The sequence below is a fragment of the Opisthocomus hoazin genome, chromosome 33 (genome assembly GCF_030867145.1).
Source record: "Opisthocomus hoazin isolate bOpiHoa1 chromosome 33, bOpiHoa1.hap1, whole genome shotgun sequence".
Taxonomy (NCBI): Eukaryota; Metazoa; Chordata; class Aves; order Opisthocomiformes; family Opisthocomidae; genus Opisthocomus; species Opisthocomus hoazin.
In genome coordinates, this window is record NC_134446.1 from 1456670 (window position 1) to 1595950 (window position 139281).

Consider the following 139281-nt stretch of genomic DNA (forward strand, 5'->3'; position numbering starts at 1 on the left):
ATAAGCAAGCAGCCCCATTCTCTGTGCCTCTATGCGAACAGTGCCATGGGCAGATGAGGCTGAGCAACAGCTTTCCAGGCTAGCCCCTTCTGGCTGCCAGCTATCTGCAGACGTTCGCACTTTCGGAGCAGGGCTGCGAAAGGAGCCTGGCAGGGACACCAACTTTCCCAGGTTACTTTTGAAGTTTGAGGTGGCAAGACAAGCAAGCAGCCCCATTCTCTGTGCCTCTGTGCGAGCACTGCCATGGGCAGATGAGGCTGAGCAACAGCTTTCCAGGATAGCCCCTTCTGCCTGCCAGCTATCTGCAGACGTTCGCACTTTCGGAGCAGGGCTGCAAAAGGGGCATGGCAGGGACACCACCATTCCCAGCATGCGTTTGAAGTTTCAAGTGGCAAGATAAGCAAGCAGCCCCATTCTCTGTGCCTCTATGCGAACAGTGCCATGGGCAGATGAGGCTGAGCAACAGCTTTCCAGGATAGCCCCTTCTGCCTGCCAGCTATCTGCAGACGTTCGCACTTTCGGAGCAGGGCTGCAAAAGGAGCCTGGCAGGGACACCACCATTCCCAGGCTACGTTTGAAGTTTCAAGTGGCAAGACAAGCAAGCAGCCCCATTCTCTGTGCCTCTGTGCGAGCAGTGCCATGGGCAGATGAGGCTGAGCAACAGCTTTCCAGGCTAGCCCCTTCTGGCTGCCATCTATCTGCAGACGTTCGCATTTCAAGAGTAGGGCTGCAAAAGCAGCCTAGCAGGTACACCATCTTTCCCAGGCTGCGTTTGAAGTTTGAGGTGGCAAGACAAGCAAGCAGCCCCATTCTCTGTGCCTCTGTGCGAGAACTGCCATGGGCAGATGAGGCTGAGCAACAGCTTTCCAGGATAGCCCCTTCTGCCTGCCAGCTATCTGCAGACGTTCGCACTTTCGGTGCAGGGCTGCGAAAGGAGCCTGGCAGGGACACCAACTTTCCCAGGCTACGTTTGAAGTTTGAGGTGGCAAGACAAGCAAGCAGCCCCATTCTCTGTGCCTCTGTGCGAGCACTGCCATGGGCAGATGAGGCTGAGCAACAGCTTTCCAGGATAGCCCCTTCTGCCTGCCAGCTATCTGCAGACGTTCGCACTTTCGGAGCAGGGCTGCAAAAGGAGCCTGGCAGGGACACCACCATTCCCAGCATGCGTTTGTAGTTTCAAGTGGCAAGATAAGCAAGCAGCCCCATTCTCTGTGCCTCTATGCGAACAGTGCCATGGGCAGATGAGGCTGAGCAACAGCTTTCCAGGCTAGCCCCTTCTGGCTGCCAGCTATCTGCAGACGTTCGCACTTTCGGAGCAGGGCTGCGAAAGGAGCCTGGCAGGGACACCAACTTTCCCAGGTTACTTTTGAAGTTTGAGGTGGCAAGACAAGCAAGCAGCCCCATTCTCTGTGCCTCTGTGCGAGCACTGCCATGGGCAGATGAGGCTGAGCAACAGCTTTCCAGGATAGCCCCTTCTGCCTGCCAGCTATCTGCAGACGTTCGCACTTTCGGAGCAGGGCTGCAAAAGGGGCATGGCAGGGACACCACCATTCCCAGCATGCGTTTGAAGTTTCAAGTGGCAAGATAAGCAAGCAGCCCCATTCTCTGTGCCTCTATGCGAACAGTGCCATGGGCAGATGAGGCTGAGCAACAGCTTTCCAGGATAGCCCCTTCTGCCTGCCAGCTATCTGCAGACGTTCGCACTTTCGGAGCAGGGCTGCAAAAGGAGCCTGGCAGGGACACCACCATTCCCAGGCTACGTTTGAAGTTTCAAGTGGCAAGACAAGCAAGCAGCCCCATTCTCTGTGCCTCTGTGCGAGCAGTGCCATGGGCAGATGAGGCTGAGCAACAGCTTTCCAGGCTAGCCCCTTCTGGCTGCCATCTATCTGCAGACGTTCGCATTTCAAGAGTAGGGCTGCAAAAGCAGCCTAGCAGGTACACCATCTTTCCCAGGCTACGTTTGAAGTTTGAGGTGGCAAGACAAGCAAGCAGCCCCATTCTCTGTGCCTCTGTGCGAGAACTGCCATGGGCAGATGAGGCTGAGCAACAGCTTTCCAGGATAGCCCCTTCTGCCTGCCAGCTATCTGCAGACGTTCGCACTTTCGGTGCAGGGCTGCGAAAGGAGCCTGGCAGGGACACCAACTTTCCCAGGCTACGTTTGAAGTTTGAGGTGGCAAGACAAGCAAGCAGCCCCATTCTCTGTGCCTCTGTGCGAGCACTGCCATGGGCAGATGAGGCTGAGCAACAGCTTTCCAGGATAGCCCCTTCTGCCTGCCAGCTATCTGCAGACGTTCGCACTTTCGGAGCAGGGCTGCAAAAGGAGCCTGGCAGGGACACCACCATTCCCAGCATGCGTTTGTAGTTTCAAGTGGCAAGATAAGCAAGCAGCCCCATTCTCTGTGCCTCTATGCGAACAGTGCCATGGGCAGATGAGGCTGAGCAACAGCTTTCCAGGCTAGCCCCTTCTGGCTGCCAGCTATCTGCAGACGTACGCATTTCAAGAGCAGGGCTGCGAAAGGAGCCTAGCAGGTACACTATCTTTCCCAGGCTACGTTTGAAATTTGAGGTGGCAAGACAAGCAAGCAGCCCCATTCTCTGTGCCTCTGTGCGAGCAGTGCCATGGGCAGATGAGGCTGAGCAACACCTTTCCAGGCTAGCCCCTTCTGGCTGCCAGCTATCTGCAGACGTTCGCACTTTCGGAGCAGGGCTGCGAAAGGAGCCTGGCAGGGACACCTACTTTCCCAGGCTACGTTTGAAGTCTGAGGTGGCAAGACAAGCAAGCAGCCCCATTCTCTGTGCCTCTGTGCGAGCACTGCCATGGGCAGATGAGGCTGAGCAACAGCTTTCCAGGATAGCCCCTTCTGCCTGCCAGCTATCTGCAGACGTTCGCATTTCAAGAGCAGGGCTGCGAAAGCAGCCTAGCAGGTACACCATCTTTCCCAGGATACGTTTGAAGTTTGAGGTGGCAAGACAAGCAAGCAGCCCCATTCTCTGTGCCTCTGTGCGAGCAGTGCCATGGGCAGATGAGGCTGAGCAACAGCTTTCCAGGATAGCCCCTTCTGGCTGCCAGCTATCTGCAGACGTTCGCACTTTCGGAGCAGGGCTGCAAAAGGAGCCTGGCAGGGACACCACCATTCCCAGCATGCGTTTGAAGTTTCAAGTGGCAAGACAAGCAAGCAGCCCCATTCTCTGTGCCTCTGTGCGAGCAGTGCCATGGACAGATGAGGCTGACCAACAGCTTTCCAGGATAGCCTCTTCTGCCTGCCAGCTATCTGCAGACGGTCGCATTTCAAGAGCAGGGCTGCAAAAGGAGTCTGGCAGGGACACCACCATTCCCAGCATGCGTTTGAAGTTTCAAGTGGCAAGATAAGCAAGCAGCCCCATTCTCTGTGCCTCTATGCGAACAGTGCCATGGGCAGATGAGGCTGAGCAACAGCTTTCCAGGATAGCCCCTTCTGGCTGCCAGCTATCTGCAGACGTTCGCATTTCAAGAGCAGGGCTGCGAAAGGAGCCTAGCAGGTACACCATCTTTCCCAGGCTACGTTTGAAGTTTGAGGTGGCAAGACAAGCAAGCAGCCCCATTCTCTGTGTCTCTGTGCGAGCAGTGCCATGGGCAGATGAGGCTGAGCAACAGCTTTCCAGGATAGCCCCTTCTGCCTGCCAGCTATCTGCAGACGTTCGCACTTTCGGAGCAGGGCTGCAAAAGGAGCATGGCAGGGACACCACCATTCCCAGCATGCGCTTGAAGTTTCAAGTGGCAAGATAAGCAAGCAGCCCCATTCTCTGTGCCTCTATGCGAACAGTGCCATGGGCAGATGAGGCTGAGCAACAGCTTTCCAGGATAGCCCCTTCTGCCTGCCAGCTATCTGCAGACGTTCGCACTTTCGGAGCAGGGCTGCAAAAGGAGCCTGGCAGGGACACCACCATTCCCAGGCTACGTTTGAAGTTTCAAGTGGCAAGACAAGCAAGCAGCCCCATTCTCTGTGCCTCTGTGCGAGCAGTGCCATGGGCAGATGAGGCTGAGCAACAGCTTTCCAGGCTAGCCCCTTCTGGCTGCCATCTATCTGCAGACGTTCGCATTTCAAGAGCAGGGCTGCGAAAGCAGCCTAGCAGGTACACCATCTTTCCCAGGCTACGTTTGAAGTTTGAGGTGGCAAGACAAGCAAGCAGCCCCATTCTCTGTGCCTCTGTGCGAGCACTGCCATGGGCAGATGAGGCTGAGCAACAGCTTTCCAGAATAGCCCCTTCTGCCTGCCAGCTATCTGCAGACGTTCGCACTTTCGGAGCAGGGCTGCGAAAGGAGCCTGGCAGGGACACCATCTTTCCCAGGCTACGTTTGAAGTTTGAGGTGGCAAGACAAGCAAGCAGCCCCATTCTCTGTGCCTCTGTGCGAGCACTGCCATGGGCAGATGAGGCTGAGCAACAGCTTTCCAGGATAGCCTCTTCTGCCTGCCAGCTATCTGCAGACGTTCGCACTTTCGGAGCAGGGCTGCAAAAGGAGCCTGGCAGGGACACCACAATTCCCAGCATGCGTTTGAAGTTTCAAGTGGCAAGATAAGCAAGCAGCCCCATTCTCTGTGCCTCTATGCGAGCAGTGCCATGGGCAGATGAGGCTGAGCAACAGCTTTCCAGGCTAGCCCCTTCTGGCTGCCAGCTATCTGCAGACGTTCGCATTTCAAGAGCAGGGCTGCGAAAGCAGCCTAGCAGGTACACCATCTTTCCCAGGCTACGTTTGAAGTTTGAGGTGGCAAGACAAGCAAGCAGCCCCATTCTCTGTGCCTCTGTGCGAGCACTGCCATGGGCAGATGAGGCTGAGCAACAGCTTTCCAGGCTAGCCCCTTCTGCCTGCCAGCTATCTGCAGACGTTCGCACTTTCGGAGCAGGGCTGCAAAAGGAGCCTGGCAGGGACACCACCATTCCCAGCATGCGTTTGAAGTTTCAAGTGGCAAGATAAGCAAGCAGCCCCATTCGCTGTGCCTCTATGTGAACAGTGCCATGGCCAGATGAGGCTGAGCAACAGCTTTCCAGGCTAGCCCCTTCTGGCTGCCAGCTATCTGCAGACGTTCGCACTTTCGGAGCAGGGCTGCAAAAGGAGCCTGGCAGGGACACCAACTTTCCCAGGCTACGTTTGAAGTTTGAGGTGGCAAGACAAGCAAGCAGCCCCATTCTCTGTGCCTCTGTGCGAGCACTGCCATGGGCAGATGAGGCTGAGCAACAGCTTTCCAGGCTAGCCCCTTCTGCCTGCCAGCTATCTGCAGACGTTCGCGCTTTCGGAGCAGGGCTGCGAAAGGAGCCTGGCAGGGACACCAACTTTCCCAGGCTACGTTTGAAGTTTGAGGTGGCAAGACAAGCAAGCAGCCCCATTCTCTGTGCCTCTGTGCGAGCACTGCCATGGGCAGATGAGGCTGAGCAACAGCTTTCCAGGCTAGCCCCTTCTGGCTGCCAGCTATCTGCAGACGTTCGCACTTTCGGAGCAGGGCTGCAAAAGGAGCCTGGCAGGGACACCACCATTCCCAGCATGCGTTTGAAGTTTCAAGTGGCAAGATAAGCAAGCAGCCCCATTCTCTGTGCCTCTGTGCGAGCACTGCCATGGGCAGATGAGGCTGAGCAACAGCTTTCCAGCATAGCCCCTTCTGCCTGCCAGCTATCTGCAGACGTTCGCACTTTCGGAGCAGGGCTGCAAAAGGAGCCTGGCAGGCACACCACCATTCCCAGCATGCGTTTGAAGTTTCAAGTGGCAAGATAAGCAAGCAGCCCCATTCTCTGTGCCTCTATGCGAACAGTGCCATGGGCAGATGAGGCTGAGCAACAGCTTTCCAGGCTAGCCCCTTCTGGCTGCCAGCTATCTGCAGACGTTCGCATTTCAAGAGCAGGGCTGCGAACGGAGCCTAGCAGGTAGACCATCTTTCCCAGGCTACGTTTGAAGTTTGAGGTGGCAAGACAAGCAAGCAGCCCCATTCTCTGTGCCTCTGTGCGAGCAGTGCCATGGGCAGATGAGGCTGAGCAACAGCTTTCCAGGATAGCCCCTTCTGGCTGCCAGCTATCTGCAGACGTTCGCACTTTCGGAGCAGGGCTGCAAAAGGAGCCTGGCAGGGACACCACCATTCCCAGCATGCGTTTGAAGTTTCAAGTGGCAAGATAAGCAAGCAGCCCCATTCGCTGTGCCTCTATGCGAACAGTGCCATGGGCAGATGAGGCTCAGCAACAGCTTTCCAGGCTAGCCCCTTCTGGCTGCCAGCTATCTGCAGACGTTCGCACTTTCGGAGCAGGGCTGCAAAAGGAGCCTGGCAGGGACACCATCTTTCCCAGGCTACGTTTGAAGTTTGAGGTGGCAAGACAAGCAAGCAGCCCCATTCTCTGTGCCTCTGTGCGAGCAGTGCCATGGGCAGATGAGGCTGAGCAACAGCTTTCCAGGATAGCCTCTTCTGCCTGCCAGCTATCTGCAGACGTTCGCACTTTCGGAGCAGGGCTGCAAAAGGAGCCTGGCAGGGACACCACCATTCCCAGCATGCGTTTGAAGTTTCAAGTGGCAAGATAAGCAAGCAGCCCCATTCTCTGTGCCTCTATGCGAACAGTGCCATGGGCAGATGAGGCTGAGCAACAGCTTTCCAGGCTAGCCCCTTCTGCCTGCCAGCTATCTGCAGACGTTCGCATTTCAAGAGCAGGGCTGCGAAAGGAGCCTAGCAGGTACACCATCTTTCCCAGGCTACGTTTGAAGTTTGAGGTGGCAAGACAAGCAAGCAGCCCCATTCTCTGTGCCTCTGTGCGAGCACTGCCATGGGCAGATGAGGCTGAGCAACAGCTTTCCAGGCTAGCCCCTTCTGCCTGCCAGCTATCTGCAGACGTTCGCATTTCAAGAGCAGGGCTGCGAAAGGAGCCTAGCAGGTACACCATCTTTCCCAGGCTACGTTTGAAGTTTGAGGTGGCAAGACAAGCAAGCAGCCCCATTCTCTGTGCCTCTGTGCGAGCACTGCCATGGGCAGATGAGGCTGAGCAACAGCTTTCCAGGCTAGCCCCTTCTGCCTGCCAGCTATCTGCAGACGTTCGCACTTTCGGAGCAGGGCTGCAAAAGGAGCCTGGCAGGGACACCACCATTCCCAGCATGCGTTTGAACTTTCAAGTGGCAGGATAAGCAAGCAGCCCCATTCTCTGAGCCTCTATGAGAACAGTGCCATGGGCAGATGAGGCTGAGCAACAGCTTTCCAGGCTAGCCCCTTCTGGCTGCCAGCTATCTGCAGACGTTCGCACTTTCGGAGCAGGGCTGCAAAAGGAGTCTGGCAGGGACACCAACTTTCCCAGGCTACGTTTGAAGTTTGAGGTGGCAAGACAAGCAAGCAGCCCCATTCTCTGTGCCTCTGTGCGAGCAGTGCCATGGGCAGATGAGGCTGAGCAACAGCTTTCCAGGCTAGCCCCTTCTGGCTGCCAGCTATCTGCAGACGTTCGCACTTTCGGAGCAGGGCTGCAAAAGGAGCCTGGCAGGGACACCACCATTCCCAGCATGCGTTTGAACTTTCAAGTGGCAAGATAAGCAAGCAGCCCCATTCTCAGTGCCTCTATGCGAACAGTGCCATGGGCAGATGAGGCTGAGCAACAGCTTTCCAGGCTAGCCTCTTCTGCCTGCCAGCTATCTGCAGACGTTCGCATTTCAAGAGCAGGGCTGCGGAAGGAGCCTAGCAGGTACACCATCTTTCCCAGGCTACGTTTGAAGTTTGAGGTGGCAAGACAAGCAAGCAGCTCCATTCTCTGTGCCTCTGTGCGAGCACTGCCATGGGCAGATGAGGCTGAGCAACAGCTTTCCAGGATAGCCCCTTCTGCCTGCCAGCTATCTGCAGACGTTCGCACTTTCGGAGCAGGGCTGCAAAAGGAGCCTGGCAGGGACACCACCATTCCCAGCATGCGTTTGAACTTTCAAGTGGCAGGATAAGCAAGCAGCCCCATTCTCTGAGCCTCTATGAGAACAGTGCCATGGGCAGATGAGGCTGAGCAACAGCTTTCCAGGCTAGCCCCTTCTGGCTGCCAGCTATCTGCAGACGTTCGCACTTTCGGAGCAGGGCTGCAAAAGGAGTCTGGCAGGGACACCAACTTTCCCAGGCTACGTTTGAAGTTTCAAGTGGCAAGACAAGCAAGCAGCCCCATTCTCTGTGCCTCTGTGCGAGCAGTGCCATGGGCAGATGAGGCTGAGCAACAGCTTTCCAGGCTAGCCCCTTCTGGCTGCCATCTATCTGCAGACGTTCGCATTTCAAGAGCAGGGCTGCGAAAGCAGCCTAGCAGGTACACCATCTTTCCCAGGCTACGTTTGAAGTTTGAGGTGGCAAGACAAGCAAGCAGCCCCATTCTCTGTGCCTCTGTGCGAGCACTGCCATGGGCAGATGAGGCTGAGCAACAGCTTTCCAGAATAGCCCCTTCTGCCTGCCAGCTATCTGCAGACGTTCGCACTTTCGGAGCAGGGCTGCGAAAGGAGCCTGGCAGGGACACCATCTTTCCCAGGCTACGTTTGAAGTTTGAGGTGGCAAGACAAGCAAGCAGCCCCATTCTCTGTGCCTCTGTGCGAGCACTGCCATGGGCAGATGAGGCTGAGCAACAGCTTTCCAGGATAGCCTCTTCTGCCTGCCAGCTATCTGCAGACGTTCGCACTTTCGGAGCAGGGCTGCAAAAGGAGCCTGGCAGGGACACCACAATTCCCAGCATGCGTTTGAAGTTTCAAGTGGCAAGATAAGCAAGCAGCCCCATTCTCTGTGCCTCTATGCGAGCAGTGCCATGGGCAGATGAGGCTGAGCAACAGCTTTCCAGGCTAGCCCCTTCTGGCTGCCAGCTATCTGCAGACGTTCGCATTTCAAGAGCAGGGCTGCGAAAGCAGCCTAGCAGGTACACCATCTTTCCCAGGCTACGTTTGAAGTTTGAGGTGGCAAGACAAGCAAGCAGCCCCATTCTCTGTGCCTCTGTGCGAGCACTGCCATGGGCAGATGAGGCTGAGCAACAGCTTTCCAGGCTAGCCCCTTCTGCCTGCCAGCTATCTGCAGACGTTCGCACTTTCGGAGCAGGGCTGCAAAAGGAGCCTGGCAGGGACACCACCATTCCCAGCATGCGTTTGAAGTTTCAAGTGGCAAGATAAGCAAGCAGCCCCATTCGCTGTGCCTCTATGTGAACAGTGCCATGGCCAGATGAGGCTGAGCAACAGCTTTCCAGGCTAGCCCCTTCTGGCTGCCAGCTATCTGCAGACGTTCGCACTTTCGGAGCAGGGCTGCAAAAGGAGCCTGGCAGGGACACCAACTTTCCCAGGCTACGTTTGAAGTTTGAGGTGGCAAGACAAGCAAGCAGCCCCATTCTCTGTGCCTCTGTGCGAGCACTGCCATGGGCAGATGAGGCTGAGCAACAGCTTTCCAGGCTAGCCCCTTCTGCCTGCCAGCTATCTGCAGACGTTCGCGCTTTCGGAGCAGGGCTGCGAAAGGAGCCTGGCAGGGACACCAACTTTCCCAGGCTACGTTTGAAGTTTGAGGTGGCAAGACAAGCAAGCAGCCCCATTCTCTGTGCCTCTGTGCGAGCACTGCCATGGGCAGATGAGGCTGAGCAACAGCTTTCCAGGCTAGCCCCTTCTGGCTGCCAGCTATCTGCAGACGTTCGCACTTTCGGAGCAGGGCTGCAAAAGGAGCCTGGCAGGGACACCACCATTCCCAGCATGCGTTTGAAGTTTCAAGTGGCAAGATAAGCAAGCAGCCCCATTCTCTGTGCCTCTGTGCGAGCACTGCCATGGGCAGATGAGGCTGAGCAACAGCTTTCCAGCATAGCCCCTTCTGCCTGCCAGCTATCTGCAGACGTTCGCACTTTCGGAGCAGGGCTGCAAAAGGAGCCTGGCAGGCACACCACCATTCCCAGCATGCGTTTGAAGTTTCAAGTGGCAAGATAAGCAAGCAGCCCCATTCTCTGTGCCTCTATGCGAACAGTGCCATGGGCAGATGAGGCTGAGCAACAGCTTTCCAGGCTAGCCCCTTCTGGCTGCCAGCTATCTGCAGACGTTCGCATTTCAAGAGCAGGGCTGCGAACGGAGCCTAGCAGGTAGACCATCTTTCCCAGGCTACGTTTGAAGTTTGAGGTGGCAAGACAAGCAAGCAGCCCCATTCTCTGTGCCTCTGTGCGAGCAGTGCCATGGGCAGATGAGGCTGAGCAACAGCTTTCCAGGATAGCCCCTTCTGGCTGCCAGCTATCTGCAGACGTTCGCACTTTCGGAGCAGGGCTGCAAAAGGAGCCTGGCAGGGACACCACCATTCCCAGCATGCGTTTGAAGTTTCAAGTGGCAAGATAAGCAAGCAGCCCCATTCGCTGTGCCTCTATGCGAACAGTGCCATGGGCAGATGAGGCTCAGCAACAGCTTTCCAGGCTAGCCCCTTCTGGCTGCCAGCTATCTGCAGACGTTCGCACTTTCGGAGCAGGGCTGCAAAAGGAGCCTGGCAGGGACACCATCTTTCCCAGGCTACGTTTGAAGTTTGAGGTGGCAAGACAAGCAAGCAGCCCCATTCTCTGTGCCTCTGTGCGAGCAGTGCCATGGGCAGATGAGGCTGAGCAACAGCTTTCCAGGATAGCCTCTTCTGCCTGCCAGCTATCTGCAGACGTTCGCACTTTCGGAGCAGGGCTGCAAAAGGAGCCTGGCAGGGACACCACCATTCCCAGCATGCGTTTGAAGTTTCAAGTGGCAAGATAAGCAAGCAGCCCCATTCTCTGTGCCTCTATGCGAACAGTGCCATGGGCAGATGAGGCTGAGCAACAGCTTTCCAGGCTAGCCCCTTCTGCCTGCCAGCTATCTGCAGACGTTCGCATTTCAAGAGCAGGGCTGCGAAAGGAGCCTAGCAGGTACACCATCTTTCCCAGGCTACGTTTGAAGTTTGAGGTGGCAAGACAAGCAAGCAGCCCCATTCTCTGTGCCTCTGTGCGAGCACTGCCATGGGCAGATGAGGCTGAGCAACAGCTTTCCAGGCTAGCCCCTTCTGCCTGCCAGCTATCTGCAGACGTTCGCATTTCAAGAGCAGGGCTGCGAAAGGAGCCTAGCAGGTACACCATCTTTCCCAGGCTACGTTTGAAGTTTGAGGTGGCAAGACAAGCAAGCAGCCCCATTCTCTGTGCCTCTGTGCGAGCACTGCCATGGGCAGATGAGGCTGAGCAACAGCTTTCCAGGCTAGCCCCTTCTGCCTGCCAGCTATCTGCAGACGTTCGCACTTTCGGAGCAGGGCTGCAAAAGGAGCCTGGCAGGGACACCACCATTCCCAGCATGCGTTTGAACTTTCAAGTGGCAGGATAAGCAAGCAGCCCCATTCTCTGAGCCTCTATGAGAACAGTGCCATGGGCAGATGAGGCTGAGCAACAGCTTTCCAGGCTAGCCCCTTCTGGCTGCCAGCTATCTGCAGACGTTCGCACTTTCGGAGCAGGGCTGCAAAAGGAGTCTGGCAGGGACACCAACTTTCCCAGGCTACGTTTGAAGTTTGAGGTGGCAAGACAAGCAAGCAGCCCCATTCTCTGTGCCTCTGTGCGAGCAGTGCCATGGGCAGATGAGGCTGAGCAACAGCTTTCCAGGCTAGCCCCTTCTGGCTGCCAGCTATCTGCAGACGTTCGCACTTTCGGAGCAGGGCTGCAAAAGGAGCCTGGCAGGGACACCACCATTCCCAGCATGCGTTTGAACTTTCAAGTGGCAAGATAAGCAAGCAGCCCCATTCTCAGTGCCTCTATGCGAACAGTGCCATGGGCAGATGAGGCTGAGCAACAGCTTTCCAGGCTAGCCTCTTCTGCCTGCCAGCTATCTGCAGACGTTCGCATTTCAAGAGCAGGGCTGCGGAAGGAGCCTAGCAGGTACACCATCTTTCCCAGGCTACGTTTGAAGTTTGAGGTGGCAAGACAAGCAAGCAGCTCCATTCTCTGTGCCTCTGTGCGAGCACTGCCATGGGCAGATGAGGCTGAGCAACAGCTTTCCAGGATAGCCCCTTCTGCCTGCCAGCTATCTGCAGACGTTCGCACTTTCGGAGCAGGGCTGCAAAAGGAGCCTGGCAGGGACACCACCATTCCCAGCATGCGTTTGAACTTTCAAGTGGCAGGATAAGCAAGCAGCCCCATTCTCTGAGCCTCTATGAGAACAGTGCCATGGGCAGATGAGGCTGAGCAACAGCTTTCCAGGCTAGCCCCTTCTGGCTGCCAGCTATCTGCAGACGTTCGCACTTTCGGAGCAGGGCTGCAAAAGGAGTCTGGCAGGGACACCAACTTTCCCAGGCTACGTTTGAAGTTTGAGGTGGCAAGACAAGCAAGCAGCCCCATTCTCTGTGCCTCTGTGCGAGCACTGCCATGGGCAGATGAGGCTGAGCAACAGCTTTCCAGGCTAGCCTCTTCTGCCTGCCAGCTATCTGCAGACGTTCGCATTTCAAGAGCAGTGCTGCGAAAGCAGCCTAGCAGGTACACCATCTTTCCCAGGCTACGTTTGAAGTTTGAGGTGGCAAGACAAGCAAGCAGCCCCATTCTCTGTGCCTCTGTGCGAGCACTGCCATGGGCAGATGAGGCTGAGCAACAGCTTTCCAGGCTAGCCTCTTCTGCCTGCCAGCTATCTGCAGACGTTCGCGCTTTCGGAGCAGGGCTGCGAAAGGAGCCTGGCAGGGACACCAACTTTCCCAGGCTACGTTTGAAGTTTGAGGTGGCAAGACAAGCAAGCAGCCCCATTCTCTGTGCCTCTGTGCGAGCAGTGCCATGGGCAGATGAGGCTGAGCAACAGCTTTCCAGGCTAGCCCCTTCTGGCTGCCAGCTATCTGCAGACGTTCGCACTTTCGGAGCAGGGCTGCAAAAGGAGCCTGGCAGGGACACCACCATTCCCAGCATGCGTTTGAACTTTCAAGTGGCAAGATAAGCAAGCAGCCCCATTCTCTGTGCCTCTGTGCGAGCACTGCCATGGGCAGATGAGGCTGAGCAACAGCTTTCCAGCATAGCCCCTTCTGCCTGCCAGCTATCTGCAGACGTTCGCACTTTCGGAGCAGGGCTGCAAAAGGAGCCTGGCAGGGACACCACCATTCCCAGCATGCGTTTGAAGTTTCAAGTGGCAAGATAAGCAAGCAGCCCCATTCTCTGTGCCTCTATGCGAACAGTGCCATGGGCAGATGAGGCTGAGCAACAGCTTTCCAGGCTAGCCCCTTCTGGCTGCCAGCTATCTGCAGACGTTCGCACTTTCGGAGCAGGGCTGCAAAAGGAGCCTGGCAGGGACACCAACTTTCCCAGGCTACGTTTGAAGTTTGAGGTGGCAAGACAAGCAAGCAGCCCCATTCTCTGTGCCTCTGTGCGAGCACTGCCATGGGCAGATGAGGCTGAGCAACAGCTTTCCAGGATAGCCTCTTCTGCCTGCCAGCTATCTGCAGACGTTCGCACTTTCGGAGCAGGGCTGCAAAATGAGCCTGGCAGGGACACCACCATTCCCAGCATGCGTTTGAAGTTTCAAGTGGCAAGATAAGCAAGCAGCCCCATTCTCTGTGCCTCTATGCGAACAGTGCCATGGGCAGATGAGGCTGAGCAACAGCTTTCCAGGCTAGCCTCTTCTGCCTGCCAGCTATCTGCAGACGTTCGCATTTCAAGAGCAGGGCTGCGAAAGGAGCCTAGCAGGTACACCATCTTTCCCAGGCTACGTTTGAAGTTTGAGGTGGCAAGACAAGCAAGCAGCCCCATTCTCTGTGCCTCTGTGCGTGCAGTGCCATGGGCAGATGAGGCTGAGCAACAGCTTTCCAGGATAGCCCCTTCTGCCTGCCAGCTATCTGCAGACGTTCGCACTTTCGGAGCAGGGCTGCAAAAGGAGCCTGGCAGGGACACCACCATTCCCAGCATGCGTTTGAACTTTCAAGTGGCAAGATAAGCAAGCAGCCCCATTCTCTGTGCCTCTATGCGAACAGTGCCATGGGCAGATGAGGCTGAGCAACAGCTTTCCAGGCTAGCCCCTTCTAGCTGCCAGCTATCTGCAGACGTTCGCACTTTCGGAGCAGGGCTGCGAAAGGAGCCTGGCAGGGACACCAACTTTCCCAGGCTACGTTTGAAGTTTGAGGTGGCAAGACAAGCAAGCAGCCCCATTCTCTGTGCCTCTGTGCGAGCACTGCCATGGGCAGATGAGGCTGAGCAACAGCTTTCCAGGCTAGCCTCTTCTGCCTGCCAGCTATCTGCAGACGTTCGCATTTCAAGAGCAGTGCTGCGAAAGCAGCCTAGCAGGTACACCATCTTTCCCAGGCTACGTTTGAAGTTTGAGGTGGCAAGACAAGCAAGCAGCCCCCTTCTCTGTGCCTCTGTGCGAGCACTGCCATGGGCAGATGAGGCTGAGCAACAGCTTTCCAGGCTAGCCTCTTCTGCCTGCCAGCTATCTGCAGACGTTCGCGCTTTCGGAGCAGGGCTGCGAAAGGAGCCTGGCAGGGACACCAACTTTCCCAGGCTACGTTTGAAGTTTGAGGTGGCAAGACAAGCAAGCAGCCCCATTCTCTGTGCCTCTGTGCGAGCAGTGCCATGGGCAGATGAGGCTGAGCAACAGCTTTCCAGGCTAGCCCCTTCTGGCTGCCAGCTATCTGCAGACGTTCGCACTTTCGGAGCAGGGCTGCAAAAGGAGCCTGGCAGGGACACCACCATTCCCAGCATGCGTTTGAACTTTCAAGTGGCAAGATAAGCAAGCAGCCCCATTCTCTGTGCCTCTGTGCGAGCACTGCCATGGGCAGATGAGGCTGAGCAACAGCTTTCCAGCATAGCCCCTTCTGCCTGCCAGCTATCTGCAGACGTTCGCACTTTCGGAGCAGGGCTGCAAAAGGAGCCTGGCAGGGACACCACCATTCCCAGCATGCGTTTGAAGTTTCAAGTGGCAAGATAAGCAAGCAGCCCCATTCTCTGTGCCTCTATGCGAACAGTGCCATGGGCAGATGAGGCTGAGCAACAGCTTTCCAGGCTAGCCCCTTCTGGCTGCCAGCTATCTGCAGACGTTCGCATTTCAAGAGCAGGGCTGCGAAAGGAGCCTAGCAGGTAGACCATCTTTCCCAGGCTACGTTTGAAGTTTGAGGTGGCAAGACAAGCAAGCAGCCCCATTCTCTGTGCCTCTGTGCGAGCACTGCCATGGGCAGATGAGGCTGAGCAACAGCTTTCCAGGATAGCCCCTTCTGCCTGCCAGCTATCTGCAGACGTTCGCACTTTCGGAGCAGGACTGCAACAGGAGCCTGGCAGGGACACCACCATTCCCAGCATGCGTTTGAAGTTTCAAGTGGCAAGATAAGCAAGCAGCCCCATTCTCTGTGCCTCTATGCGAACAGTGCCATGGGCAGATGAGGCTGAGCAACAGCTTTCCAGGCTAGCCCCTTCTGGCTGCCAGCTATCTGCAGACGTTCGCACTTTCGGAGCAGGGCTGCAAAAGGAGCCTGGCAGGGACACCAACTTTCCCAGGCTACGTTTGAAGTTTGAGGTGGCAAGACAAGCAAGCAGCCCCATTCTCTGTGCCTCTGTGCGAGCACTGCCATGGGCAGATGAGGCTGAGCAACAGCTTTCCAGGATAGCCTCTTCTGCCTGCCAGCTATCTGCAGACGTTCGCACTTTCGGAGCAGGGCTGCGAAAGGAGCCTGGCAGGGACACCACCATTCCCAGCATGCGTTTGAAGTTTCAAGTGGCAAGATAAGCAAGCAGCCCCATTCTCTGTGCCTCTATGCGAACAGTGCCATGGGCAGATGAGGCTGAGCAACAGCTTTCCAGGCTAGCCTCTTCTGCCTGCCAGCTATCTGCAGACGTTCGCATTTCAAGAGCAGGGCTGCGAAAGGAGCCTGGCAGGTACACCATCTTTCCCAGGCTACGTTTGAAGTTTGAGGTGGCAAGACAAGCAAGCAGCCCCATTCTCTGTGCCTCTGTGCGTGCAGTGCCATGGGCAGATGAGGCTGAGCAACAGCTTTCCAGGATAGACCCTTCTGCCTGCCAGCTATCTGCAGACGTTCGCACTTTCGGAGCAGGGCTGCAAAAGGAGCCTGGCAGGGACACCACCATTCCCAGCATGCGTTTGAACTTTCAAGTGGCAAGATAAGCAAGCAGCCCCATTCTCTGTGCCTCTATGCGAACAGTGCCATGGGCAGATGAGGCTGAGCAACAGCTTTCCAGGCTAGCCCCTTCTAGCTGCCAGCTATCTGCAGACGTTCGCACTTTCGGAGCAGGGCTGCAAAAGGAGCCTGGCAGAGACACCAACTTTCCCAGGCTACGTTTGAAGTTTGAGGTGGCAAGACAAGCAAGCAGCCCCATTCTCTGTGCCTCTGTGCGAGCACTGCCATGGGCAGATGAGGCTGAGCAACAGCTTTCCAGGATAGCCCCTTCTGCCTGCCAGCTATCTGCAGACGTTCGCATTTCAAGAGCAGTGCTGCGAAAGCAGCCTAGCAGGTACACCATCTTTCCCAGGCTACGTTTGAAGTTTGAGGTGGCAAGACAAGCAAGCAGCCCCATTCTCTGTGCCTCTGTGCGAGCACTGCCATGGGCAGATGAGGCTGAGCAACAGCTTTCCAGGCTAGCCTCTTCTGCCTGCCAGCTATCTGCAGACGTTCGCGCTTTCGGAGCAGGGCTGCGAAAGGAGCCTGGCAGGGACACCACCATTCCCAGCATGCGTTTGAACTTTCAAGTGGCAAGATAAGCAAGCAGCCCCATTCTCTGTGCCTCTGTGCGAGCACTGCCATGGGCAGATGAGGCTGAGCAACAGCTTTCCAGGATAGCCTCTTCTGCCTGCGAGCTATCTGCAGACGTTCGCACTTTCGGAGCAGGGCTGCAAAAGGAGCCTGGCAGGGACACCACCATTCCCAGCATGCGTTTGAAGTTTCAAGTGGCAAGATAAGCAAGCAGCCCCATTCTCTGTGCCTCTATGCGAACAGTGCCATGGGCAGATGAGGCTGAGCAACAGCTTTCCAGGCTAGCCCCTTCTGCCTGCCAGCTATCTGCAGACGTTCGCATTTCAAGAGCAGGGCTGCGAAAGGAGCCTAGCAGGTACACCATCTTTCCCAGGCTACGTTTGAAGTTTGAGGTGGCAAGACAAGCAAGCAGCCCCATTCTCTGTGCCTCTGTGCGAGCAGTGCCATGGGCAGATGAGGCTGAGCAACAGCTTTCCAGGCTAGCCCCTTCTGCCTGCCAGCTATCTGCAGACGTTCGCACTTTCGGAGCAGGGCTGCAAAAGGAGCCTGGCAGGGACACCACCATTCCCAGCATGCATTTGAACTTTCAAGTGGCAGGATAAGCAAGCAGTCCCATTCTCTGAGCCTCTATGCGAACAGTGCCATGGGCAGATGAGGCTGAGCAACAGCTTTCCAGGCTAGCCCCTTCTGGCTGCCAGCTATCTGCAGACGTTCGCACTTTCGGAGCAGGGCTGCAAAAGGAGTCTGGCAGGGACACCAACTTTCCCAGGCTACGTTTGAAGTTTGAGGTGGCAAGACAAGCAAGCAGCCCCATTCTCTGTGCCTCTGTGCGAGCACTGCCATGGGCAGATGAGGCTGAGCAACAGCTTTCCAGGCTAGCCTCTTCTGCCTGCCAGCTATCTGCAGACGTTCGCATTTCAAGAGCAGTGCTGCGAAAGCAGCCTAGCAGGTACACCATCTTTCCCAGGCTACGTTTGAAGTTTGAGGTGGCAAGACAAGCAAGCAGCCCCATTCTCTGTGCCTCTGTGCGAGCACTGCCATGGGCAGATGAGGCTGAGCAACAGCTTTCCAGGCTAGCCTCTTCTGCCTGCCAGCTATCTGCAGACGTTCGCGCTTTCGGAGCAGTTCTGCGAAAGGAGCCTGGCAGGGACACCAACTTTCCCAGGCTACGTTTGAAGTTTGAGGTGGCAAGACAAGCAAGCAGCCCCATTCTCTGTGCCTCTGTGCGAGCAGTGCCATGGGCAGATGAGGCTGAGCAACAGCTTTCCAGGCTAGCCCCTTCTGGCTGCCAGCTATCTGCAGACGTTCGCACTTTCGGAGCAGGGCTGCAAAAGGAGCCTGGCAGGGACACCACCATTCCCAGCATGCGTTTGAACTTTCAAGTGGCAAGATAAGCAAGCAGCCCCATTCTCTGTGCCTCTGTGCGAGCACTGCCATGGGCAGATGAGGCTGAGCAACAGCTTTCCAGCATAGCCCCTTCTGCCTGCCAGCTATCTGCAGACGTTCGCACTTTCGGAGCAGGGCTGCAAAAGGAGCCTGGCAGGGACACCACCATTCCCAGCATGCGTTTGAAGTTTCAAGTGGCAAGATAAGCAAGCAGCCCCATTCTCTGTGCCTCTATGCGAACAGTGCCATGGGCAGATGAGGCTGAGCAACAGCTTTCCAGGCTAGCCTCTTCTGCCTGCCAGCTATCTGCAGACGTTCGCATTTCAAGAGCAGGGCTGCGAAAGGAGCCTAGCAGGTACACCATCTTTCCCAGGCTACGTTTGAAGTTTGAGGTGGCAAGACAAGCAAGCAGCCCCATTCTCTGTGCCTCTGTGCGTGCAGTGCCATGGGCAGATGAGGCTGAGCAACAGCTTTCCAGGATAGCCCCTTCTGCCTGCCAGCTATCTGCAGACGTTCGCACTTTCGGAGCAGGGCTGCAAAAGGAGCCTGGCAGGGACACCACCATTCCCAGCATGCGTTTGAAGTTTCAAGTGGCAAGATAAGCAAGCAGCCCCATTCTCTGTGCCTCTATGCGAACAGTGCCATGGACAGATGAGGCTGAGCAACAGCTTTCCAGGCTAGCCCCTTCTAGCTGCCAGCTATCTGCAGACGTTCGCACTTTCGGAGCAGGGCTGCAAAAGGAGCCTGGCAGAGACACCAACTTTCCCAGGCTACGTTTGAAGTTTGAGGTGGCAAGACAAGCAAGCAGCCCCATTCTCTGTGCCTCTGTGCGAGCACTGCCATGGGCAGATGAGGCTGAGCAACAGCTTTCCAGGCTAGCCTCTTCTGCCTGCCAGCTATCTGCAGACGTTCGCATTTCAAGAGCAGTGCTGCGAAAGCAGCCTAGCAGGTACACCATCTTTCCCAGGCTACGTTTGAAGTTTGAGGTGGCAAGACAAGCAAGCAGCCCCATTCTCTGTGCCTCTGTGCGAGCAGTGCCATGGGCAGATGAGGCTGAGCAACAGCTTTCCAGGCTAGCCCCTTCTGGCTGCCAGCTATCTGCAGACGTTCGCACTTTCGGAGCAGGGCTGCAAAAGGAGCCTGGCAGGGACACCACCATTCCCAGCATGCGTTTGAACTTTCAAGTGGCAAGATAAGCAAGCAGCCCCATTCTCTGTGCCTCTGTGCGAGCACTGCCATGGGCAGATGAGGCTGAGCAACAGCTTTCCAGCATAGCCCCTTCTGCCTGCCAGCTATCTGCAGACGTTCGCACTTTCGGAGCAGGGCTGCAAAAGGAGCCTGGCAGGGACACCACCATTCCCAGCATGCGTTTGAAGTTTCAAGTGGCAAGATAAGCAAGCAGCCCCATTCTCTGTGCCTCTATGCGAACAGTGCCATGGGCAGTTGAGGCTGAGCAACAGCTTTCCAGGCTAGCCCCTTCTGCCTGCCAGCTATCTGCAGACGTTCGCATTTCAAGAGCAGGGCTGCGAAAGGAGCCTGGCAGGGACACCACCATTCCCAGCATGCGTTTGAAGTTTGAGGTGGCAAGACAAGCAAGCAGCCCCATTCTCTGTGCCTCTGTGCGAGCACTGCCATGGGCAGATGAGGCTGAGCAACAGCTTTCCAGGCTAGCCTCTTCTGCCTGCCAGCTATCTGCAGACGTTCGCACTTTCGGAGCAGGGCTGCAAAAGGAGCCTGGCAGGGACACCACCATTCCCAGGCTACGTTTGAAGTTTCAAGTGGCAAGATAAGCAAGCAGCCCCATTCTCTGTGCCTCTATGCGAACAGTGCCATGGGCAGATGAGGCTGAGCAACAGCTTTCCAGGCTAGCCTCTTCTGCCTGCCAGCTATCTGCAGACGTTCGCATTTCAAGAGCAGGGCTGCGAAAGGAGCCTAGCAGGTACACCATCTTTCCCAGGCTACGTTTGAAGTTTGAGGTGGCAAGACAAGCAAGCAGCCCCATTCTCTGTGCCTCTGTGCGTGCAGTGCCATGGGCAGATGAGGCTGAGCAACAGCTTTCCAGGATAGCCCCTTCTGGCTGCCAGCTATCTGCAGACGTTCGCACTTTCGGAGCAGGGCTGCAAAAGGAGCCTGGCAGGGACACCAACTTTCCCAGGCTACGTTTGAAGTTTGAGGTGGCAAGACAAGCAAGCAGCCCCATTCTCTGTGCCTCTGTGCGAGCACTGCCATGGGCAGATGAGGCTGAGCAACAGCTTTCCAGGATAGCCCCTTCTGCCTGCCAGCTATCTGCAGACGTTCGCGCTTTCGGAGCAGGGCTGCGAAAGGAGCCTGGCAGGGACACCACCATTCCCAGCATGCGTTTGAACTTTCAAGTGGCAAGATAAGCAAGCAGCCCCATTCTCTGTGCCTCTGTGCGAGCACTGCCATGGGCAGATGAGGCTGAGCAACAGCTTTCCAGCATAGCCCCTTCTGCCTGCCAGCTATCTGCAGACGTTCGCACTTTCGGAGCAGGGCTGCAAAAGGAGCCTGGCAGGGACACCACCATTCCCAGGCTACGTTTGAAGTTTCAAGTGGCAAGATAAGCAAGCAGCCCCATTCTCTGTGCCTCTATGCGAACAGTGCCATGGGCAGATGAGGCTGAGCAACAGCTTTCCAGGATAGCCCCTTCTGCCTGCCAGCTATCTGCAGACGTTCGCACTTCAACAGCAGGGCTGCGAAAGGAGCCTAGCAGGTACACCATCTTTCCCAGGCTACGTTTGAAGTTTGAGGTGGCAAGACAAGCAAGCAGCCCCATTCTCTGTGCCTCTGTGCGAGCAGTGCCATGGGCAGATGAGGCTGAGCAACTGCTTTCCAGGATAGCCCCTTCTGGCTGCCAGCTATCTGCAGACGTTCGCACTTTCGGAGCAGGGCTGCAAAAGGAGCCTGGCAGGGACACCAACTTTCCCAGGCTACGTTTGAAGTTTGAGGTGGCAAGACAAGCAAGCAGCCCCATTCTCTGTGCCTCTGTGCGAGCACTGCCATGGGCAGATGAGGCTGAGCAACAGCTTTCCAGGCTAGCCTCTTCTGCCTGCCAGCTATCTGCAGACGTTCGCACTTTCGGAGCAGGGCTGCAAAAGGAGCCTGGCAGGGACACCACCATTCCCAGCATGCGTTTGAAGTTTCAAGTGGCAAGATAAGCAAGCAGCCCCATTCTCTGTGCCTCTATGCGAACAGTGCCATGGGCAGATGAGGCTGAGCAACAGCTTTCCAGGCTAGCCTCTTCTGCCTGCCAGCTATCTGCAGACGTTCGCATTTCAAGAGCAGGGCTGCGAAAGGAGCCTAGCAGGTACACCATCTTTCCCAGGCTACGTTTGAAGTTTGAGGTGGCAAGACAAGCAAGCAGCCCCATTCTCTGTGCCTCTGTGCGTGCAGTGCCATGGGCAGATGAGGCTGAGCAACAGCTTTCCAGGATAGCCCCTTCTGGCTGCCAGCTATCTGCAGACGTTCGCACTTTCGGAGCAGGGCTGCAAAAGGAGCCTGGCAGGGACACCACCATTCCCAGCATGCGTTTGAAGTTTCAAGTGGCAAGATAAGCAAGCAGCCCCATTCTCTGTGCCTCTATGCGAACAGTGCCATGGGCAGATGAGGCTGAGCAACAGCTTTCCAGGCTAGCCCCTTCTGGCTGCCAGCTATCTGCAGACGTTCGCACTTTCGGAGCAGGGCTGCAAAAGGAGCCTGGCAGGGACACCAACTTTCCCAACCTACGTTTGAAGTTTGAGGTGGCAAGACAAGCAAGCAGCCCCATTCTCTGTGCCTCTGTGCGAGCAGTGCCATGGGCAGATGAGGCTGAGCAACAGCTTTCCAGGCTAGCCCCTTCTGGCTGCCAGCTATCTGCAGACGTTCGCACTTTCGGAGCAGGGCTGCAAAAGGAGCCTGGCAGGGACACCACCATTCCCAGCATGCGTTTGAAGTTTCAAGTGGCAAGATAAGCAAACAGCCCCATTCTCTGTGCCTCTGTGCGAGCACTGCCATGGGCAGATGAGGCTGAGCGACAGCTTTCCAGCATAGCCCCTTCTGGCTGCCAGCTATCTGCAGACGTTCGCACTTTCGGAGCAGGGCTGCAAAAGGAGCCTGCCAGGGACACCACCATTCCCAGGCTACGTTTGAAGTTTCAAGTGGCAAGATAAGCAAGCAGCCCCATTCTCTGTGCCTCTATGCGAACAGTGCCATGGGCAGATGAGGCTGAGCAACAGCTTTCCAGGCTAGCCCCTTCTGGCTGCCAGCTATCTGCAGACGTTCGCATTTCAAGAGCAGGGCTGCGAAAGGAGCCTAGCAGGTAGACCATCTTTTCCAGGCTACGTTTGAAGTTTGAGGTGGCAAGACAAGCAAGCAGCCCCATTCTCTGTGCCTCTGTGCGAGCAGTGCCATGGGCAGATGAGGCTGAGCAACAGCTTTCCAGGCTAGCCCCTTCTGGCTGCCAGCTATCTGCAGACGTTCGCACTTTCGGAGCAGGGCTGCAAAAGGAGTCTGGCAGGGACACCAACTTTCCCAGGCTACGTTTGAAGTTTGAGGTGGCAAGACAAGCAAGCAGCCCCATTCTCTGTGCCTCTGTGCGAGCACTGCCATGGGCAGATGAGGCTGAGCAACAGCTTTCCAGGCTAGCCTCTTCTGCCTGCCAGCTATCTGCAGACGTTCGCATTTCAAGAGCAGTGCTGCGAAAGCAGCCTAGCAGGTACACCATCTTTCCCAGGCTACGTTTGAAGTTTGAGGTGGCAAGACAAGCAAGCAGCCCCATTCTCTGTGCCTCTGTGCGAGCACTGCCATGGGCAGATGAGGCTGAGCAACAGCTTTCCAGCCTAGCCTCTTCTGCCTGCCAGCTATCTGCAGACGTTCGCACTTTCGGAGCAGGGCTGCGAAAGGAGCCTGGCAGGGACACCAACTTTCCCAGGCTACGTTTGAAGTTTGAGGTGGCAAGACAAGCAAGCAGCCCCATTCTCTGTGCCTCTGTGCGAGCAGTGCCATGGGCAGATGAGGCTGAGTAACAGCTTTCCAGGCTAGCCCCTTCTGGCTGCCAGCTATCTGCAGACGTTCGCACTTTCGGAGCAGGGCTGCAAAAGGAGCCTGGCAGGGACACCACCATTCCCAGCATGCGTTTGAACTTTCAAGTGGCAAGATAAGCAAGCAGCCCCATTCTCTGTGCCTCTGTGCGAGCACTGCCATGGGCAGATGAGGCTGAGCAACAGCTTTCCAGCATAGCCCCTTCTGCCTGCCAGCTATCTGCAGACGTTCGCATTTCAAGAGCAGGGCTGCAAAAGGAGCCTGGCAGGGACACCACCATTCCCAGCATGCGTTTGAAGTTTCAAGTGGCAAGATAAGCAAGCAGCCCCATTCTCTGTGCCTCTATGCGAACAGTGCCATGGGCAGATGAGGCTGAGCAACAGCTTTCCAGGCTAGCCCCTTCTGGCTGCCAGCTATCTGCAGACGTTCGCACTTTCGGAGCAGGGCTGCAAAAGGAGCCTGGCAGGGACACCAACTTTCCCAGGCTACGTTTGAAGTTTGAGGTGGCAAGACAAGCAAGCAGCCCCATTCTCTGTGCCTCTGTGCGAGCACTGCCATGGGCAGATGAGGCTGAGCAACAGCTTTCCAGGATAGCCCCTTCTGCCTGCCAGCTATCTGCAGACGTTCGCACTTTCGGAGCAGGGCTGCAAAAGGAGCCTGGCAGGGACACCACCATTCCCAGCATGCGTTTGAACTTTCAAGTGGCAAGATAAGCAAGCAGCCCCATTCTCTGTGCCTCTATGCGAACAGTGCCATGGGCAGATGAGGCTGAGCAACAGCTTTCCAGGCTAGCCCCTTCTAGCTGCCAGCTATCTGCAGACGTTCGCACTTTCGGAGCAGGGCTGCAAAAGGAGCCTGGCAGAGACACCAACTTTCCCAGGCTACGTTTGAAGTTTGAGGTGGCAAGACAAGCAAGCAGCCCCATTCTCTGTGCCTCTGTGCGAGCACTGCCATGGGCAGATGAGGCTGAGCAACAGCTTTCCAGGCTAGCCTCTTCTGCCTGCCAGCTATCTGCAGACGTTCGCATTTCAAGAGCAGTGCTGCGAAAGCAGCCTAGCAGGTACACCATCTTTCCCAGGCTACGTTTGAAGTTTGAGGTGGCAAGACAAGCAAGCAGCCCCATTCTCTGTGCCTCTGTGCGAGCACTGCCATGGGCAGATGAGGCTGAGCAACAGCTTTCCAGGCTAGCCTCTTCTGCCTGCCAGCTATCTGCAGACGTTCGCGCTTTCGGAGCAGGGCTGCGAAAGGAGCCTGGCAGGGACACCAACTTTCCCAGGCTACGTTTGAAGTTTGAGGTGGCAAGACAAGCAAGCAGCCCCATTCTCTGTGCCTCTGTGCGAGCAGTGCCATGGGCAGATGAGGCTGAGCAACAGCTTTCCAGGCTAGCCCCTTCTGCCTGCCAGCTATCTGCAGACGTTCGCACTTTCGGAGCAGGGCTGCAAAAGGAGCCTGGCAGGGACACCACCATTCCCAGCATGCGTTTGAACTTTCAAGTGGCAAGATAAGCAAGCAGCCCCATTCTCTGTGCCTCTGTGCGAGCACTGCCATGGGCAGATGAGGCTGAGCAACAGCTTTCCAGGATAGCCCCTTCTGCCTGCCAGCTATCTGCAGACGTTCGCACTTTCGGAGCAGGGCTGCAAAAGGAGCCTGGCAGGGACACCACCATTCCCAGCATGCGTTTGAAGTTTCAAGTGGCAAGATAAGCAAGCAGCCCCATTCTCTGTGCCTCTATGCGAACAGTGCCATGGGCAGATGAGGCTGAGCAACAGCTTTCCAGGCTAGCCCCTTCTGCCTGCCAGCTATCTGCAGACGTTCGCATTTCAAGAGCAGGGCTGCGAAAGGAGCCTAGCAGGTAGACCATCTTTCCCAGGCTACGTTTGAAGTTTGAGGTGGCAAGACAAGCAAGCAGCCCCATTCTCTGTGCCTCTGTGCGTGCAGTGCCATGGGCAGATGAGGCTGAGCAACAGCTTTCCAGGATAGCCCCTTCTGCCTGCCAGCTATCTGCAGACGTTCGCACTTTCGGAGCAGGGCTGCAAAAGGAGCCTGGCAGGGACACCACGATTCCCAGCATGCGTTTGAAGTTTCAAGTGGCAAGATAAGCAAGCAGCCCCATTCTCTGTGCCTCTATGCGAACAGTGCCATGGGCAGATGAGGCTGAGCAACAGCTTTCCAGGCTAGCCCCTTCTGGCTGCCAGCTATCTGCAGACGTTCGCACTTTCGGAGCAGGGCTGCAAAAGGAGCCTGGCAGGGACACCAACTTTCCCAGGCTACGTTTGAAGTTTGAGGTGGCAAGACAAGCAAGCAGCCCCATTCTCTGTGCCTCTGTGCGAGCACTGCCATGGGCAGATGAGGCTGAGCAACAGCTTTCCAGGATAGCCTCTTCTGCCTGCCAGCTATCTGCAGACGTTCGCACTTTCGGAGCAGGGCTGCAAAATGAGCCTGGCAGGGACACCACCATTCCCAGCATGCGTTTGAAGTTTCAAGTGGCAAGATAAGCAAGCAGCCCCATTCTCTGTGCCTCTATGTGAACAGTGCCATGGGCAGATGAGGCTGAGCAACAGCTTTCCAGGATAGCCTCTTCTGCCTGCCAGCTATCTGCAGACGTTCGCATTTCAAGAGCAGGGCTGCGAAAGGAGCCTAGCAGGTACACCATCTTTCCCAGGCTACGTTTGAAGTTTGAGGTGGCAAGACAAGCAAGCAGCCCCATTCTCTGTGCCTCTGTGCGTGCAGTGCCATGGGCAGATGAGGCTGAGCAACAGCTTTCCAGGATAGCCCCTTCTGCCTGCCAGCTATCTGCAGACGTTCGCACTTTCGGAGCAGGGCTGCAAAAGGAGCCTGGCAGGGACACCACCATTCCCAGCATGCGTTTGAACTTTCAAGTGGCAAGATAAGCAAGCAGCCCCATTCTCTGTGCCTCTATGCGAACAGTGCCATGGGCAGATGAGGCTGAGCAACAGCTTTCCAGGCTAGCCCCTTCTAGCTGCCAGCTATCTGCAGACGTTCGCACTTTCGGAGCAGGGCTGCAAAAGGAGCCTGGCAGAGACACCAACTTTCCCAGGCTACGTTTGAAGTTTGAGGTGGCAAGACAAGCAAGCAGCCCCATTCTCTGTGCCTCTGTGCGAGCACTGCCATGGGCAGATGAGGCTGAGCAACAGCTTTCCAGGATAGCCCCTTCTGCCTGCCAGCTATCTGCAGACGTTCGCATTTCAAGAGCAGTGCTGCGAAAGCAGCCTAGCAGGTACACCATCTTTCCCAGGCTACGTTTGAAGTTTGAGGTGGCAAGACAAGCAAGCAGCCCCATTCTCTGTGCCTCTGTGCGAGCACTGCCATGGGCAGATGAGGCTGAGCAACAGCTTTCCAGGCTAGCCTCTTCTGCCTGCCAGCTATCTGCAGACGTTCGCGCTTTCGGAGCAGGGCTGCGAAAGGAGCCTGGCAGGGACACCACCATTCCCAGCATGCGTTTGAAGTTTCAAGTGGCAAGATAAGCAAGCAGCCCCATTCTCTGTGCCTCTGTGCGAGCACTGCCATGGGCAGATGAGGCTGAGCAACAGCTTTCCAGCATAGCCCCTTCTGCCTGCCAGCTATCTGCAGACGTTCGCACTTTCGGAGCAGGGCTGCAAAAGGAGCCTGGCAGGGACACCACCATTCCCAGGCTACGTTTGAAGTTTCAAGTGGCAAGATAAGCAAGCAGCCCCATTCTCTGTGCCTCTATGCGAACAGTGCCATGGGCAGATGAGGCTGAGCAACAGCTTTCCAGGATAGCCCCTTCTGCCTGCCAGCTATCTGCAGACGTTCGCATTTCAAGAGCAGGGCTGCGAAAGGATCCTAGCAGGTACACCATCTTTCCCAGGCTACGTTTGAAGTTTGAGGTGGCAAGACAAGCAAGCAGCCCCATTCTCTGTGCCTCTGTGCGAGCAGTGCCATGGGCAGATGAGGCTGAGCAACAGCTTTCCAGGATAGCCCCTTCTGCCTGCCAGCTATCTGCAGACGTTCGCACTTTCGGAGCAGGGCTGCAAAAGGAGCCTGGCAGGGACACCAACTTTCCCAGGCTACGTTTGAAGTTTGAGGTGGCAAGACAAGCAAGCAGCCCCATTCTCTGTGCCTCTGTGCGAGCACTGCCATGGGCAGATGAGGCTGAGCAACAGCTTTCCAGGCTAGCCTCTTCTGCCTGCCAGCTATCTGCAGACGTTCGCACTTTCGGAGCAGGGCTGCAAAAGGAGCCTGGCAGGGACACCACCATTCCCAGCATGCGTTTGAAGTTTCAAGTGGCAAGATAAGCAAGCAGCCCCATTCTCTGTGCCTCTATGCGAACAGTGCCATGGGCAGATGAGGCTGAGCAACAGCTTTCCAGGCTAGCCTCTTCTGCCTGCCAGCTATCTGCAGACGTTCGCATTTCAAGAGCAGGGCTGCGAAAGGAGCCTAGCAGGTACACCATCTTTCCCAGGCTACGTTTGAAGTTTGAGGTGGCAAGACAAGCAAGCAGCCCCATTCTCTGTGCCTCTGTGCGTGCAGTGCCATGGGCAGATGAGGCTGAGCAACAGCTTTCCAGGCTAGCCCCTTCTGGCTGCCAGCTATCTGCAGACGTTCGCACTTTCGGAGCAGGGCTGCAAAAGGAGTCTGGCAGGGACACCAACTTTCCCAGGCTACGTTTGAAGTTTGAGGTGGCAAGACAAGCAAGCAGCCCCATTCTCTGTGCCTCTGTGCGAGCACTGCCATGGGCAGATGAGGCTGAGCAACAGCTTTCCAGGCTAGCCCCTTCTGGCTGCCAGCTATCTGCAGACGTTCGCATTTCAAGAGCAGTGCTGCGAAAGCAGCCTAGCAGGTACACCATCTTTCCCAGGCTACGTTTGAAGTTTGAGGTGGCAAGACAAGCAAGCAGCCCCATTCTCTGTGCCTCTGTGCGAGCAGTGCCATGGGCAGATGAGGCTGAGCAACAGCTTTCCAGGATAGCCCCTTCTGCCTGCCAGCTATCTGCAGACGTTCGCACTTTCGGAGCAGGGCTGCAAAAGGAGCCTGGCAGGGACACCACCATTCCCAGCATGCGTTTGAAGTTTCAAGTGGCAAGATAAGCAAGCAGCCCCATTCGCTGTGCCTCTATGCGAACAGTGCCATGGGCAGATGAGGCTGAGCAACAGCTTTCCAGGCTAGCCCCTTCTGGCTGCCAGCTATCTGCAGACGTTCGCACTTTCGGAGCAGGGCTGCAAAAGGAGCCTGGCAGGGACACCACCATTCCCAGCATGCGTTTGAAGTTTCAAGTGGCAAGATAAGCAAGCAGCCCCATTCTCTGTGCCTCTATGCGAACAGTGCCATGGGCAGATGAGGCTGAGCAACAGCTTTCCAGGCTAGCCCCTTCTGGCTGCCAGCTATCTGCAGACGTTCGCATTTCAAGAGCAGGGCTGCGAAAGGAGCCTAGCAGGTACACCATCTTTCCCAGGCTACGTTTGAAGTTTGAGGTGGCAAGACAAGCAAGCAGCCCCATTCTCTGTGCCTCTGTGCGAGCACTGCCATGGGCAGATGAGGCTGAGCAACAGCTTTCCAGGCTAGCCTCTTCTGCCTGCCAGCTATCTGCAGACGTTCGCGCTTTCGGAGCAGGGCTGCGAAAGGAGCCTGGCAGGGACACCAACTTTCCCAGGCTACGTTTGAAGTTTGAGGTGGCAAGACAAGCAAGCAGCCCCATTCTCTGTGCCTCTGTGCGAGCAGTGCCATGGGCAGATGAGGCTGAGCAACAGCTTTCCAGGCTAGCCCCTTCTGGCTGCCAGCTATCTGCAGACGTTCGCACTTTCGGAGCAGGGCTGCAAAAGGAGCCTGACAGGGACACCACCATTCCCAGCATGCGTTTGAACTTTCAAGTGGCAAGATAAGCAAGCAGCCCCATTCTCTGTGCCTCTGTGCGAGCACTGCCATGGGCAGATGAGGCTGAGCAACAGCTTTCCAGCATAGCCCCTTCTGCCTGCCAGCTATCTGCAGACGTTCGCACTTTCGGAGCAGGGCTGCAAAAGGAGCCTGGCAGGGACACCACCATTCCCAGCATGCGTTTGAAGTTTCAAGTGGCAAGATAAGCAAGCAGCCCCATTCTCTGTGCCTCTATGCGAACAGTGCCATGGGCAGATGAGGCTGAGCAACAGCTTTCCAGGCTAGCCCCTTCTGGCTGCCAGCTATCTGCAGACGTTCGCATTTCAAGAGCAGGGCTGCGAAAGGAGCCTAGCAGGTAGACCATCTTTCCCAGGCTACGTTTGAAGTTTGAGGTGGCAAGACAAGCAAGCAGCCCCATTCTCTGTGCCTCTGTGCGAGCAGTGCCATGGGCAGATGAGGCTGAGCAACAGCTTTCCAGGCTATCCCCTTCTGGCTGCCAGCTATCTGCAGACGTTCGCACTTTCGGAGCAGGGCTGCAAAAGGAGCCTGGCAGGGACACCAACTTTCCCAGGCTACGTTTGAAGTTTGAGGTGGCAAGACAAGCAAGCAGCCCCGTTCTCTGTGCCTCTGTGCGAGCACTGCCATGGGCAGATGAGGCTGAGCAACAGCTTTCCAGGATAGCCTCTTCTGCCTGCCAGCTATCTGCAGACGTTCGCACTTTCGGAGCAGGGCTGCAAAATGAGCCTGGCAGGGACACCACCATTCCCAGCATGCGTTTGAAGTTTCAAGTGGCAAGATAAGCAAGCAGCCCCATTCTCTGTGCCTCTATGCGAACAGTGCCATGGGCAGATGAGGCTGAGCAACAGCTTTCCAGGATAGCCTCTTCTGCCTGCCAGCTATCTGCAGACGTTCGCATTTCAAGAGCAGGGCTGCGAAAGGAGCCTAGCAGGTACACCATCTTTCCCAGGCTACGTTTGAAGTTTGAGGTGGCAAGACAAGCAAGCAGCCCCATTCTCTGTGCCTCTGTGCGTGCAGTGCCATGGGCAGATGAGGCTGAGCAACAGCTTTCCAGGATAGCCCCTTCTGCCTGCCAGCTATCTGCAGACGTTCGCACTTTCGGAGCAGGGCTGCAAAAGGAGCCTGGCAGGGACACCACCATTCCCAGCATGCGTTTGAACTTTCAAGTGGCAAGATAAGCAAGCAGCCCCATTCTCTGTGCCTCTATGCGAACAGTGCCATGGGCAGATGAGGCTGAGCAACAGCTTTCCAGGCTAGCCCCTTCTAGCTGCCAGCTATCTGCAGACGTTCGCACTTTCGGAGCAGGGCTGCAAAAGGAGCCTGGCAGAGACACCAACTTTCCCAGGCTACGTTTGAAGTTTGAGGTGGCAAGACCAGCAAGCAGCCCCATTCTCTGTGCCTCTGTGCGAGCACTGCCATGGGCAGATGAGGCTGAGCAACAGCTTTCCAGGATAGCCCCTTCTGGCTGCCAGCTATCTGCAGACGTTTGCATTTCAAGAGCAGTGCTGCGAAAGCAGCCTAGCAGGTACACCATCTTTCCCAGGCTACGTTTGAAGTTTGAGGTGGCAAGACAAGCAAGCAGCCCCATTCTCTGTGCCTCTGTGCGAGCACTGCCATGGGCAGATGAGGCTGAGCAACAGCTTTCCAGGCTAGCCTCTTCTGCCTGCCAGCTATCTGCAGACGTTCGCGCTTTCGGAGCAGGGCTGCGAAAGGAGCCTGGCAGGGACACCAACTTTCCCAGCATGCGTTTGAAGTTTCAAGTGGCAAGACAAGCAAGCAGCCCCATTCTCTGTGCCTCTGTGCGAGCACTGCCATGGGCAGATGAGGCTGAGCAACAGCTTTCCAGCATAGCCCCTTCTGCCTGCCAGCTATCTGCAGACGTTCGCACTTTCGGAGCAGGGCTGCAAAAGGAGCCTGGCAGGGACACCACCATTCCCAGCATGCGTTTGAAGTTTCAAGTGGCAAGATAAGCAAGCAGCCCCATTCTCTGTGCCTCTATGCGAACAGTGCCATGGGCAGATGAGGCTGAGCAACAGCTTTCCAGGATAGCCCCTTCTGCCTGCCAGCTATCTGCAGACGTTCGCATTTCAAGAGCAGGGCTGCGAAAGGATCCTAGCAGGTACACCATCTTTCCCAGGCTACGTTTGAAGTTTGAGGTGGCAAGACAAGCAAGCAGCCCCATTCTCTGTGCCTCTGTGCGAGCAGTGCCATGGGCAGATGAGGCTGAGCAACAGCTTTCCAGGATAGCCCCTTCTGCCTGCCAGCTATCTGCAGACGTTCGCACTTTCGGAGCAGGGCTGCAAAAGGAGCCTGGCAGGGACACCAACTTTCCCAGGCTACGTTTGAAGTTTGAGGTGGCAAGACAAGCAAGCAGCCCCATTCTCTGTGCCTCTGTGCGAGCACTGCCATGGGCAGATGAGGCTGAGCAACAGCTTTCCAGGCTAGCCTCTTCTGCCTGCCAGCTATCTGCAGACGTTCGCACTTTCGGAGCAGGGCTGCAAAAGGAGCCTGGCAGGGACACCACCATTCCCAGCATGCGTTTGAAGTTTCAAGTGGCAAGATAAGCAAGCAGCCCCATTCTCTGTGCCTCTATGCGAACAGTGCCATGGGCAGATGAGGCTGAGCAACAGCTTTCCAGGCTAGCCTCTTCTGCCTGCCAGCTATCTGCAGACGTTCGCATTTCAAGAGCAGGGCTGCGAAAGGAGCCTAGCAGGTACACCATCTTTCCCAGGCTACGTTTGAAGTTTGAGGTGGCAAGACAAGCAAGCAGCCCCATTCTCTGTGCCTCTGTGCGTGCAGTGCCATGGGCAGATGAGGCTGAGCAACAGCTTTCCAGGATAGCCCCTTCTGGCTGCCAGCTATCTGCAGACGTTCGCACTTTCGGAGCAGGGCTGCAAAAGGAGCCTGGCAGGGACACCACCATTCCCAGCATGCGTTTGAAGTTTCAAGTGGCAAGATAAGCAAGCAGCCCCATTCTCTGTGCCTCTATGCGAACAGTGCCATGGGCAGATGAGGCTGAGCAACAGCTTTCCAGGCTAGCCCCTTCTGGCTGCCAGCTATCTGCAGACGTTCGCACTTTCGGAGCAGGGCTGCAAAAGGAGTCTGGCAGGGACACCAACTTTCCCAGGCTACGTTTGAAGTTTGAGGTGGCAAGACAAGCAAGCAGCCCCATTCTCTGTGCCTCTGTGCGAGCACTGCCATGGGCAGATGAGGCTGAGCAACAGCTTTCCAGGCTAGCCCCTTCTGGCTGCCAGCTATCTGCAGACGTTCGCATTTCAAGAGCAGTGCTGCGAAAGCAGCCTAGCAGGTACACCATCTTTCCCAGGCTACGTTTGAAGTTTGAGGTGGCAAGACAAGCAAGCAGCCCCATTCTCTGTGCCTCTGTGCGAGCAGTGCCATGGGCAGATGAGGCTGAGCAACAGCTTTCCAGGATAGCCCCTTCTGCCTGCCAGCTATCTGCAGACGTTCGCACTTTCGGAGCAGGGCTGCAAAAGGAGCCTGGCAGGGACACCACCATTCCCAGCATGCGTTTGAAGTTTCAAGTGGCAAGATAAGCAAGCAGCCCCATTCGCTGTGCCTCTATGCGAACAGTGCCATGGGCAGATGAGGCTGAGCAACAGCTTTCCAGGCTAGCCCCTTCTGCCTGCCAGCTATCTGCAGACGTTCGCACTTTCGGAGCAGGGCTGCAAAAGGAGCCTGGCAGGGACACCACCATTCCCAGCATGCGTTTGAAGTTTCAAGTGGCAAGATAAGCAAGCAGCCCCATTCTCTGTGCCTCTATGCGAACAGTGCCATGGGCAGATGAGGCTGAGCAACAGCTTTCCAGGCTAGCCCCTTCTGGCTGCCAGCTATCTGCAGACGTTCGCATTTCAAGAGCAGGGCTGCGAAAGGAGCCTAGCAGGTACACCATCTTTCCCAGGCTACGTTTGAAGTTTGAGGTGGCAAGACAAGCAAGCAGCCCCATTCTCTGTGCCTCTGTGCGTGCAGTGCCATGGGCAGATGAGGCTGAGCAACAGCTTTCCAGGATAGCCCCTTCTGGCTGCCAGCTATCTGCAGACGTTCGCACTTTCGGAGCAGGGCTGCAAAAGGAGCCTGGCAGGGACACCACCATTCCCAGCATGCGTTTGAAGTTTCAAGTGGCAAGATAAGCAAGCAGCCCCATTCTCTGTGCCTCTATGCGAACAGTGCCATGGGCAGATGAGGCTGAGCAACAGCTTTCCAGGCTAGCCCCTTCTGGCTGCCAGCTATCTGCAGACGTTCGCACTTTCGGAGCAGGGCTGCAAAAGGAGTCTGGCAGGGACACCAACTTTCCCAGGCTACGTTTGAAGTTTGAGGTGGCAAGACAAGCAAGCAGCCCCATTCTCTGTGCCTCTGTGCGAGCACTGCCATGGGCAGATGAGGCTGAGCAACAGCTTTCCAGGCTAGCCCCTTCTGGCTGCCAGCTATCTGCAGACGTTCGCATTTCAAGAGCAGTGCTGCGAAAGCAGCCTAGCAGGTACACCATCTTTCCCAGGCTACGTTTGAAGTTTGAGGTGGCAAGACAAGCAAGCAGCCCCATTCTCTGTGCCTCTGTGCGAGCAGTGCCATGGGCAGATGAGGCTGAGCAACAGCTTTCCAGGATAGCCCCTTCTGCCTGCCAGCTATCTGCAGACGTTCGCACTTTCGGAGCAGGGCTGCAAAAGGAGCCTGGCAGGGACACCACCATTCCCAGCATGCGTTTGAAGTTTCAAGTGGCAAGATAAGCAAGCAGCCCCATTCGCTGTGCCTCTATGCGAACAGTGCCATGGGCAGATGAGGCTGAGCAACAGCTTTCCAGGCTAGCCCCTTCTGCCTGCCAGCTATCTGCAGACGTTCGCACTTTCGGAGCAGGGCTGCAAAAGGAGCCTGGCAGGGACACCACCATTCCCAGCATGCGTTTGAAGTTTCAAGTGGCAAGATAAGCAAGCAGCCCCATTCTCTGTGCCTCTATGCGAACAGTGCCATGGGCAGATGAGGCTGAGCAACAGCTTTCCAGGCTAGCCCCTTCTGGCTGCCAGCTATCTGCAGACGTTCGCATTTCAAGAGCAGGGCTGCGAAAGGAGCCTAGCAGGTACACCATCTTTCCCAGGCTACGTTTGAAGTTTGAGGTGGCAAGACAAGCAAGCAGCCCCATTCTCTGGGCCTCTGTGCGAGCAGTGCCATGGGCAGATGAGGCTGAGCAACAGCTTTCCAGGATAGCCCCTTCTGCCTGCCAGCTATCTGCAGACGTTCGCACTTTCGGAGCAGGGCTGCAAAAGGAGCCTGGCAGGGACACCACCATTCCCAGCATGCGTTTGAACTTTCAAGTGGCAAGATAAGCAAGCAGCCCCATTCTCTGTGCCTCTATGCGAACAGTGCCATGGGCAGATGAGGCTGAGCAACAGCTTTCCAGGCTAGCCCCTTCTAGCTGCCAGCTATCTGCAGACGTTCGCACTTTCGGAGCAGGGCTGCAAAAGGAGCCTGGCAGAGACACCAACTTTCCCAGGCTACGTTTGAAGTTTGAGGTGGCAAGACAAGCAAGCAGCCCCATTCTCTGTGCCTCTGTGCGAGCACTGCCATGGGCAGATGAGGCTGAGCAACAGCTTTCCAGGCTAGCCTCTTCTGCCTGCCAGCTATCTGCAGACGTTCGCATTTCAAGAGCAGTGCTGCGAAAGCAGCCTAGCAGGTACACCATCTTTCCCAGGCTACGTTTGAAGTTTGAGGTGGCAAGACAAGCAAGCAGCCCCATTCTCTGTGCCTCTGTGCGAGCACTGCCATGGGCAGATGAGGCTGAGCAACAGCTTTCCAGGCTAGCCTCTTCTGCCTGCCAGCTATCTGCAGACGTTCGCGCTTTCGGAGCAGGGCTGCGAAAGGAGCCTGGCAGGGACACCAACTTTCCCAGGCTACGTTTGAAGTTTGAGGTGGCAAGACAAGCAAGCAGCCCCATTCTCTGTGCCTCTGTGCGAGCAGTGCCATGGGCAGATGAGGCTGAGCAACAGCTTTCCAGGCTAGCCCCTTCTGCCTGCCAGCTATCTGCAGACGTTCGCACTTTCGGAGCAGGGCTGCAAAAGGAGCCTGGCAGGGACACCACCATTCCCAGCATGCGTTTGAACTTTCAAGTGGCAAGATAAGCAAGCAGCCCCATTCTCTGTGCCTCTGTGCGAGCACTGCCATGGGCAGATGAGGCTGAGCAACAGCTTTCCAGGATAGCCCCTTCTGCCTGCCAGCTATCTGCAGACGTTCGCACTTTCGGAGCAGGGCTGCAAAAGGAGCCTGGCAGGGACACCACCATTCCCAGCATGCGTTTGAAGTTTCAAGTGGCAAGATAAGCAAGCAGCCCCATTCTCTGTGCCTCTATGCGAACAGTGCCATGGGCAGATGAGGCTGAGCAACAGCTTTCCAGGCTAGCCCCTTCTGGCTGCCAGCTATCTGCAGACGTTCGCACTTTCGGAGCAGGGCTGCAAAAGGAGCCTGGCAGGGACACCAACTTTCCCAGGCTACGTTTGAAGTTTGAGGTGGCAAGACAAGCAAGCAGCCCCATTCTCTGTGCCTCTGTGCGAGCACTGCCATGGGCAGATGAGGCTGAGCAACAGCTTTCCAGGATAGCCTCTTCTGCCTGCCAGCTATCTGCAGACGTTCGCACTTTCGGAGCAGGGCTGCAAAATGAGCCTGGCAGGGACACCACCATTCCCAGCATGCGTTTGAAGTTTCAAGTGGCAAGATAAGCAAGCAGCCCCATTCTCTGTGCCTCTATGCGAACAGTGCCATGGGCAGATGAGGCTGAGCAACAGCTTTCCAGGATAGCCTCTTCTGCCTGCCAGCTATCTGCAGACGTTCGCATTTCAAGAGCAGGGCTGCGAAAGGAGCCTAGCAGGTACACCATCTTTCCCAGGCTACGTTTGAAGTTTGAGGTGGCAAGACAAGCAAGCAGCCCCATTCTCTGTGCCTCTGTGCGTGCAGTGCCATGGGCAGATGAGGCTGAGCAACAGCTTTCCAGGATAGCCCCTTCTGCCTGCCAGCTATCTGCAGACGTTCGCACTTTCGGAGCAGGGCTGCAAAAGGAGCCTGGCAGGGACACCACCATTCCCAGCATGCGTTTGAACTTTCAAGTGGCAAGATAAGCAAGCAGCCCCATTCTCTGTGCCTCTATGCGAACAGTGCCATGGGCAGATGAGGCTGAGCAACAGCTTTCCAGGCTAGCCCCTTCTAGCTGCCAGCTATCTGCAGACGTTCGCACTTTCGGAGCAGGGCTGCAAAAGGAGCCTGGCAGAGACACCAACTTTCCCAGGCTACGTTTGAAGTTTGAGGTGGCAAGACAAGCAAGCAGCCCCATTCTCTGTGCCTCTGTGCGAGCACTGCCATGGGCAGATGAGGCTGAGCAACAGCTTTCCAGGATAGCCCCTTCTGCCTGCCAGCTATCTGCAGACGTTCGCATTTCAAGAGCAGTGCTGCGAAAGCAGCCTAGCAGGTACACCATCTTTCCCAGGCTACGTTTGAAGTTTGAGGTGGCAAGACAAGCAAGCAGCCCCATTCTCTGTGCCTCTGTGCGAGCACTGCCATGGGCAGATGAGGCTGAGCAACAGCTTTCCAGGCTAGCCTCTTCTGCCTGCCAGCTATCTGCAGACGTTCGCGCTTTCGGAGCAGGGCTGCGAAAGGAGCCTGGCAGGGACACCACCATTCCCAGCATGCGTTTGAAGTTTCAAGTGGCAAGATAAGCAAGCAGCCCCATTCTCTGTGCCTCTGTGCGAGCACTGCCATGGGCAGATGAGGCTGAGCAACAGCTTTCCAGCATAGCCCCTTCTGCCTGCCAGCTATCTGCAGACGTTCGCACTTTCGGAGCAGGGCTGCAAAAGGAGCCTGGCAGGGACACCACCATTCCCAGGCTACGTTTGAAGTTTCAAGTGGCAAGATAAGCAAGCAGCCCCATTCTCTGTGCCTCTATGCGAACAGTGCCATGGGCAGATGAGGCTGAGCAACAGCTTTCCAGGATAGCCCCTTCTGCCTGCCAGCTATCTGCAGACGTTCGCATTTCAAGAGCAGGGCTGCGAAAGGATCCTAGCAGGTACACCATCTTTCCCAGGCTACGTTTGAAGTTTGAGGTGGCAAGACAAGCAAGCAGCCCCATTCTCTGTGCCTCTGTGCGAGCAGTGCCATGGGCAGATGAGGCTGAGCAACAGCTTTCCAGGATAGCCCCTTCTGCCTGCCAGCTATCTGCAGACGTTCGCACTTTCGGAGCAGGGCTGCAAAAGGAGCCTGGCAGGGACACCAACTTTCCCAGGCTACGTTTGAAGTTTGAGGTGGCAAGACAAGCAAGCAGCCCCATTCTCTGTGCCTCTGTGCGAGCACTGCCATGGGCAGATGAGGCTGAGCAACAGCTTTCCAGGCTAGCCTCTTCTGCCTGCCAGCTATCTGCAGACGTTCGCACTTTCGGAGCAGGGCTGCAAAAGGAGCCTGGCAGGGACACCACCATTCCCAGCATGCGTTTGAAGTTTCAAGTGGCAAGATAAGCAAGCAGCCCCATTCTCTGTGCCTCTATGCGAACAGTGCCATGGGCAGATGAGGCTGAGCAACAGCTTTCCAGGCTAGCCTCTTCTGCCTGCCAGCTATCTGCAGACGTTCGCATTTCAAGAGCAGGGCTGCGAAAGGAGCCTAGCAGGTACACCATCTTTCCCAGGCTACGTTTGAAGTTTGAGGTGGCAAGACAAGCAAGCAGCCCCATTCTCTGTGCCTCTGTGCGTGCAGTGCCATGGGCAGATGAGGCTGAGCAACAGCTTTCCAGGCTAGCCCCTTCTGGCTGCCAGCTATCTGCAGACGTTCGCACTTTCGGAGCAGGGCTGCAAAAGGAGTCTGGCAGGGACACCAACTTTCCCAGGCTACGTTTGAAGTTTGAGGTGGCAAGACAAGCAAGCAGCCCCATTCTCTGTGCCTCTGTGCGAGCACTGCCATGGGCAGATGAGGCTGAGCAACAGCTTTCCAGGCTAGCCCCTTCTGGCTGCCAGCTATCTGCAGACGTTCGCATTTCAAGAGCAGTGCTGCGAAAGCAGCCTAGCAGGTACACCATCTTTCCCAGGCTACGTTTGAAGTTTGAGGTGGCAAGACAAGCAAGCAGCCCCATTCTCTGTGCCTCTGTGCGAGCAGTGCCATGGGCAGATGAGGCTGAGCAACAGCTTTCCAGGATAGCCCCTTCTGCCTGCCAGCTATCTGCAGACGTTCGCACTTTCGGAGCAGGGCTGCAAAAGGAGCCTGGCAGGGACACCACCATTCCCAGCATGCGTTTGAAGTTTCAAGTGGCAAGATAAGCAAGCAGCCCCATTCGCTGTGCCTCTATGCGAACAGTGCCATGGGCAGATGAGGCTGAGCAACAGCTTTCCAGGCTAGCCCCTTCTGGCTGCCAGCTATCTGCAGACGTTCGCACTTTCGGAGCAGGGCTGCAAAAGGAGCCTGGCAGGGACACCACCATTCCCAGCATGCGTTTGAAGTTTCAAGTGGCAAGATAAGCAAGCAGCCCCATTCTCTGTGCCTCTATGCGAACAGTGCCATGGGCAGATGAGGCTGAGCAACAGCTTTCCAGGCTAGCCCCTTCTGGCTGCCAGCTATCTGCAGACGTTCGCATTTCAAGAGCAGGGCTGCGAAAGGAGCCTAGCAGGTACACCATCTTTCCCAGGCTACGTTTGAAGTTTGAGGTGGCAAGACAAGCAAGCAGCCCCATTCTCTGTGCCTCTGTGCGAGCACTGCCATGGGCAGATGAGGCTGAGCAACAGCTTTCCAGGCTAGCCTCTTCTGCCTGCCAGCTATCTGCAGACGTTCGCGCTTTCGGAGCAGGGCTGCGAAAGGAGCCTGGCAGGGACACCAACTTTCCCAGGCTACGTTTGAAGTTTGAGGTGGCAAGACAAGCAAGCAGCCCCATTCTCTGTGCCTCTGTGCGAGCAGTGCCATGGGCAGATGAGGCTGAGCAACAGCTTTCCAGGCTAGCCCCTTCTGGCTGCCAGCTATCTGCAGACGTTCGCACTTTCGGAGCAGGGCTGCAAAAGGAGCCTGACAGGGACACCACCATTCCCAGCATGCGTTTGAACTTTCAAGTGGCAAGATAAGCAAGCAGCCCCATTCTCTGTGCCTCTGTGCGAGCACTGCCATGGGCAGATGAGGCTGAGCAACAGCTTTCCAGCATAGCCCCTTCTGGCTGCCAGCTATCTGCAGACGTTCGCACTTTCGGAGCAGGGCTGCAAAAGGAGCCTGGCAGGGACACCACCATTCCCAGCATGCGTTTGAAGTTTCAAGTGGCAAGATAAGCAAGCAGCCCCATTCTCTGTGCCTCTATGCGAACAGTGCCATGGGCAGATGAGGCTGAGCAACAGCTTTCCAGGCTAGCCCCTTCTGGCTGCCAGCTATCTGCAGACGTTCGCATTTCAAGAGCAGGGCTGCGAAAGGAGCCTAGCAGGTAGACCATCTTTCCCAGGCTACGTTTGAAGTTTGAGGTGGCAAGACAAGCAAGCAGCCCCATTCTCTGTGCCTCTGTGCGAGCAGTGCCATGGGCAGATGAGGCTGAGCAACAGCTTTCCAGGCTATCCCCTTCTGGCTGCCAGCTATCTGCAGACGTTCGCACTTTCGGAGCAGGGCTGCAAAAGGAGCCTGGCAGGGACACCAACTTTCCCAGGCTACGTTTGAAGTTTGAGGTGGCAAGACAAGCAAGCAGCCCCGTTCTCTGTGCCTCTGTGCGAGCACTGCCATGGGCAGATGAGGCTGAGCAACAGCTTTCCAGGATAGCCTCTTCTGCCTGCCAGCTATCTGCAGACGTTCGCACTTTCGGAGCAGGGCTGCAAAATGAGCCTGGCAGGGACACCACCATTCCCAGCATGCGTTTGAAGTTTCAAGTGGCAAGATAAGCAAGCAGCCCCATTCTCTGTGCCTCTATGCGAACAGTGCCATGGGCAGATGAGGCTGAGCAACAGCTTTCCAGGATAGCCTCTTCTGCCTGCCAGCTATCTGCAGACGTTCGCATTTCAAGAGCAGGGCTGCGAAAGGAGCCTAGCAGGTACACCATCTTTCCCAGGCTACGTTTGAAGTTTGAGGTGGCAAGACAAGCAAGCAGCCCCATTCTCTGTGCCTCTGTGCGTGCAGTGCCATGGGCAGATGAGGCTGAGCAACAGCTTTCCAGGATAGCCCCTTCTGCCTGCCAGCTATCTGCAGACGTTCGCACTTTCGGAGCAGGGCTGCAAAAGGAACCTGGCAGGGACACCACCATTCCCAGCATGCGTTTGAACTTTCAAGTGGCAAGATAAGCAAGCAGCCCCATTCTCTGTGCCTCTATGCGAACAGTGCCATGGGCAGATGAGGCTGAGCAACAGCTTTCCAGGCTAGCCCCTTCTAGCTGCCAGCTATCTGCAGACGTTCGCACTTTCGGAGCAGGGCTGCAAAAGGAGCCTGGCAGAGACACCAACTTTCCCAGGCTACGTTTGAAGTTTGAGGTGGCAAGACCAGCAAGCAGCCCCATTCTCTGTGCCTCTGTGCGAGCACTGCCATGGGCAGATGAGGCTGAGCAACAGCTTTCCAGGATAGCCCCTTCTGGCTGCCAGCTATCTGCAGACGTTTGCATTTCAAGAGCAGTGCTGCGAAAGCAGCCTAGCAGGTACACCATCTTTCCCAGGCTACGTTTGAAGTTTGAGGTGGCAAGACAAGCAAGCAGCCCCATTCTCTGTGCCTCTGTGCGAGCACTGCCATGGGCAGATGAGGCTGAGCAACAGCTTTCCAGGCTAGCCTCTTCTGCCTGCCAGCTATCTGCAGACGTTCGCGCTTTCGGAGCAGGGCTGCGAAAGGAGCCTGGCAGGGACACCAACTTTCCCAGCATGCGTTTGAAGTTTCAAGTGGCAAGATAAGCAAGCAGCCCCATTCTCTGTGCCTCTGTGCGAGCACTGCCATGGGCAGATGAGGCTGAGCAACAGCTTTCCAGCATAGCCCCTTCTGCCTGCCAGCTATCTGCAGACGTTCGCACTTTCGGAGCAGGGCTGCAAAAGGAGCCTGGCAGGGACACCACCATTCCCAGGCTACGTTTGAAGTTTCAAGTGGCAAGATAAGCAAGCAGCCCCATTCTCTGTGCCTCTATGCGAACAGTGCCATGGGCAGATGAGGCTGAGCAACAGCTTTCCAGGATAGCCCCTTCTGCCTGCCAGCTATCTGCAGACGTTCGCATTTCAAGAGCAGGGCTGCGAAAGGATCCTAGCAGGTACACCATCTTTCCCAGGCTACGTTTGAAGTTTGAGGTGGCAAGACAAGCAAGCAGCCCCATTCTCTGTGCCTCTGTGCGAGCAGTGCCATGGGCAGATGAGGCTGAGCAACAGCTTTCCAGGATAGCCCCTTCTGCCTGCCAGCTATCTGCAGACGTTCGCACTTTCGGAGCAGGGCTGCAAAAGGAGCCTGGCAGGGACACCAACTTTCCCAGGCTACGTTTGAAGTTTGAGGTGGCAAGACAAGCAAGCAGCCCCATTCTCTGTGCCTCTGTGCGAGCACTGCCATGGGCAGATGAGGCTGAGCAACAGCTTTCCAGGCTAGCCTCTTCTGCCTGCCAGCTATCTGCAGACGTTCGCACTTTCGGAGCAGGGCTGCAAAAGGAGCCTGGCAGGGACACCACCATTCCCAGCATGCGTTTGAAGTTTCAAGTGGCAAGATAAGCAAGCAGCCCCATTCTCTGTGCCTCTATGCGAACAGTGCCATGGGCAGATGAGGCTGAGCAACAGCTTTCCAGGCTAGCCTCTTCTGCCTGCCAGCTATCTGCAGACGTTCGCATTTCAAGAGCAGGGCTGCGAAAGGAGCCTAGCAGGTACACCATCTTTCCCAGGCTACGTTTGAAGTTTGAGGTGGCAAGACAAGCAAGCAGCCCCATTCTCTGTGCCTCTGTGCGTGCAGTGCCATGGGCAGATGAGGCTGAGCAACAGCTTTCCAGGATAGCCCCTTCTGGCTGCCAGCTATCTGCAGACGTTCGCACTTTCGGAGCAGGGCTGCAAAAGGAGCCTGGCAGGGACACCACCATTCCCAGCATGCGTTTGAAGTTTCAAGTGGCAAGATAAGCAAGCAGCCCCATTCTCTGTGCCTCTATGCGAACAGTGCCATGGGCAGATGAGGCTGAGCAACAGCTTTCCAGGCTAGCCCCTTCTGGCTGCCAGCTATCTGCAGACGTTCGCACTTTCGGAGCAGGGCTGCAAAAGGAGTCTGGCAGGGACACCAACTTTCCCAGGCTACGTTTGAAGTTTGAGGTGGCAAGACAAGCAAGCAGCCCCATTCTCTGTGCCTCTGTGCGAGCACTGCCATGGGCAGATGAGGCTGAGCAACAGCTTTCCAGGCTAGCCCCTTCTGGCTGCCAGCTATCTGCAGACGTTCGCATTTCAAGAGCAGTGCTGCGAAAGCAGCCTAGCAGGTACACCATCTTTCCCAGGCTACGTTTGAAGTTTGAGGTGGCAAGACAAGCAAGCAGCCCCATTCTCTGTGCCTCTGTGCGAGCAGTGCCATGGGCAGATGAGGCTGAGCAACAGCTTTCCAGGATAGCCCCTTCTGCCTGCCAGCTATCTGCAGACGTTCGCACTTTCGGAGCAGGGCTGCAAAAGGAGCCTGGCAGGGACACCACCATTCCCAGCATGCGTTTGAAGTTTCAAGTGGCAAGATAAGCAAGCAGCCCCATTCGCTGTGCCTCTATGCGAACAGTGCCATGGGCAGATGAGGCTGAGCAACAGCTTTCCAGGCTAGCCCCTTCTGCCTGCCAGCTATCTGCAGACGTTCGCACTTTCGGAGCAGGGCTGCAAAAGGAGCCTGGCAGGGACACCACCATTCCCAGCATGCGTTTGAAGTTTCAAGTGGCAAGATAAGCAAGCAGCCCCATTCTCTGTGCCTCTATGCGAACAGTGCCATGGGCAGATGAGGCTGAGCAACAGCTTTCCAGGCTAGCCCCTTCTGGCTGCCAGCTATCTGCAGACGTTCGCATTTCAAGAGCAGGGCTGCGAAAGGAGCCTAGCAGGTACACCATCTTTCCCAGGCTACGTTTGAAGTTTGAGGTGGCAAGACAAGCAAGCAGCCCCATTCTCTGGGCCTCTGTGCGAGCACTGCCATGGGCAGATGAGGCTGAGCAACAGCTTTCCAGGATAGCCCCTTCTGCCTGCCAGCTATCTGCAGACGTTCGCACTTTCGGAGCAGGGCTGCAAAAGGAGCCTGGCAGGGACACCACCATTCCCAGCATGCGTTTGAAGTTTCAAGTGGCAAGATAAGCAAGCAGCCCCATTCTCTGAGCCTCTATGCGAACAGTGCCATGGGTAGATGAGGCTGAGCAACAGCTTTCCAGGCTAGCCACTTCTGGCTGCCAGCTATCTGCAGACGTTCACACTTTCAGAGCAGGGCTGCGAAAGGAGCCTGGCAGGGACACCAACTTTCCCAGGCTACGTTTGAAGTTTGAGGTGGCAAGACAAGCAAGCAGCCCCATTCTCTGTGCCTCTGTGCGAGCACTGCCATGGGCAGATGAGGCTGAGCAACAGCTTTCCAGGCTAGCCCCTTCTGGCTGCCAGCTATCTGCAGACGTTCGCATTTCAAGAGCAGGGCTGCGAAAGGAGCCTAGCAGGTACACCATCTTTCCCAGGCTACGTTTGAAGTTTGAGGTGGCAAGACAAGCAAGCAGCCCCATTCTCTGTGCCTCTGTGCGAGCACTGCCATGGGCAGATGAGGCTGAGCAACAGCTTTCCAGGATAGCCCCTTCTGCCTGCCAGCTCTCTGCAGACGTTCACACTTTCGGAGCAGGGCTGCAAAAGGAGCCTGGCAGGGACACCACCATTCCCAGCATGCGTTTGAAGTTTCAAGTGGCAAGATAAGCAAGCAGCCCCATTCTCTGTGCCTCTATGCGAACAGTGCCATGGGCAGATGAGGCTGAGCAACAGCTTTCCAGGCTAGCCCCTTCTGCCTGCCAGCTATCTGCAGACATTCGCACTTTCGGAGCAGGGCTGCGAAAGGAGCCTGGCAGGGACACCAACTTTCCCAGGCTACGTTTGAAGTTTGAGGTGGCAAGACAAGCAAGCAGCCCCATTCTCTGTGCCTCTGTGCGAGCACTGCCATGGGCAGATGAGGCTGAGCAACAGCTTTCCAGGATAGCCCCTTCTGCCTGCCAACTATCTGCAGACGTTCGCACTTTCGGAGCAGGGCTGCAAAAGGAGCCTGGCAGGGACACCACCATTCCCAGGCTACGTTTGAAGTTTGAGGTGGCAAGACAAGCAAGCAGCCCCATTCTCTGTGCCTCTGTGCGAGCACTGCCATGGGCAGATGAGGCTGAGCAACAGCTTTCCAGGCTAGCCTCTTCTGCCTGCCAGCTATCTGCAGACTTTCGCGCTTTCGGAGCAGGGCTGCGAAAGGAGCCTGGCAGGGACACCAACTTTCCCAGGCTACGTTTGAAGTTTGAGGTGGCAAGACAAGCAAGCAGCCCCATTCTCTGTGCCTCTGTGCGAGCACTGCCATGGGCAGATGAGGCTGAGCAACAGCTTTCCAGGATAGCCCCTTCTGCCTGCCAGCTATCTGCAGACGTTCGCACTTTCGGAGCAGGGCTGCAAAAGGAGCCTGGCAGGGACACCACCATTCCCAGCATGCGTTTGAAGTTTCAAGTGGCAAGATAAGCAAGCAGCCCCATTCGCTGTGCCTCTATGCGAACAGTGCCATGGGCAGATGAGGCTGAGCAACAGCTTTCCAGGCTAGCCCCTTCTGGCTGCCAGCTATCTGCAGACGTTCGCACTTTCGGAGCAGGGCTGCAAAAGGAGCCTGGCAGGGACACCAACTTTCCCAGGCTACGTTTGAAGTTTGAGGTGGCAAGACAAGCAAGCAGCCCCATTCTCTGTGCCTCTGTGCGAGCACTGCCATGGGCAGATGAGGCTGAGCAACAGCTTTCCAGGATAGCCCCTTCTGCCTGCCAGCTATTTGCAGACGTTCGCATTTCAAGAGCAGTGCTGCGAAAGCAGCCTAGCAGGTACACCATCTTTCCCAGGCTACGTTTGAAGTTTGAGGTGGCAAGACAAGCAAGCAGCCCCATTCTCTGTGCCTCTGTGCGAGCACTGCCATGGGCAGATGAGGCTGAGCAACAGCTTTCCAGGCTAGCCTCTTCTGCCTGCCAGCTATCTGCAGACGTTCGCACTTTCGGAGCAGGGCTGCGAAAGGAGCCTGGCAGGGACACCAACTTTCCCAGGCTACGTTTGAAGTTTGAGGTGGCAAGACAAGCAAGCAGCCCCATTCTCTGTGCCTCTGTGCGAGCAGTGCCATGGGCAGATGAGGCTGAGCAACAGCTTTCCAGGCTAGCCCCTTCTGGCTGCCAGCTATCTGCAGACGTTCGCACTTTCGGAGCAGGGCTGCAAAAGGAGCCTGGCAGGGACACCACCATTCCCAGCATGCGTTTGAAGTTTCAAGTGGCAAGATAAGCAAACAGCCCCATTCTCTGTGCCTCTGTGCGAGCAGTGCCATGGGCAGATGAGGCTGAGCAACAGCTTTCCAGGCTAGCACCTTCTGGCTGCCAGCTATCTGCAGACGTTCGCACTTTCGGAGCAGGGCTGCAAAAGGAGCCTGGCAGGGACACCACCATTCCCAGGCTACGTTTGAAGTTTCAAGTGGCAAGATAAGCAAGCAGCCCCATTCTCTGTGCCTCTATGCGAACAGTGCCATGGGCAGATGAGGCTGAGCAACAGCTTTCCAGGCTAGCCCCTTCTGGCTGCCAGCTATCTGCAGACGTTCGCATTTCAAGAGCAGGGCTGCGAAAGGAGCCTAGCAGGTAGACCATCTTTCCCAGGCTACGTTTGAAGTTTGAGGTGGCAAGACAAGCAAGCAGCCCCATTCTCTGTGCCTCTGTGCGAGCAGTGCCATGGGCAGATGAGGCTGAGCAACAGCTTTCCAGGATAGCCCCTTCTGCCTGCCAGCTATCTGCAGACGTTCGCACTTTCGGAGCAGGGCTGCAAAAGGAGCCTGGCAGGGACACCACCATTCCCAGCATGCGTTTGAAGTTTCAATTGGCAAGATAAGCAAGCAGCCCCATTCGCTGTGCCTCTATGCGAACAGTGCCATGGGCAGATGAGGCTGAGCAACAGCTTTCCAGGCTAGCCCCTTCTGGCTGCCAGCTATTGCAGACGTTCGCACTTTCGGAGCAGGGCTGCAAAAGGAGCCTGGCAGGGACACCACCATTCCCAGCATGCGTTTGAAGTTTCAAGTGGCAAGATAAGCAAGCAGCCCCATTCTCTGTGCCTCTATGCGAACAGTGCCATGGGCAGATGAGGCTGAGCAACAGCTTTCCAGGCTAGCCCCTTCTGGCTGCCAGCTATCTGCAGACGTTCGCATTTCAAGAGCAGGGCTGCAAAAGGAGCCTAGCAGGTAGACCATCTTTCCCAGGCTACGTTTGAAGTTTGAGGTGGCAAGACAAGCAAGCAGCCCCATTCTCTGGGCCTCTGTGCGAGCAGTGCCATGGGCAGATGAGGCTGAGCAACAGCTTTCCAGGATAGCCCCTTCTGCCTGCCAGCTATCTGCAGACGTTCGCACTTTCGGAGCAGGGCTGCAAAAGGAGCCTGGCAGGGACACCACCATTAACAGCATGCGTTTGAAGTTTCAAGTGGCAAGATAAGCAAGCAGCCCCATTCGCTGTGCCTCTATGCGAACAGTGCCATGGGCAGATGAGGCTGAGCAACAGCTTTCCAGGCTAGCCCCTTCTGGCTGCCAGCTATCTGCAGACGTTCGCACTTTCGGAGCAGGGCTGCAAAAGGAGCCTGGCAGGGACACCAACTTTCCCAGGCTACGTTTGAAGTTTGAGGTGGCAAGACAAGCAAGCAGCCCCATTCTCTGTGCCTCTGTGCGAGCAGTGCCATGGGCAGATGAGGCTGAGCAACAGCTTTCCAGGCTAGCCCCTTCTGGCTGCCAGCTATCTGCAGACGTTCGCACTTTCGGAGCAGGGCTGCAAAAGGAGCCTGGCAGGGACACCACCATTCCCAGCATGCGTTTGAAGTTTCAAGTGGCAAGATAAGCAAACAGCCTCATTCTCTGTGCCTCTGTGCGAGCAGTGCCATGGGCAGATGAGGCTGAGCAACAGCTTTCCAGCATAGCCCCTTCTGCCTGCCAGCTATCTGCAGACGTTCGCACTTTCGGAGCAGGGCTGCAAAAGGAGCCTGGCAGGGACACCACCATTCCCAGGCTACGTTTGAAGTTTCAAGTGGCAAGATAAGCAAGCAGCCCCATTCTCTGTGCCTCTATGCGAACAGTGCCATGGGCAGATGAGGCTGAGCAACAGCTTTCCAGGCTAGCCCCTTCTGGCTGCCAGCTATCTGCAGACGTTCGCATTTCAAGAGCAGGGCTGCGAAAGGAGCCTAGCAGGTAGACCATCTTTCCCAGGCTACGTTTGAAGTTTGAGGTGGCAAGACAAGCAAGCAGCCCCATTCTCTGTGCCTCTGTGCGAGCAGTGCCATGGGCAGATGAGGCTGAGCAACAGCTTTCCAGGATAGCCCCTTCTGCCTGCCAGCTATCTGCAGACGTTCGCACTTTCGGAGCAGGGCTGCAAAAGGAGCCTGGCAGGGACACCACCATTCCCAGCATGCGTTTGAAGTTTCAAGTGGCAAGATAAGCAAGCAGCCCCATTCGCTGTGCCTCTATGCGAACAGTGCCATGGGCAGATGAGGCTGAGCAACAGCTTTCCAGGCTAGCCCCTTCTGGCTGCCAGCTATCTGCAGACGTTCGCACTTTCGGAGCAGGGCTGCAAAAGGAGCCTGGCAGGGACACCACCATTCCCAGCATGCGTTTGAAGTTTCAAGTGGCAAGATAAGCAAGCAGCCCCATTCTCTGTGCCTCTATGCGAACAGTGCCATGGGCAGATGAGGCTGAGCAACAGCTTTCCAGGCTAGCCCCTTCTGCCTGCCAGCTATCTGCAGACGTTCGCATTTCAAGAGCAGGGCTGCGAAAGGAGCCTAGCAGGTACACCATCTTTCCCAGGCTACGTTTGAAGTTTGAGGTGGCAAGACAAGCAAGCAGCCCCATTCTCTGGGCCTCTGTGCGAGCAGTGCCATGGGCAGATGAGGCTGAGCAACAGCTTTCCAGGATAGCCCCTTCTGCCTGCCAGCTATCTGCAGACGTTCGCACTTTCGGAGCAGGGCTGCAAAAGGAGCCTGGCAGGGACACCACCATTCCCAGCATGCGTTTGAAGTTTCAAGTGGCAAGATAAGCAAGCAGCCCCATTCTCTGAGCCTCTATGCGAACAGTGACATGGGTAGATGAGGCTGAGCAACAGCTTTCCAGGATAGCCCCTTCTGGCTGCCAGCTATCTGCAGACGTTCACACTTTCAGAGCAGGGCTGCGAAAGGAGCCTGGCAGGGACACCAACTTTCCCAGGCTACGTTTGAAGTTTGAGGTGGCAAGACAAGCAAGCAGCCCCATTCTCTGTGCCTCTGTGCGAGCACTGCCATGGGCAGATGAGGCTGAGCAACAGCTTTCCAGGCTAGCCCCTTCTGGCTGCCAGCTATCTGCAGACGTTCGCATTTCAAGAGCAGGGCTGCGAAAGGAGCCTAGCAGTTACACCATCTTTCCCAGGCTACGTTTGAAGTTTGAGGTGGCAAGACAAGCAAGCAGCCCCATTCTCTGTGCCTCTGTGCGAGCACTGCCATGGGCAGATGAGGCTGAGCAACAGCTTTCCAGGATAGCCCCTTCTGCCTGCCAGCTCTCTGCAGACGTTCACACTTTCGGAGCAGGGCTGCAAAAGGAGCCTGGCAGGGACACCACCATTCCCAGCGTGCGTTTGAAGTTTCAAGTGGCAAGATAAGCAAGCAGCCCCATTCTCTGTGCCTCTATGCGAACAGTGCCATGGGCAGATGAGGCTGAGCAACAGCTTTCCAGGCTAGCCCCTTCTGGCTGCCAGCTATCTGCAGACATTCGCACTTTCGGAGCAGGGCTGCGAAAGGAGCCTGGCAGGGACACCAACTTTCCCAGGATACGTTTGAAGTTTGAGGTGGCAAGACAAGCAAGCAGCCCCATTCTCTGTGCCTCTGTGCGAGCACTGCCATGGGCAGATGAGGCTGAGCAACAGCTTTCCAGGATAGCCCCTTCTGCCTGCCAACTATCTGCAGACGTTCGCACTTTCGGAGCAGGGCTGCAAAAGGAGCCTGGCAGGGACACCACCATTCCCAGCATGCGTTTGAAGTTTCAAGTGGCAAGATAAGCAAGCAGCCCCATTCTCTGTGCCTCCATGCGAACAGTGCCATGGGCAGATGAGGCTGAGCAACAGCTTTCCAGGCTAGCCCCTTCTGGCTGCCAGCTATCTGCAGACGTTCGCATTTCAAGAGCAGGGCTGCGAAAGGAGCCTAGCAGGTACACCATCTTTCCCAGGCTACGTTTGAAGTTTGAGGTGGCAAGACAAGCAAGCAGCCCCACTCTCTGGGCCTCTGTGCGAGCACTGCCATGGGCAGATGAGGCTGAGCAACAGCTTTCCAGGATAGCCCCTTCTGCCTGCCAGCTATCTGCAGACGTTCGCACTTTCGGAGCAGGGCTGCAAAAGGAGCCTGGCAGGGACACCACCATTCCCAGCATGCGTTTGAAGTTTCAAGTGGCAAGATAAGCAAGCAGCCCCATTCTCTGAGCCTCTATGCGAACAGTGCCATGGGTAGATGAGGCTGAGCAACAGCTTTCCAGGCTAGCCCCTTCTGGCTGCCAGCTATCTGCAGACGTTCACACTTTCAGAGCAGGGCTGCGAAAGGAGCCTGGCAGGGACACCAACTTTCCCAGGCTACGTTTGAAGTTTGAGGTGGCAAGACAAGCAAGCAGCCCCATTCTCTGTGCCTCTGTGCGAGCACTGCCATGGGCAGATGAGGCTGAGCAACAGCTTTCCAGGCTAGCCCCTTCTGGCTGCCAGCTATCTGCAGACGTTCGCATTTCAAGAGCAGGGCTGCGAAAGGAGCCTAGCAGGTACACCATCTTTCCCAGGCTACGTTTGAAGTTTGAGGTGGCAAGACAAGCAAGCAGCCCCATTCTCTGTGCCTCTGTGCGAGCACTGCCATGGGCAGATGAGGCTGAGCAACAGCTTTCCAGGATAGCCCCTTCTGCCTGCCAGCTCTCTGCAGACGTTCACACTTTCGGAGCAGGGCTGCAAAAGGAGCCTGGCAGGGACACCACCATTCCCAGCATGCGTTTGAAGTTTCAAGTGGCAAGATAAGCAAGCAGCCCCATTCTCTGTGCCTCTATGCGAACAGTGCCATGGGCAGATGAGGCTGAGCAACAGCTTTCCAGGCTAGCCCCTTCTGCCTGCCAGCTATCTGCAGACATTCGCACTTTCGGAGCAGGGCTGCGAAAGGAGCCTGGCAGGGACACCAACTTTCCCAGGCTACGTTTGAAGTTTGAGGTGGCAAGACAAGCAAGCAGCCCCATTCTCTGTGCCTCTGTGCGAGCACTGCCATGGGCAGATGAGGCTGAGCAACAGCTTTCCAGGCTAGCCCCTTCTGGCTGCCAGCTATCTGCAGACGTTCGCACTTTCGGAGCAGGGCTGCAGAAGGAGCCTGGCAGAGGCACCACCATTCCCAGCATGCGTTTGAAGTTTCAAGTGGCAAGATAAGCAAGCAGCCCCATTCTCTGTGCCTCTGTGCGAACAGTGCCATGGGCAGATGAGGCTGAGCAACAGCTTTCCAGGATAGCCCCTTCTGGCTGCCAGCTATCTGCAGACGTTCGCATTTCAAGAGCAGGGCTGCGAAAGGAGCCTAGCAGGTACACCATCTTTCCCAGGCTACGTTTGAAGTTTGAGGTGGCAAGACAAGCAAGCAGCCCCATTCTCTGTGCCTCTGTGCGAGCAGTGCCATGGGCAGATGAGGCTGAGCAACAGCTTTCCAGGATAGCCCCTTCTGCCTGCCAGCTATCTGCAGACGTTCGCACTTTCGGAGCAGGGCTGCAAAAGGAGCCTGGCAGGGACACCACCATTCCCAGCATGCGTTTGAAGTTTCAAGTGGCAAGATAAGCAAGCAGCCCCATTCTCTGTGCCTCTATGCGAACAGTGCCATGGGCAGATGAGGCTGAGCAACAGCTTTCCAGGATAGCCCCTTCTGCCTGCCAGCTATCTGCAGACGTTCGCATTTCAAGAGCAGGGCTGCGAAAGGAGCCTGGCAGGTACACCATCTTTCCCAGGCTACGTTTGAAGTTTGAGGTGGCAAGACAAGCAAGCAGCCCCATTCTCTGTGCCTCTGTGCGAGCACTGCCATGGGCAGATGAGGCTGAGCAACAGCTTTCCAGGATAGCCCCTTCTGCCTGCCAGCTATCTGCAGACGTTCGCACTTTCGGAGCAGGGCTGCAAAAGGAGCCTGGCAGGGACACCAACTTTCCCAGGTTACTTTTGAAGTTTCAAGTGGCAAGATAAGCAAGCAGCCCCATTCTCTGTGCCTCTATGCGAACAGTGCCATGGGCAGATGAGGCTGAGCAACAGCTTTCCAGGATAGCCCCTTCTGGCTGCCAGCTATCTGCAGACGTTCGCATTTCAAGAGCAGGGCTGCGAAAGGAGCCTGGCAGGTACACCATCTTTCCCAGGCTACGTTTGAAGTTTGAGGTGGCAAGACAAGCAAGCAGCCCCATTCTCTGGGCCTCTGTGCGAGCACTGCCATGGGCAGATGAGGCTGAGCAACAGCTTTCCAGGATAGCCCCTTCTGCCTGCCAGCTATCTGCAGACGTTCGCACTTTCGGAGCAGGGCTGCGAAAGGAGCCTGGAAGGGACACCAACTTTCCCAGGTTACTTTTGAAGTTTGAGGTGGCAAGTCAAGGAAGCAGCCCCATTCTCTGTGCCTCTGTGCGAGCACTGCCATGGGCAGATGAGGCTGAGCAACAGCTTTCCAGGATAGCCCCTTCTGCCTGCCAGCTATCTGCAGACGTTCGCACTTTCAGAGCAGGGCTGCAAAAGGAGCCTGGCAGGGACACCACCATTCCCAGCATGCGTTTGAAGTTTCAAGTGGCAAGATAAGCAAGCAGCCCCATTCTCTGTGCCTCTATGCGAACAGTGCCATGGGCAGATGAGGCTGAGCAACAGCTTTCCAGGCTAGCCCCTTCTGCCTGCCAGCTAGCTGCAGACGTTCGCATTTCAAGAGCAGGGCTGCGAAAGGAGCCTAGCAGGTACACCATCTTTTCCAGGCTACGTTTGAAGTTTGAGGTGGCAAGACCAGCAAGCAGCCCCATTCTCTGTGTCTCTGTGCGAGCACTGCCATGGGCAGATGAGGCTGAGCAACAGCTTTCCAGGATAGCCCCTTCTGGCTGCCAGCTATCTGCAGACGTTCGCACTTTCGGAGCAGGGCTGCAAAAGGAGCCTGGCAGGGACACCACCATTCCCAGCATGCGTTTGAACTTTCAAGTGGCAAGATAAGCAAGCAGCCCCATTCTCTGTGCCTCTATGCGAACAGTGCCATGGGCAGATGAGGCTGAGCAACAGCTTTCCAGGCTAGCCCCTTCTGGCTGCCAGCTATCTGCAGACATTCGCACTTTCGGAGCAGGGCTGCGAAAGGAGCCTGGCAGGGACACCAACTTTCCCAGGCTACGTTTGAAGTTCGAGGTGGCAAGACAAGCAAGCAGCCCCATTCTCTGTGCCTCTGTGCGAGCACTGCCATGGGCAGATGAGGCTGAGCAACAGCTTTCCAGGATAGCCCCTTCTGCCTGCAAACTATCTGCAGACGTTCGCATTTCAAGAGCAGGGCTGCAAAAGGAGCCTGGCAGGGACACCACCATTCCCAGCATGCGTTTGAAGTTTCAAGTGGCAAGATAAGCAAGCAGCCCCATTCTCTGTGCCTCTGTGCGAGCAGTGCCATGGGCAGATGAGGCTGAGCAACAGCTTTCCAGGATAGCCCCTTCTGCCTGCCAGCTATCTGCAGACGTTCGCACTTTCGGAGCAGGGCTGCAAAAGGAGCCTGGCAGGGACACCACCATTCCCAGCATGCGTTTGAAGTTTCAAGTGGCAAGATAAGCAAGCAGCCCCATTCTCTGTGCCTCTATGCGAACAGTGCCATGGGCAGATGAGGCTGAGCAACAGCTTTCCAGGATAGCCCCTTCTGGCTGCCAGCTATCTGCAGACGTTCGCACTTTCGGAGCAGGGCTGCGAAAGGAGCCTGGCAGGGACACCAACTTTCCCAGGTTACTTTTGAAGTTTGAGGTGGCAAGACAAGCAAGCAGCCCCATTCTCTGTGCCTCTGTGCGAGCACTGCCATGGGCAGATGAGGCTGAGCAACAGCTTTCCAGGCTAGCCCCTTCTGCCTGCCAGCTATCTGCAGACGTTCGCACTTTCGGAGCAGGGCTGCAAAAGGAGCCTGGCAGGGACACCACCATTCCCAGCATGCGTTTGAAGTTTCAAGTGGCAAGATAAGCAAGCAGCCCCATTCTCTGTGCCTCTATGCGAACAGTGCCATGGGCAGATGAGGCTGAGCAACAGCTTTCCAGGATAGCCCCTTCTGGCTGCCAGCTATCTGCAGACATTCGCACTTTCGGAGCAGGGCTGCGAAAGGAGCCTGGCAGGGACACCAACTTTCCCAGGCTACGTTTGAAGTTCGAGGTGGCAAGACAAGCAAGCAGCCCCATTCTCTGTGCCTCTGTGCGAGCACTGCCATGGGCAGATGAGGCTGAGCAACAGCTTTCCAGGATAGCCCCTTCTGCCTGCCAACTATCTGCAGACGTTCGCATTTCAAGAGCAGGGCTGCAAAAGGAGCCTGGCAGGGACACCACCATTCCCAGCATGCGTTTGAAGTTTCAAGTGGCAAGATAAGCAAGCAGCCCCATTCTCTGTGCCTCTGTGCGAGCACTGCCATGGGCAGATGAGGCTGAGCAACAGCTTTCCAGGATAGCCCCTTCTGCCTGCCAGCTATCTGCAGACGTTCGCACTTTCGGAGCAGGGCTGCGAAAGGAGCCTGGCAGGGACACCAACTTTCCCAGGCTACGTTTGAAGTTTGAGGTGGCAAGACAAGCAAGCAGCCCCATTCTCTGTGCCTCTGTGCGAGCACTGCCATGGGCAGATGAGGCTGAGCAACAGCTTTCCAGGATAGCCCCTTCTGCCTGCCAGCTATCTGCAGACGTTCGCACTTTCGGAGCAGGGCTGCGAAAGGAGCCTGGAAGGGACACCAACTTTCCCAGGTTACTTTTGAAGTTTGAGGTGGCAAGTCAAGCAAGCAGCCCCATTCTCTGTGCCTCTATGCGAGCACTGCCATGGGCAGATGAGGCTGAGCAACAGCTTTCCAGGATAGCCCCTTCTGCCTGCCAGCTATCTGCAGACGTTCGCACTTTCGGAGCAGGGCTGCAAAAGGAGCCTGGCAGGGACACCACCATTCCCAGCATGCGTTTGAAGTTTCAAGTGGCAAGATAAGCAAGCAGCCCCATTCTCTGTGCCTCTATGCGAACAGTGCCATGGGCAGATGAGGCTGAGCAACAGCTTTCCAGGCTAGCCCCTTCTGCCTGCCAGCTAGCTGCAGACGTTCGCATTTCAAGAGCAGGGCTGCGAAAGGAGCCTAGCAGGTACACCATCTTTTCCAGGCTACGTTTGAAGTTTGAGGTGGCAAGACCAGCAAGCAGCCCCATTCTCTGTGTCTCTGTGCGAGCACTGCCATGGGCAGATGAGGCTGAGCAACAGCTTTCCAGGCTAGCCCCTTCTGCCTGCCAGCTATCTGAAGACGTTCGCACTTTCGGAGCAGGGCTGCAAAAGGAGCCTGGCAGGGACACCACCATTCCCAGCATGCGTTTGAACTTTCAAGTGGCAAGATAAGCAAGCAGCCCCATTCTCTGTGCCTCTATGCGAACAGTGCCATGGGCAGATGAGGCTGAGCAACAGCTTTCCAGGCTAGCCCCTTCTGGCTGCCAGCTATCTGCAGACATTCGCACTTTCGGAGCAGGGCTGCGAAAGGAGCCTGGCAGGGACACCAACTTTCCCAGGCTACGTTTGAAGTTCGAGGTGGCAAGACAAGCAAGCAGCCCCATTCTCTGTGCCTCTGTGCGAGCAGTGCCATGGGCAGATGAGGCTGAGCAACAGCTTTCCAGGATAGCCCCTTCTGCCTGCCAGCTATCTGCAGACGTTCGCACTTTCGGAGCAGGGCTGCAAAAGGAGCCTGGCAGGGACACCACCATTCCCAGCATGCGTTTGAAGTTTCAAGTGGCAAGATAAGCAAGCAGCCCCATTCTCTGTGCCTCCATGCGAACAGTGCCATGGGCAGATGAGGCTGAGCAACAGCTTTCCAGGCTAGCCCCTTCTGCCTGCCAGCTATCTGCAGACGTTCGCATTTCAAGAGCAGGGCTGCGAAAGGAGCCTGGCAGGTACACCATCTTTCCCAGGCTACGTTTGAAGTTTGAGGTGGCAAGACAAGCAAGCAGCCCCATTCTCTGTGCCTCTGTGCGAACAGTGCCATGGGCAGATGAGGCTGAGCAACAGCTTTCCAGGATAGCCCCTTCTGCCTGCCAGCTATCTGCAGACGTTCGCACTTTCGGAGCAGGGCTGCAAAAGGAGCCTGGCAGGGACACCACCATTCCCAGCATGCGTTTGAAGTTTCAAGTGGCAAGATAAGCAAGCAGCCCCATTCTCTGTGCCTCTATGCGAACAGTGCCATGGGCAGATGAGGCTGAGCAACAGCTTTCCAGGCTAGCCCCTTCTGGCTGCCAGCTATCTGCAGACGTTCGCACTTTCGGAGCAGGGCTGCGAAAGGAGCCTGGCAGGGACACCAACTTTCCCAGGTTACTTTTGAAGTTTGAGGTGGCAAGTCAAGCAAGCAGCCCCATTCTCTGTGCCTCTGTGCGAGCACTGCCATGGGCAGATGAGGCTGAGCAACAGCTTTCCAGGATAGCCCCTTCTGCCTGCCAGCTATCTGCAGACGTTCGCACTTTCAGAGCAGGGCTGCAAAAGGAGCCTGGCAGGGACACCACCATTCCCAGCATGCGTTTGAAGTTTCAAGTGGCAAGATAAGCAAGCAGCCCCATTCTCTGTGCCTCTATGCGACAGTGCCATGGGCAGATGAGGCTGAGCAACAGCTTTCCAGGCTAGCCCCTTCTGGCTGCCAGCTATCTGCAGACGTTCGCACTTTCGGAGCAGGGCTGCGAAAGGAGCCTGGCAGGGACACCAACTTTCCCAGGTTACTTTTGAAGTTTGAGGTGGCAAGTCAAGCAAGCAGCCCCATTCTCTGTGCCTCTGTGCGAGCACTGCCATGGGCAGATGAGGCTGAGCAACAGCTTTCCAGGATAGCCCCTTCTGCCTGCCAACTATCTGCAGACGTTCGCATTTCAAGAGCAGGGCTGCAAAAGGAGCCTGGCAGGGACACCACCATTCCCAGCATGCGTTTGAAGTTTCAAGTGGCAAGATAAGCAAGCAGCCCCATTCTCTGTGCCTCTGTGCGAGCACTGCCATGGGCAGATGAGGCTGAGCAACAGCTTTCCAGGCTAGCCCCTTCTGGCTGCCAGCTATCTGCAGACATTCGCACTTTCGGAGCAGGGCTGCGAAAGGAGCCTGGCAGGGACACCAACTTTCCCAGGCTACGTTTGAAGTTCGAGGTGGCAAGACAAGCAAGCAGCCCCATTCTCTGTGCCTCTGTGCGAGCACTGCCATGGGCAGATGAGGCTGAGCAACAGCTTTCCAGGATAGCCCCTTCTGCCTGCAAACTATCTGCAGACGTTCGCATTTCAAGAGCAGGGCTGCAAAAGGAGCCTGGCAGGGACACCACCATTCCCAGCATGCGTTTGAAGTTTCAAGTGGCAAGATAAGCAAGCAGCCCCATTCTCTGTGCCTCTGTGCGAGCAGTGCCATGGGCAGATGAGGCTGAGCAACAGCTTTCCAGGATAGCCCCTTCTGCCTGCCAGCTATCTGCAGACGTTCGCACTTTCGGAGCAGGGCTGCAAAAGGAGCCTGGCAGGGACACCACCATTCCCAGCATGCGTTTGAAGTTTCAAGTGGCAAGATAAGCAAGCAGCCCCATTCTCTGTGCCTCTATGCGAACAGTGCCATGGGCAGATGAGGCTGAGCAACAGCTTTCCAGGATAGCCCCTTCTGGCTGCCAGCTATCTGCAGACGTTCGCACTTTCGGAGCAGGGCTGCGAAAGGAGCCTGGCAGGGACACCAACTTTCCCAGGTTACTTTTGAAGTTTGAGGTGGCAAGACAAGCAAGCAGCCCCATTCTCTGTGCCTCTGTGCGAGCACTGCCATGGGCAGATGAGGCTGAGCAACAGCTTTCCAGGATAGCCCCTTCTGCCTGCCAGCTATCTGCAGACGTTCGCACTTTCGGAGCAGGGCTGCAAAAGGAGCCTGGCAGGGACACCACCATTCCCAGCATGCGTTTGAAGTTTCAAGTGGCAAGATAAGCAAGCAGCCCCATTCTCTGTGCCTCTATGCGAACAGTGCCATGGGCAGATGAGGCTGAGCAACAGCTTTCCAGGCTAGCCCCTTCTGGCTGCCAGCTATCTGCAGACATTCGCACTTTCGGAGCAGGGCTGCGAAAGGAGCCTGGCAGGGACACCAACTTTCCCAGGTTACGTTTGAAGTTCGAGGTGGCAAGACAAGCAAGCAGCCCCATTCTCTGTGCCTCTGTGCGAGCACTGCCATGGGCAGATGAGGCTGAGCAACAGCTTTCCAGGATAGCCCCTTCTGCCTGCCAACTATCTGCAGACGTTCGCATTTCAAGAGCAGGGCTGCAAAAGGAGCCTGGCAGGGACACCACCATTCCCAGCATGCGTTTGAAGTTTCAAGTGGCAAGATAAGCAAGCAGCCCCATTCTCTGTGCCTCTGTGCGAGCACTGCCATGGGCAGATGAGGCTGAGCAACAGCTTTCCAGGATAGCCTCTTCTGCCTGCCAGCTATCTGCAGACGTTCGCACTTTCGGAGCAGGGCTGCGAAAGGAGCCTGGCAGGGACACCAACTTTCCCAGGCTACGTTTGAAGTTTGAGGTGGCAAGACAAGCAAGCAGCCCCATTCTCTGTGCCTCTGTGCGAGCACTGCCATGGGCAGATGAGGCTGAGCAACAGCTTTCCAGGATAGACCCTTCTGCCTGCCAGCTATCTGCAGACGTTCGCACTTTCGGAGCAGGGCTGCAAAAGGAGCCTGGCAGGGACACCACCATTCCCAGCATGCGTTTGAAGTTTCAAGTGGCAAGATAAGCAAGCAGCCCCATTCTCTGTGCCTCTATGCGAACAGTGCCTTGGGCAGATGAGGCTGAGCAACAGCTTTCCAGGCTAGCCCCTTCTGGCTGCCAGCTATCTGCAGACGTTCGCATTTCAAGAGCAGGGCTGCGAAAGGAGCCTAGCAGGTACAACATCTTTCCCAGGCTACGTTTGAAGTTTGAGGTGGCAAGACAAGCAAGCAGCCCCATTCTCTGTGTCTCTGTGCGAGCACTGCCATGGGCAGATGAGGCTGAGCAACAGCTTTCCAGGATAGCCCCTTCTGGCTGCCAGCTATCTGCAGACGTTCGCACTTTCGGAGCAGGGCTGCGAAAGGATCCTGGCAGGGACACCAACTTTCCCAGGCTACGTTTGAAGTTTGAGGTGGCAAGACAAGCAAGCAGCCCCATTCTCTGTGCCTCTGTGCGAGCAGTGCCATGGGCAGATGAGGCTGAGCAACAGCTTTCCAGGATAGCCCCTTCTGCCTGCCAGCTATCTGCAGACGTTCGCACTTTCGGAGCAGGGCTGCAAAAGGAGCCTGGCAGGGACACCACCATTCCCAGCATGCGTTTGAAGTTTCAAGTGGCAAGATAAGCAAGCAGCCCCATTCTCTGTGCCTCTATGCGAACAGTGCCATGGGCAGATGAGGCTGAGCAACAGCTTTCCAGGCTAGCCCCTTCTGCCTGCCAGCTATCTGCAGACGTTCGCATTTCAAGAGCAGGGCTGCGAAAGGAGCCTGGCAGGTACACCATCTTTCCCAGGCTACGTTTGAAGTTTGAGGTGGCAAGACAAGCAAGCAGCCCCATTCTCTGTGCCTCTGTGCGTGCAGTGCCATGGGCAGATGAGGCTGAGCAACAGCTTTCCAGGATAGCCCCTTCTGCCTGCCAGCTATCTGCAGACGTTCGCACTTTCGGAGCAGGGCTGCAAAAGGAGCCTGGCAGGGACACCACCATTCCCAGCATGCGTTTGAAGTTTCAAGTGGCAAGATAAGCAAGCAGCCCCATTCTCTGTGCCTCTATGCGAACAGTGCCATGGGCAGATGAGGCTGAGCAACAGCTTTCCAGGCTAGCCCCTTCTGGCTGCCAGCTATCTGCAGACGTTCGCACTTTCGGAGCAGGGCTGCGAAAGGAGCCTGGCAGGGACACCAACTTTCCCAGGTTACTTTTGAAGTTTGAGGTGGCAAGTCAAGCAAGCAGCCCCATTCTCTGTGCCTCTGTGCGAGCACTGCCATGGGCAGATGAGGCTGAGCAACAGCTTTCCAGGATAGCCCCTTCTGCCTGCCAGCTATCTGCAGACGTTCGCATTTCAAGAGCAGGGCTGCGAAAGGAGCCTGGCAGGTACACCATCTTTCCCAGGCTACGTTTGAAGTTTGAGGTGGCAAGACAAGCAAGCAGCCCCATTCTCTGTGCCTCTGTGCGAACAGTGCCATGGGCAGATGAGGCTGAGCAACAGCTTTCCAGGATAGCCCCTTCTGCCTGCCAGCTATCTGCAGACGTTCGCACTTTCGGAGCAGGGCTGCAAAAGGAGCCTGGCAGGGACACCACCATTCCCAGCATGCGTTTGAAGTTTCAAGTGGCAAGATAAGCAAGCAGCCCCATTCTCTGTGCCTCTATGCGAACAGTGCCATGGGCAGATGAGGCTGAGCAACAGCTTTCCAGGCTAGCCCCTTCTGGCTGCCAGCTATCTGCAGACGTTCGCACTTTCGGAGCAGGGCTGCGAAAGGAGCCTGGCAGGGACACCAACTTTCCCAGGTTACTTTTGAAGTTTGAGGTGGCAAGTCAAGCAAGCAGCCCCATTCTCTGTGCCTCTGTGCGAGCACTGCCATGGGCAGATGAGGCTGAGCAACAGCTTTCCAGGATAGCCCCTTCTGCCTGCCAGCTATCTGCAGACGTTCGCACTTTCAGAGCAGGGCTGCAAAAGGAGCCTGGCAGGGACACCACCATTCCCAGCATGCGTTTGAAGTTTCAAGTGGCAAGATAAGCAAGCAGCCCCATTCTCTGTGCCTCTATGCGACAGTGCCATGGGCAGATGAGGCTGAGCAACAGCTTTCCAGGCTAGCCCCTTCTGGCTGCCAGCTATCTGCAGACGTTCGCACTTTCGGAGCAGGGCTGCGAAAGGAGCCTGGCAGGGACACCAACTTTCCCAGGTTACTTTTGAAGTTTGAGGTGGCAAGTCAAGCAAGCAGCCCCATTCTCTGTGCCTCTGTGCGAGCACTGCCATGGGCAGATGAGGCTGAGCAACAGCTTTCCAGGCTAGCCCCTTCTGCCTGCCAGCTATCTGCAGACGTTCGCACTTTCGGAGCAGGGCTGCGAAAGGAGCCTGGCAGGGACACCAACTTTCCCAGGCTACGTTTGAAGTTTGAGGTGGCAAGACAAGCAAGCAGCCCCATTCTCTGTGCCTCTGTGCGAGCACTGCCATGGGCAGATGAGGCTGAGCAACAGCTTTCCAGGATAGACCCTTCTGCCTGCCAGCTATCTGCAGACGTTCGCACTTTCGGAGCAGGGCTGCAAAAGGAGCCTGGCAGGGACACCACCATTCCCAGCATGCGTTTGAAGTTTCAAGTGGCAAGATAAGCAAGCAGCCCCATTCTCTGTGCCTCTGTGCGAGCACTGCCATGGGCAGATGAGGCTGAGCAACAGCTTTCCAGGCTAGCCCCTTCTGGCTGCCAGCTATCTGCAGACGTTCGCACTTTCGGAGCAGGGCTGCGAAAGGAGCCTGGCAGGGACACCATCTTTCCCAGGCTACGTTTGAAGTTTGAGGTGGCAAGACAAGCAAGCAGCCCCATTCTCTGTGTCTCTGTGCGAGCAGTGCCATGGGCAGATGAGGCTGAGCAACAGCTTTCCAGGATAGCCCCTTCTGCCTGCCAGCTATCTGCAGACGTTCGCACTTTCGGAGCAGGGCTGCAAAAGGAGCCTGGCAGGGACACCACCATTCCCAGCATGCGTTTGAAGTTTCAAGTGGCAAGATAAGCAAGCAGCCCCATTCTCTGTGCCTCTATGCGAACAGTGCCATGGGCAGATGAGGCTGAGCAACAGGTTTCCAGGCTAGCCCCTTCTGCCTGCCAGCTATCTGCAGACGTTCGCATTTCAAGAGCAGGGCTGCGAAAGGAGCCTGGCAGGTACACCATCTTTCCCAGGCTACGTTTGAAGTTTGAGGTGGCAAGACAAGCAAGCAGCCCCATTCTCTGTGCCTCTGTGCGAACAGTGCCATGGGCAGATGAGGCTGAGCAACAGCTTTCCAGGATAGCCCCTTCTGCCTGCCAGCTATCTGCAGACGTTCGCACTTTCGGAGCAGGGCTGCAAAAGGAGCCTGGCAGGGACACCACCATTCCCAGCATGCGTTTGAAGTTTCAAGTGGCAAGATAAGCAAGCAGCCCCATTCTCTGTGCCTCTATGCGAACAGTGCCATGGGCAGATGAGGCTGAGCAACAGCTTTCCAGGCTAGCCCCTTCTGGCTGCCAGCTATCTGCAGACGTTCGCACTTTCGGAGCAGGGCTGCGAAAGGAGCCTGGCAGGGACACCAACTTTCCCAGGTTACTTTTGAAGTTTGAGGTGGCAAGACAAGCAAGCAGCCCCATTCTCTGTGCCTCTGTGCGAGCACTGCCATGGGCAGATGAGGCTGAGCAACAGCTTTCCAGGATAGCCCCTTCTGGCTGCCAGCTATCTGCAGACGTTCGCACTTTCGGAGCAGGGCTGCAAAAGGAGCCTGGCAGGGACACCACCATTCCCAGCATGCGTTTGAAGTTTCAAGTGGCAAGATAAGCAAGCAGCCCCATTCTCTGTGCCTCTATGCGAACAGTGCCATGGGCAGATGAGGCTGAGCAACAGCTTTCCAGGCTAGCCCCTTCTGCCTGCCAGCTATCTGCAGACATTCGCACTTTCGGAGCAGGGCTGCGAAAGGAGCCTGGCAGGGACACCAACTTTCCCAGGCTACGTTTGAAGTTTGAGGTGGCAAGACAAGCAAGCAGCCCCATTCTCTGTGCCTCTGTGCGAGCACTGCCATGGGCAGATGAGGCTGAGCAACAGCTTTCCAGGATAGCCCCTTCTGCCTGCCAGCTATCTGCAGACGTTCGCACTTTCGGAGCAGGGCTGCAAAAGGAGCCTGGCAGGGACACCACCATTCCCAGCATGCGTTTGAAGTTTCAAGTGGCAAGATAAGCAAGCAGCCCCATTCTCTGTGCCTCTGTGCGAGCACTGCCATGGGCAGATGAGGCTGAGCAACAGCTTTCCAGGATAGCCCCTTCTGGCTGCCAGCTATCTGCAGACGTTCACACTTTCGGAGCAGGGCTGCGAAAGGAGCCTGGCAGGGACACCAACTTTCCCAGGCTACGTTTGAAGTTTGAGGTGGCAAGACAAGCAAGCAGCCCCATTCTCTGTGCCTCTGTGCGAGCACTGCCATGGGCAGATGAGGCTGAGCAACAGCTTTCCAGGATAGCCCCTTCTGGCTGCCAGCTATCTGCAGACGTTCGCACTTTCGGAGCAGGGCTGCAAAAGGAGCCTGGCAGGGACACCACCATTCCCAGCATGCGTTTGAAGTTTCAAGTGGCAAGATAAGCAAGCAGCCCCATTCTCTGTGCCTCTATGCGAACAGTGCCATGGGCAGATGAGGCTGAGCAACAGCTTTCCAGGCTAGCCCCTTCTGCCTGCCAGCTATCTGCAGACGTTCGCACTTTCGGAGCAGGGCTGCAAAAGGAGCCTGGCAGGGACACCACCATTCCCAGCATGCGCTTGAAGTTTCAAGTGGCAAGATAAGCAAGCAGCCCCATTCTCTGTGCCTCTATGCGAACAGTGCCATGGGCAGATGAGGCTGAGCAACACCTTTCCAGGCTAGCCCCTTCTGGCTGCCAGCTATCTGCAGACGTTCGCACTTTCGGAGCAGGGCTGTGAAAGGAGCCTGGCAGGGACACCAACTTTCCCAGGCTACGTTTGAAGTTTGAGGTGGCAAGACAAGCAAGCAGCCCCATTCTCTGTGCCTCTGTGCGAGCACTGCCATGGGCAGATGAGGCTGAGCAACAGCTTTCCAGGATAGCCCCTTCTGCCTGCCAGCTATCTGCAGACGTTCGCACTTTCGGAGCAGGGCTGCAAAAGGAGCCTGGCAGGGACACCACCATTCCCAGCATGCGTTTGAAGTTTCAAGTGGCAAGATAAGCAAGCAGCCCCATTCTCTGTGCCTCTATGCGAACAGTGCCATGGGCAGATGAGGCTGAGCAACAGCTTTCCAGGATAGCCCCTTCTGCCTGCCAGCTATCTGCAGACGTTCGCATTTCAAGAGCAGGGCTGCGAAAGGACCCTAGCAGGTACACCATCTTTTCCAGGCTACGTTTGAAGTTTGAGGTGGCAAGACCAGCAAGCAGCCCCATTCTCTGTGTCTCTGTGCGAGCAGTGCCATGGGCAGATGAGGCTGAGCAACAGCTTTCCAGGATAGCCCCTTCTGGCTGCCAGCTATCTGCAGACGTTCGCACTTTCGGAGCAGGGCTGCAAAAGGAGCCTGGCAGGGACACCACCATTCCCAGCATGCGTTTGAAGTTTCAAGTGGCAAGATAAGCAAGCAGCCCCATTCTCTGTGCCTCTATGCGAACAGTGCCATGGGCAGATGAGGCTGAGCAACAGCTTTCCAGCATAGCCCCTTCTGGCTGCCAGCTATCTGCAGACGTTCGCACTTTCGGAGCAGGGCTGCGAAAGGAGCCTGGCAGGGACACCAACTTTCCCAGGCTACGTTTGAAGTTTGAGGTGGCAAGACAAGCAAGCAGCCCCATTCTCTGTGTCTCTGTGCGAGCAGTGCCATGGGCAGATGAGGCTGAGCAACAGCTTTCCAGGATAGCCCCTTCTGCCTGCCAGCTATCTGCAGACGTTCGCACTTTCGGAGCAGGGCTGCAAAAGGAGCCTGGCAGGGACACCACCATTCCCAGCATGCGTTTGAAGTTTCAAGTGGCAAGATAAGCAAGCAGCCCCATTCTCTGTGCCTCTATGCGAACAGTGCCTTGGGCAGATGAGGCTGAGCAACAGCTTTCCAGGCTAGCCCCTTCTGGCTGCCAGCTATCTGCAGACGTTCGCATTTCAAGAGCAGGGCTGCGAAAGGAGCCTAGCAGGTACAACATCTTTCCCAGGCTACGTTTGAAGTTTGAGGTGGCAAGACAAGCAAGCAGCCCCATTCTCTGTGTCTCTGTGCGAGCACTGCCATGGGCAGATGAGGCTGAGCAACAGCTTTCCAGGATAGCCCCTTCTGGCTGCCAGCTATCTGCAGACGTTCGCACTTTCGGAGCAGGGCTGCGAAAGGATCCTGGCAGGGACACCAACTTTCCCAGGCTACGTTTGAAGTTTGAGGTGGCAAGACAAGCAAGCAGCCCCATTCTCTGTGCCTCTGTGCGAGCAGTGCCATGGGCAGATGAGGCTGAGCAACAGCTTTCCAGGATAGCCCCTTCTGCCTGCCAGCTATCTGCAGACGTTCGCACTTTCGGAGCAGGGCTGCAAAAGGAGCCTGGCAGGGACACCACCATTCCCAGCATGCGTTTGAAGTTTCAAGTGGCAAGATAAGCAAGCAGCCCCATTCTCTGTGCCTCTATGCGAACAGTGCCATGGGCAGATGAGGCTGAGCAACAGCTTTCCAGGCTAGCCCCTTCTGCCTGCCAGCTATCTGCAGACGTTCGCATTTCAAGAGCAGGGCTGCGAAAGGAGCCTGGCAGGTACACCATCTTTCCCAGGCTACGTTTGAAGTTTGAGGTGGCAAGACAAGCAAGCAGCCCCATTCTCTGTGCCTCTGTGCGAACAGTGCCATGGGCAGATGAGGCTGAGCAACAGCTTTCCAGGATAGCCCCTTCTGCCTGCCAGCTATCTGCAGACGTTCGCACTTTCGGAGCAGGGCTGCAAAAGGAGCCTGGCAGGGACACCACCATTCCCAGCATGCGTTTGAAGTTTCAAGTGGCAAGATAAGCAAGCAGCCCCATTCTCTGTGCCTCTATGCGAACAGTGCCATGGGCAGATGAGGCTGAGCAACAGCTTTCCAGGCTAGCCCCTTCTGGCTGCCAGCTATCTGCAGACGTTCGCACTTTCGGAGCAGGGCTGCGAAAGGAGCCTGGCAGGGACACCAACTTTCCCAGGTTACTTTTGAAGTTTGAGGTGGCAAGTCAAGCAAGCAGCCCCATTCTCTGTGCCTCTGTGCGAGCACTGCCATGGGCAGATGAGGCTGAGCAACAGATTTCCAGGATAGCCCCTTCTGCCTGCCAGCTATCTGCAGACGTTCGCACTTTCAGAGCAGGGCTGCAAAAGGAGCCTGGCAGGGACACCACCATTCCCAGCATGCGTTTGAAGTTTCAAGTGGCAAGATAAGCAAGCAGCCCCATTCTCTGTGCCTCTATGCGACAGTGCCATGGGCAGATGAGGCTGAGCAACAGCTTTCCAGGCTAGCCCCTTCTGGCTGCCAGCTATCTGCAGACGTTCGCACTTTCGGAGCAGGGCTGCGAAAGGAGCCTGGCAGGGACACCAACTTTCCCAGGCTACGTTTGAAGTTTGAGGTGGCAAGACAAGCAAGCAGCCCCATTCTCTGTGCCTCTGTGCGAGCACTGCCATGGGCAGATGAGGCTGAGCAACAGCTTTCCAGGATAGACCCTTCTGCCTGCCAGCTATCTGCAGACGTTCGCACTTTCGGAGCAGGGCTGCAAAAGGAGCCTGGCAGGGACACCACCATTCCCAGCATGCGTTTGAAGTTTCAAGTGGCAAGATAAGCAAGCAGCCCCATTCTCTGTGCCTCTGTGCGAGCACTGCCATGGGCAGATGAGGCTGAGCAACAGCTTTCCAGGCTAGCCCCTTCTGCCTGCCAGCTATCTGCAGACGTTCGCACTTTCGGAGCAGGGCTGCGAAAGGAGCCTGGCAGGGACACCATCTTTCCCAGGCTACGTTTGAAGTTTGAGGTGGCAAGACAAGCAAGCAGCCCCATTCTCTGTGTCTCTGTGCGAGCAGTGCCATGGGCAGATGAGGCTGAGCAACAGCTTTCCAGGATAGCCCCTTCTGCCTGCCAGCTATCTGCAGACGTTCGCACTTTCGGAGCAGGGCTGCAAAAGGAGCCTGGCAGGGACACCACCATTCCCAGCATGCGTTTGAAGTTTCAAGTGGCAAGATAAGCAAGCAGCCCCATTCTCTGTGCCTCTATGCGAACAGTGCCATGGGCAGATGAGGCTGAGCAACAGCTTTCCAGGCTAGCCCCTTCTGCCTGCCAGCTATCTGCAGACGTTCGCATTTCAAGAGCAGGGCTGCGAAAGGAGCCTGGCAGGTACACCATCTTTCCCAGGCTACGTTTGAAGTTTGAGGTGGCAAGACAAGCAAGCAGCCCCATTCTCTGTGCCTCTGTGCGAACAGTGCCATGGGCAGATGAGGCTGAGCAACAGCTTTCCAGGATAGCCCCTTCTGGCTGCCAGCTATCTGCAGACGTTCGCACTTTCGGAGCAGGGCTGCAAAAGGAGCCTGGCAGGGACACCACCATTCCCAGCATGCGTTTGAAGTTTCAAGTGGCAAGATAAGCAAGCAGCCCCATTCTCTGTGCCTCTATGCGAACAGTGCCATGGGCAGATGAGGCTGAGCAACAGCTTTCCAGGCTAGCCCCTTCTGGCTGCCAGCTATCTGCAGACGTTCGCACTTTCGGAGCAGGGCTGCGAAAGGAGCCTGGCAGGGACACCAACTTTCCCAGGTTACTTTTGAAGTTTGAGGTGGCAAGACAAGCAAGCAGCCCCATTCTCTGTGCCTCTGTGCGAGCACTGCCATGGGCAGATGAGGCTGAGCAACAGCTTTCCAGGATAGCCCCTTCTGCCTGCCAGCTATCTGCAGACGTTCGCACTTTCGGAGCAGGGCTGCAAAAGGAGCCTGGCAGGGACACCACCATTCCCAGCATGCGTTTGAAGTTTCAAGTGGCAAGATAAGCAAGCAGCCCCATTCTCTGTGCCTCTATGCGAACAGTGCCATGGGCAGATGAGGCTGAGCAACAGCTTTCCAGGCTAGCCCCTTCTGCCTGCCAGCTATCTGCAGACATTCGCACTTTCGGAGCAGGGCTGCGAAAGGAGCCTGGCAGGGACACCAACTTTCCCAGGCTACGTTTGAAGTTCGAGGTGGCAAGACAAGCAAGCAGCCCCATTCTCTGTGCCTCTGTGCGAGCACTGCCATGGGCAGATGAGGCTGAGCAACAGCTTTCCAGGATAGCCCCTTCTGCCTGCCAGCTATCTGCAGACGTTCGCATTTCAAGAGCAGGGCTGCAAAAGGAGCCTGGCAGGGACACCACCATTCCCAGCATGCGTTTGAAGTTTCAAGTGGCAAGACAAGCAAGCAGCCCCATTCTCTGTGCCTCTGTGCGAGCACTGCCATGGGCAGATGAGGCTGAGCAACAGCTTTCCAGGCTAGCCCCTTCTGGCTGCCAGCTATCTGCAGACGTTCGCACTTTCGGAGCAGGGCTGCGAAAGGAGCCTGGCAGGGACACCAACTTTCCCAGGCTACGTTTGAAGTTTGAGGTGGCAAGACAAGCAAGCAGCCCCATTCTCTGTGCCTCTGTGCGAGCACTGCCATGGGCAGATGAGGCTGAGCAACAGCTTTCCAGGCTAGCCCCTTCTGCCTGCCAGCTATCTGCAGACGTTCGCACTTTCGGAGCAGGGCTGCAAAAGGAGCCTGGCAGGGACACCACCATTCCCAGCATGCGTTTGAAGTTTCAAGTGGCAAGATAAGCAAGCAGCCCCATTCTCTGTGCCTCTGTGCGAGCACTGCCATGGGCAGATGAGGCTGAGCAACAGCTTTCCAGGATAGCCCCTTCTGCCTGCCAGCTATCTGCAGACGTTCACACTTTCGGAGCAGGGCTGCGAAAGGAGCCTGGCAGGGACACCAACTTTCCCAGGCTACGTTTGAAGTTTGAGGTGGCAAGACAAGCAAGCAGCCCCATTCTCTGTGCCTCTGTGCGAGCACTGCCATGGGCAGATGAGGCTGAGCAACAGCTTTCCAGGATAGCCCCTTCTGGCTGCCAGCTATCTGCAGACGTTCGCACTTTCGGAGCAGGGCTGCAAAAGGAGCCTGGCAGGGACACCACCATTCCCAGCATGCGTTTGAAGTTTCAAGTGGCAAGATAAGCAAGCAGCCCCATTCTCTGTGCCTCTATGCGAACAGTGCCATGGGCAGATGAGGCTGAGCAACAGCTTTCCAGGCTAGCCCCTTCTGCCTGCCAGCTATCTGCAGACGTTCGCACTTCCGGAGCAGGGCTGCAAAAGGAGCCTGGCAGGGACACCACCATTCCCAGCATGCGCTTGAAGTTTCAAGTGGCAAGAGAAGCAAGCAGCCCCATTCTCTGTGCCTCTATGCGAACAGTGCCATGGGCAGATGAGGCTGAGCAACACCTTTCCAGGCTAGCCCCTTCTGGCTGCCAGCTATCTGCAGACGTTCGCACTTTCGGAGCAGGGCTGTGAAAGGAGCCTGGCAGGGACACCAACTTTCCCAGGCTACGTTTGAAGTTTGAGGTGGCAAGACAAGCAAGCAGCCCCATTCTCTGTGCCTCTGTGCGAGCACTGCCATGGGCAGATGAGGCTGAGCAACAGCTTTCCAGGATAGCCCCTTCTGCCTGCCAGCTATCTGCAGACGTTCGCACTTTCGGAGCAGGGCTGCAAAAGGAGCCTGGCAGGGACACCACCATTCCCAGCATGCGTTTGAAGTTTCAAGTGGCAAGATAAGCAAGCAGCCCCATTCTCTGTGCCTCTATGCGAACAGTGCAATGGGCAGATGAGGCTGAGCAACAGCTTTCCAGGATAGCCCCTTCTGCCTGCCAGCTATCTGCAGACGTTCGCATTTCAAGAGCAGGGCTGCGAAAGGACCCTAGCAGGTACACCATCTTTTCCAGGCTACGTTTGAAGTTTGAGGTGGCAAGACCAGCAAGCAGCCCCATTCTCTGTGTCTCTGTGCGAGCAGTGCCATGGGCAGATGAGGCTGAGCAACAGCTTTCCAGGATAGCCCCTTCTGGCTGCCAGCTATCTGCAGACGTTCGCACTTTCGGAGCAGGGCTTCAAAAGGAGCCTGGCAGGGACACCACCATTCCCAGCATGCGTTTGAAGTTTCAAGTGGCAAGATAAGCAAGCAGCCCCATTCTCTGTGCCTCTATGCGAACAGTGCCATGGGCAGATGAGGCTGAGCAACAGCTTTCCAGCATAGCCCCTTCTGGCTGCCAGCTATCTGCAGACGTTCGCACTTTCGGAGCAGGGCTGCGAAAGGAGCCTGGCAGGGACACCAACTTTCCCAGCATGCGTTTGAAGTTTGAGGTGGCAAGACAAGCAAGCAGCCCCATTCTCTGTGTCTCTGTGCGAGCAGTGCCATGGGCAGATGAGGCTGAGCAACAGCTTTCCAGGATAGCCCCTTCTGCCTGCCAGCTATCTGCAGACGTTCGCACTTTCGGAGCAGGGCTGCAAAAGGAGCCTGGCAGGGACACCACCATTCCCAGCATGCGTTTGAAGTTTCAAGTGGCAAGATAAGCAAGCAGCCCCATTCTCTGTGCCTCTATGCGAACAGTGCCATGGGCAGATGAGGCTGAGCAACAGCTTTCCAGGCTAGCCCCTTCTGCCTGCCAGCTATCTGCAGACGTTCGCATTTCAAGAGCAGGGCTGCGAAAGGAGCCTGGCAGGTACACCATCTTTCCCAGGCTACGTTTGAAGTTTGAGGTGGCAAGACAAGCAAGCAGCCCCATTCTCTGTGCCTCTGTGCGAACACTGCCATGGGCAGATGAGGCTGAGCAACAGCTTTCCAGGATAGCCCCTTCTGCCTGCCAGCTATCTGCAGACGTTCGCACTTTCGGAGCAGGGCTGCAAAAGGAGCCTGGCAGGGACACCACCATTCCCAGCATGCGTTTGAAGTTTCAAGTGGCAAGATAAGCAAGCAGCCCCATTCTCTGTGCCTCTATGCGAACAGTGCCATGGGCAGATGAGGCTGAGCAACAGCTTTCCAGGCTAGCCCCTTCTGCCTGCCAGCTATCTGCAGACGTTCGCACTTTCGGAGCAGGGCTGCGAAAGGAGCCTGGCAGGGACACCAACTTTCCCAGGTTACTTTTGAAGTTTGAGGTGGCAAGACAAGCAAGCAGCCCCATTCTCTGTGCCTCTGTGCGAGCACTGCCATGGGCAGATGAGGCTGAGCAACAGCTTTCCAGGATAACCTCTTCTGCCTGCCAGCTATCTGCAGACGTTCGCACTTTCGGAGCAGGGCTGCAAAAGGAGCCTGGCAGGGACACCACCATTCCCAGCATGCGTTTGAAGTTTCAAGTGGCAAGATAAGCAAGCAGCCCCATTCTCTGTGCCTCTATGCGAACAGTGCCATGGGCAGATGAGGCTGAGCAACAGCTTTCCAGGCTAGCCCCTTCTGCCTGCCAGCTATCTGCAGACGTTCGCACTTTGGGAGCAGGGCTGCAAAAGGAGCCTGGCAGGGACACCAACTGTCCCAGGCTACGTTTGAAGTTTGAGGTGGCAAGACAAGCAAGCAGCCCCATTCTCTGTGCCTCTGTGCGAGCACTGCCATGGGCAGATGAGGCTGAGCAACAGCTTTCCAGCATAGCCCCTTCTGCCTGCCAGCTATCTGCAGACGTTCGCACTTTCGGAGCAGGGCTGCAAAAGGAGCCTGGCAGGGACACCACCATTCCCAGCATGCGTTTGAAGTTTCAAGTGGCAAGATAAGCAAGCAGCCCCATTCTCTGTGCCTCTGTGCGAACAGTGCAATGGGCAGATGAGGCTGAGCAACAGCTTTCCAGGCTAGCCCCTTCTGCCTGCCAGCTATCTGCAGACGTTCGCATTTCAAGAGCAATGCTGCGAAAGGAGCCTAGCAGGTACACCATCTTTTCCAGGCTACGTTTGAAGTTTGAGGTGGCAAGACCAGCAAGCAGCCCCATTCTCTGTGTCTCTGTGCGAGCACTGCCATGGGCAGATGAGGCTGAGCAACAGCTTTCCAGGATAGCCCCTTCTGGCTGCCAGCTATCTGCAGACGTTCGCACTTTCGGAGCAGGGCTGCAAAAGGAGCCTGGCAGGGACACCACCATTCCCAGCATGCGTTTGAAGTTTCAAGTGGCAAGATAAGCAAGCAGCCCCATTCTCTGTGCCTCTATGCGAACAGTGCCATGGGCAGATGAGGCTGAGCAACAGCTTTCCAGGCTAGCCCCTTCTGGCTGCCAGCTATCTGCAGACATTCGCACTTTCGGAGCAGGGCTGCGAAAGGAGCCTGGCAGGGACACCAACTTTCCCAGGCTACGTTTGAAGTTCGAGGTGGCAAGACAAGCAAGCAGCCCCATTCTCTGTGCCTCTGTGCGAGCACTGCCATGGGCAGATGAGGCTGAGCAACAGCTTTCCAGGATAGCCCCTTCTGCCTGCCAACTATCTGCAGACGTTCGCATTTCAAGAGCAGGGCTGCAAAAGGAGCCTGGCAGGGACACCACCATTCCCAGCATGCGTTTGAAGTTTCAAGTGGCAAGATAAGCAAGCAGCCCCATTCTCTGTGCCTCTGTGCGAGCACTGCCATGGGCAGATGAGGCTGAGCAACAGCTTTCCAGGATAGCCCCTTCTGCCTGCCAGCTATCTGCAGACGTTCGCACTTTCGGAGCAGGGCTGCAAAAGGAGCCTGGCAGGGACACCAACTTTCCCAGGCTACGTTTGAAGTTTGAGGTGGCAAGACAAGCAAGCAGCCCCATTCTCTGTGCCTCTGTGCGAGCACTGCCATGGGCAGATGAGGCTGAGCAACAGCTTTCCAGGCTAGCCCCTTCTGCCTGCCAGCTATCTGCAGACGTTCGCACTTTCGGAGCAGGGCTGCAAAAGGAGCCTGGCAGGGACACCACCATTCCCAGCATGCGTTTGAAGTTTCAAGTGGCAAGATAAGCAAGCAGCCCCATTCTCTGTGCCTCTGTGCGAGCACTGCCATGGGCAGATGAGGCTGAGCAACAGCTTTCCAGGATAGCCCCTTCTGCCTGCCAGCTATCTGCAGACGTTCACACTTTCGGAGCAGGGCTGCGAAAGGAGCCTGGCAGGGACACCAACTTTCCCAGGCTACGTTTGAAGTTTGAGGTGGCAAGACAAGCAAGCAGCCCCATTCTCTGTGCCTCTGTGCGAGCACTGCCATGGGCAGATGAGGCTGAGCAACAGCTTTCCAGGATAGCCCCTTCTGGCTGCCAGCTATCTGCAGACGTTCGCACTTTCGGAGCAGGGCTGCAAAAGGAGCCTGGCAGGGACACCACCATTCCCAGCATGCGTTTGAAGTTTCAAGTGGCAAGATAAGCAAGCAGCCCCATTCTCTGTGCCTCTATGCGAACAGTGCCATGGGCAGATGAGGCTGAGCAACAGCTTTCCAGGATAGCCCCTTCTGCCTGCCAGCTATCTGCAGACGTTCGCACTTTCGGAGCAGGGCTGCAAAAGGAGCCTGGCAGGGACACCACCATTCCCAGCATGCGCTTGAAGTTTCAAGTGGCAAGATAAGCAAGCAGCCCCATTCTCTGTGCCTCTATGCGAACAGTGCCATGGGCAGATGAGGCTGAGCAACACCTTTCCAGGCTAGCCCCTTCTGGCTGCCAGCTATCTGCAGACGTTCGCACTTTCGGAGCAGGGCTGTGAAAGGAGCCTGGCAGGGACACCAACTTTCCCAGGCTACGTTTGAAGTTTGAGGTGGCAAGACAAGCAAGCAGCCCCATTCTCTGTGCCTCTGTGCGAGCACTGCCATGGGCAGATGAGGCTGAGCAACAGCTTTCCAGGATAGCCCCTTCTGCCTGCCAGCTATCTGCAGACGTTCGCACTTTCGGAGCAGGGCTGCAAAAGGAGCCTGGCAGGGACACCACCATTCCCAGCATGCGTTTGAAGTTTCAAGTGGCAAGATAAGCAAGCAGCCCCATTCTCTGTGCCTCTATGCGAACAGTGCAATGGGCAGATGAGGCTGAGCAACAGCTTTCCAGGATAGCCCCTTCTGCCTGCCAGCTATCTGCAGACGTTCGCATTTCAAGAGCAGGGCTGCGAAAGGAGCCTAGCAGGTACACCATCTTTTCCAGGCTACGTTTGAAGTTTGAGGTGGCAAGACCAGCAAGCAGCCCCATTCTCTGTGTCTCTGTGCGAGCAGTGCCATGGGCAGATGAGGCTGAGCAACAGCTTTCCAGGATAGCCCCTTCTGCCTGCCAGCTATCTGCAGACGTTCGCACTTTCGGAGCAGGGCTTCAAAAGGAGCCTGGCAGGGACACCACCATTCCCAGCATGCGTTTGAAGTTTCAAGTGGCAAGATAAGCAAGCAGCCCCATTCTCTGTGCCTCTATGCGAACAGTGCCATGGGCAGATGAGGCTGAGCAACAGCTTTCCAGGCTAGCCCCTTCTGGCTGCCAGCTATCTGCAGACATTCGCACTTTCGGAGCAGGGCTGCGAAAGGAGCCTGGCAGGGACACCAACTTTCCCAGGCTACGTTTGAAGTTTGAGGTGGCAAGACAAGCAAGCAGCCCCATTCTCTGTGTCTCTGTGCGAGCAGTGCCATGGGCAGATGAGGCTGAGCAACAGCTTTCCAGGATAGCCCCTTCTGCCTGCCAGCTATCTGCAGACGTTCGCACTTTCGGAGCAGGGCTGCAAAAGGAGCCTGGCAGGGACACCACCATTCCCAGCATGCGTTTGAAGTTTCAAGTGGCAAGATAAGCAAGCAGCCCCATTCTCTGTGCCTCTATGCGAACAGTGCCATGGGCAGATGAGGCTGAGCAACAGCTTTCCAGGATAGCCCCTTCTGCCTGCCAGCTATCTGCAGACGTTCGCACTTTCGGAGCAGGGCTGCAAAAGGAGCCTGGCAGGGACACCAACTTTCCCAGGCTACGTTTGAAGTTTGAGGTGGCAAGACAAGCAAGCAGCCCCATTCTCTGTGCCTCTGTGCGAGCACTGCCATGGGCAGATGAGGCTGAGCAACAGCTTTCCAGGCTAGCCCCTTCTGCCTGCCAGCTATCTGCAGACGTTCGCACTTTCGGAGCAGGGCTGCAAAAGGAGCCTGGCAGGGACACCACCATTCCCAGCATGCGTTTGAAGTTTCAAGTGGCAAGATAAGCAAGCAGCCCCATTCTCTGTGCCTCTATGCGAACAGTGCCTTGGGCAGATGAGGCTGAGCAACAGCTTTCCAGGCTAGCCCCTTCTGGCTGCCAGCTATCTGCAGAAGTTCGCATTTCAAGAGCAGGGCTGCGAAAGGAGCCTAGCAGGTACACCATCTTTCCCAGGCTACGTTTGAAGTTTGAGGTGGCAAGACAAGCAAGCAGCCCCATTCTCTGTGCCTCTGTGCGAGCAGTGCCATGGGCAGATGAGGCTGAGCAACAGCTTTCCAGGATAGCCCCTTCTGGCTGCCAGCTATCTGCAGACGTTCGCACTTTCGGAGCAGGGCTGCGAAAGGAGCCTGGCAGGGACACCAACTTTCCGAGGCTACGTTTGAAGTTTGAGGTGGCAAGACAAGCAAGCAGCCCCATTCTCTGTGCCTCTGTGCGAGCACTGCCATGGGCAGATGAGGCTGAGCAACAGCTTTCCAGGCTAGCCCCTTCTGGCTGCCAGCTATCTGCAGACGTTCGCACTTTCGGAGCAGGGCTGCGAAAGCAGCCTGGCAGGGACACCAACTTTCCCAGGCTACGTTTGAAGTTTGAGGTGGCAAGACAAGCAAGCAGCCCCATTCTCTGTGCCTCTGTGCGAGCACTGCCATGGGCAGATGAGGCTGAGCAACAGCTTTCCAGGCTAGCCCCTTCTGGCTGCCATCTATCTGCAGACGTTCGCACTTTCGGAGCAGGGCTGCGAAAGGAGCCTGGCAGGGACACCATCTTTCCCAGGCTACGTTTGAAGTTTGAGGTGGCAAGACAAGCAAGCAGCCCCATTCTCTGTGCCTCTGTGCGAGCAGTGCCATGGGCAGATGAGGCTGAGCAACAGCTTTCCAGGATAGCCCCTTCTGCCTGCCAGCTATCTGCAGACATTCGCACTTTCGGAGCAGGGCTGCAAAAGGAGCCTGGCAGGGACACCACCATTCCCAGCATGCGTTTGAAGTTTCAAGTGGCAAGATAAGCAAGCAGCCCCATTCTCTGTGCCTCTATGCGAACAGTGCCATGGGCAGATGAGGCTGAGCAACAGCTTTCCAGGCTAGCCCCTTCTGCCTGCCAGCTATCTGCAGACGTTCGCATTTCAAGAGCAGGGCTGCGAAAGGAGCCTGGCAGGTACAACATCTTTCCCAGGCTACGTTTGAAGTTTGAGGTGGCAAGACAAGCAAGCAGCCCCATTCTCTGTGCCTCTATGCGAACAGTGCCTTGGGCAGATGAGGCTGAGCAACAGCTTTCCAGGCTAGCCCCTTCTGGCTGCCAGCTATCTGCAGAAGTTCGCATTTCAAGAGCAGGGCTGCGAAAGGAGCCTAGCAGGTACACCATCTTTCCCAGGCTACGTTTGAAGTTTGAGGTGGCAAGACAAGCAAGCAGCCCCATTCTCTGTGCCTCTGTGCGAGCAGTGCCATGGGCAGATGAGGCTGAGCAACAGCTTTCCAGGATAGCCCCTTCTGGCTGCCAGCTATCTGCAGACGTTCGCACTTTCGGAGCAGGGCTGCGAAAGGAGCCTGGCAGGGACACCAACTTTCCGAGGCTACGTTTGAAGTTTGAGGTGGCAAGACAAGCAAGCAGCCCCATTCTCTGTGCCTCTGTGCGAGCACTGCCATGGGCAGATGAGGCTGAGCAACAGCTTTCCAGGCTAGCCCCTTCTGGCTGCCAGCTATCTGCAGACGTTCGCACTTTCGGAGCAGGGCTGCGAAAGCAGCCTGGCAGGGACACCAACTTTACCAGGCTACGTTTGAAGTTTGAGGTGGCAAGACAAGCAAGCAGCCCCATTCTCTGTGCCTCTGTGCGAGCACTGCCATGGGCAGATGAGGCTGAGCAACAGCTTTCCAGGCTAGCCCCTTCTGGCTGCCATCTATCTGCAGACGTTCGCACTTTCGGAGCAGGGCTGCGAAAGGAGCCTGGCAGGGACACCATCTTTCCCAGGCTACGTTTGAAGTTTGAGGTGGCAAGACAAGCAAGCAGCCCCATTCTCTGTGCCTCTGTGCGAGCAGTGCCATGGGCAGATGAGGCTGAGCAACAGCTTTCCAGGATAGCCCCTTCTGCCTGCCAGCTATCTGCAGACATTCGCACTTTCGGAGCAGGGCTGCAAAAGGAGCCTGGCAGGGACACCACCATTCCCAGCATGCGTTTGAAGTTTCAAGTGGCAAGATAAGCAAGCAGCCCCATTCTCTGTGCCTCTATGCGAACAGTGCCATGGGCAGATGAGGCTGAGCAACAGCTTTCCAGGCTAGCCCCTTCTGCCTGCCAGCTATCTGCAGACGTTCGCATTTCAAGAGCAGGGATGCGAAAGGAGCCTAGCAGGTACACCATCTTTCCCAGGCTACGTTTGAAGTTTGAGGTGGCAAGACAAGCAAGCAGCCCCATTCTCTGTGCCTCTGTGCGAGCAGTGCCATGGGCAGATGAGGCTGAGCAACAGCTTTCCAGGATAGCCCCTTCTGGCTGCCAGCTATCTGCAGACGTTCGCACTTTCGGAGCAGGGCTGCGAAAGGAGCCTGGCAGGGACACCAACTTTCCGAGGCTACGTTTGAAGTTTGAGGTGGCAAGACAAGCAAGCAGCCCCATTCTCTGTGCCTCTGTGCGAGCACTGCCATGGGCAGATGAGGCTGAGCAACAGCTTTCCAGGCTAGCCCCTTCTGGCTGCCAGCTATCTGCAGACGTTCGCACTTTCGGAGCAGGGCTGCGAAAGCAGCCTGGCAGGGACACCAACTTTCCCAGGTTACGTTTGAAGTTTGAGGTGGCAAGACAAGCAAGCAGCCCCATTCTCTGTGCCTCTGTGCGAGCACTGCCATGGGCAGATGAGGCTGAGCAACAGCTTTCCAGGATAGCCCCTTCTGGCTGCCATCTATCTGCAGACGTTCGCACTTTCGGAGCAGGGCTGCGAAAGGAGCCTGGCAGGGACACCATCTTTCCCAGGCTACGTTTGAAGTTTGAGGTGGCAAGACAAGCAAGCAGCCCCATTCTCTGTGCCTCTGTGCGAGCAGTGCCATGGGCAGATGAGGCTGAGCAACAGCTTTCCAGGATAGCCCCTTCTGCCTGCCAGCTATCTGCAGACATTCGCACTTTCGGAGCAGGGCTGCAAAAGGAGCCTGGCAGGGACACCACCATTCCCAGCATGCGTTTGAAGTTTCAAGTGGCAAGATAAGCAAGCAGCCCCATTCTCTGTGCCTCTATGCGAACAGTGCCATGGGCAGATGAGGCTGAGCAACAGCTTTCCAGGCTAGCCCCTTCTGCCTGCCAGCTATCTGCAGACGTTCGCATTTCAAGAGCAGGGCTGCGAAAGGAGCCTGGCAGGTACACCATCTTTCCCAGGCTACGTTTGAAGTTTGAGGTGGCAAGACAAGCAAGCAGCCCCATTCTCTGTGCCTCTGTGCGAACAGTGCCATGGGCAGATGAGGCTGAGCAACAGCTTTCCAGGATAGCCCCTTCTGGCTGCCAGCTATCTGCAGACGTTCGCACTTTCGGAGCAGGGCTGCAAAAGGAGCCTGGCAGGGACACCAACTTTCCCAGGCTACGTTTGAAGTTTGAGGTGGCAAGACAAGCAAGCAGCCCCATTCTCTGTGTCTCTGTGCGAGCAGTGCCATGGGCAGATGAGGCTGAGCAACAGCTTTCCAGGATAGCCCCTTCTGCCTGCCAGCTATCTGCAGACGTTCGCACTTTCGGAGCAGGGCTGCAAAAGGAGCCTGGCAGGGACACCACCATTCCCAGCATGCGTTTGAAGTTTCAAGTGGCAAGATAAGCAAGCAGCCCCATTCTCTGTGCCTCTATGCGAACAGTGCCATGGGCAGATGAGGCTGAGCAACAGCTTTCCAGGATAGCCCCTTCTGCCTGCCAGCTATCTGCAGACGTTCGCACTTTCGGAGCAGGGCTGCAAAAGGAGCCTGGCAGGGACACCAACTTTCCCAGGCTACGTTTGAAGTTTGAGGTGGCAAGACAAGCAAGCAGCCCCATTCTCTGTGCCTCTGTGCGAGCACTGCCATGGGCAGATGAGGCTGAGCAACAGCTTTCCAGGCTAGCCCCTTCTGCCTGCCAGCTATCTGCAGACGTTCGCACTTTCGGAGCAGGGCTGCAAAAGGAGCCTGGCAGGGACACCACCATTCCCAGCATGCGTTTGAAGTTTCAAGTGGCAAGATAAGCAAGCAGCCCCATTCTCTGTGCCTCTATGCGAACAGTGCCTTGGGCAGATGAGGCTGAGCAACAGCTTTCCAGGCTAGCCCCTTCTGGCTGCCAGCTATCTGCAGAAGTTCGCATTTCAAGAGCAGGGCTGCGAAAGGAGCCTAGCAGGTACACCATCTTTCCCAGGCTACGTTTGAAGTTTGAGGTGGCAAGACAAGCAAGCAGCCCCATTCTCTGTGCCTCTGTGCGAGCAGTGCCATGGGCAGATGAGGCTGAGCAACAGCTTTCCAGGATAGCCCCTTCTGGCTGCCAGCTATCTGCAGACGTTCGCACTTTCGGAGCAGGGCTGCGAAAGGAGCCTGGCAGGGACACCAACTTTCCGAGGCTACGTTTGAAGTTTGAGGTGGCAAGACAAGCAAGCAGCCCCATTCTCTGTGCCTCTGTGCGAGCACTGCCATGGGCAGATGAGGCTGAGCAACAGCTTTCCAGGCTAGCCCCTTCTGGCTGCCAGCTATCTGCAGACGTTCGCACTTTCGGAGCAGGGCTGCGAAAGCAGCCTGGCAGGGACACCAACTTTCCCAGGCTACGTTTGAAGTTTGAGGTGGCAAGACAAGCAAGCAGCCCCATTCTCTGTGCCTCTGTGCGAGCACTGCCATGGGCAGATGAGGCTGAGCAACAGCTTTCCAGGCTAGCCCCTTCTGGCTGCCATCTATCTGCAGACGTTCGCACTTTCGGAGCAGGGCTGCGAAAGGAGCCTGGCAGGGACACCATCTTTCCCAGGCTACGTTTGAAGTTTGAGGTGGCAAGACAAGCAAGCAGCCCCATTCTCTGTGCCTCTGTGCGAGCAGTGCCATGGGCAGATGAGGCTGAGCAACAGCTTTCCAGGATAGCCCCTTCTGCCTGCCAGCTATCTGCAGACATTCGCACTTTCGGAGCAGGGCTGCAAAAGGAGCCTGGCAGGGACACCACCATTCCCAGCATGCGTTTGAAGTTTCAAGTGGCAAGATAAGCAAGCAGCCCCATTCTCTGTGCCTCTATGCGAACAGTGCCATGGGCAGATGAGGCTGAGCAACAGCTTTCCAGGATAGCCCCTTCTGCCTGCCAGCTATCTGCAGACGTTCGCATTTCAAGAGCAGGGCTGCGAAAGGAGCCTGGCAGGTACAACATCTTTCCCAGGCTACGTTTGAAGTTTGAGGTGGCAAGACAAGCAAGCAGCCCCATTCTCTGTGCCTCTATGCGAACAGTGCCTTGGGCAGATGAGGCTGAGCAACAGCTTTCCAGGCTAGCCCCTTCTGGCTGCCAGCTATCTGCAGAAGTTCGCATTTCAAGAGCAGGGCTGCGAAAGGAGCCTAGCAGGTACACCATCTTTCCCAGGCTACGTTTGAAGTTTGAGGTGGCAAGACAAGCAAGCAGCCCCATTCTCTGTGCCTCTGTGCGAGCAGTGCCATGGGCAGATGAGGCTGAGCAACAGCTTTCCAGGATAGCCCCTTCTGGCTGCCAGCTATCTGCAGACGTTCGCACTTTCGGAGCAGGGCTGCGAAAGGAGCCTGGCAGGGACACCAACTTTCCGAGGCTACGTTTGAAGTTTGAGGTGGCAAGACAAGCAAGCAGCCCCATTCTCTGTGCCTCTGTGCGAGCACTGCCATGGGCAGATGAGGCTGAGCAACAGCTTTCCAGGCTAGCCCCTTCTGGCTGCCAGCTATCTGCAGACGTTCGCACTTTCGGAGCAGGGCTGCGAAAGCAGCCTGGCAGGGACACCAACTTTACCAGGCTACGTTTGAAGTTTGAGGTGGCAAGACAAGCAAGCAGCCCCATTCTCTGTGCCTCTGTGCGAGCACTGCCATGGGCAGATGAGGCTGAGCAACAGCTTTCCAGGCTAGCCCCTTCTGGCTGCCATCTATCTGCAGACGTTCGCACTTTCGGAGCAGGGCTGCGAAAGGAGCCTGGCAGGGACACCATCTTTCCCAGGCTACGTTTGAAGTTTGAGGTGGCAAGACAAGCAAGCAGCCCCATTCTCTGTGCCTCTGTGCGAGCAGTGCCATGGGCAGATGAGGCTGAGCAACAGCTTTCCAGGATAGCCCCTTCTGCCTGCCAGCTATCTGCAGACATTCGCACTTTCGGAGCAGGGCTGCAAAAGGAGCCTGGCAGGGACACCACCATTCCCAGCATGCGTTTGAAGTTTCAAGTGGCAAGATAAGCAAGCAGCCCCATTCTCTGTGCCTCTATGCGAACAGTGCCATGGGCAGATGAGGCTGAGCAACAGCTTTCCAGGCTAGCCCCTTCTGCCTGCCAGCTATCTGCAGACGTTCGCATTTCAAGAGCAGGGCTGCGAAAGGAGCCTGGCAGGTACAACATCTTTCCCAGGCTACGTTTGAAGTTTGAGGTGGCAAGACAAGCAAGCAGCCCCATTCTCTGTGCCTCTGTGCGAACAGTGCCATGGGCAGATGAGGCTGAGCAACAGCTTTCCAGGATAGCCCCTTCTGGCTGCCAGCTATCTGCAGACGTTCGCACTTTCGGAGCAGGGCTGCAAAAGGAGCCTGGCAGGGACACCACCATTCCCAGCATGCGTTTGAAGTTTCAAGTGGCAAGATAAGCAAGCAGCCCCATTCTCTGTGCCTCTATGCGAACAGTGCCATGGGCAGATGAGGCTGAGCAACAGCTTTCCAGGCTAGCCCCTTCTGGCTGCCAGCTATCTGCAGACGTTCGCACTTTCGGAGCAGGGCTGCGAAAGGAGCCTGGCAGGGACACCACCTTTCCCAGGTTACTTTTGAAGTTTGAGGTGGCAAGTCAAGCAAGCAGCCCCATTCTCTGTGCCTCTGTGCGAGCACTGCCATGGGCAGATGAGGCTGAGCAACAGCTTTCCAGGATAGCCCCTTCTGCCTGCCAGCTATCTGCAGACGTTCGCACTTTCGGAGCAGGGCTGCAAAAGGAGCCTGGCAGGGACACCACCATTCCCAGCATGCGTTTGAAGTTTCAAGTGGCAAGATAAGCAAGCAGCCCCATTCTCTGTGCCTCTATGCGAACAGTGCCATGGGCAGATGAGGCTGAGCAACAGCTTTCCAGGATAGCCCCTTCTGCCTGCCAGCTATCTGCAGACGTTCGCATTTCAAGAGCAGGGCTGCGAAAGGAGCCTAGCAGGTACACCATCTTTTCCAGGCTACGTTTGAAGTTTGAGGTGGCAAGACAAGCAAGCAGCCCCATTCTCTGTGTCTCTGTGCGAGCACTGCCATGGGCAGATGAGGCTGAGCAACAGCTTTCCAGGCTAGCCCCTTCTGGCTGCCAGCTATCTGCAGACGTTCGCACTTTCGGAGCAGGGCTGCAAAAGCAGCCTGGCAGGAACACCACCATTCCCAGCATGCGTTTGAAGTTTCAAGTGGAAAGATAAGCAAGCAGCCCCATTCTCTGTGCCTCTATGCGAACAGTGCCATGGGCAGATGAGGCTGAGCAACAGCTTTCCAGGCTAGCCCCTTCTGGCTGCCAGCTATCTGCAGACATTCGCACTTTCGAAGCAGGGCTGCGAAAGGAGCCTGGCAGGGACACCAACTTTCCCAGGCTACGTTTGAAGTTCGAGGTGACAAGACAAGCAAGCAGCCCCATTCTCTGTGCCTCTGTGCGAGCACTGCCATGGGCAGATGAGGCTGAGCAACAGCTTTCCAGGCTAGCCCCTTCTGCCTGCCAACTATCTGCAGACATTCGCATTTCAAGAGCAGGGCTGCAAAAGGAGTCTGGCAGGGACACCACCATTCCCAGCATGCACTTGAAGTTTCAAGTGGCAAGATAAGCAAGCAGCCCCATTCTCTGTGCCTCTGTGCGAGCACTGCCATGGGCAGATGAGGCTGAGCAACAGCTTTCCAGGATAGCCCCTTCTGCCTGCCAGCTATCTGCAGACGTTCACACTTTCGGAGCAGGGCTGCGAAAGGAGCCTGGCAGGGACACCAACTTTCCCAGGCTACTTTTGAAGTTTGAGGTGGCAAGACAAGCAAGCAGCCCCATTCTCTGTGCCTCTGTGCGAGCACTGCCATGGGCAGATGAGGCTGAGCAACAGCTTTCCAGGCTAGCCCCTTCTGCCTGCCAGCTATCTGCAGACGTTCGCACTTTCGGAGCAGGGCTGCAAAAGGAGCCTGGCAGGGACACCACCATTCCCAGCATGCGTTTGAAGTTTCAAGTGGCAAGATAAGCAAGCAGCCCCATTCTCTGTGCCTCTGTGCGAGCAGCGCCATGGGCAGATGAGGCTGAGCAACAGCTTTCCAGGATAGCCCCTTCTGCCTGCCAGCTATCTGCAGACGTTCGCACTTTCGGAGCAGGGCTGCAAAAGGAGCCTGGCAGGGACACCACCATTCCCAGCATGCGTTTGAAGTTTCAAGTGGCAAGATATGCAAGCAGCCCCATTCTCTGTGCCTCTATGCGAACAGTGCCTTGGGCAGATGAGGCTGAGCAACAGCTTTCCAGGCTAGCCCCTTCTGGCTGCCAGCTATCTGCAGAAGTTCGCATTTCAAGAGCAGGGATGCGAAAGGAGCCTAGCAGGTACACCATCTTTCCCAGGCTACGTTTGAAGTTTGAGGTGGCAAGACAAGCAAGCAGCCCCATTCTCTGTGCCTCTGTGCGAGCAGTGCCATGGGCAGATGAGGCTGAGCAACAGCTTTCCAGGATAGCCCCTTCTGGCTGCCAGCTATCTGCAGACGTTCGCACTTTCGGAGCAGGGCTGCGAAAGGAGCCTGGCAGGGACACCAACTTTCCGAGGCTACGTTTGAAGTTTGAGGTGGCAAGACAAGCAAGCAGCCCCATTCTCTGTGCCTCTGTGCGAGCACTGCCATGGGCAGATGAGGCTGAGCAACAGCTTTCCAGGCTAGCCCCTTCTGGCTGCCAGCTATCTGCAGACGTTCGCACTTTCGGAGCAGGGCTGCGAAAGCAGCCTGGCAGGGACACCAACTTTCCCAGGTTACGTTTGAAGTTTGAGGTGGCAAGACAAGCAAGCAGCCCCATTCTCTGTGCCTCTGTGCGAGCACTGCCATGGGCAGATGAGGCTGAGCAACAGCTTTCCAGGATAGCCCCTTCTGGCTGCCATCTATCTGCAGACGTTCGCACTTTCGGAGCAGGGCTGCGAAAGGAGCCTGGCAGGGACACCATCTTTCCCAGGCTACGTTTGAAGTTTGAGGTGGCAAGACAAGCAAGCAGCCCCATTCTCTGTGCCTCTGTGCGAGCAGTGCCATGGGCAGATGAGGCTGAGCAACAGCTTTCCAGGATAGCCCCTTCTGCCTGCCAGCTATCTGCAGACATTCGCACTTTCGGAGCAGGGCTGCAAAAGGAGCCTGGCAGGGACACCACCATTCCCAGCATGCGTTTGAAGTTTCAAGTGGCAAGATAAGCAAGCAGCCCCATTCTCTGTGCCTCTATGCGAACAGTGCCATGGGCAGATGAGGCTGAGCAACAGCTTTCCAGGCTAGCCCCTTCTGCCTGCCAGCTATCTGCAGACGTTCGCATTTCAAGAGCAGGGCTGCGAAAGGAGCCTGGCAGGTACACCATCTTTCCCAGGCTACGTTTGAAGTTTGAGGTGGCAAGACAAGCAAGCAGCCCCATTCTCTGTGCCTCTGTGCGAACAGTGCCATGGGCAGATGAGGCTGAGCAACAGCTTTCCAGGATAGCCCCTTCTGGCTGCCAGCTATCTGCAGACGTTCGCACTTTCGGAGCAGGGCTGCAAAAGGAGCCTGGCAGGGACACCACCATTCCCAGCATGCGTTTGAAGTTTCAAGTGGCAAGATAAGCAAGCAGCCCCATTCTCTGTGCCTCTATGCGAACAGTGCCATGGGCAGATGAGGCTGAGCAACAGCTTTCCAGGCTAGCCCCTTCTGGCTGCCAGCTATCTGCAGACGTTCGCACTTTCGGAGCAGGGCTGCGAAAGGAGCCTGGCAGGGACACCAACTTTCCCAGGTTACTTTTGAAGTTTGAGGTGGCAAGTCAAGCAAGCAGCCCCATTCTCTGTGCCTCTGTGCGAGCACTGCCATGGGCAGATGAGGCTGAGCAACAGCTTTCCAGGATAGCCCCTTCTGCCTGCCAGCTATCTGCAGACGTTCGCACTTTCGGAGCAGGGCTGCAAAAGGAGCCTGGCAGGGACACCACCATTCCCAGCATGCGTTTGAAGTTTCAAGTGGCAAGATAAGCAAGCAGCCCCATTCTCTGTGCCTCTATGCGAACAGTGCCATGGGCAGATGAGGCTGAGCAACAGCTTTCCAGGCTAGCCCCTTCTGGCTGCCAGCTATCTGCAGACGTTCGCATTTCAAGAGCAGGGCTGCGAAAGGAGCCTAGCAGGTACACCATCTTTTCCAGGCTACGTTTGAAGTTTGAGGTGGCAAGACAAGCAAGCAGCCCCATTCTCTGTGTCTCTGTGCGAGCACTGCCATGGGCAGATGAGGCTGAGCAACAGCTTTCCAGGCTAGCCCCTTCTGCCTGCCAGCTATCTGCAGACGTTCGCACTTTCGGAGCAGGGCTGCAAAAGCAGCCTGGCAGGAACACCACCATTCCCAGCATGCGTTTGAAGTTTCAAGTGGCAAGATAAGCAAGCAGCCCCATTCTCTGTGCCTCTATGCGAACAGTGCCATGGGCAGATGAGGCTGAGCAACAGCTTTCCAGGATAGCCCCTTCTGCCTGCCAGCTATCTGCAGACGTTCACACTTTCGGAGCAGGGCTGCAAAAGGAGCCTGGCAGGGACACCAACTTTCCCAGGCTACGTTTGAAGTTTGAGGTGGCAAGACAAGCAAGCAGCCCCATTCTCTGTGCCTCTGTGCGAGCACTGCCATGGGCAGATGAGGCTGAGCAACAGCTTTCCAGGCTAGCCCCTTCTGCCTGCCAGCTATCTGCAGACGTTCGCACTTTCGGAGCAGGGCTGCAAAAGGAGCCTGGCAGGGACACCACCATTCCCAGCATGCGTTTGAAGTTTCAAGTGGCAAGATAAGCAAGCAGCCCCATTCTCTGTGCCTCTATGCGAACAGTGCCATGGGCAGATGAGGCTGAGCAACAGCTTTCCAGGCTAGCCCCTTCTGCCTGCCAGCTATCTGCAGACGTTCGCACTTTCGGAGCAGGGCTGCAAAAGGAGCCTGGCAGGGACACCACCATTCCCAGCATGCGTTTGAAGTTTCAAGTGGCAAGATAAGCAAGCAGCCCCATTCTCTGTGCCTCTATGCGAACAGTGCCATGGGCAGATGAGGCTGAGCAACACCTTTCCAGGCTAGCCCCTTCTGGCTGCCAGCTATCTGCAGACGTTCGCACTTTCGGAGCAGGGCTGTGAAAGGAGACTGGCAGGGACACCAACTTTCCCAGGCTACGTTTGAAGTTTGAGGTGGCAAGACAAGCAAGCAGCCCCATTCTCTGTGCCTCTGTGCGAGCACTGCCATGGGCAGATGAGGCTGAGCAACAGCTTTCCAGGCTAGCCCCTTCTGCCTGCCAGCTATCTGCAGACGTTCGCACTTTCGGAGCAGGGCTGCAAAAGGAGCCTGGCAGGGACACCACCATTCCCAGCATGCGTTTGAAGTTTCAAGTGGCAAGATAAGCAAGCAGCCCCATTCTCTGTGCCTCTATGCGAACAGTTCAATGGGCAGATGAGGCTGAGCAACAGCTTTCCAGGATAGCCCCTTCTGCCTGCCAGCTATCTGCAGATGTTCGCATTTCAAGAGCAGGGCTGCGAAAGGAGCCTAGCAGGTACACTATCTTTCCCAGGCTACGTTTGAAGTTTGAGGTGGCAAGACAAGCAAGCAGCCCCATTCTCTGTGCCTCTATGCGAGCAGTGCCATGGGCAGATGAGGCTGAGCAACAGCTTTCCAGGATAGCCCCTTCTGCCTGCCAGCTATCTGCAGACGTTCGCACTTTCGGAGCAGGGCTGCAAAAGGAGCCTGGCAGGGACACCACCATTCCCAGCATGCGTTTGAAGTTTCAAGTGGCAAGATAAGCAAGCAGCCCCATTCTCTGTGCCTCTATGCGAACAGTGCAATGGGCAGATGAGGCTGAGCAACAGCTTTCCAGGATAGCCCCTTCTGGCTGCCAGCTATCTGCAGACGTTCGCATTTCAAGAGCAGGGCTGCGAAAGGAGCCTAGCAGGTACACTATCTTTCCCAGGCTACGTTTGAAGTTTGAGGTGGCAAGACAAGCAAGCAGCCCCATTCTCTGTGCCTCTATGCGAGCAGTGCCATGGGCAGATGAGGCTGAGCAACAGCTTTCCAGGATAGCCCCTTCTGCCTGCCAGCTATCTGCAGACGTTCGCACTTTCGGAGCAGGGCTGCAAAAGGAGCCTGGCAGGGACACCACCATTCCCAGCATGCGCTTGAAGTTTCAAGTGGCAAGATAAGCAAGCAGCCCCATTCTCTGTGCCTCCATGCGAACAGTGCCATGGGCAGATGAGGCTGAGCAACAGCTTTCCAGGCTAGCCCCTTCTGCCTGCCAGCTATCTGCAGACGTTCGCACTTTCGGAGCAGGGCTGCGAAAGGAGCCTGGCAGGGACACCATCTTTCCCAGGCTACGTTTGAAGTTTGAGGTGGCAAGACAAGCAAGCAGCCCCATTCTCTGTGCCTCTGTGCGAGCACTGCCATGGGCAGATGAGGCTGAGCAACAGCTTTCCAGGATAGCCCCTTCTGGCTGCCAGCTATCTGCAGACATTCGCATTTCAAGAGCAGGGCTGCGAAAGCAGCGTACCAGGTACACCATCTTTCCCAGGCTACGTTTGAAGTTTGAGGTGGCAAGACAAGCAAGCAGCCCCATTCTCTGTGCCTCTGTGCGAGCACTGCCATGGGCAGATGAGGCTGAGCAACAGCTTTCCAGGATAGCCCCTTCTGGCTGCCAGCTATCTGCAGACATTCGCATTTCAAGAGCAGGGCTGCGAAAGCAGCCTACCAGGTACACCATCTTTCCCAGGCTACGTTTGAAGTTTGAGGTGGCAAGACAAGCAAGCAGCCCCATTCTCTGTGCCTCTGTGCGAGCAGTGCCATGGGCAGATGAGGCTGAGCAACAGCTTTCCAGGATAGCCCCTTCTGCCTGCCAGCTATCTGCAGACGTTCGCACTTTCGGAGCAGGGCTGCAAAAGGAGCCTGGCAGGGACACCACCATTCCCAGCATGCGTTTGAAGTTTCAAGTGGCAAGATAAGCAAGCAGCCCCATTCTCTGTGCCTCTATGCGAACAGTGCCATGGGCAGATGAGGCTGAGCAACAGCTTTCCAGGATAGCCCCTTCTGGCTGCCAGCTATCTGCAGACGTTCGCATTTCAAGAGCAGGGCTGCGAAAGGAGCCTAGCAGGTACACTATCTTTCCCAGGCTACGTTTGAAGTTTGAGGTGGCAAGACAAGCAAGCAGCCCCATTCTCTGTGCCTCTGTGCGAGCACTGCCATGGGCAGATGAGGCTGAGCAACAGCTTTCTAGGATAGCCCTTTCTGCCTGCCAGCTATCTGCAGACGTTCGCACTTTCGGAGCAGGGCTGCAAAAGGAGCCTGGCAGGGACACCAACTTTCCCAGCATGCGCTTGAACTTTCAAGTGGCAAGATAAGCAAGCAGCCCCATTCTCTGTGCCTCCATGCGAACAGTGCCATGGGCAGATGAGGCTGAGCAACAGCTTTCCAGGCTAGCCCCTTCTGGCTGCCAGCTATCTGCAGACGTTCGCACTTTCGGAGCAGGGCTGCGAAAGGAGCCTGGCAGGGACACCATCTTTCCCAGGCTACGTTTGAAGTTTGAGGTGGCAAGACAAGCAAGCAGCCCCATTCTCTGTGCCTCTGTGCGAGCACTGCCATGGGCAGATGAGGCTGAGCAACAGCTTTCCAGGATAGCCCCTTCTGCCTGCCAGCTATCTGCAGACATTCGCATTTCAAGAGCAGGGCTGCGAAAGCAGCCTACCAGGTACACCATCTTTCCCAGGCTACGTTTGAAGTTTGAGGTGGCAAGACAAGCAAGCAGCCCCATTCTCTGTGCCTCTGTGCGAGCAGTGCCATGGGCAGATGAGGCTGAGCAACAGCTTTCCAGGCTAGCCCCTTCTGGCTGCCAGCTATCTGCAGACGTTCGCACTTTCGGAGCAGGGCTGCGAAAGGAGCCTGGCAGGGACACCACCATTCCCAGCATGCGTTTGAAGTTTCAAGTGGCAAGATAAGCAAGCAGCCCCATTCTCTGTGCCTCTGTGCGAGCACTGCCATGGGCAGATGAGGCTGAGCAACAGCTTTCCAGGATAGCCCCTTCTGCCTGCCAGCTATCTGCAGACGTTCGCACTTTCGGAGCAGGGCTGCGAAAGGAGCCTGGCAGGGACACCACCATTCCCAGGCTACGTTTGAAGTTTGAGGTGGCAAGACAAGCAAGCAGCCCCATTCTCTGTGCCTCTGTGCGAGCACTGCCATGGGCAGATGAGGCTGAGCAACAGCTTTCCAGGATAGCCCCTTCTGGCTGCCAGCTATCTGCAGACGTTCGCACTTTCGGAGCAGGGCTGCGAAAGGAGCCTGGCAGGGACACCACCATTCCCAGCATGCGCTTGAAGTTTCAAGTGGCAAGATAAGCAAGCAGCCCAATTCTCTGTGCCTCCATGCGAACAGTGCCATGGGCAGATGAGGCTGAGCAACAGCTTTCCAGGATAGCCCCTTCTGGCTGCCAGCTATCTGCAGACGTTCGCACTTTCGGAGCAGGGCTGCGAAAGGAGCCTGGCAGGGACACCACCATTCCCAGCATGCGTTTGAAGTTTCAAGTGGCAAGATAAGCAAGCAGCCCCATTCTCTGTGCCTCCATGCGAACAGTGCCATGGGCAGATGAGGCTGAGCAACAGCTTTCCAGGCTAGCCCCTTCTGCCTGCCAGCTATCTGCAGACGTTCGCACTTTCGGAGCAGGGCTGCAAAAGGAGCCTGGCAGGGACACCATCTTTCCCAGGCTACGTTTGAAGTTTGAGGTGGCAAGACAAGCAAGCAGCCCCATTCTCTGTGCCTCTGTGCGAGCACTGCCATGGGCAGATGAGGCTGAGCAACAGCTTTCCAGGATAGCCCCTTCTGGCTGCCAGCTATCTGCAGACATTCGCATTTCAAGAGCAGGGCTGCGAAAGCAGCCTACCAGGTACACCATCTTTCCCAGGCTACGTTTGAAGTTTGAGGTGGCAAGACAAGCAAGCAGCCCCATTCTCTGTGCCTCTGTGCGAGCAGTGCCATGGGCAGATGAGGCTGAGCAACAGCTTTCCAGGATAGCCTCTTCTGGCTGCCAGCTATCTGCAGACGTTCGCACTTTCGGAGCAGGGCTGCAAAAGGAGCCTGGCAGGGACACCACCATTCCCAGCATGCGTTTGAAGTTTCAAGTGGCAAGATAAGCAAGCAGCCCCATTCTCTGTGCCTCTATGCGAACAGTGCCATGGGCAGATGAGGCTGAGCAACAGCTTTCCAGGATAGCCCCTTCTGGCTGCCAGCTATCTGCAGACGTTCGCATTTCAAGAGCAGGGCTGCGAAAGGAGCCTAGCAGGTACACTATCTTTCCCAGGCTACGTTTGAAGTTTGAGGTGGCAAGACAAGCAAGCAGCCCCATTCTCTGTGCCTCTGTGCGAGCAGTGCCATGGGCAGATGAGGCTGAGCAACAGCTTTCCAGGATAGCCCCTTCTGCCTGCCAGCTATCTGCAGACGTTCGCACTTTCGGAGCAGGGCTGCAAAAGGAGCCTGGCAGGGACACCACCATTCCCAGCATGCGCTTGAAGTTTCAAGTGGCAAGATAAGCAAGCAGCCCCATTCTCTGTGCCTCCATGCGAACAGTGCCATGGGCAGATGAGGCTGAGCAACAGCTTTCCAGGATAGCCCCTTCTGCCTGCCAGCTATCTGCAGACGTTCGCACTTTCGGAGCAGGGCTGCGAAAGGAGCCTGGCAGGGACACCATCTTTCCCAGGCTACGTTTGAAGTTTGAGGTGGCAAGACAAGCAAGCAGCCCCATTCTCTGTGCCTCTGTGCGAGCACTGCCATGGGCAGATGAGGCTGAGCAACAGCTTTCCAGGATAGCCCCTTCTGGCTGCCAGCTATCTGCAGACATTCGCATTTCAAGAGCAGGGCTGCGAAAGCAGCCTACCAGGTACACCATCTTTCCCAGGCTACGTTTGAAGTTTGAGGTGGCAAGACAAGCAAGCAGCCCCATTCTCTGTGCCTCTGTGTGAGCAGTGCCATGGGCAGATTAGGCTGAGCAACAGCTTTCCAGGATAGCCCCTTCTGGCTGCCAGCTATCTGCAGACGTTCGCACTTTCGGAGCGGGGCTGCGAAAGGAGCCTGGCAGGGACACCACCATTCCCAGCATGCGCTTGAAGTTTCAAGTGGCAAGATAAGCAAGCAGCCCCATTCTCTGTGCCTCCATGCGAACAGTGCCATGGGCAGATGAGGCTGAGCAACAGCTTTCCAGGATAGCCCCTTCTGGCTGCCAGCTATCTGCAGACGTTCGCACTTTCGGAGCAGGGCTGCAAAAGGAGCCTGGCAGGGACACCACCATTCCCAGGCTACGTTTGAAGTTTCAAGTGGCAAGATAAGCAAGCAGCCCCATTCTCTGTGCCTCTATGCGAACAGTGCCATGGGCAGATGAGGCTGAGCAACAGCTTTCCAGGCTGGCCCCTTCTGGCTGCCAGCTATCTGCAGACGTTCGCATTTCAAGAGCAGGGCTGCGAAAGGAGCCTAGCAGGTACACTATCTTTCCCAGGCTACGTTTGAAGTTTGAGGTGGCAAGACAAGCAAGCAGCCCCATTCTCTGTGCCTCTGTGCGAGCCGTGCCATGGGCAGATGAGGCTGAGCAACAGCTTTCCAGGATAGCCCCTTCTGGCTGCCAGCTATCTGCAGACGTTCGCACTTTCGGAGCAGGGCTGCAAAAGGAGCCTGGCAGGGACACCACCATTCCCAGCATGCGTTTGAAGTTTCAAGTGGCAAGATAAGCAAGCAGCCCCATTCTCTGTGCCTCTATGCGAACAGTGCAATGGGCAGATGAGGCTGAGCAACAGCTTTCCAGGCTAGCCCCTTCTGGCTGCCAGCTATCTGCAGACGTTCGCATTTCAAGAGCAGGGCTGCGAAAGGAGCCTAGCAGGTACACTATCTTTCCCAGGCTACGTTTGAAGTTTGAGGTGGCAAGACAAGCAAGCAGCCCCATTCTCTGTGCCTCTGTGCGAGCAGTGCCATGGGCAGATGAGGCTGAGCAACAGCTTTCCAGGATAGCCCCTTCTGCCTGCCAGCTATCTGCAGACGTTCGCACTTTCGGAGCAGGGCTGCAAAAGGAGCCTGGCAGGTACACCACCATTCCCAGCATGTGCTTGAAGTTTCAAGTGGCAATATAAGCAAGCAGCCCCATTCTCTGTGCCTCCATGCGAACAGTGCCATGGGCAGATGAGGCTGAGCAACAGCTTTCCAGGATAGCCCCTTCTGCCTGCGAGCTATCTGCAGACATTCGCATTTCAAGAGTAGGGCTACGAAAGCAGCATACCAGGTACACCATCTTTCCCAGGCTACGTTTGAAGTTTGAGGTGGCAAGACAAGCAAGCAGCCCCATTCTCTGTGCCTCTGTGCGAGCAGTGCCATGGGCAGATTAGGCTGAGCAACAGCTTTCCAGGCTAGCCCCTTCTGGCTGCCAGCTATCTGCAGACGTTCGCACTTTTGGAGCAGGGCTGCGAAAGGAGCCTGGCAGGGACACCAACTTTCCCAGGCTACGTTTGAAGTTTGAGGTGGCAAGACAAGCAAGCAGCCCCATTCTCTGTGCCTCTGTGCGAGCAGTGCCATGGGCAGATGAGGCTGAGCAACAGCTTTCCAGGCTAGCCCCTTCTGCCTGCCAGCTATCTGCAGACGTTCGCACTTTCGGAGCAGGGCTGCAAAAGGAGCCTGGCAGGGACACCACCATTCCCAGCATGCGTTTGAAGTTTCAAGTGGCAAGATAAGCAAGCAGCCCCATTCTCTGTGCCTCTATGCGAGCACTGCCATGGGCAGATGAGGCTGAGCAACAGCTTTCCAGGATAGCCCCTTCTGCCTGCCAGCTATCTGCAGACGTTCGCATTTCAAGAGCAGGGCTGCGAAAGGAGCCTAGCAGGTACACTATCTTTCCCAGGCTACGTTTGAAGTTTGAGGTGGCAAGACAAGCAAGCAGCCCCATTCTCTGTGCCTCTGTGCGAGCAGTGCCATGGGCAGATGAGGCTGAGCAACAGCTTTCCAGGATAGCCCCTTCTGGCTGCCAGCTATCTGCAGACGTTCGCACTTTCGGAGCAGGGCTGCAAAAGGAGCCTGGCAGGGACACCACCATTCCCAGCATGCGCTTGAAGTTTCAAGTGGCAAGATAAGCAAGCAGCCCCATTCTCTGTGCCTCCATGCGAACAGTGCCATGGGCAGATGAGGCTGAGCAACAGCTTTCCAGGCTAGCACCTTCTGGCTGCCAGCTATCTGCAGACGTTCGCACTTTCGGAGCAGGGCTGCAAAAGGAGCCTGGCAGGGACACCACCATTCCCAGGCTACGTTTGAAGTTTCAAGTGGCAAGATAAGCAAGCAGCCCCATTCTCTGTGCCTCTGTGCGAGCACTGCCATGGGCAGATGAGGCTGAGCAACAGCTTTCCAGGATAGCCCCTTCTGCCTGCCAGCTATCTGCAGACGTTCGCACTTTCGGAGCAGGGCTGCAAAAGGAGCCTGGCAGGGACACCACCATTCCCAGCATGCGTTTGAAGTTTCAAGTGGCAAGATAAGCAAGCAGCCCCATTCTCTGTGCCTCTATGCGAACAGTGCCATGGGCAGATGAGGCTGAGCAACAGCTTTCCAGGCTAGCCCCTTCTGACTGCCAGCTATCTGCAGACGTTCGCATTTCAAGAGCAGGGCTGCGAAAGGAGCCTAGCAGGTACACTATCTTTCCCAGGCTACGTTTGAAGTTTGAGGTGGCAAGACAAGCAAGCAGCCCCATTCTCTGTGCCTCTGTGCGAGCCGTGCCATGGGCAGATGAGGCTGAGCAACAGCTTTCCAGGATAGCCCCTTCTGCCTGCCAGCTATCTGCAGACGTTCGCACTTTTGGAGCAGGGCTGCAAAAGGAGCCTGACAGGGACACCACCATTCCCAGCATGCGTTTGAAGTTTCAAGTGGCAAGATAAGCAAGCAGCCCCATTCTCTGTGCCTCCATGCGAACAGTGCCATGGGCAGATGAGGCTGAGCAACAGCTTTCCAGGATAGCCCCTTCTGGCTGCCAGCTATCTGCAGACGTTCGCACTTTCGGAGCAGGGCTGCGAAAGGAGCCTGGCAGGGACACCACCATTCCCAGCATGCGTTTGAAGTTTGAGGTGGCAAGACAAGCAAGCAGCCCCATTCTCTGTGCCTCTATGCGAGCACTGCCATGGGCACATGAGGCTGAGCAACAGCTTTCCAGGATAGCCCCTTCTGGCTGCCAGCTATCTGCAGACGTTCGCATTTCAAGAGCAGGACTGCGAAAGGAGCCTGGCAGGGACACGAACTTTCCCAGGCTACGTTTGAAGTTTGAGGTGGCAAGACAAGCAAGCAGCCCCATTCTCTGTGCCTCTGTGCGAGCAGTGCCATGGGCAGATGAGGCTGAGCAACAGCTTTCCAGGATAGCCCCTTCTGCCTGCCAGCTATCTGCAGACGTTCGCACTTTCGGAGCAGGGCTGCGAAAGGAGCCTGGCAGGGACACCAACTTTCCCAGGCTACGTTTGAAGTTTGAGGTGGCAAGACAAGCAAGCAGCCCCATTCTCTGTGCCTCTGTGCGAGCACTGCCATGGGCAGATGAGGCTGAGCAACAGCTTTCCAGGATAGCCCCTTCTGCCTGCCAGCTATCTGCAGACGTTCGCACTTTCGGAGCAGGGCTGCAAAAGGAGCCTGGCAGAACACCACCATTCCCAGCATGCGTTTGAAGTTTCAAGTGGCAAGATAAGCAAGCAGCCCCATTCTCTGTGCCTCTATGCGAACAGTGCCATGGGCAGATGAGGCTGAGCAACAGCTTTCCAGGATAGCCCCTTCTGGCTGCCAGCTATCTGCAGACGTTCGCACTTTCGGAGCAGGGCTGCGAAAGGAGCCTGGCAGGGACACCAACTTTCCCAGGCTACGTTTGAAGTTTGAGGTGGCAAGACAAGCAAGCAGCCCCATTCTCTGTGCCTCTATGCGAGCACTGCCATGGGCACATGAGGCTGAGCAACAGCTTTCCAGGATAGCCCCTTCTGGCTGCAAGCTATCTGCAGACGTTCGCATTTCAAGAGCAGGGCTGCGAAAGCAGCCTACCAGGTACACCATCTTTCCCAGGCTACGTTTGAAGTTTGAGGTGGCAAGACAAGCAAGCAGCCCCATTCTCTGTGCCTCTGTGCGAGCAGTGCCATGGGCAGATGAGGCTGAGCAACAGCTTTCCAGGATAGCCCCTTCTGCCTGCCAGCTATCTGCCGACGTTCGCACTTTCGGAGCAGGGCTGCGAAAGGAGCCTGGCAGGGACACCAACTTTCCCAGGCTACGTTTGAAGTTTGAGGTGGCAAGACAAGCAAGCAGCCCCATTCTCTGTGCCTCTGTGCGAGCACTGCCATGGGCAGATGAGGCTGAGCAACAGCTTTCCAGGATAGCCCCTTCTGCCTGCCAGCTATCTGCAGACGTTCGCACTTTCGGAACAGGGCTGCAAAAGAAGCCTGGCAGAACACCACCATTCCCAGCATGCGTTTGAAGTTTCAAGTGGCAAGATAAGCAAGCAGCCCCATTCTCTGTGCCTCTATGCGAACAGTGCCATGGGCAGATGAGGCTGAGCAACAGCTTTCCAGGCTAGCCCCTTCTGGCTGCCAGCTATCTGCAGACGTTCGCACTTTCGGAGCAGGGCTGCGAAAGGAGCCTGGCAGGGACACGAAATTTCCCAGGCTACGTTTGAAGTTTGAGGTGGCAAGACAAGCAAGCAGCCCCATTCTCTGTGCCTCTGTGCGAGCACTGCCATGGGCAGATGAGGCTGAGCAACAGCTTTCCAGGCTAGCCCCTTCTGCCTGCCAGCTATCTGCAGACGTTCGCACTTTCGGAGCAGGGCTGCGAAAGGAGCCTGGCAGGGACACCACCATTCCCAGCATGCGTTTGAAGTTTCAAGTGGCAAGATAAGCAAGCAGCCCCATTCTCTGTGCCTCTATGCGAACAGTGCCATGGGCAGATGAGGCTGAGCAACAGCTTTCCAGGCTAGCCCCTTCTGGCTGCCAGCTATCTGCAGACGTTCGCACTTTCGGAGCAGGGCTGCGAAAGGAGCCTGGCAGGGACACCAACTTTCCCAGGCTACGTTTGAAGTTTGAGGTGGCAAGACAAGCAAGCAGCCCCATTCTCTGTGCCTCTGTGCGAGCACTGCCATGGGCAGATGAGGCTGAGCAACAGCTTTCCAGGATAGCCCCTTCTGGCTGCCAGCTATCTGCAGACGTTCGCACTTTCGGAGCAGGGCTGCAAAAGGAGCCTGGCAGGGACACCACCATTCCCAGCATGCGTTTGAAGTTTCAAGTGGCAAGATAAGCAAGCAGCCCCATTCTCTGTGCCTCTATGCGAACAGTGCCATGGGCAGATGAGGCTGAGCAACAGCTTTCCAGGCTAGCTCCTTCTGCCTGCCAGCTATCTGCAGACGTTCGCATTTCAAGAGCAGGGCTGCGAAAGGAGCCTAGCAGGTACACTATATTTCCCAGGCTACGTTTGAAGTTTGAGGTGGCAAGACAAGCAAGCAGCCCCATTCTCTGTGCCTCTGTGCGAGCAGTGCCATGGGCAGATGAGGCTGAGCAACAGCTTTCCAGGCTAGCCCCTTCTGGCTGCCAGCTATCTGCAGACGTTCACACTTTCGGAGCAGGGCTGCAAAAGGAGCCTGGCAGGGACACCACCATTCCCAGGCTACGTTTGAAGTTTCAAGTGGCAAGATAAGCAAGCAGCCCCATTCTCTGTGCCTCCATGCGAACAGTGCCATGGGCAGATGAGGCTGAGCAACAGCTTTCCAGGATAGCCCCTTCTGGCTGCCAGCTATCTGCAGACGTTCGCATTTCAAGAGCAGGGCTGCGAAAGCAGCCTACCAGGTACACCATCTTTCCCAGGCTACGTTTGAAGTTTGAGGTGGCAAGACAAGCAAGCAGCCCCATTCTCTGTGCCTCTGTGCGAGCAGTGCCATGGGCAGATGAGGCTGAGCAACAGCTTTCCAGGATAGCCCCTTCTGGCTGCCAGCTATCTGCAGACGTTCGCACTTTCGGAGCAGGGCTGCAAAAGGAGCCTGGCAGAACACCACCATTCCCAGCATGCGTTTGAAGTTTCAAGTGGCAAGATAAGCAAGCAGCCCCATTCTCTGTGCCTCTATGCGAACAGTGCCATGGGCAGATGAGGCTGAGCAACAGCTTTCCAGGCTAGCCCCTTCTGGCTGCCAGCTATCTGCAGACGTTCGCACTTTCGGAGCAGGGCTGCGAAAGGAGCCTGGCAGGGACACGAACTTTCCCAGGCTACGTTTGAAGTTTGAGGTGGCAAGACAAGCAAGCAGCCCCATTCTCTGTGCCTCTGTGCGAGCACTGCCATGGGCAGATGAGGCTGAGCAACAGCTTTCCAGGCTAGCCCCTTCTGCCTGCCAGCTATCTGCAGACGTTCGCACTTTCGGAGCAGGGCTGCGAAAGGAGCCTGGCAGGGACACCACCATTCCCAGCATGCGTTTGAAGTTTCAAGTGGCAAGATAAGCAAGCAGCCCCATTCTCTGTGCCTCTATGCGAACAGTGCCATGGGCAGATGAGGCTGAGCAACAGCTTTCCAGGCTAGCCCCTTCTGGCTGCCAGCTATCTGCAGACGTTCGCACTTTCGGAGCAGGGCTGCAAAAGGAGCCTGGCAGGGACACCACCATTCCCAGCATGCGTTTGAAGTTTCAAGTGGCAAGATAAGCAAGCAGCCCCATTCTCTGTGCCTCTATGCGAACAGTGCCATGGGCAGATGAGGCTGAGCAACAGCTTTCCAGGCTAGCTCCTTCTACCTGCCAGCTATCTGCAGACGTTCGCATTTCAAGAGCAGGGCTGCGAAAGGAGCCTAGCAGGTACACTATATTTCCCAGGCTACGTTTGAAGTTTGAGGTGGCAAGACAAGCAAGCAGCCCCATTCTCTGTGCCTCTGTGCGAGCAGTGCCATGGGCAGATGAGGCTGAGCAACAGCTTTCCAGGCTAGCCCCTTCTGCCTGCCAGCTATCTGCAGACGTTCACACTTTCGGAGCAGGGCTGCAAAAGGAGCCTGGCAGGGACACCACCATTCCCAGCATGCGTTTGAAGTTTCAAGTGGCAAGATAAGCAAGCAGCCCCATTCTCTGTGCCTCCGTGCGAACAGTGCCATGGGCAGATGAGGCTGAGCAACAGCTTTCCAGGATAGCCACTTCTGGCTGCCAGCTATCTGCAGACGTTCGCATTTCAAGAGCAGTGCTGCGAAAGCAGCCTACCAGGTACACCATCTTTCCCAGGCTACGTTTGAAGTTTGAGGTGGCAAGACAAGCAAGCAGCCCCAGTCTCTGTGCCTCTGTGCGAGCAGTGCCATGGACAGATGAGGCTGAGCAACAGCTTTCCAGGATAGCCCCTTCTGCCTGCCAGCTATCTGCAGACGTTCGCACTTTCGGAGCAGGGCTGCGAAAGGAGCCTGGCAGGGACACCAACTTTCCGAGGCTACGTTTGAAGTTTGAGGTGGCAAGACAAGCAAGCAGCCCCATTCTCTGTGCCTCTGTGCGAGCACTGCCATGGGCAGATGAGGCTGAGCAACAGCTTTCCAGGATAGCCCCTTCTGGCTGCCAGCTATCTGCAGACGTTCGCACTTTCGGAGCAGGGCTGCAAAAGGAGCCTGACAGGGACACCAACTTTCCCAGGCTACGTTTGAAGTTTGAGGTGGCAAGACAAGCAAGCAGCCCCATTCTCTGTGCCTCTGTGCGAGCACTGCCATGGGCAGATGAGGCTGAGCAACAGCTTTCCAGGATAGCCCCTTCTGCCTGCCAGCTATCTGCAGACGTTCGCACTTTCGGAGCAGGGCTGCAAAAGGAGCCTGGCAGCGACACCACCATTCCCAGGCTACGTTTGAAGTTTCAAGTGGCAAGATAAGCAAGCAGCCCCATTCTCTGTGCCTCTATGCGAACAGTGCCATGGGCAGATGAGGCTGAGCAACAGCTTTCCAGGCTAGCCCCTTCTGGCTGCCAGCTATCTGCAGACGTTCGCACTTTCGGAGCAGGGCTGCGAAAGGAGCCTGGCAGGTACACCATCTTTCCCAGGCTACGTTTGAAGTTTGAGGTGGCAAGACAGGCAAGCAGCCCCATTCTCTGTGCCTCTGTGCGAGCACTGCCATGGGCAGATGAGGCTGAGCAACAGCTTTCCAGGCTAGCCCCTTCTGCCTGCCAGCTATCTGCAGACGTTCGCACTTTCGGAGCAGGGCTGCGAAAGGAGCCTGGCAGGGACACCACCATTCCCAGCATGCGTTTGAAGTTTCAAGTGCCAAGATAAGCAAGCAGCCCCATTCTCTGTGCCTCCATGCGAACAGTGCCATGGGCAGATGAGGCTGAGCAACAGCTTTCCAGGATAGCCCCTTCTGGCTGCCAGCTATCTGCAGACGTTCGCACTTTCGGAGCAGGGCTGCAAAAGGAGCCTGGCAGGGACACCACCATTCCCAGCATGCGTTTGAAGTTTCAAGTGGCAAGATAAGCAAGCAGCCCCATTCTCTGTGCCTCTATGCGAACAGTGCCATGGGCAGATGAGGCTGAGCAACAGCTTTCCAGGATAGCCCCTTCTGGCTGCCAGCTATCTGCAGACGTTCGCACTTTCGGAGCAGGGCTGCGAAAGGAGCCTGGCAGGGACAGCAACTTTCCCAGGCTACGTTTGAAGTTTGAGGTGGCAAGACAAGCAAGCAGCCCCATTCTCTGTGCCTCTATGCGAACAGTGCCATGGGCAAATGAGGCTGAGCAACAGCTTTCCAGGCTAGCCCCTTCTGCCTGCCAGCTATCTGCAGACTTTCGCATTTCAAGAGCAGGGCTGCGAAAGGAGCCTGGCAGGTACACTATCTTTCCCAGGCTACGTTTGAAGTTTGAGGTGGCAAGACAAGCAAGCAGCCCCATTCTCTGTGCCTCTGTGCGAGCACTGCCATGGGCAGATGAGGCTGAGCAACAGCTTTCCAGGCTAGCCCCTTCTGCCTGCCAGCTATCTGCAGACGTTCGCACTTTCGGAGCAGGGCTGCAAAAGGAGCCTGGCAGGGACACCACCATTCCCAGCATGCGCTTGAAGTTTCAAGTGGCAAGATAAGCAAGCAGCCCCATTCTCTGTGCCTCTATGCGAACAGTGCCATGGGCAGATGAGGCTGAGCAACAGCTTTCCAGGCTAGCCCCTTCTGCCTGCCAGCTATCTGCAGACGTTCGCATTTCAAGAGCAGGGCTGCGAAAGGAGCCTAGCAGGTACACTATCTTTCCCAGGCTACGTTTGAAGTTTGAGGTGGCAAGACAAGCAAGCAGCCCCATTCTCTCTGCCTCTGTGCGAGCACTGCCATGGGCAGATGAGGCTGAGCAACAGCTTTCCAGGCTAGCCCCTTCTGCCTGCCAGCTATCTGCAGACGTTCGCACTTTCGGAGCAGGGCTGCAAAAGGAGCCTGGCAGGGACACCACCATTCCCAGCATGCGCTTGAAGTTTCAAGTGGCAAGATAAGCAAGCAGCCCCATTCTCTGTGCCTCCATGCGAACAGTGCCATGGGCAGATGAGGCTGAGCAACAGCTTTCCAGGCTAGCCCCTTCTGGCTGCCAGCTATCTGCAGACGTTCGCACTTTCGGAGCAGGGCTGCGAAAGGAGCCTGGCAGGGACACCAACTTTCCCAGGCTACGTTTGAAGTTTGAGGTGGCAAGACAAGCAAGCAGCCCCATTCTCTGTGCCTCTGTGCGAGCAGTGCCATGGGCAGATGAGGCTGAGCAACAGCTTTCCAGGATAGCCCCTTCTGCCTGCCAGCTATCTGCAGACGTTCGCACTTTCGGAGCAGGGCTGCAAAAGGAGCCTGGCAGGGACACCACCATTCCCAGCATGCACTTGAAGTTTCAAGTGGCAAGATAAGCAAGCAGCCCCATTCTCTGTGCCTCCATGCGAACAGTGCCATGGGCAGATGAGGCTGTGCAACAGCTTTCCAGGCTAGCCCCTTCTGGCTGCCAGCTATCTGCAGACGTTCGCACTTTCGGAGCAGGGCTGCGAAAGGAGCCTGGCAGGGACACCAACTTTCCCAGGCTACGTTTGAAGTTTGAGGTGGCAAGACAAGCAAGCAGCCCCATTCTCTGTGCCTCTGTGCGAGCACTGCCATGGGCAGATGAGGCTGAGCAACAGCTTTCCAGGCTAGCCCCTTCTGCCTGCCAGCTATCTGCAGACGTTCGCATTTCAAGAGCAGGGCTGCGAAAGGAGCCTGGCTGGGACACCAAATTTCCCAGGCTACGTTTGAAGTTTGAGGTGGCAAGACAAGCAAGCAGCCCCATTCTCTGTGCCTCTGTGCGAGCACTGCCATGGGCAGATGAGGCTGAGCAACAGCTTTCCAGGATAGCCTCTTCTGCCTGCCAGCTATCTGCAGACGTTCGCACTTTCGGAGCAGGGCTGCAAAAGGAGCCTGGCAGGGACACCACCATTCCCAGCATGCGTTTGAAGTTTCAAGTGGCAAGATAAGCAAGCAGCCCCATTCTCTGTGCCTCTATGCGAACAGTGCCATGGGCAGATGAGGCTGAGCAACAGCTTTCCAGGCTAGCCCCTTCTGGCTGCCAGCTATCTGCAGACGTTCACACTTTCGGAGCAGGGCTGCAAAAGGAGCCTGGCAGGGACACCACCATTCCCAGCATGCGTTTGAAGTTTCAAGTGGCAAGATAAGCAAGCAGCCCCATTCTCTGTGCCTCCATGTGAACAGTGCCATGGGCAGATGAGGCTGAGCAACAGCTTTCCAGGATAGCCCCTTCTGGCTGCCAGCTATCTGCAGACGTTCGCACTTTCGGAGCAGGGCTGCAAAAGGAGCCTGGCAGGGACACCACCATTCCCAGCATGCGTTTGAAGTTTCAAGTGGCAAGATAAGCAAGCAGCCCCATTCTCTGTGCCTCTATGCGAACAGTGCCATGGGCAGATGAGGCTGAGCAACAGCTTTCCAGGATAGCCCCTTCTGGCTGCCAGCTATCTGCAGACGTTCGCACTTTCGGAGCAGGGCTGCGAAAGGAGCCTGGCAGGGACAGCAACTTTTCCAGGCTACGTTTGAAGTTTGAGGTGGCAAGACAAGCAAGCAGCCCCATTCTCTGTGCCTCTGTGCGAGCACTGCCATGGGCAGATGAGGCTGAGCAACAGCTTTCCAGGATAGCCCCTTCTGCCTGCCAGCTATCTGCAGACGTTCGCACTTTCGGAGCAGGGCTGCAAAAGGAGCCTGGCAGGGACACGAACTTTCCCAGGCTACGTTTGAAGTTTCAAGTGGCAAGATAAGCAAGCAGCCCCATTCTCTGTGCCTCTATGCGAACAGTGCCATGGGCAGATGAGGCTGAGCAACAGCTTTCCAGGCTAGCCCCTTCTGCCTGCCAGCTATCTGCAGACGTTCGCATTTCAAGAGCAGGGCTGCGAAAGGAGCCTAGCAGGTACACTATCTTTCCCAGGCTACGTTTGAAGTTTGAGGTGGCAAGACAAGCAAGCAGCCCCATTCTCTGTGCCTCTGTGCGAGCAGTGCCATGGGCAGATGAGGCTGAGCAAGAGCTTTCCAGGATAGCCCCTTCTGCCTGCCAGCTATCTGCAGACGTTCGCACTTTCGGAGCAGGGCTGCAAAAGGAGCCTGGCAGGGACACCACCATTCCCAGCATGCGCTTGAAGTTTCAAGTGGCAAGATAAGCAAGCAGCCCCATTCTCTGTGCCTCCATGCGAACAGTGCCATGGGCAGATGAGGCTGAGCAACAGCTTTCCAGGCTAGCCCCTTCTGCCTGCCAGCTATCTGCAGACGTTCGCACTTTCGGAGCAGGGCTGCAAAAGGAGCCTGGCAGGGACACCAACTTTCCCAGGCTACTTTTGAAGTTTGAGGTGGCAAGACAAGCAAGCAGCCCCATTCTCTGTGCCTCTGTGCGAGCACTGCCATGGGCAGATGAGGCTGAGCAACAGCTTTCCAGGATAGCCCCTTCTGCCTGCCAGCTATCTGCAGACGTTCGCACTTTCGGAGCAGGGCTGCAAAAGGAGCCTGGCAGGGACACCACCATTCCCAGCATGCACTTGAAGTTTCAAGTGGCAAGATAAGCAAGCAGCCCCATTCTCTGTGCCTCCATGCGAACAGTGCCATGGGCAGATGAGGCTGAGCAACAGCTTTCCAGGCTAGCCCCTTCTGGCTGCAAGCTGTCTGCAGACGTTCGCACTTTCGGAGCAGGGCTGCGAAAGGAGCCTGGCAGGGACACCAACTTTCCCAGGCTACGTTTGAAGTTTGAGGTGGCAAGACAAGCAAGCAGCCCCATTCTCTGTGCCTCTGTGCGAGCAGTGCCATGGGCAGATGAGGCTGAGCAACAGCTTTCCAGGCTAGCCCCTTCTGCCTGCCAGCTATCTGCAGACGTTCGCATTTCAAGAGCAGGGCTGCGAAAGCAGCCTAGTAGGTACACCATCTTTCCCAGGTTACGTTTGAAGTTTGAGGTGGCAAGACAAGCAAGCAGCCCCATTCTCTGTGCCTCTGTGCGAGCACTGCCATGGGCAGATGAGGCTGAGCAACAGCTTTCCAGGATAGCCCCTTCTGCCTGCCATCTATCTGCAGACGTTCGCACTTTCGGAGCAGGGCTGCAAAAGGAGCCTGGCAGGGACACCAACTTTCCCAGGCTACGTTTGAAGTTTGAGGTGGCAAGACAAGCAAGCAGCCCCATTCTCTGTGCCTCTGTGCGAGCACTGCCATGGGCAGATGAGGCTGAGCAACAGCTTTCCAGGATAGCCCCTTCTGGCTGCCAGCTATCTGCAGACGTTCGCACTTTCGGAGCAGGGCTGCAAAAGGAGCCTGGCAGGGACACCACCATTCCCAGGCTACGTTTGAAGTTTCAAGTGGCAAGATAAGCAAGCAGCCCCATTCTCTGTGCCTCTATGCGAACAGTGCCATGGGCAGATGAGGCTGAGCAACAGCTTTCCAGGATAGCCCCTTCTGCCTGCCAGCTATCTGCAGACGTTCGCATTTCAAGAGCAGGGCTGCGAAAGGAGCCTAGCAGGTACACTATCTTTCCCAGGCTACGTTTGAAGTTTGAGGTGGCAAGACAAGCAAGCAGCCCCATTCTCTGTGCCTCTGTGCAAGCAGTGCCATGGGCAGATGAGGCTGAGCAACAGCTTTCCAGGATAGCCCCTTCTGGCTGCCAGCTATCTGCAGACGTTCGCACTTTCGGAGCAGGGCTGCAAAAGGAGCCTGGCAGGGACACCACCATTCCCAGCATGCGTTTGAAGTTTCAAGTGGCAAGATAAGCAAGCAGCCCCATTCTCTGTGCCTCTATGCGAACAGTGCCATGGGCAGATGAGGCTGAGCAACAGCTTTCCAGGCTAGCCCCTTCTGGCTGCCAGCTATCTGCAGACGTTCGCACTTTCGGAGCAGGGCTGCGAAAGGAGCCTGGCAGGGACACCAACTTTCCCAGGCTACGTTTGAAGTTTGAGGTGGCAAGACAAGCAAGCAGCCCCATTCTCTGTGCCTCTGTGCGAGCAGTGCCATGGGCAGATGAGGCTGAGCAACAGCTTTCCAGGATAGCCCCTTCTGCCTGCCAGCTATCTGCAGACGTTCGCACTTTCGGAGCAGGGCTGCAAAAGGAGCCTGGCAGGGACACCACCATTCCCAGCATGCGTTTGAAGTTTCAAGTGGCAAGATAAGCAAGCAGCCCCATTCTCTGTGCCTCTATGCGAACAGTGCCATGGGCAGATGAGGCTGAGCAACAGCTTTCCAGGCTAGCCCCTTCTGCCTGCCAGCTATCTGCAGACGTTCGCATTTCAAGAGCAGGGCTGCGAAAGGAGCCTGGCTGGGACACCAAATTTCCCAGGCTACGTTTGAAGTTTGAGGTGGCAAGACAAGCAAGCAGCCCCATTCTCTGTGCCTCTGTGCGAGCACTGCCATGGGCAGATGAGGCTGAGCAACAGCTTTCCAGGATAGCCTCTTCTGCCTGCCAGCTATCTGCAGACGTTCGCACTTTCGGAGCAGGGCTGCAAAAGGAGCCTGGCAGGGACACCACCATTCCCAGCATGCGTTTGAAGTTTCAAGTGGCAAGATAAGCAAGCAGCCCCATTCTCTGTGCCTCTATGCGAACAGTGCCATGGGCAGATGAGGCTGAGCAACAGCTTTCCAGGCTAGCCCCTTCTGGCTGCCAGCTATCTGCAGACGTTCACACTTTCGGAGCAGGGCTGCAAAAGGAGCCTGGCAGGGACACCACCATTCCCAGCATGCGTTTGAAGTTTCAAGTGGCAAGATAAGCAAGCAGCCCCATTCTCTGTGCCTCCATGTGAACAGTGCCATGGGCAGATGAGGCTGAGCAACAGCTTTCCAGGATAGCCCCTTCTGGCTGCCAGCTATCTGCAGACGTTCGCACTTTCGGAGCAGGGCTGCAAAAGGAGCCTGGCAGGGACACCACCATTCCCAGCATGCGTTTGAAGTTTCAAGTGGCAAGATAAGCAAGCAGCCCCATTCTCTGTGCCTCTATGCGAACAGTGCCATGGGCAGATGAGGCTGAGCAACAGCTTTCCAGGATAGCCCCTTCTGGCTGCCAGCTATCTGCAGACGTTCGCACTTTCGGAGCAGGGCTGCGAAAGGAGCCTGGCAGGGACAGCAACTTTTCCAGGCTACGTTTGAAGTTTGAGGTGGCAAGACAAGCAAGCAGCCCCATTCTCTGTGCCTCTGTGCGAGCACTGCCATGGGCAGATGAGGCTGAGCAACAGCTTTCCAGGATAGCCCCTTCTGCCTGCCAGCTATCTGCAGACGTTCGCACTTTCGGAGCAGGGCTGCAAAAGGAGCCTGGCAGGGACACGAACTTTCCCAGGCTACGTTTGAAGTTTCAAGTGGCAAGATAAGCAAGCAGCCCCATTCTCTGTGCCTCTATGCGAACAGTGCCATGGGCAGATGAGGCTGAGCAACAGCTTTCCAGGCTAGCCCCTTCTGCCTGCCAGCTATCTGCAGACGTTCGCATTTCAAGAGCAGGGCTGCGAAAGGAGCCTAGCAGGTACACTATCTTTCCCAGGCTACGTTTGAAGTTTGAGGTGGCAAGACAAGCAAGCAGCCCCATTCTCTGTGCCTCTGTGCGAGCAGTGCCATGGGCAGATGAGGCTGAGCAAGAGCTTTCCAGGATAGCCCCTTCTGCCTGCCAGCTATCTGCAGACGTTCGCACTTTCGGAGCAGGGCTGCAAAAGGAGCCTGGCAGGGACACCACCATTCCCAGCATGCACTTGAAGTTTCAAGTGGCAAGATAAGCAAGCAGCCCCATTCTCTGTGCCTCCATGCGAACAGTGCCATGGGCAGATGAGGCTGAGCAACAGCTTTCCAGGCTAGCCCCTTCTGCCTGCCAGCTATCTGCAGACGTTCGCACTTTCGGAGCAGGGCTGCAAAAGGAGCCTGGCAGGGACACCAACTTTCCCAGGCTACTTTTGAAGTTTGAGGTGGCAAGACAAGCAAGCAGCCCCATTCTCTGTGCCTCTGTGCGAGCACTGCCATGGGCAGATGAGGCTGAGCAACAGCTTTCCAGGATAGCCCCTTCTGCCTGCCAGCTATCTGCAGATGTTCGCACTTTCGGAGCAGGGCTGCAAAAGGAGCCTGGCAGGGACACCACCATTCCCAGCATGCACTTGAAGTTTCAAGTGGCAAGATAAGCAAGCAGCCCCATTCTCTGTGCCTCCATGCGAACAGTGCCATGGGCAGATGAGGCTGAGCAACAGCTTTCCAGGCTAGCCCCTTCTGGCTGCAAGCTGTCTGCAGACGTTCGCACTTTCGGAGCAGGGCTGCGAAAGGAGCCTGGCAGGGACACCAACTTTCCCAGGCTACGTTTGAAGTTTGAGGTGGCAAGACAAGCAAGCAGCCCCATTCTCTGTGCCTCTGTGCGAGCAGTGCCATGGGCAGATGAGGCTGAGCAACAGCTTTCCAGGCTAGCCCCTTCTGCCTGCCAGCTATCTGCAGACGTTCGCATTTCAAGAGCAGGGCTGCGAAAGCAGCCTAGTAGGTACACCATCTTTCCCAGGTTACGTTTGAAGTTTGAGGTGGCAAGACAAGCAAGCAGCCCCATTCTCTGTGCCTCTGTGCGAGCACTGCCATGGGCAGATGAGGCTGAGCAACAGCTTTCCAGGATAGCCCCTTCTGCCTGCCATCTATCTGCAGACGTTCGCACTTTCGGAGCAGGGCTGCAAAAGGAGCCTGGCAGGGACACCAACTTTCCCAGGCTACGTTTGAAGTTTGAGGTGGCAAGACAAGCAAGCAGCCCCATTCTCTGTGCCTCTGTGCGAGCACTGCCATGGGCAGATGAGGCTGAGCAACAGCTTTCCAGGATAGCCCCTTCTGGCTGCCAGCTATCTGCAGACGTTCGCACTTTCGGAGCAGGGCTGCAAAAGGAGCCTGGCAGGGACACCACCATTCCCAGGCTACGTTTGAAGTTTCAAGTGGCAAGATAAGCAAGCAGCCCCATTCTCTGTGCCTCTATGCGAACAGTGCCATGGGCAGATGAGGCTGAGCAACAGCTTTCCAGGATAGCCCCTTCTGCCTGCCAGCTATCTGCAGACGTTCGCACTTTCGGAGCAGGGCTGCGAAAGGAGCCTGGCAGGGACACCAACATTCCCAGGCTACGTTTGAAGTTTGAGGTGGCAAGACAAGCAAGCAGCCCCATTCTCTGTGCCTCTGTGCGAGCAGTGCCATGGGCAGATGAGGCTGAGCAACAGCTTTCCAGGATAGCCCCTTCTGCCTGCCAGCTATCTGCAGACGTTCGCACTTTCGGAGCAGGGCTGCAAAAGGAGCCTGGCAGGGACACCACCATTCCCAGCATGCGTTTGAAGTTTCAAGTGGCAAGATAAGCAAGCAGCCCCATTCTCTGTGCCTCTATGCGAACAGTGCCATGGGCAGATGAGGCTGAGCAACAGCTTTCCAGGCTAGCCCCTTCTGCCTGCCAGCTATCTGCAGACGTTCGCATTTCAAGAGCAGGGCTGCGAAAGGAGCCTAGCAGGTACACTATCTTTCCCAGGTTACGTTTGAAGTTTGAGGTGGCAAGACAAGCAAGCAGCCCCATTCTCTGTGCCTCTGTGCGAGCACTGCCATGGGCAGATGAGGCTGAGCAACAGCTTTCCAGGATAGCCCCTTCTGCCTGCCAGCTATCTGCAGACGTTCGCACTTTCGGAGCAGGGCTGCAAAAGGAGCCTGGCAGGGACACCACCATTCCCAGCATGCGTTTGAAGTTTCAAGTGGCAAGATAAGCAAGCAGCCCCATTCGCTGTGCCTCTATGCGAACAGTGCCATGGGCAGATGAGGCTGAGCAACAGCTTTCCAGGCTAGCCCCTTCTGGCTGCCAGCTATCTGCAGACGTTCGCATTTCAAGAGCAGGGCTGCGAAAGGAGCCTAGCAGGTACACTATCTTTCCCAGGCTACGTTTGAAGTTTGAGGTGGCAAGACAAGCAAGCAGCCCCATTCTCTGTGCCTCTGTGCAAGCAGTGCCATGGGCAGATGAGGCTGAGCAACAGCTTTCCAGGATAGCCCCTTCTGGCTGCCAGCTATCTGCAGACGTTCGCACTTTCGGAGCAGGGCTGCAAAAGGAGCCTGGCAGGGACACCACCATTCCCAGCATGCGTTTGAAGTTTCAAGTGGCAAGATAAGCAAGCAGCCCCATTCTCTGTGGCTCTATGCGAACAGTGCCATGGGCAGATGAGGCTGAGCAACAGCTTTCCAGGCTAGCCCCTTCTGGCTGCCAGCTATCTGCAGACGTTCGCACTTTCGGAGCAGGGCTGCGAAAGGAGCCTGGCAGGGACACCAACTTTCCCAGGCTACGTTTGAAGTTTGAGGTGGCAAGACAAGCAAGCAGCCCCATTCTCTGTGCCTCTATGCGAACAGTGCCATGGGCAGATGAGGCTGAGCAACAGCTTTCCAGGATAGCCCCTTCTGCCTGCCAGCTATCTGCAGACGTTCGCATTTCAAGAGCAGGGCTGCGAAAGGAGCCTGGCAGGTACACCATCTTTCCCAGGCTACGTTTGAAGTTTGAGGTGGCAAGACAAGAAAGCAGCCCCATTCTCTGTGCCTCTGTGCGAGCACTGCCATGGGCAGATGAGGCTGAGCAACAGCTTTCCAGGATAGCCCCTTCTGCCTGCCAGCTATCTGCAGACGTTCGCACTTTCGGAGCAGGGCTGCAAAAGGAGCCTGGCAGGGACACCACCATTCCCAGGCTACGTTTGAAGTTTCAAGTGGCAAGATAAGCAAGCAGCCCCATTCTCTGTGCCTCTATGCGAACAGTGCCATGGGCAGATGAGGCTGAGCAACAGCTTTCCAGGATAGCCCCTTCTGGCTGCCAGCTATCTGCAGACGTTCGCATTTCAAGAGCAGGGCTGCGAAAGGAGCCTAGCAGGTACACTATCTTTCCGAGGCTACGTTTGAAGTTTGAGGTGGCAAGACAAGCAAGCAGCCCCATTCTCTGTGCCTCTGTGCAAGCAGTGCCATGGGCAGATGAGGCTGAGCAACAGCTTTCCAGGCTAGCCCCTTCTGCCTGCCAGCTATCTGCAGACGTTCGCACTTTCGGAGCAGGGCTGCAAAAGGAGCCTGGCAGGGACACCACCATTCCCAGCATGCGTTTGAAGTTTCAAGTGGCAAGACAAGCAAGCAGCCCCATTCTCTGTGCCTCTGTGCGAGCAGTGCCATAGGCAGATGAGGCTGAGCAACAGCTTTCCAGGATAGCCCCTTCTGGCTGCCAGCTATCTGCAGACGTTCGCATTTCAAGAGCAGGGCTGCGAAAGGAGCCTAGCAGGTACACTATCTTTCCCAGGTTACGTTTGAAGTTTGAGGTGGCAAGACAAGCAAGCAGCCCCATTCTCTGTGCCTCTGTGCGAGCACTGCCATGGGCAGATGAGGCTGAGCAACAGCTTTCCAGGATAGCCCCTTCTGCCTGCCAGCTATCTGCAGACGTTCGCACTTTCGGAGCAGGGCTGCAAAAGGAGCCTGGCAGGGACACCGCCATTCCCAGCATGCGTTTGAAGTTTCAAGTGGCAAGATAAGCAAGCAGCCCCATTCTCTGTGCCTCTATGCGAACAGTGCCATGGGCAGATGAGGCTGAGCAACAGCTTTCCAGGATAGCCCCTTCTGGCTGCCAGCTATCTGCAGACGTTCGCATTTCAAGAGCAGGGCTGCGAAAGGAGCCTAGCAGGTACACTATCTTTCCCAGGTTACGTTTGAAGTTTGAGGTAGCAAGACAAGCAAGCAGCCCCATTCTCTGTGCCTCTGTGCGAGCACTGCCATGGGCAGATGAGGCTGAGCAACAGCTTTCCAGGCTAGCCCCTTCTGCCTGCCAGCTCTCTGCAGACGTTCGCACTTTCGGAGCAGGGCTGCAAAAGGAGCCTGGCAGGGACACCACCATTCCCAGCATGCGTTTGAAGTTTCAAGTGGCAAGATAAGCAAGCAGCCCCATTCTCTGTGCCTCTATGCGAACAGTGCCATGGGCAGATGAGGCTGAGCAACAGCTTTCCAGGCTAGCCCCTTCTGGCTGCCAGCTATCTGCAGACGTTCGCACTTTCGGAGCACGTCTGCGAAAGGAGCCTTGCAGGGACATCACCATTCCCAGCATGCGTTTGAAGTTTCAAGTGGCAAGATATGCAAGCAGCCCCATTCTCTGTGCCTCTATGCGAACAGTGCCATGGGCAGATGAGGCTGAGCAACAGCTTTCCAGGCTAGCCCCTTCTGCCTGCCAGCTATCTGCAGACGTTCGCATTTCAAGAGCAGGGCTGCGAAAGGAGCCTGGCAGGTACACCATCTTTCCCAGGCTACGTTTGAAGTTTGAGGTGGCAAGACAAGCAAGCAGCCCCATTCTCTGTGCCTCTGTGCGAGCACTGCCATGGGCAGATGAGGCTGAGCAACAGCTTTCCAGGATAGCCCCTTCTGCCTGCCAGCTATCTGCAGACGTTCGCACTTTCGGAGCAGGGCTGCAAAAGGAGCCTGGCAGCGACACCACCATTCCCAGGCTACGTTTGAAGTTTCAAGTGGCAAGATAAGCAAGCAGCCCCATTCTCTGTGCCTCTATGCGAACAGTGCCATGGGCAGATGAGGCTGAGCAACAGCTTTCCAGGCTAGCCCCTTCTGGCTGCCAGCTATCTGCAGACGTTCGCATTTCAAGAGCAGGGCTGCGAAAGGAGCCTAGCAGGTACACTATCTTTCCCAGGCTACGTTTGAAGTTTGAGGTGGCAAGACAAGCAAGCAGCCCCATTCTCTGTGCCTCTGTGCGAGCACTGCCATGGGCAGATGAGGCTGAGCAACAGCTTTCCAGGATAGCCCCTTCTGCCTGCCAGCTATCTGCAGACGTTCGCATTTCAAGAGCAGGGCTGCGAAAGCAGCGTAGCAGGTACACCATCTTTCCCAGGATACGTTTGAAGTTTGAGGTGGCAAGACAAGCAAGCAGCCCCATTCTCTGTGCCTCTGTGCGAGCACTGCCATGGGCAGATGAGGCTGAGCAACAGCTTTCCAGGCTAGCCCCTTCTGGCTGCCAGCTATCTGCAGACGTTCGCACTTTCGGAGCAGGGCTGCAAAAGGAGCCTGGCAGGAACACCAGCATTCCCAGCATGCGTTTGAAGTTTGAGGTGGCAAGATAAGCAAGCAGCCCCATTCTCTGTGCCTCTATGCGAACAGTGCCATGGGCAGATGAGGCTGAGCAACAGCTTTCCAGGCTAGCCCCTTCTGCCTGCCAGCTATCTGCAGATGTTCGCACTTTCAGAGCAGGGCTGCGAAAGGAGCCTGGTAGGGACACCAACTTTCCCAGGCTACGTTTGAAGTTTGAGGTGGCAAGACAAGCAAGCAGCCCCATTCTCTGTGCCTCTGTGCGAGCACTGCCATGGGCAGATGAGGCTGAGCAACAGCTTTCCAGGATAGCCCCTTCTGCCTGCCAGCTATCTGCAGACGTTCGCACTTTCGGAGCAGGGCTGCAAAAGGAGCCTGGCAGGGACACCACCATTCCCAGGCTACGTTTGAAGTTTCAAGTGGCAAGATAAGCAAGCAGCCCCATTCTCTGTGCCTCTATGCGAACAGTGCCATGGGCAGATGAGGCTGAGCAACAGCTTTCCAGGCTAGCCCCTTCTGGCTGCCAGCTATCTGCAGACGTTCGCACTTTCGGAGCAGGGCTGCGAAAGGAGCCTGGCAGGGACACCAACTTTCCCAGGCTACGTTTGAAGTTTGAGGTGGCAAGACAAGCAAGCAGCCCCATTCTCTGTGCCTCTGTGCGAGCACTGCCATGGGCAGATGACGCTGAGCAACAGCTTTCCAGGATAGCCCCTTCTCCCTGCCAGCTATCTGCAGACGTTCGCACTTTCGGAGCAGGGCTGCAAAAGCAGCCTGGCAGGAACACCACCATTCCCAGCATGCGTTTGAAGTTTCAAGTGGCAAGATAAGCAAGCAGCCCCATTCTCTGTGCCTCTATGCGAACAGTGCCATGGGCAGATGAGGCTGAGCAACAGCTTTCCAGGATAGCCCCTTCTGGCTGCCAGCTATCTGCAGACGTTCGCATTTCAAGAGCAGGGCTGCGAAAGGAGCCTAGCAGGTACACTATCTTTCCCAGGCTACGTTTGAAGTTTGAGGTGGCAAGACAAGCAAGCAGCCCCATTCTCTGTGCCTCTGTGCGAGCACTGCCATGGGCAGATGAGGCTGAGCAACAGCTTTCCAGGATAGCCCCTTCTGCCTGCCAGCTATCTGCAGACGTTCGCACTTTCGGAGCAGGGCTGCGAAAGGAGCCTGGCAGGGACACCAACTTTCCGAGGCTACGTTTGAAGTTTGAGGTGGCAAGACAAGCAAGCAGCCCCATTCTCTGTGCCTCTGTGCGAGCACTGCCATGGGCAGATGAGGCTGAGCAACAGCTTTCCAGGCTAGCCCCTTCTGCCTGCCAGCTATCTGCAGACGTTCGCATTTCAAGAGCAGGGCTGCGAAAGGAGCCTAGCAGGTACACCATCTTTCCCAGGCTACGTTTGAAGTTTGAGGTGGCAAGACAAGCAAGCAGCCCCATTCTCTGTGCCTCTGTGCGAGCACTGCCATGGGCAGATGAGGCTGAGCAACAGCTTTCCAGGCTAGCCCCTTCTGGCTGCCAGCTATCTGCAGACGTTCGCACTTTCGGAGCAGGGCTGCGAAAGGAGCCTGGCAGGGACACCACCATTCCCAGGCTACGTTTGAAGTTTCAAGTGGCAAGATAAGCAAGCAGCCCCATTCTCTGTGCCTCCATGCGAACAGTGCCATGGGCAGATGAGGCTGAGCAACAGCTTTCCAGGATAGCCCCTTCTGGCTGCCAGCTATCTGCAGACGTTCGCACTTTCGGAGCAGGGCTGCAAAAGGAGCCTGGCAGGGACACCACCATTCCCAGCATGCGTTTGAAGTTTCAAGTGGCAAGATAAGCAAGCAGCCCCATTCTCTGTGCCTCTATGCGAACAGTGCCATGGGCAGATGAGGCTGAGCAACAGCTTTCCAGGATAGCCCCTTCTGGCTGCCAGCTATCTGCAGACGTTCGCACTTTCGGAGCAGGGCTGCGAAAGGAGCCTGGCAGGGACAGCAACTTTCCCAGGCTACGTTTGAAGTTTGAGGTGGCAAGACAAGCAAGCAGCCCCATTCTCTGTGCCTCTATGCGAACAGTGCCATGGGCAAATGAGGCTGAGCAACAGCTTTCCAGGCTAGCCCCTTCTGCCTGCCAGCTATCTGCAGACGTTCTCATTTCAAGAGCAGGGCTGCGAAAGGAGCCTGGCAGGTACACTATCTTTCCCAGGCTACGTTTGAAGTTTGAGGTGGCAAGACAAGCAAGCAGCCCCATTCTCTGTGCCTCTGTGCGAGCAGTGCCATGGGCAGATGAGGCTGAGCAACAGCTTTCCAGGCTAGCCCCTTCTGCCTGCCAGCTATCTGCAGACGTTCGCACTTTCGGAGCAGGGCTGCAAAAGGAGCCTGGCAGGGACACCACCATTCCCAGCATGCGCTTGAAGTTTCAAGTGGCAAGATAAGCAAGCAGCCCCATTCTCTGTGCCTCCATGCGAACAGTGCCATGGGCAGATGAGGCTGAGCAACAGCTTTCCAGGATAGCCCCTTCTGGCTGCCAGCTATCTGCAGACGTTCGCACTTTCGGAGCAGGGCTGCAAAAGGAGCCTGGCAGGGACACCAACTTTCCCAGGCTACGTTTGAAGTTTGAGGTGGCAAGACAAGCAAGCAGCCCCATTCTCTGTGCCTCTGTGCGAGCAGTGCCATGGGCAGATGAGGCTGAGCAACAGCTTTCCAGGATAGCCCCTTCTGCCTGCCAGCTATCTGCAGACGTTCGCACTTTCGGAGCAGGGCTGCAAAAGGAGCCTGGCAGGGACACCACCATTCCCAGCATGCACTTGAAGTTTCAAGTGGCAAGATAAGCAAGCAGCCCCATTCTCTGTGCCTCCATGCGAACAGTGCCATGGGCAGATGAGGCTGAGCAACAGCTTTCCAGGCTAGCCCCTTCTGGCTGCCAGCTATCTGCAGACGTTCGCACTTTCGGAGCAGGGCTGCGAAAGGAGCCTGGCAGGGACACCAACTTTCCCAGGCTACGTTTGAAGTTTGAGGTGGCAAGACAAGCAAGCAGCCCCATTCTCTGTGCCTCTGTGCGAGCACTGCCATGGGCAGATGAGGCTGAGCAACAGCTTTCCAGGATAGCCCCTTCTGCCTGCCAGCTATCTGCAGACGTTCGCATTTCAAGAGCAGGGCTGCGAAAGGAGCCTGGCTGGGACACCAAATTTCCCAGGCTACGTTTGAAGTTTGAGGTGGCAAGACAAGCAAGCAGCCCCATTCTCTGTGCCTCTGTGCGAGCACTGCCATGGGCAGATGAGGCTGAGCAACAGCTTTCCAGGATAGCCTCTTCTGCCTGCCAGCTATCTGCAGACGTTCGCACTTTCGGAGCAGGGCTGCAAAAGGAGCCTGGCAGGGACACCACCATTCCCAGCATGCGTTTGAAGTTTCAAGTGGCAAGATAAGCAAGCAGCCCCATTCTCTGTGCCTCTATGCGAACAGTGCCATGGGCAGATGAGGCTGAGCAACAGCTTTCCAGGATAGCCCCTTCTGGCTGCCAGCTATCTGCAGACGTTCACACTTTCGGAGCAGGGCTGCAAAAGGAGCCTGGCAGGGACACCACCATTCCCAGCATGCGTTTGAAGTTTCAAGTGGCAAGATAAGCAAGCAGCCCCATTCTCTGTGCCTCCATGTGAACAGTGCCATGGGCAGATGAGGCTGAGCAACAGCTTTCCAGGATAGCCCCTTCTGGCTGCCAGCTATCTGCAGACGTTCGCACTTTCGGAGCAGGGCTGCAAAAGGAGCCTGGCAGGGACACCACCATTCCCAGCATGCGTTTGAAGTTTCAAGTGGCAAGATAAGCAAGCAGCCCCATTCTCTGTGCCTCTATGCGAACAGTGCCATGGGCAGATGAGGCTGAGCAACAGCTTTCCAGGATAGCCCCTTCTGGCTGCCAGCTATCTGCAGACGTTCGCACTTTCGGAGCAGGGCTGCGAAAGGAGCCTGGCAGGGACAGCAACTTTCCCAGGCTACGTTTGAAGTTTGAGGTGGCAAGACAAGCAAGCAGCCCCATTCTCTGTGCCTCTGTGCGAGCACTGCCATGGGCAGATGAGGCTGAGCAACAGCTTTCCAGGATAGCCCCTTCTGCCTGCCAGCTATCTGCAGACGTTCGCACTTTCGGAGCAGGGCTGCAAAAGGAGCCTGGCAGGGACACGAACTTTCCCAGGCTACGTTTGAAGTTTCAAGTGGCAAGATAAGCAAGCAGCCCCATTCTCTGTGCCTCTATGCGAACAGTGCCATGGGCAGATGAGGCTGAGCAACAGCTTTCCAGGCTAGCCCCTTCTGCCTGCCAGCTATCTGCAGACGTTCGCATTTCAAGAGCAGGGCTGCGAAAGGAGCCTAGCAGGTACACTATCTTTCCCAGGCTACGTTTGAAGTTTGAGGTGGCAAGACAAGCAAGCAGCCCCATTCTCTGTGCCTCTGTGCGAGCAGTGCCATGGGCAGATGAGGCTGAGCAAGAGCTTTCCAGGATAGCCCCTTCTGCCTGCCAGCTATCTGCAGACGTTCGCACTTTCGGAGCAGGGCTGCAAAAGGAGCCTGGCAGGGACACCACCATTCCCAGCATGCGCTTGAAGTTTCAAGTGGCAAGATAAGCAAGCAGCCCCATTCTCTGTGCCTCCATGCGAACAGTGCCATGGGCAGATGAGGCTGAGCAACAGCTTTCCAGGCTAGCCCCTTCTGGCTGCCAGCTATCTGCAGACGTTCGCACTTTCGGAGCAGGGCTGCGAAAGGAGCCTGGCAGGGACACCAACTTTCCCAGGCTACTTTTGAAGTTTGAGGTGGCAAGACAAGCAAGCAGCCCCATTCTCTGTGCCTCTGTGCGAGCACTGCCATGGGCAGATGAGGCTGAGCAACAGCTTTCCAGGATAGCCCCTTCTGCCTGCCAGCTATCTGCAGACGTTCGCACTTTCGGAGCAGGGCTGCAAAAGGAGCCTGGCAGGGACACCACCATTCCCAGCATGCACTTGAAGTTTCAAGTGGCAAGATAAGCAAGCAGCCCCATTCTCTGTGCCTCCATGCGAACAGTGCCATGGGCAGATGAGGCTGAGCAACAGCTTTCCAGGCTAGCCCCTTCTGGCTGCAAGCTGTCTGCAGACGTTCGCACTTTCGGAGCAGGGCTGCGAAAGGAGCCTGGCAGGGACACCAACTTTCCCAGGCTACGTTTGAAGTTTGAGGTGGCAAGACAAGCAAGCAGCCCCATTCTCTGTGCCTCTGTGCGAGCAGTGCCATGGGCAGATGAGGCTGAGCAACAGCTTTCCAGGCTAGCCCCTTCTGCCTGCCAGCTATCTGCAGACGTTCGCATTTCAAGAGCAGGGCTGCGAAAGCAGCCTAGTAGGTACACCATCTTTCCCAGGTTACGTTTGAAGTTTGAGGTGGCAAGACAAGCAAGCAGCCCCATTCTCTGTGCCTCTGTGCGAGCACTGCCATGGGCAGATGAGGCTGAGCAACAGCTTTCCAGGATAGCCCCTTCTGCCTGCCATCTATCTGCAGACGTTCGCACTTTCGGAGCAGGGCTGCAAAAGGAGCCTGGCAGGGACACCAACTTTCCCAGGCTACGTTTGAAGTTTGAGGTGGCAAGACAAGCAAGCAGCCCCATTCTCTGTGCCTCTGTGCGAGCACTGCCATGGGCAGATGAGGCTGAGCAACAGCTTTCCAGGATAGCCCCTTCTGGCTGCCAGCTATCTGCAGACGTTCGCACTTTCGGAGCAGGGCTGCAAAAGGAGCCTGGCAGGGACACCACCATTCCCAGGCTACGTTTGAAGTTTCAAGTGGCAAGATAAGCAAGCAGCCCCATTCTCTGTGCCTCTATGCGAACAGTGCCATGGGCAGATGAGGCTGAGCAACAGCTTTCCAGGATAGCCCCTTCTGCCTGCCAGCTATCTGCAGACGTTCGCATTTCAAGAGCAGGGCTGCGAAAGGAGCCTAGCAGGTACACTATCTTTCCCAGGCTACGTTTGAAGTTTGAGGTGGCAAGACAAGCAAGCAGCCCCATTCTCTGTGCCTCTGTGCAAGCAGTGCCATGGGCAGATGACGCTGAGCAACAGCTTTCCAGGATAGCCCCTTCTGGCTGCCAGCTATCTGCAGACGTTCGCACTTTCGGAGCAGGGCTGCAAAAGGAGCCTGGCAGGGACACCACCATTCCCAGCATGCGTTTGAAGTTTCAAGTGGCAAGATAAGCAAGCAGCCCCATTCTCTGTGCCTCTATGCGAACAGTGCCATGGGCAGATGAGGCTGAGCAACAGCTTTCCAGGCTAGCCCCTTCTGGCTGCCAGCTATCTGCAGACGTTCGCACTTTCGGAGCAGGGCTGCGAAAGGAGCCTGGCAGGGACACCAACTTTCCCAGGCTACGTTTGAAGTTTGAGGTGGCAAGACAAGCAAGCAGCCCCATTCTCTGTGCCTCTGTGCGAGCAGTGCCATGGGCAGATGAGGCTGAGCAACAGCTTTCCAGGATAGCCCCTTCTGGCTGCCAGCTATCTGCAGACGTTCGCACTTTCGGAGCAGGGCTGCAAAAGGAGCCTGGCAGGGACACCACCATTCCCAGCATGCGTTTGAAGTTTCAAGTGGCAAGATAAGCAAGCAGCCCCATTCTCTGTGCCTCTATGCGAACAGTGCCATGGGCAGATGAGGCTGAGCAACAGCTTTCCAGGCTAGCCCCTTCTGGCTGCCAGCTATCTGCAGACGTTCGCATTTCAAGAGCAGGGCTGCGAAAGGAGCCTAGCAGGTACACTATCTTTCCCAGGTTACGTTTGAAGTTTGAGGTGGCAAGACAAGCAAGCAGCCCCATTCTCTGTGCCTCTGTGCGAGCACTGCCATGGGCAGATGAGGCTGAGCAACAGCTTTCCAGGATAGCCCCTTCTGCCTGCCAGCTATCTGCAGACGTTCGCACTTTCGGAGCAGGGCTGCAAAAGGAGCCTGGCAGGGACACCACCATTCCCAGGCTACGTTTGAAGTTTCAAGTGGCAAGATAAGCAAGCAGCCCCATTCTCTGTGCCTCTATGCGAACAGTGCCATGGGCAGATGAGGCTGAGCAACAGCTTTCCAGGATAGCCCCTTCTGGCTGCCAGCTATCTGCAGACGTTCGCATTTCAAGAGCAGGGCTGCGAAAGGAGCCTAGCAGGTACACTATCTTTCCCAGGCTACGTTTGAAGTTTGAGGTGGCAAGACAAGCAAGCAGCCCCATTCTCTGTGCCTCTGTGCAAGCAGTGCCATGGGCAGGTGAGGCTGAGCAACAGCTTTCCAGGATAGCCCCTTCTGGCTGCCAGCTATCTGCAGACGTTCGCACTTTCGGAGCAGGGCTGCAAAAGGAGCCTGGCAGGGACACCACCATTCCCAGCATGCGTTTGAAGTTTCAAGTGGCAAGATAAGCAAGCAGCCCCATTCTCTGTGCCTCTATGCGAACAGTGCCATGGGCAGATGAGGCTGAGCAACAGCTTTCCAGGCTAGCCCCTTCTGGCTGCCAGCTATCTGCAGACGTTCGCACTTTCGGAGCAGGGCTGCGAAAGGAGCCTGGCAGGGACACCAACTTTCCCAGGCTACGTTTGAAGTTTGAGGTGGCAAGACAAGCAAGCAGCCCCATTCTCTGTGCCTCTATGCGAACAGTGCCATGGGCAGATGAGGCTGAGCAACAGCTTTCCAGGCTAGCCCCTTCTGCCTGCCAGCTATCTGCAGACGTTCGCATTTCAAGAGCAGGGCTGCGAAAGGAGCCTGGCAGGTACACCATCTTTCCCAGGCTACGTTTGAAGTTTGAGGTGGCAAGACAAGAAAGCAGCCCCATTCTCTGTGCCTCTGTGCGAGCACTGCCATGGGCAGATGAGGCTGAGCAACAGCTTTCCAGGATAGCCCCTTCTGCCTGCCAGCTATCTGCAGACGTTCGCACTTTCGGAGCAGGGCTGCAAAAGGAGCCTGGCAGGGACACCACCATTCCCAGGCTACGTTTGAAGTTTCAAGTGGCAAGATAAGCAAGCAGCCCCATTCTCTGTGCCTCTATGCGAACAGTGCCATGGGCAGATGAGGCTGAGCAACAGCTTTCCAGGATAGCCCCTTCTGGCTGCCAGCTATCTGCAGACGTTCGCATTTCAAGAGCAGGGCTGCGAAAGGAGCCTAGCAGGTACACTATCTTTCCGAGGCTACGTTTGAAGTTTGAGGTGGCAAGACAAGCAAGCAGCCCCATTCTCTGTGCCTCTGTGCAAGCAGTGCCATGGGCAGATGAGGCTGAGCAACAGCTTTCCAGGATAGCCCCTTCTGCCTGCCAGCTATCTGCAGACGTTCGCACTTTCGGAGCAGGGCTGCAAAAGGAGCCTGGCAGGGACACCACCATTCCCAGCATGCGTTTGAAGTTTCAAGTGGCAAGATAAGCAAGCAGCCCCATTCTCTGTGCCTCTGTGCGAGCAGTGCCATAGGCAGATGAGGCTGAGCAACAGCTTTCCAGGATAGCCCCTTCTGGCTGCCAGCTATCTGCAGACGTTCGCATTTCAAGAGCAGGGCTGCGAAAGGAGCCTAGCAGGTACACTATCTTTCCCAGGTTACGTTTGAAGTTTGAGGTGGCAAGACAAGCAAGCAGCCCCATTCTCTGTGCCTCTGTGCGAGCACTGCCATGGGCAGATGAGGCTGAGCAACAGCTTTCCAGGATAGCCCCTTCTGCCTGCCAGCTATCTGCAGACGTTCGCACTTTCGGAGCAGGGCTGCAAAAGGAGCCTGGCAGGGACACCACCATTCCCAGCATGCGTTTGAAGTTTCAAGTGGCAAGATAAGCAAGCAGCCCCATTCTCTGTGCCTCTATGCGAACAGTGCCATGGGCAGATGAGGCTGAGCAACAGCTTTCCAGGCTAGCCCCTTCTGGCTGCCAGCTATCTGCAGACGTTCGCATTTCAAGAGCAGGGCTGCGAAAGGAGCCTAGCAGGTACACTATCTTTCCCAGGCTACGTTTGAAGTTTGAGGTGGCAAGACAAGCAAGCAGCCCCATTCTCTGTGCCTCTGTGCGAGCACTGCCATGGGCAGATGAGGCTGAGCAACAGCTTTCCAGGATAGCCCCTTCTGGCTGCCAGCTATCTGCAGACGTTCGCATTTCAAGAGCAGGGCTGCGAAAGGAGCCTAGCAGGTACACTATCTTTCCCAGGTTACGTTTGAAGTTTGAGGTGGCAAGACAAGCAAGCAGCCCCATTCTCTGTGCCTCTGTGCGAGCACTGCCATGGGCAGATGAGGCTGAGCAACAGCTTTCCAGGATAGCCCCTTCTGCCTGCCAGCTATCTGCAGACGTTCGCACTTTCGGAGCAGGGCTGCAAAAGGAGCCTGGCAGGGACACCACCATTCCCAGCATGCGTTTGAAGTTTCAAGTGGCAAGATAAGCAAGCAGCCCCATTCTCTGTGCCTCTATGCGAACAGTGCCATGGGCAGATGAGGCTGAGCAACAGCTTTCCAGGATAGCCCCTTCTGCCTGCCAGCTATCTGCAGACGTTCGCACTTTCGGAGCACGTCTGCGAAAGGAGCCTTGCAGGGACATCACCATTCCCAGCATGCGTTTGAAGTTTCAAGTGGCAAGATATGCAAGCAGCCCCATTCTCTGTGCCTCTATGCGAACAGTGCCATGGGCAGATGAGGCTGAGCAACAGCTTTCCAGGCTAGCCCCTTCTGCCTGCCAGCTATCTGCAGACGTTCGCATTTCAAGAGCAGGGCTGCGAAAGGAGCCTGGCAGGTACACCATCTTTCCCAGGCTACGTTTGAAGTTTGAGGTGGCAAGACAAGCAAGCAGCCCCATTCTCTGTGCCTCTGTGCGAGCACTGCCATGGGCAGATGAGGCTGAGCAACAGCTTTCCAGGATAGCCCCTTCTGCCTGCCAGCTATCTGCAGACGTTCGCACTTTCGGAGCAGGGCTGCAAAAGGAGCCTGGCAGCGACACCACCATTCCCAGCATGCATTTGAAGTTTCAAGTGGCAAGATAAGCAAGCAGCCCCATTCTCTGTGCCTCTATGCGAACAGTGCCATGGGCAGATGAGGCTGAGCAACAGCTTTCCAGGCTAGCCCCTTCTGGCTGCCAGCTATCTGCAGACGTTCGCATTTCAAGAGCAGGGCTGCGAAAGGAGCCTAGCAGGTACACTATCTTTCCCAGGCTACGTTTGAAGTTTGAGGTGGCAAGACAAGCAAGCAGCCCCATTCTCTGTGCCTCTGTGCGAGCAGTGCCATGGGCAGATGAGGCTGAGCAACAGCTTTCCAGGATAGCCCCTTCTGCCTGCCAGCTATCTGCAGACGTTCGCATTTCAAGAGCAGGGCTGCGAAAGCAGCGTAGCAGGTACACCATCTTTCCCAGGATACGTTTGAAGTTTGAGGTGGCAAGACAAGCAAGCAGCCCCATTCTCTGTGCCTCTGTGCGAGCACTGCCATGGGCAGATGAGGCTGAGCAACAGCTTTCCAGGCTAGCCCCTTCTGGCTGCCAGCTATCTGCAGACGTTCGCACTTTCGGAGCAGGGCTGCAAAAGGAGCCTGGCAGGGACACCAACTTTCCCAGGCTACGTTTGAAGTTTCAAGTGGCAAGATAAGCAAGCAGCCTCATTCTCTGTGCCTTTATGCGAACAGTGCCATGGGCAGATAAGGCTGAGCAACAGCTTTCCAGGATAGCCCCTTCTGGCTGCCAGCTATCTGCAGACGTTCGCATTTCAAGAGCAGGGCTGTGAAAGGAGCCTGGCAGGTACACCATCTTTCCCAGGCTACGTTTGAAGTTTGAGGTGGCAAGACAAGCAAGCAGCCCCATTCTCTGTGCCTCTGTGCGAGCAGTGCTATGGGCAGATGACGCTGAGCAACAGCTTTCCAGGATAGCCCCTTCTGCCTGCCAGCTATCTGCAGACGTTCGCACTTTCGGAGCAGGGCTGCAAAAGGAGCCTGGCAGGAACACCACCATTCCCAGCATGCGTTTGAAGTTTGAGGTGGCAAGATAAGCAAGCAGCCCCATTCTCTGTGCCTCTATGCGAACAGTGCCATGGGCAGATGAGGCTGAGCAACAGCTTTCCAGGCTAGCCCCTTCTGGCTGCCAGCTATCTGCAGATGTTCGCACTTTCAGAGCAGGGCTGCGAAAGGAGCCTGGTAGGGACACCAACTTTCCCAGGCTACGTTTGAAGTTTGAGGTGGCAAGACAAGCAAGCAGCCCCATTCTCTGTGCCTCTGTGCGAACAGTGCCATGGGCAGATGAGGCTGAGCAACAGCTTTCCAGGATAGCCCCTTCTGCCTGCCAGCTATCTGCAGACGTTCGCACTTTCGGAGCAGGGCTGCAAAAGGAGCCTGGCAGGGACACCACCATTCCCAGGCTACGTTTGAAGTTTCAAGTGGCAAGATAAGCAAGCAGCCCCATTCTCTGTGCCTCTATGCGAACAGTGCCATGGGCAGATGAGGCTGAGCAACAGCTTTCCAGGCTAGCCCCTTCTGGCTGCCAGCTATCTGCAGACGTTCGCACTTTCGGAGCAGGGCTGCGAAAGGAGCCTGGCAGGGACACCAACTTTCCCAGGCTACGTTTGAAGTTTGAGGTGGCAAGACAAGCAAGCAGCCCCATTCTCTGTGCCTCTGTGCGAGCACTGCCATGGGCAGATGACGCTGAGCAACAGCTTTCCAGGATAGCCCCTTCTGCCTGCCAGCTATCTGCAGACGTTCGCACTTTCGGAGCAGGGCTGCAAAAGCAGCCTGGCAGGAACACCACCATTCCCAGCATGCGTTTGAAGTTTCAAGTGGCAAGATAAGCAAGCAGCCCCATTCTCTGTGCCTCTATGCGAACAGTGCCATGGGCAGATGAGGCTGAGCAACAGCTTTCCAGGCTAGCCCCTTCTGGCTGCCAGCTATCTGCAGACGTTCGCATTTCAAGAGCAGGGCTGCGAAAGGAGCCTAGCAGGTACACTATCTTTCCCAGGCTACGTTTGAAGTTTGAGGTGGCAAGACAAGCAAGCAGCCCCATTCTCTGTGCCTCTGTGCGAGCACTGCCATGGGCAGATGAGGCTGAGCAACAGCTTTCCAGGCTAGCCCCTTCTGCCTGCCAGCTATCTGCAGACGTTCGCACTTTCGGAGCAGGGCTGCGAAAGGAGCCTGGCAGGGACACCAACTTTCCGAGGCTACGTTTGAAGTTTGAGGTGGCAAGACAAGCAAGCAGCCCCATTCTCTGTGCCTCTGTGCGAGCACTGCCATGGGCAGATGAGGCTGAGCAACAGCTTTCCAGGCTAGCCCCTTCTGCCTGCCAGCTATCTGCAGACGTTCGCATTTCAAGAGCAGGGCTGCGAAAGGAGCCTAGCAGGTACACCATCTTTCCCAGGCTACGTTTGAAGTTTGAGGTGGCAAGACAAGCAAGCAGCCCCATTCTCTGTGCCTCTGTGCGAGCACTGCCATGGGCAGATGAGGCTGAGCAACAGCTTTCCAGGCTAGCCCCTTCTGGCTGCCAGCTATCTGCAGACGTTCGCACTTTCGGAGCAGGGCTGCGAAAGGAGCCTGGCAGGGACACCACCATTCCCAGGCTACGTTTGAAGTTTGAGGTGGCAAGACAAGCAAGCAGCCCCATTCTCTGTGCCTCTGTGCGAGCACTGCCATGGGCAGATGAGGCTGAGCAACAGCTTTCCAGGATAGCCCCTTCTGGCTGCCAGCTATCTGCAGACGTTCGCACTTTCGGAGCAGGGCTGCAAAAGGAGCCTGGCAGGGACACCACCATTCCCAGCATGCGTTTGAAGTTTCAAGTGGCAAGAGAAGCAAGCAGCCCCATTCTCTGTGCCTCTGTGCGAGCACTGCCATGGGCAGATGAGGCTGAGCAACAGCTTTCCAGGCTAGCCCCTTCTGCCTGCCAGCTATCTGCAGACGTTCGCACTTTCAAGAGCAGGGCTGCAAAAGGAGCCTGGCAGGGACACCACCATTCCCAGGCTACGTTTGAAGTTTCAAGTGGCAAGATATGCAAGCAGCCCCATTCTCTGTGCCTCTATGCGAACAGTGCCATGGGCAGATGAGGCTGAGCAACAGCTTTCCAGGCTAGCCCCTTCTGCCTGCCAGCTATCTGCAGACGTTCGCATTTCAAGAGCAGGGCTGCGAAAGGAGCCTGGCAGGTACACCATCTTTCCCAGGCTACGTTTGAAGTTTGAGGTGGCAAGACAAGCAAGCAGCCCCATTCTCTGTGCCTCTGTGCGAACAGTGCCATGGGCAGATGAGGCTGAGCAACAGCTTTCCAGGATAGCCCCTTCTGGCTGCCAGCTATCTGCAGACGTTCGCACTTTCGGAGCAGGGCTGCAAAAGGAGCCTGGCAGGGACACCACCATTCCCAGCATGCGTTTGAAGTTTCAAGTGGCAAGATAAGCAAGCAGCCCCATTCTCTGTGCCTCTGTGCGAGCACTGCCATGGGCAGATGAGGCTGAGCAACAGCTTTCCAGGCTAGCCCCTTCTGGCTGCCAGCTATCTGCAGACGTTCGCACTTTCAAGAGCAGGGCTGCAAAAGGAGCCTGGCAGGGACACCACCATTCCCAGGCTACGTTTGAAGTTTCAAGTGGCAAGATAAGCAAGCAGCCCCATTCTCTGTGCCTCTATGCGAACAGTGCCATGGGCAGATGAGGCTGAGCAACAGCTTTCCAGGATAGCCCCTTCTGCCTGCCAGCTATCTGCAGACGTTCGCATTTCAAGAGCAGGGCTGCGAAAGGAGCCTGGCAGGTACACCATCTTTCCCAGGCTACGTTTGAAGTTTGAGGTGGCAAGACAAGCAAGCAGCCCCATTCTCTGTGCCTCTGTGCGAGCAGTGCCATGGGCAGATGTGGCTGAGCAACAGCTTTCCAGGATAGCCCCTTCTGCCTGCCAGCTATCTGCAGACGTTCGCACTTTCGGAGCAGGGCTGCAAAAGGAGCCTGGCAGGGACACCACCATTCCCAGCATGCGTTTGAAGTTTCAAGTGGCAAGATAAGCAAGCAGCCCCATTCTCTGTGCCTCTATGTGAACAGTGCCATGGGCAGATGAGGCTGAGCAACAGCTTTCCAGGCTAGCCCCTTCTGGCTGCCAGCTATCTGCAGACGTTCGCACTTTCGGAGCAGGGCTGCAAAAGGAGCCTGGCAGGGACATCAACTTTCCCAGGCTACGTTTGAAGTTTGAGGTGGCAAGACAAGCAAGCAGCCCCATTCTCTGTGCCTCTGTGCGAGCACTGCCATGGGCAGATGAGGCTGAGCAACAGCTTTCCAGGATAGCCCCTTCTGCCTGCCAGCTATCTGCAGACGTTCGCACTTTCGGAGCAGGGCTGCGAAAGGAGCCTGCCAGGGACACCACCATTCCCAGCATGCGTTTGAAGTTTCAAGTGGCAAGATAAGCAAGCAGCCCCATTCTCTGTGCCTCTATGCGAACAGTGCCATGGGCAGATGAGGCTGAGCAACAGCTTTCCAGGATAGCCCCTTCTGGCTGCCAGCTATCTGCAGACGTTCGCATTTCAAGAGCAGGGCTGCGAAAGGAGCCTAGCAGGTACATCAACTTTCCCAGGCTACGTTTGAAGTTTGAGGTGGCAAGACAAGCAAGCAGCCCCATTCTCTGTGCCTCTGTGCGAGCAGTGCCATGGGCAGATGAGGCTGAGCAACAGCTTTCCAGGATAGCCCCTTCTGGCTGCCAGCTATCTGCGGACGTTCGCACTTTCGGAGCAGGGCTGCAAAAGGAGCCTGGCAGGGACACCACCATTCCCAGCATGCGTTTGAAGTTTCAAGTGGCAAGATAAGCAAGCAGCCCCATTCTCTGTGCCTCCTTGCGAACAGTGCCATGGGCAGATGAGGCTGAGCAACAGCTTTCCAGGCTAGCCCCTTCTGGCTGCCAGCTATCTGCAGACGTTCGCATTTCAAGAGCAGGGCTGCGAAAGGAGCCTAGCAGGTACACCATCTTTCCCAGGCTACGTTTGAAGTTTGAGGTGGCAAGACAAGCAAGCAGCCCCATTCTCTGTGCCTCTGTGCGAGCACTGCCATGGGCAGATGAGGCTGAGCAACAGCTTTCCAGGATAGCCCCTTCTGGCTGCCAGCTATCTGCAGACGTTCGCACTTTCGGAGCAGGGCTGCAAAAGGAGCCTGGCAGGGACACCACCATTCCCAGCATGCGTTTGAAGTTTCAAGTGGCAAGAGAAGCAAGCAGCCCCATTCTCTGTGCCTCTGTGCGAGCACTGCCATGGGCAGATGAGGCTGAGCAACAGCTTTCCAGGCTAGCCCCTTCTGGCTGCCAGCTATCTGCAGACGTTCGCACTTTCAAGAGCAGGGCTGCAAAAGGAGCCTGGCAGGGACACCACCATTCCCAGGCTACGTTTGAAGTTTCAAGTGGCAAGATATGCAAGCAGCCCCATTCTCTGTGCCTCTATGCGAACAGTGCCATGGGCAGATGAGGCTGAGCAACAGCTTTCCAGGCTAGCCCCTTCTGCCTGCCAGCTATCTGCAGACGTTCGCATTTCAAGAGCAGGGCTGCGAAAGGAGCCTGGCAGGTACACCATCTTTCCCAGGCTACGTTTGAAGTTTGAGGTGGCAAGACAAGCAAGCAGCCCCATTCTCTGTGCCTCTGTGCGAGCACTGCCATGGGCAGATGAGGCTGAGCAACAGCTTTCCAGGATAGCCCCTTCTGCCTGCCAGCTATCTGCAGACGTTCGCACTTTCGGAGCAGGGCTGCAAAAGGAGCCTGGCAGGGACACCACCATTCCCAGCATGCGTTTGAAGTTTCAAGTGGCAAGATAAGCAAGCAGCCCCATTCTCTGTGCCTCTATGCGAACAGTGCCATGGGCAGATGAGGCTGAGCAACAGCTTTCCAGGCTAGCCCCTTCTGGCTGCCAGCTATCTGCAGACGTTCGCACTTTCGGAGCAGGGCTGCAAAAGCAGCCTGGCAGGAACACCACCATTCCCAGCATGCGTTTGAAGTTTCAAGTGGCAAGATAAGCAAGCAGCCCCATTCTCTGTGCCTCTATGCGAACAGTGCCATGGGCAGATGAGGCTGAGCAACAGCTTTCCAGGCTAGCCCCTTCTGGCTGCCAGCTATCTGCAGACGTTCGCATTTCAAGAGCAGGGCTGCGAAAGGAGCCTAGCAGGTACACCATCTTTCCCAGGCTACGTTTGAAGTTTGAGGTGGCAAGACAAGCAAGCAGCCCCATTCTCTGTGCCTCTGTGCGAGCACTGCCATGGGCAGATGAGGCTGAGCAACAGCTTTCCAGGCTAGCCCCTTCTGGCTGCCAGCTATCTGCAGACATTCGCACTTTCGGAGCAGGGCTGCGAAAGGAGCCTGGCAGGGACACCAACTTTCCCAGGCTACGTTTGAAGTTTGAGGTGGCAAGACAAGCAAGCAGCCCCATTCTCTGTGCCTCTGTGCGAGCACTGCCATGGGCAGATGAGGCTGAGCAACAGCTTTCCAGGATAGCCCCTTCTGGCTGCCAGCTATCTGCAGACGTTCGCACTTTCGGAGCAGGGCTGCAAAAGGAGCCTGGCAGGGACACCACCATTCCCAGCATGCGTTTGAAGTTTCAAGTGGCAAGATAAGCAAGCAGCCCCATTCTCTGTGCCTCTGTGCGAGCACTGCCATGGGCAGATGAGGCTGAGCAACAGCTTTCCAGGCTAGCCCCTTCTGGCTGCCAGCTATCTGCAGACGTTCGCACTTTCAAGAGCAGGGCTGCAAAAGGAGCCTGGCAGGGACACCACCATTCCCAGCATGCGTTTGAAGTTTCAAGTGGCAAGATAAGCAAGCAGCCCCATTCTCTGTGCCTCTATGCGAACAGTGCCATGGGCAGATGAGGCTGAGCAACAGCTTTCCAGGATAGCCCCTTCTGCCTGCCAGCTATCTGCAGACGTTCGCATTTCAAGAGCAGGGCTGCGAAAGGAGCCTGGCAGGTACACCATCTTTCCCAGGCTACGTTTGAAGTTTGAGGTGGCAAGACAAGCAAGCAGCCCCATTCTCTGTGCCTCTATGTGAACAGTGCCATGGGCAGATGAGGCTGAGCAACAGCTTTCCAGGCTAGCCCCTTCTGGCTGCCAGCTATCTGCAGACGTTCGCACTTTCGGAGCAGGGCTGCAAAAGGAGCCTGGCAGGGACACCAACTTTCCCAGGCTACGTTTGAAGTTTGAGGTGGCAAGACAAGCAAGCAGCCCCATTCTCTGTGCCTCTGTGCGAGCACTGCCATGGGCAGATGAGGCTGAGCAACAGCTTTCCAGGATAGCCCCTTCTGGCTGCCAGCTATCTGCGGACGTTCGCACTTTCGGAGCAGGGCTGCAAAAGGAGCCTGGCAGGGACACCACCATTCCCAGCATGCGTTTGAAGTTTCAAGTGGCAAGATAAGCAAGCAGCCCCATTCTCTGTGCCTCTATGCGAACAGTGCCATGGGCAGATGAGGCTGAGCAACAGCTTTCCAGGATAGCCCCTTCTGGCTGCCAGCTATCTGCAGACGTTCGCACTTTCGGAGCAGGGCTGCGAAAGGAGCCTGGCAGGGACACCAACTTTCCCAGGCTACTTTTGAAGTTTGAGGTGGCAAGACAAGCAAGCAGCCCCATTCTCTGTGCCTCTGTGCGAGCACTGCCATGGGCAGATGAGGCTGAGCAACAGCTTTCCAGGATAGCCCCTTCTGGCTGCCAGCTATCTGCAGACGTTCGCACTTTCGGAGCAGGGCTGCAAAAGGAGCCTGGCAGGGACACCACCATTCCCAGCATGCGTTTGAAGTTTCAAGTGGCAAGATAAGTAAGCAGCCCCATTCTCTGTGCCTCTATGCGAACAGTGCCATGGGCAGATGAGGCTGAGCAACAGCTTTCCAGGCTAGCCCCTTCTGGCTGCCAGCTATCTGCAGACGTTCGCATTTCAAGAGCAGGGCTGCGAAAGGAGCGTAGCAGGTACACCATCTTTCCCAGGCTACGTTTGAAGTTTGAGGTGGCAAGACAAGCAAGGAGCCTCATTCTCTGTGCCTCTGTGCGAGCACTGCCATGGGCAGATGAGGCTGAGCAACAGCTTTCCAGGCTAGCACCTTCTGGCTGCCAGCTATCTGCAGACATTCGTACTTTCGGAGCAGGGCTGCGAAAGGAGCCTGGCAGGGACACCAACTTTCCCAGGCTACTTTTGAAGTTTGAGGTGGCAAGACAAGCAAGCAGCCCCATTCTCTGTGCCTCTATGCGAACAGTGCCATGGGCAGATGAGGTTGAGCAACAGCTTTCCAGGCTAGCCCCTTCTGCCTGCCAGCTATCTGCAGACGTTCGCACTTTCGGAGCAGGGCTGTGATAGGAGCCTGGCAGGGACACCACCATTCCCAGCATGCGTTTGAAGTTTCAAGTGGCAAGATAAGCAAGCAGCCCCATTCTCTGTGCCTCTATGCGAACAGTGCCATGGGCAGATGAGGCTGAGCAACAGCTTTCCAGGCTAGCACCTTCTGGCTGCCAGCTATCTGCAGACGTTCGCATTTCAAGAGCAGGGCTGCGAAAGGAGCCTAGCAGGTACACCATCTTTCCCAGGATACGTTTGAAGTTTGAGGTGGAAGACAAGCAAGCAGTCCCATTCTCTGTGCCTCTGTGCGAGCACTGCCATGGGCAGATGAGGCTGAGCAACAGCTTTCCAGGCTAGCCCCTTCTGCCTGCCAGCTATCTGCAGACGTTCGCACTTTCGGAGCAGGGCTGCGAAAGGAGCCTGGCAGGGACACCAACATTCCCAGGCTACGTTTGAAGTTGGAGGTGGCAAGACAAGCAAGCAGCCCCATTCTCTGTGTCTCTGTTCGAGCCCAGCCATGGGCAGATGAGGCTGAGCAACAGCTTTCCAGGCTAGCCCCTTCTGGCTGCCAGCTATCTGCAGACGTTCGCATTTCAAGAGCAGGGCTGCGAAAGGAGCCTAGCAGGTACACCATCTTTCCCAGGCTACGTTTGAAGTTTGAGGTGGCAAGACAAGCAAGCAGCCCCATTCTCTGTGCCTCTGTGCGAGCACTGCCATGGGCAGATGAGGCTGAGCAACAGCTTTCCAGGATAGCCCCTTCTGCCTGCCAGCTATCTGCAGACGTTCACATTTCAGGAGCAGGGCTGCGAAAGGAGCCTAGCAGGTACACCATCCTTCCCAGGCTACGTTTGAAGTTTGAGGTGGCAAGACAAGCAAGGAGCCTCATTCTCTGTGCCTCTGTGCAAGCAGTGCCATGGGCAGATGAGGCTGAGCAGCAGCTTTCCAGGATAGCCCCTTCTGCCTGCCAGCTATCTGCAGATGTTCGCACATTCGGAGCAGGGCTGCAAAAGGAGCCTGGCAGGGACACCACCATTCCTAGCATGCGTTTGAAGTTTCAAGTGGCAAGATAAGCAAGCAGCCCCATTCTCTGTGCCTCTATGCGAACAGTGCCATGGGCAGATGAGGCTGAGCAACAGCTTTCCAGGCTAGCCCCTTCTGCCTGCCAGCTATCTGCAGACGTTCGCATTTCAAGAGCAGGGCTGCGAAAGGAGCCTGGCAGGGACACCACCATTCCCAGCATGCGTTTGAAGTTTCAAGTGGCAAGATAAGCAAGCAGCCCCATTCTCTGTGCCTCTATGCGAACAGTGCCATGGGCAGATGAGGCGAAGCAACAGCTTTCCAGGATAGCCCCTTCTGCCTGCCAGCTATCTGCAGACGTTCGCACTTTCGGAGCAGGGCTGCAAAAGGAGCCTGGCAGGGACACCACCATTCCCAGCATGCGTTTGAAGTTTCAAGTGGCAAGATAAGCAAGCAGCCCCATTCTCTGTGCCTCTATGCGAACAGTGCCATGGGCAGATGAGGCTGAGCAACAGCTTTCCAGGCTAGCCCCTTCTGGCTGCCAGCTATCTGCAGACGTTCGCGCTTTCGGAGCAGGGCTGCGAAAGGAGCCTGGCAGGGACACCACCATTCCCAGGCTACGTTTGAAGTTTCAAGTGGCAAGATATGCAAGCAGCCCCATTCTCTGTGCCTCTATGCGAACAGTGCCATGGGCAGATGAGGCTGAGCAACAGCTTTCCAGGCTAGCCCCTTCTGCCTGCCAGCTATCTGCAGACGTTCGCATTTCAAGAGCAGGGCTGCGAAAGGAGCCTGGCAGGTACACCATCTTTCCCAGGCTACGTTTGAAGTTTGAGGTGGCAAGACAAGCAAGCAGCCCCATTCTCTGTGCCTCTGTGCGAGCACTGCCATGGGCAGATGAGGCTGAGCAACAGCTTTCCAGGATAGCCCCTTCTGCCTGCCAGCTATCTGCAGACGTTCGCACTTTCGGAGCAGGGCTGCAAAAGGAGCCTGGCAGGGACACCACCATTCCCAGCATGCGTTTGAAGTTTCAAGTGGCAAGATAAGCAAGCAGCCCCATTCTCTGTGCCTCTATGCGAACAGTGCCATGGGCAGATGAGGCTGAGCAACAGCTTTCCAGGCTAGCCCCTTCTGGCTGCCAGCTATCTGCAGACGTTCGCACTTTCGGAGCAGGGCTGCAAAAGCAGCCTGGCAGGAACACCACCATTCCCAGCATGCGTTTGAAGTTTCAAGTGGCAAGATAAGCAAGCAGCCCCATTCTCTGTGCCTCTATGCGAACAGTGCCATGGGCAGATGAGGCTGAGCAACAGCTTTCCAGGCTAGCCCCTTCTGGCTGCCAGCTATCTGCAGACGTTCGCATTTCAAGAGCAGGGCTGCGAAAGGAGCCTAGCAGGTACACCATCTTTCCCAGGCTACGTTTGAAGTTTGAGGTGGCAAGACAAGCAAGCAGCCCCATTCTCTGTGCCTCTGTGCGAGCAGTGCCATGGGCAGATGAGGCTGAGCAACAGCTTTCCAGGCTAGCCCCTTCTGGCTGCCAGCTATCTGCAGACATTCGCACTTTCGGAGCAGGGCTGCGAAAGGAGCCTGGCAGGGACACCAACTTTCCCAGGCTACGTTTGAAGTTTGAGGTGGCAAGACAAGCAAGCAGCCCCATTCTCTGTGCCTCTGTGCGAGCACTGCCATGGGCAGATGAGGCTGAGCAACAGCTTTCCAGGATAGCCCCTTCTGGCTGCCAGCTATCTGCAGACGTTCGCACTTTCGGAGCAGGGCTGCAAAAGGAGCCTGGCAGGGACACCACCATTCCCAGCATGCGTTTGAAGTTTCAAGTGGCAAGATAAGCAAGCAGCCCCATTCTCTGTGCCTCTGTGCGAGCACTGCCATGGGCAGATGAGGCTGAGCAACAGCTTTCCAGGATAGCCCCTTCTGCCTGCCAGCTATCTGCAGACGTTCGCACTTTCAAGAGCAGGGCTGCAAAAGGAGCCTGGCAGGGAAACCACCATTCCCAGGCTACGTTTGAAGTTTCAAGTGGCAAGATAAGCAAGCAGCCCCATTCTCTGTGCCTCTATGCGAACAGTGCCATGGGCAGATGAGGCTGAGCAACAGCTTTCCAGGATAGCCCCTTCTGCCTGCCAGCTATCTGCAGACGTTCGCATTTCAAGAGCAGGGCTGCGAAAGGAGCCTGGCAGGTACACCATCTTTCCCAGGCTACGTTTGAAGTTTGAGGTGGCAAGACAAGCAAGCAGCCCCATTCTCTGTGCCTCTATGTGAACAGTGCCATGGGCAGATGAGGCTGAGCAACAGCTTTCCAGGCTAGCCCCTTCTGGCTGCCAGCTATCTGCAGACGTTCGCACTTTCGGAGCAGGGCTGCAAAAGGAGCCTGGCAGGGACACCAACTTTCCCAGGCTACGTTTGAAGTTTGAGGTGGCAAGACAAGCAAGCAGCCCCATTCTCTGTGCCTCTGTGCGAGCACTGCCATGGGCAGATGAGGCTGAGCAACAGCTTTCCAGGATAGCCCCTTCTGGCTGCCAGCTATCTGCAGACGTTCGCACTTTCGGAGCAGGGCTGCAAAAGGAGCCTGGCAGGGACACCACCATTCCCAGCATGCGCTTGAAGTTTCAAGTGGCAAGATAAGCAAGCAGCCCCATTCTCTGTGCCTCTATGCGAACAGTGCCATGGGCAGATGAGGCTGAGCAACAGCTTTCCAGGCTAGCCCCTTCTGGCTGCCAGCTATCTGCAGACGTTCGCACTTTCGGAGCAGGGCTGCGAAAGGAGCCTGGCAGGGACACCAACTTTCCCAGGCTACTTTTGAAGTTTGAGGTGGCAAGACAAGCAAGCAGCCCCATTCTCTGTGCCTCTGTGCGAGCACTGCCATGGGCAGATGAGGCTGAGCAACAGCTTTCCAGGATAGCCCCTTCTGCCTGCCAGCTATCTGCAGACGTTCGCACTTTCGGAGCAGGGCTGCAAAAGGAGCCTGGCAGGGACACCACCATTCCCAGCATGCGTTTGAAGTTTCAAGTGGCAAGATAAGTAAGCAGCCCCATTCTCTGTGCCTCTATGCGAACAGTGCCATGGGCAGATGAGGCTGAGCAACAGCTTTCCAGGCTAGCCCCTTCTGGCTGCCAGCTATCTGCAGACGTTCGCATTTCAAGAGCAGGGCTGCGAAAGGAACGTAGCAGGTACACCATCTTTCCCAGGCTACGTTTGAAGTTTGAGGTGGCAAGACAAGCAAGGAGCCTCATTCTCTGTGCCTCTGTGCGAGCACTGCCATGGGCAGATGAGGCTGAGCAACAGCTTTCCAGGCTAGCACCTTCTGGCTGCCAGCTATCTGCAGACATTCGTACTTTCGGAGCAGGGCTGCGAAAGGAGCCTGGCAGGGACACCAACTTTCCCAGGCTACGTTTGAAGTTTGAGGTGGCAAGACAAGCAAGCAGCCCCATTCTCTGTGCCTCTATGCGAACAGTGCCATGGGCAGATGAGGTTGAGCAACAGCTTTCCAGGCTAGCCCCTTCTGCCTGCCAGCTATCTGCAGACGTTCGCACTTTCGGAGCAGGGCTGTGATAGGAGCCTGGCAGGGACACCACCATTCCCAGCATGCGTTTGAAGTTTCAAGTGGCAAGATAAGCAAGCAGCCCCATTCTCTGTGCCTCTATGCGAACAGTGCCATGGGCAGATGAGGCTGAGCAACAGCTTTCCAGGCTAGCACCTTCTGGCTGCCAGCTATCTGCAGACGTTCGCATTTCAAGAGCAGGGCTGCGAAAGGAGCCTAGCAGGTACACCATCTTTCCCAGGATACGTTTGAAGTTTGAGGTGGAAGACAAGCAAGCAGTCCCATTCTCTGTGCCTCTGTGCGAGCACTGCCATGGGCAGATGAGGCTGAGCAACAGCTTTCCAGGCTAGCCCCTTCTGCCTGCCAGCTATCTGCAGACGTTCGCACTTTCGGAGCAGGGCTGCGAAAGGAGCCTGGCAGGGACACCAACATTCCCAGGCTACGTTTGAAGTTGGAGGTGGCAAGACAAGCAAGCAGCCCCATTCTCTGTGTCTCTGTTCGAGCCCAGCCATGGGCAGATGAGGCTGAGCAACAGCTTTCCAGGCTAGCCCCTTCTGGCTGCCAGCTATCTGCAGACGTTCGCATTTCAAGAGCAGGGCTGCGAAAGGAGCCTAGCAGGTACACCATCTTTCCCAGGCTACGTTTGAAGTTTGAGGTGGCAAGACAAGCAAGCAGCCCCATTCTCTGTGCCTCTGTGCGAGCACTGCCATGGGCAGATGAGGCTGAGCAACAGCTTTCCAGGATAGCCCCTTCTGCCTGCCAGCTATCTGCAGACGTTCACATTTCAGGAGCAGGGCTGCGAAAGGAGCCTAGCAGGTACACCATCCTTCCCAGGCTACGTTTGAAGTTTGAGGTGGCAAGACAAGCAAGGAGCCTCATTCTCTGTGCCTCTGTGCAAGCAGTGCCATGGGCAGATGAGGCTGAGCAGCAGCTTTCCAGGATAGCCCCTTCTGCCTGCCAGCTATCTGCAGATGTTCGCACATTCGGAGCAGGGCTGCAAAAGGAGCCTGGCAGGGACACCACCATTCCCAGCATGCGTTTGAAGTTTCAAGTGGCAAGATAAGCAAGCAGCCCCATTCTCTGTGCCTCTATGCGAACAGTGCCATGGGCAGATGAGGCTGAGCAACAGCTTTCCAGGCTAGCCCCTTCTGCCTGCCAGCTATCTGCAGACGTTCGCATTTCAAGAGCAAGGCTGCGAAAGGAGCCTAGCAGGTACACAATCTTTCCCAGGCTACGTTTGAAGTTTGAGGTGGCAAGACAAGCAAGCAGCCCCATTCTCTGTGCCTCTGTGCGAGCAGTGCCATGGGCAGATGACGCTGAGCAACAGCTTTCCAGGCTAGCCCCTTCTGGCTGCCAGCTATCTGCAGACGTTCGCACTTTCGGAGCAGGGCTGCGAAAGGAGCCTGGCAGGGACACCACCATTCCCAGCATGCGTTTGAAGTTTCAAGTGGCAAGATAAGCAAGCAGCCCCATTCTCTGTGCCTCTATGCGAACAGTGCCATGGGCAGATGAGGCGAAGCAACAGCTTTCCAGGATAGCCCCTTCTGCCTGCCAGCTATCTGCAGACGTTCACACTTTCGGAGCAGGGCTGCAAAAGGAGCCTGGCAGGGACACCACCATTCCCAGCATGCGTTTGAAGTTTCAAGTGGCAAGATAAGCAAGCAGCCCCATTCTCTGTGCCTCTATGCGAACAGTGCCATGGGCAGATGAGGCTGAGCAACAGCTTTCCAGGCTAGCCCCTTCTGGCTGCCAGCTATCTGCAGACGTTCGCGCTTTCGGAGCAGGGCTGCGAAAGGAGCCTGGCAGGGACACCATCTTTCCCAGGCTACGTTTGAAGTTTGAGGTGGCAAGACAAGCAAGCAGCCCCATTCTCTGTGCCTCTGTGCGAGCACTGCCATGGGCAGATGAGGCTGAGCAATAGCTTTCCAGGATAGCCCCTTCTGCCTGCCAGCTATCTGCAGACGTTCGCACTTTCGGAGCAGGGCTGTGATAGGAGCCTGGCAGGGACACCACCATTCCCAGCATGCGTTTGAAGTTTCAAGTGGCAAGATAAGCAAGCAGCCCCATTCTCTGTGCCTCTATGCGAACAGTGCCATGTGCAGATGAGGCTGAGCAACAGCTTTCCAGGCTAGCCCCTTCTGCCTGCCAGCTATCTGCAGACGTTCGCATTTCAAGAGCAGGGCTGCGAAAGGAGCCTAGCAGGTACACCATCTTTCCCAGGCTACCTTTGAAGTTTGAGGTGGCAAGACAAGCAAGCAGCCCCATTCTCTGTGCCTCTGTGCGAGCACTGCCATGGGCAGATGAGGCTGAGCAACAGCTTTCCAGGCTAGCCCCTTCTGCCTGCCAGCTATCTGCAGACGTTCGCATTTCAAGAGCAGGGCTGCGAAAGGAGCCTGGCAGGGACACCATCTTTCCCAGGCTACGTTTGAAGTTTGAGGTGGCAAGACAAGCAAGCAGCCCCATTCTCTGTGCCTCTGTGCGAACACTGCCATGGGCAGATGAGGCTGAGCAACAGCTTTCCAGGATAGCCCCTTCTGCCTGCCAGCTATCTGCAGACGTTCGCACTTTCGGAGCAGGACTGCAAAAGGAGCCTGGCAGGGACACCACCATTCCCAGCATGCGTTTGAAGTTTCAAGTGGCAAGATAAGCAAGCAGCCCCATTCTCTGTGCCTCTATGCGAACAGTGCCATGGGCAGATGAGGCTGAGCAACAGCTTTCCAGGCTAGCCCCTTCTGGCTGCCAGCTATCTGCAGACGTTCGCACTTTCGGAGCAGTGCTGCAAAAGCAGCCTGGCAGGGACACCACCATTCCCAGCATGCGTTTGAAGTTTCAAGTGGCAAGAGAAGCAAGCAGCCCCATTCTCTGTGCCTCTATGCGAACAGTGCCATGGGCAGATGAGGCTGAGCAACAGCTTTCCAGGCTAGCCCCTTCTGGCTGCCAGCTATCTGCAGACGTTCGCATTTCAAGAGCAGGGCTGCGAAAGGAGCCTAGCAGGTACACCATCTTTCCCAGGCTACGTTTGAAGTTTGAGGTGGCAAGACAAGCAAGCAGCCCCATTCTCTGTGCCTCTGTGCGAGCACTGCCATGGGCAGATGAGGCTGAGCAACAGCTTTCCAGGCTAGCCCCTTCTGGCTGCCAGCTATCTGCAGACGTTCGCACTTTCGGAGCAGGGCTGCGAAAGGAGCCTGGCAGGGACACCAACTTTCCCAGGCTACGTTTGAAGTTTGAGGTGGCAAGACAAGCAAGCAGCCCCATTCTCTGTGCCTCTGTGCGAGCACTGCCATGGGCAGATGAGTCTGAGCAACAGCTTTCCAGGATAGCCCCTTCTGGCTGCCAGCTATCTGCAGACGTTCGCACTTTCGGAGCAGGGCTGCAAAAGGAGCCTGGCAGGGACACCACCATTCCCAGCATGCGTTTGAAGTTTCAAGTGGCAAGATAAGCAAGCAGCCCCATTCTCTGTGCCTCTGTGCGAGCACTGCCATGGGCAGATGAGGCTGAGCAACAGCTTTCCAGGCTAGCCCCTTCTGGCTGCCAGCTATCTGCAGACGTTCGCACTTTCAAGAGCAGGGCTGCGAAAGGAGCCTGGCAGGTACACCATCTTTCCCAGGCTACGTTTGAAGTTTGAGGTGGCAAGACAAGCAAGCAGCCCCATTCTCTGTGCCTCTGTGCGAGCAGTGCCATGGGCAGATGACGCTGAGCAACAGCTTTCCAGGATAGCCCCTTCTGCCTGCCAGCTATCTGCAGACGTTCGCACTTTCGGAGCAGGGCTGCAAAAGGAGCCTGGCAGGGACACCACCATTCCCAGCATGCGTTTGAAGTTTCAAGTGGCAAGATAAGCAAGCAGCCCCATTCTCTGTGCCTCTATGTGAACAGTGCCATGGGCAGATGAGGCTGAGCAACAGCTTTCCAGGCTAGCCCCTTCTGGCTGCCAGCTATCTGCAGACGTTCGCACTTTCGGAGCAGGGCTGCAAAAGGAGCCTGGCAGGGACACCAACTTTCCCAGGCTACGTTTGAAGTTTGAGGTGGCAAGACAAGCAAGCAGCCCCATTCTCTGTGCCTCTGTGCGAGCACTGCCATGGGCAGATGAGGCTGAGCAACAGCTTTCCAGGATAGCCCCTTCTGGCTGCCAGCTATCTGCAGACGTTCGCACTTTCGGAGCAGGGCTGCGAAAGGAGCCTGCCAGGGACACCACCATTCCCAGCATGCGTTTGAAGTTTCAAGTGGCAAGATAAGCAAGCAGCCCCATTCTCTGTGCCTCTATGCGAACAGTGCCATGGGCAGATGAGGCTGAGCAACAGCTTTCCAGGCTAGCCCCTTCTGGCTGCCAGCTATCTGCAGACGTTCGCACTTTCGGAGCAGGGCTGCGAAAGGAGCCTGGCAGGGACACCAACTTTCCCAGGCTACTTTTGAAGTTTGAGGTGGCAAGACAAGCAAGCAGCCCCATTCTCTGTGCCTCTGTGCGAGCACTGCCATGGGCAGATGAGGCTGAGCAACAGCTTTCCAGGATAGCCCCTTCTGGCTGCCAGCTATCTGCAGACGTTCGCACTTTCGGAGCAGGGCTGCAAAAGGAGCCTGGCAGGGACACCAACTTTCCCAGGCTACGTTTGAAGTTTGAGGTGGCAAGACAAGCAAGCAGCCCCATTCTCTGTGCCTCTGTGCGAGCACTGCCATGGGCAGATGAGGCTGAGCAACAGCTTTCCAGGCTAGCCCCTTCTGGCTGCCAGCTATCTGCAGACGTTCGCATTTCAAGAGCAGGGCTGCGAAAGGAGCCTAGCAGGTACACCATCTTTCCCAGGCTACGTTTGAAGTTTGAGGTGACAAGACAAGCAAGCAGCCCCATTCTCTGTGCCTCTGTGCGAGCACTGCCATGGGCAGATGAGGCTGAGCAACAGCTTTCCAGGATAGCCCCTTCTGCCTGCCAGCTATCTGCAGACGTTCACATTTCAGGAGCAGGGCTGCGAAAGGAGCCTAGCAGGTACACCATCCTTCCCAGGCTACGTTTGAAGTTTGAGGTGGCAAGACAAGCAAGGAGCCTCATTCTCTGTGCCTCTGTGCAAGCAGTGCCATGGGCAGATGAGGCTGAGCAGCAGCTTTCCAGGATAGCCCCTTCTGCCTGCCAGCTATCTGCAGATGTTCGCACATTCGGAGCAGGGCTGCAAAAGGAGCCTGGCAGGGACACCACCATTCCCAGCATGCGTTTGAAGTTTCAAGTGGCAAGATAAGCAAGCAGCCCCATTCTCTGTGCCTCTATGCGAACAGTGCCATGGGCAGATGAGGCTGAGCAACAGCTTTCCAGGCTAGCCCCTTCTGCCTGCCAGCTATCTGCAGACGTTCGCATTTCAAGAGCAGGGCTGCGAAAGGAGCCCAGCAGGTACACAATCTTTCCCAGGTTACGTTTGAAGTTTGAGGTGGCAAGACAAGCAAGCAGCCCCATTCTCTGTGCCTCTGTGCGAGCAGTGCCATGGGCAGATGACGCTGAGCAACAGCTTTCCAGGCTAGCCCCTTCTGGCTGCCAGCTATCTGCAGACGTTCGCACTTTCGGAGCAGGGCTGCGAAAGGAGCCTGGCAGGGACACCACCATTCCCAGCATGCGTTTGAAGTTTCAAGTGGCAAGATAAGCAAGCAGCCCCATTCTCTGTGCCTCTATGCGAACAGTGCCATGGGCAGATGAGGCGAAGCAACAGCTTTCCAGGATAGCCCCTTC